The sequence below is a fragment of the Cupressus sempervirens genome, chromosome 7 (genome assembly GCF_028749045.1).
Source record: "Cupressus sempervirens isolate cs-2001-9-10 chromosome 7, ASM2874904v1, whole genome shotgun sequence".
Taxonomy (NCBI): Eukaryota; Viridiplantae; Streptophyta; class Pinopsida; order Cupressales; family Cupressaceae; genus Cupressus; species Cupressus sempervirens.
In genome coordinates, this window is record NC_143124.1 from 84,311,162 (window position 1) to 84,455,340 (window position 144,179).

Here is a 144,179-nt window from a genome sequence, read left to right on the forward strand (position 1 = left end):
GATTTATAGTTAGAGTTAGAGTTAGGGTTAGAGTTATGGGTATGGTTGGGGTAAGGTTTAGGGTTAGTGTTAGGGTTAGAATTAGAGTTAGGGTCAGGGTTAGAGATAGGTGTATAGAAAGGTTTAGAGTTAGGGTTAGGATTTTAGTGAAGATTAAAGTAAGGGTTAAGGTTAGGGTTAGAGTTTTGAGTTGGGGTTAAGGATAGAGTTATTGTTAGGGTTTTAGTGAAGATTAAAGTAAGGGATACAGTTAGGATTAGAGTCTAATTATGGTAGAGTTAGATTTATAGTTAGAGTTAGAGTTTGGGTTAGAGTTATGGGTATGGTTGGGGTAAGGTTTAGGGTTAGTGTTAGGGTTAGAATTAGAGTTAGGGTCAGGGTTAGAGATAGGTGTATAGAAAGGGTTAGAGTTAGGGTTAGCTTTAGGGTTAAAATAATTGTTAGGGTTAGAGTTAAAGTCCATTTATGGTAGAGTTAGATTTAGGCCTACAATTAGAGGTAGGGGTAGGGTTATAGTCATGGTTAGGGTTAGGGTTGGAGTTAAAATAATTGTTAGGGTTAAAGTCCAATTATGGTAGAGTTAGATTCAAGGCTACAATCAAAGGTAGGGGTAAGGTTACAATCAGGGTTAGGGTTAGGATTAGAGATAGAGAAAGGGTTAGGCATAAGGTTGTTGTTAGGGTTATGTTTATATAGAGATAGTGTTATATATAGAGGTAGCATTAGGGTCAAAGTTAGCGTAAGGGTTTGAGTTAGGGTCAAGGTCAGAGTTAGGGTTAGGATTAGGGTTAAAGTGTAGATATGGTAGAGTTAGATTTACAGTTAGAGGTAGGGGTAGGAGTAAGGTTAAGGTTAGTGATAGGCTTAGAGTTACGGTTAAGGTTAGGATTAGAGCTAGGGTTAGGGTTAGGGTAATAGATAGGGGTAGAGAAAGGGTTAGTATTAGGGTTAGGGTTATGGTTGAGGATAGGGTCACGTTACGGGTTAGAGCATGAGTTTGACTTAGGGTTAGAGTTAGGGTTATAGTTTGAGTTAGGGTTATAGTTAGAGATAGAGTTACAATTAGAGTTTGGGTTAGAATTACAATTAGGGTTAGGGTTAGAGTTAGAAATAGATTTAATATTACAAGTAGGGTTTGAATTAGGATTAATGTTAGAGTTAGGGTTAAGGTTAGAGTTTTAAGTCAAGTTTAAGGATAGATTTAGGGTTAGAGGTAGGGTTAATATTAAAGTAAAATTATGGTAGAGTTAGATTCATAGTTAGAGTTAGGGGTGCAATAGGGTTACGATTATGATTATGGGTGGAGTTAGACAAAGGGGTAGAGAAAGGGTTAGATTATGGGTTATGGTTAGGGTAAGGTTTATATATTGAGTTAGCGATATATATATAGTTACATGAGGGTTAAGGTTAAGGTATGGGTTTGAGTTAGGGTTATAATTTCAGTCAGCATAAAGTTAGGGTTAGGGTTAGGGCTATATTATAATTATGATAGAGTTATATTTAGAGTTAGAGTTAGGGGCAGGGATAGGGTTAGGGTTAGTTTTAGTATTAGAGTTAGGGTTAGGGTCACAAAGTTATTTTAATCGAAGTTGGGATCAATGAAAATAAAAATAGGCGCCTCGAGAACGATTAATCTCGGCATAATATATATAGAGGTATATATAGCTAGTGGGAGTCGTGGCGCAATAGGAAAAATATTTACTTTTTATTTTTTATTTTGATAAGGTTACTATAAAATTGTTAATTAATTTTTAATTAGAGTTGTATGAAGTTAGTATAAAATTATGCTTCAAAATATTTTTAAAAATTTAATATAAGGAGTTTAATATAGATTAAAAATATATTTTTTATTTTTGGGATATTGTAATGTAAAATGTTATAGTCATACATAGATATATGGTTAGGGACAAAGTTACCATTATAGTTAATGTTAACCTTAGGGATAGAATTAGGGTTAGGGTTAGCATTAGAGTTAGGGTTGGAGTTAGGGTTAGGGTTTGAGCTATGGTTAAGGTTAGGGATAGAGTTATGGTTATGGTTATTGCTAGAGTTATGGTTATGGTTTAGATTAGAGTTATGTTTATGCTTAAGGTTAGGGTTAATGTTATGGTCATGGTTAAGGTTAGGGTTAGAGTTATGGTTATGATTAGGGTTAGTGTTAGGGTTATAGTAAGGCTAACATTAGGGTTAGGGTTAAGGTTTGAGTCAAGGTTAAGGTTAGAGTTTAAAGGGTTAGGGTTTGAGTTAGGATCAAAATTAAGGTTAGGGTTAAGGTTAGAGTCCAATTATGGTAGAGTCAAATCCAAAGTTAGAGTTATGCTCATGGTTAAGGCTAGGGTTAGACTTATGCTTATAGTTAGGGTTAGGGATAGGGTTAGAATCCAATTATGGTAGAGTTAGAATTAGGGTTAGAGTTAGGGGTAGAGTTATGCTTATGGTTAATGTTAGGTTTAGAGTAATGCTCATGGTTAAGGTTAGGGTTAGAGTCATCATTATGGTTATGGTTAGGGTTATAGTGGGGATAGGGTTAGGGATAGGGTTTGAGTCAAATATATCTTTTAATTTAATATAAGGAATTTAATTTAGATAATTTTTTTTTTTTTTTTTGGGATATTGTAATGTAAAATGTTATAGTCATACGTAGATATATGGTTAGGGACAAAGTTAACATTACAGTTAATGTTAACCTTAGGGATAGAATTAGGGTTAGGGTTAGCATTAGGGTTAGGGTTGGAGTTAGGGTTAGCGTTTTAGCTATGGTTACGGTCAAGGATAGAATTATGGTTATGGTTATCATTAGAGTTATGGTTAAGGTTCAGATTAGAGTTATGTTTATGGTTAAGGTTAGGGTTAGAGTTATGGCCATGGTTAAGGTTAGGGTTAGAGTTATGGTTATGGTTATGATTAGGGTTAGGGTTATAGTAAGGCCAGGGTTAGGGTTAGGGTTAAGGTTTGAATCAAGGTTAAGTTTAGAGTTAGGGTTAGGGTTTGAGTTAGGATCAAAATTAAGGTTAGGGTTAGGGTTAGTGTCCAATTATGGTAGAGTCAGATCTAGAGTTAGAGTTATGCTCATGGTTAAGGCTAGGGTTATGCTCATGGTTAAGGCTAGAGTTAGAGGAAGGGTTATATTTAGAAGTTTTCTTATGGTCACAGTTATATTTAGGAGGGGAGTAAGGGTTGGGATTTTAGATTATATTTATTATTATATAAGGTGCCCTATATAATAATATGTATATTCCCACGCTTATGGATAAGGTTAGGGAAAGAAGTAGGACCATGGTTATTAGTGTTACATTTAGAATTTCATTTAGGAGGGCATTGTGTGCTATTTTTTCCCCCTATTCAACCCATCACTGATGTCTGATCTGAGAGACCTTAAATGGGATAGGTTCTTTGCAGAGGGTTAACATTGCTAAATTTGGCGGCTAACATTTTGTGTTGGCTCAATTTCTTCATTGACCACGCTGGATCATTTTTTCTTGGTTGGGTTGATTCATGCTACAAAATTCGATAACTCTTATTTCTTCGCGAGCTATCTTCCCATCTTCCCAAAAGTGCAAGATGTTGCCATGCATTCCCATTCTAACTTTTCTTTATACGCTAGTGTCTTCGAAACACTCTAAAGCCTAGAATTGCACAAGATGCTGCCATGCATCTCCATTCTGATGCATCGTCATGCTAAATTGTTTCTTTAATTCTCTGAAGCCCAAAATAGCATTATGCTACCACACATTGCCTTTCCAACATTTCCTCACTCCACAATTCTTTCATGAGTCTTTGAGACCCAAAATTGTGCCACATGGAGGGGGTTCACACCTTTTGTGCTATCTTCTTTGTTTGTTGGGAGGAATCTCTTCACTACATCTTAATCATCCATTGGAAATAAAGCCAATCTTGATCGACGAATGTGACTTAATCTTTCATTGGGAGGAGTTTCCTTGTTGCATCTCAGTCATCCTTTTTGAGGGGAGAATCTACATCGACGGTTGCGATTTAATCCTTCATTGGTGAGGATTCACGATGCATCTATGCCGTCTATTTCGAGAGGAAGACCTTCATCGATGACCATCATTCATTTTTGGGGAAACCAAATTCCCCCTTGGGATCAACCTTGCATTTTTTGTGGAAGGTTAAGACATCATGTTATCTCTTTTCATAGTTTTTTGCTAGCAACATGAATGTCTTTCCTCTTCTTTCCATGAGTCTCCATTCTAGCGCCTCCTTACGCTACATTGTTTCTGCAATGCTCTAAAGCCCAAAATTGCATCATGCTACTACAGGTCACCTTTTTGATATTTCCTCACTCTGTAGTGCTTTTGCGAGGCTCCAAGACCCAGAATTGTGCCATGTAGTGGGGGTCCCCACCTTTTGTGCTATGGTTACAATTTAGATTTTAGGGTTATGGTTAGAATCAAGGTCAATTCTAGAGTTTATAGAATATTTAGAGTTAAGATTAGGGATTAAATATACATGAGGGTTAGCATTGGATTGTATGATCATTAAAGTTAGGATTATAGTTAGATATATCATTTAGATTAGGTTTTAGTCAGGGTTTAATTAGACTTAAGATTAGGGTGAGGATCAAGGTGAAGTCCATATTAGGGTTCATATCATGGTAGGATTGAAACTAATGTTAGGGTTAACATTGAAATTATGATTAGGGGTAAGGTGAAGATTTATATTTGGTCATGATTGTGGTTTGTGCTAGGATTAGGGTCTAAGCTATTATTAATTTTATGATTCTACCTTTAGGGTTAGGGTTTTGTTTAAGTTTATGATTATGGTTACAACTATGGTTTATGGTTCAAGTTTAAAGTTGGGAATGTGATTAGGATCAGGGATTAGTAAATTTTTTAAGAGTTCGGTTATAGGTTTACACCATGGTTAGGACCTTGGGACTGGATTTAGAGTTTAATATCATGGTTATCCATATAGGTAGGTTTAGGATTTTGATCAATATTTTGGAGTTTGTTTTTACATTATGGTTAAGGGTTAGATTTTAGGGTTAGGACTATAACCAATATTAGTGTGTAGGTTTTTGGTTTAGATTATGGTTTGGACTAAGATTTTCGTTATGATTAGAGTTTAGAATATCAATAGGGATATGTTTTAGTGCTATAATTATAGTTTAATGTTGGATTATAGTTATATTGTACATCATTGTTGGGGCTAGGGCTAAGGTAGGGGTTGTTGTTAGGGTTAACTAAGGATGACAATTAGGATGGTTTATCTTTTCAAGTAGAAAAAAAAACTCATATTGATTCAAAAACAAAGAAATTATACTTCGAAAATATTTTTCTATGTCATAATAGATTCATTTATTTTAATTATTGTATTAGTTAATTAGTTGTTTGATGTTTCAAAGTAAACATGGCTTATTTTATTTAAATTTAAATAATATTATTGTTTTGAATTGAATTTAGCTTAATTGTTAATGATCATATTTATATTTCTAATATTAACTCCAATTTGATCAAAGACCAAATATATTTTTGGTATTTTTGTAAACAAACTTGCTTAACACTTCCCTATTTCAAAGTTAATAAAATATCATTTCTATTGTCTTAGATTTGAGAGTAAGTATATTAAATAAGTAATAATAAATGAACATTATGATTAATATATTTCTAAAATAAAAATATATTACTTAAAAACTTGTTTACTTTAAATGAATAAAGTACTCATTTACTTGTAAATTTTAAAAATAGAAATTAATCTACATATATATAAAATATTTATTCTTTTTCCTATTTGCATACAAATTAATTAAAACCTAAACTTTAAACTACATAAATATTTTTAAAATATATATCCATCAATAAATAGTTTAGAATAAAGTCAAATCTAAAAATTAGACACATATAGAATCTTTTTAATTTCTATATACATGTTTTTCTAATTTATTTCTACAAACATGCAACTGATATTTCTATTATCCATTTTTTTCCATTTAAAAAAAATCTAGATGTAAATAGAATTTTTTTAGATGCATGCAATCTTTCTAATTTTTTCTACATACATATATTAACATTTCTATTTTATATTTTGTTTTTACATTATGGTTATTTCAATCAAAATATGTAGATGTAAATAGAATTCTTTTCAAAAAGATTTATTTAAATTTAAATAATATTATAGTTTTGAACTGAATTTAGCTTAATTGTTAATGATCATATTTATATTTCTAATATTAACTCCAATTTGATCAAAGACCAAATATATTTTTGGTATTTTTGTAAACAAACTTGCTTAACACTTCCCTATTTCAAAGTTAATAAAATATCATTTCTATTGTCTTAGATTTGAGAGTAAGTATATTAAATAAGTAATAATAAATGAACATTATGATTAATATATTTCTAAAATAAAAATATATTACTTAAAAACTTGTTTACTTTAAATGAATAAAGTACTCATTTACTTGTAAATTTTAAAAATAGAAATTAATCTACATATATATAAAATATTTATTCTTTTTCCTATTTGCATACAAATTAATTAAAATCTAAACTTTAAACTACATAAATATTTTTAAAATATATTTCCATCAATAATTAGTTTAGAATAAAGTAAAATCTAAAAATTAGACACATATAGAATCTTTTAAATTTCTAGATACATGTTTTTCTAATTTATTTCTACAAACATGCAACTGATATTTCTATTATCCATTTTTTTCCATTCTAAAAAAATCTAGATGTAAATAGAATTTTTTTAGATGCATGCAATCTTTCTAATTTTTTCTACGTACATATATTAACATTTCTATTTTATATTTTGTTTTTACATTATGGTTATTTCAATCAAAATATCTAGATGTAAATAGAATTCTTTTCAAAAAATCTAGATGTATATAGAATTCTTTTAATTTTTTACATACATAAAATCTTTCTAATTTTTTTCTACATACATAAAAGAATAATTTCTATTTTCTATTTAAAAAAAAAAGCTATCATAAAGATTGATAAAAAAATTGATTGCATATGCATTCTTTATTTTGTGCACTAAATGCACAAAATAAACTATATAGATTAAAACTTCCCGTGCTGAGCATGAGAATATACAATAGAAATATCAGTTACCAAGAATAGTCGACCATAAGCAATCAAATTTGCCTTGCCACTGGAAATAGCTTCGTTACCATCATCCCGATCATAACCCCCTGTAGCCAAAAATGTTCCCTTGAATGCTGTTCTTATGGGAATCGGGCTCTTTTCACTCGCTATTGTCGTCTGCGAATTATCAATCTTGGGCTCAAAGAAATGAGCGTACAATATCTTATATTTATTCAGAGCCTCCGCCATGTGAAGTCCCAGTGCCTCTGGATTTGAGTCATACGCTTCTGCATGATCCGAAAATGGAGAAAGTCGAATTCCCACATGCTCTGCTCCGATTTCCTCCACCACTGCTTCCACAACTTCAAGTGCAAATCTGTAACGATTCTTCAATGTTTCGCCATAGCCATCTGTTCGATCATTCACGCTATCCTTCATGAACTGGTCCACAAGGTACCCATGCGCCCCATGGATCTCAACACCATCAAACCCTGTTCGTAAAAGGACTAATTATGTCAACAAAAGGAACATTCTCTTCTTCAAACCAAGATAGATCAGAATAAAAAAACATACCTGCATCTATTGCATTCCTGGCAGCATTTCGAAAATCGTCAACTATATTGGGAATTTCCTCTGTTTTCAGAGGCCGGGGAGGAAAGAAATCTGCCACATCCTTTCGGTTCGGAAGAGGGATCTTTCCAGAGATTGGTTTGCTTGTGGAGGAAATTGGAGATTGGCCATTAGGCTGATAATCTGCATTCCAATGCACCCATTAAATACACAATACACTGTTTGTTGTGGAGGAGAGCCAACCAAATTGAAATTAATTAAAATTGAAATCTAAATCAAAGTAGAATATTATAACTAATTTTGAATTTCAATTTACATCTACATCTAAATCTAAATGAAAATGTAAATAAAAAATAGAAATCTCACCTGCAAAAATGTTACTCCAAAACTTCAATTTACTCCTATTCAAAAACTCCAATCTAATCCTCCAATAACCTCCACCTCTTCCTTCCTGCAAAAACATAAAATGAAAATGAAATGAGGAGCCTTGGTTTTGTAACTTCTGAGAGGCTCCTCATATCCCCCAACAGACATCTCTTCACATTCCACAAATTTGTTTCAAATTCCCCCACTCCCCGCAAAAAATAAGCATGAATGTGCATGCAAAATTATATTTAACAAAAAAAAAAATCATATTGAGATTATTTCGCCCCTATTTTTTCGGGCCCTATTTTTTCGGGTCCTACTTTTTCGGGCCCTACTTTTTCGGGCCTATTATTTCAGCCTCCATTTGGCTTCCTATTATTTCGGCCAGCTATTATTTCGGAAATTCTTTTTTAATATTTAATTTGGAAGTTTGTAACTGCTCCGAATTCTTTTTTATTGACAAGGAATCTTGGCATATTCCCGTGCTGGGCATTTGTGCTGTCATTGTTTTGACAAACATAACACATCTTTGGTGTTTTCAAACTATCTATCTGATATCTAAATTGCATTTGGAATCTTCTAAATTCAGATTGAAGCATACCATTTGGATTGGGAATGTTTTCTATATCACCTTCTAATTCATCATTCACATGGATTTGACTTTCATGTTGTGGTGTTTCTGGGACACGTTCTATAGATGGAGACCCTTCATACTGAACATTTAGTTGATTATTTGCATGTATAGGATGTTCATGTATGTCACTTTCTTGCACTTCAACATGTTGGACTCGGCACCTTTGTGTATCTGGAAGGACCCTCTGAGAAGTACGTTGACGATTATTTCTCTGTACATTTCTGTTCTCTCTTTCATCATTTTCTAGTTGTGCAACTGACACTTCAGACCTTCTTCTACCACAACTTTGCCCATTTCCTTGATTAAATGTTATTCTTTGATGTTCTGTTTCATTTTCTATTTGTTGTTGTTGTTGTTGTTGACGTCTACGGTATTCTCTACGATATTCTCTTTGATATTGCCTTTGGTATTCTCTTCTTGCCTCCTCTGATTCAAAATTTAACCTAGGTCTCACCATAGCTAGTACAAAACAAATATTAGTGAATTAAGCTATATTTTTCATGACACTAAATAATTTTCCATACAAACCATATAAAAGATTGCTGAAAAATATATTAATTAAGAATAAATGAAGAAAGTATGAACAATAAATAAGAGAATACATTAAAAAAATTATGAAAATACATTTAGAAACATGAAAATTACATATAATTTTAATTACAATTAACAGTATAATAAATTGCTTACTATTATAATATATAAAAAATGGCGGCATTGCCTTTCACTTTTCAAAGATTGAATGAATTTTGATACTTTTCAAATTGCACATAAATAATAAGCATAAATTAAATGAATATATGGTTACTCTAATTTTCAAATAACAAAATTGAAAGTATAAATTTATTTTTTCTTATTTAAAAACAAATAAATTGATATTTTAATGAAAATATATGGCGACATTATCATCCACTTTTGAAACATTACAAATATTTTTAGATATATGTAACATTATAATAGATTGCTTAGTATTATAATATTTAAAGAATGGCGGCATTGCCTTCCACTTTTCAAAGATTGATGGGTAAAACTTACTATTTATTCTTTTAAAATTGCATATAAAAAATAAGCATAGCTTAAAATAAATATATGGCTACTGTACTTTTCAATCGGCTAAATTAAAAGTGTAAATTTGATTTTTTAATTTAAAAATGAATAAATTGGCACTTTAATAAAATATTTGAAAAATGGCGGCATTGCCATCCAATTTTCAAATATTAATATACAAAGATTAAATTTAATCTAAATGTAAATTACAAAATTATTATAATTGAAATAGTAATCTAATTCAAGTACTCTAAATCTATATACTAATCTTAATGAAAACATTACAAATATTTTTTCAAATATAATTAATATTATAATAAATTGCTTAGTATTATAATATTTTAAAAAATGGCGGCATTCCCTTCCACTTTTAAAAGATTGATGCTTAAAAGTTAATAATTATTATTTTAAAATTGCATATAAAAATAATCATTAATTAAAATAAACATATGGTTACTCTAATTTTCAAATAACAAAATTAAAAGTCTAAATTTGATTTTTTATATTTAAAATTAAATAAATGGGTACTTTTATTAAATATTGGAAATATGGCGGCATTGCCATCCATTTTTCAAATATTAATATGTAACAGTTAATTATAATCAACAATGTAAATATATTAATTATAATATGTAACAATTAACACAATCTACCCAGAAAACACAGCTAAAAATTAATTATAATCTAAATGTTGATTACAAAATTATTTTGATCAAAATAGTAATCTAACTCAGAATATTAATATAAATCAATATATTATTCTTAATTAAAAAAATATTATAAATCAAACTACTTTTGTAAATGAAAATAGTAATCATTAAATTTATAAATCACTATTTTTAAAAAATATTGATATGGCGGCATTGCCATCCATATGAAATATTATAGAAAACAAAATACAACATTAATCTATAAAAAACATTGAAAAATATGAAAAAACAATAATCTACACAAATCATATTTAAATATATAACATGCAACTATATATAAATTATGCATGAAACATGCAAATGTAAATTTGAATACAACGATGTAAAAGCTAAGAAATCTAATTTTAAAAATAACTTACAACTAAATGTAAATAGTGTAACTACAATTCTTAATGCGGATAATAATCAAAATGTGAAATAAAACTTAATATAAACAAAAAATAAATAAAAAACTTACTTAGCTTTTTGATCTACTTGGTGATCTTCAAATGTAGAATGCTTTTCCAAATGATTTATCTCCCTCTTTTCTTCTCTCAACAAAAACAATGAAGCTTTACTGAAAACTTGTCTTCTGCAAATGTATTCTTTTACAAATGATGAGAAAAATGAGAGGAGATGAGTGTTTTATAATGAGACAGAGAACTCTTCATCTCCCACGGAAAAAACTCTTCATCTCCCATTAAGAAACTCTTCAATTTCCACTAAAAAAACCTTTCAATTTCCACTACTCCACTCAAATTTGAAATTCAAATTAACATTAAAAAATTAAATTTTTTAAAAATACACATATGAAATGTGTACACGTCGCTACACATCGTCGTTGATAATAAATTTTTAAATTAAAAAATATTTTAATAATTAGATTCGCATGCGTTTCATTTCAAAAAATAAATTTTTAAAATTTAAATGAGGTGATGGGCCACCACCCCCGCCACCCCATACTTACACAGCGTGCGACAGTAACTGCCGCTGCTGCCACCGCTGTCAGCGGCAGTTACTGTCAGCACTGACATGTGTGTCAGTGCCGACAGTAACTGTCGCTGACAGCAGCGGCTGTTACTGCCGCACGTTGCGACCACGTTTACATAACGTTTTTTTTTTTTTTTTTTCATTTTTTAAAATTTCTTTTTTAATTTTTATTTTTATTTTAATTTTTTAATTTTTTTTTCATTTTTTTAATTTTTTTAAAAAATTTTTTAAAAATTTTTTTAAATTTTTTTTTAAAAATTTTTTTAAAATTTTTTTTAAAACTTTTTTTTAAAACTTTTTTTTAAATTTTTAATTTTTTTAGAAAAAAAATTTCACTTTAAAAAAAATTAATTTTGTATTTTTATTTCATATTTTAAAAAAGAATATATGTAATTTATTAAAATTTATAGGAGCCTATTATTTCGGAGCCTATTATTTCGGGTTTCATTTGGCATCTTCTTTGCCAGTTATTATTTCGGAAATATTTTTTATTGTCTTTTATGTTGGCCATCTATTATTTCGGCCTCCATTTGGCTCCCTATTATTTCGGCCGGCTATTATTTGGGGAATTCTTTTTTAATATTTAATTTGAAAGTTTGTAACTGCTCCTAATTCTTTTTTATTGACAGGAATCTTGGCATATTCCCGTGCTGGGCATTTGTGCTGCCATTGTATAGAACGCCTCTCAGCGTAAAAATACAAATTGAATGGTGCTCTCTAGCAAATTAGATTGTACATAAACAAAAATTAATATACATTTTTAAAAAATTCTTTGATACAATTATTGTACCTCTTCTAATTTGTAAGTATTAGTTTAATATTTTTTATAAGTAGAAGTATATCTATTGATCATTAATATATTTAGTAACATTTATTTTTGAAAAGATGTTTCATATTATAAAAGACAAGTTTTGAGACATTCCTTGTCTTATATCTAAGAAAAAAAATACTAACTTGCAAGTAATGTTTTCATTTGAAGTCTTGCAAAAATATAGTTATAAAACTAGGCAAGAGCCTACAACACAAGGGTAAATTGTTAGTCTCTTATCTAGGAGGTCTTGAGTTTGAGTCTACTTGAACTTAATAAATAATAATAATTAGTCAATGACATTTAGTTTGTCTCAATTTTAATATTTCAATATATTTTTCCTACAAACTCTGGTCATATGGCATATTTAGTATGATCATAATTTGTTTAAAATCTTTAGTTGGGCATATAAACTAAATTTCATGAAGCCTTTTTCAAAAATTTGAATATCTCATAATTGATTTTTTTGTGTTCTATTTCATTCAAATATAAAATTATATTATTATCTAAAAAATAAATAAATAGTTGTATAATTTAACCTTTAGTAATTTTGAAATATGATATTAATGTAATTTCTAATATTATATCCATATTTGTTTCTTTGTATAGAGATCTTTTGAACTTCAATATATATTTTAAATTTATTTGATGAATTTAATCATTTTTTAGTTTTATTTTTCTTATTTATAAATAATTTTAATCTCAATTATACCTACAAAATTATTAAACTAGTACTAAATGAATACTAACTGTGAGTAAGAATTCCCTATGTCAAACTCATGTATGTATAGGTAGGTCGCAACTAAGAAAATAACTCACAAAATACAATATAACAAGGGCTGCGTGCAGCACTAGTCCCTACCTTTGACAGACAATTGTTGAGGACACAGCTAGGTGAGGGTAGGCAACAAGTTTAAGCTAACAATAGCTCTTGTCAGTGTGTAATTTATCACTTACTTTCATGTGATCCAAGTCTAGTTTGTACACATGTTAGGACTAATGTTTGAGAAGGTGACAAATATGTGGACAAAATTAGAATTAGGAATAATAATATAGAAAATATGACAAAGCTCTTGGAAAATCTGACGTAGGAAGAATGTCTTCAAATTACATGTAAGTTTAAACCTATGTCCTTGGTGTGAGAGGGGGAAAAGGGTAGGAAAATACCTAGAACTTGTTCAAACCCTAGTCTGTATAGTCAAAAAAGCAGGGGAGGAAAATGCCTAGAAATTATTGAATTCTCAGTGGGAAAATGCCTCAAGCAACTTTTAAAGGCCTTAGTCTGTACAGGGCAGAAAAATGGACGAAAAATGGATAGAAATTATTCCATTTCTGATGTATAAGGAATTAAAAAAGGTCCGCAAATGCCTAAAACTTGTTCAGTTCATGATCTGTATTGTTAATAATGAGGGAGGAAATATGGCTATAACTCATTCAATACCCAAAACAAGGGACGAAACATCGGAGGGAAGGGAAAGAAAAGTACTTTGAAAAATGATGAATTGTTACATCTCCGAAAGAAGGTAGATTGCTATGTCTGTCGGCCACTACAGAAAAGAGTTGAGCCACCTCAAGAAAGTCAAGGCGGTTCATTTTTCACGAAACATTCGATGGAATAAAGGAAAATTCTAGGGAAGGGGAACCAAGGTAGGCACCCTGACTTTAGGGGACCAGTAAAATTGTCATGTGGAATCTCAAATTTTTACTTTTGTAATTTATAATTAATTAGTCTAGCATATGGAAATCTATTTGGTAGAGGGTAATCTCTCACAAAAAAAAGTACCAAAGACAAAATAAAGTCAAATTTATTTTTTTCAGATTCTACAAACTATGAGATCATGAAGATCAAATGTTGAAATTTTAAAAAATATCTATGATGTTTTTGATCTTTTGAAAATTGGTCAATTGTACATATTTTTGGGAGAATGACGGTGTCCTATTTGCCACGAGTATTTGATCATGTTTAATTGTGTGTTGAGGTGGCATCACATGAGAGATGGTGTTTTAAAAAAATTTCCCCTATTTTTCAAAATATGCATTGATGGAATATTTTTATTGTACTACTATAATATTTTGGGCGGGTGGGGGGCGGGGGGTGTTAAAGCTTAATTTGAAATCTTTTCCTATTAACTAGGAGCCCTTACTTTTTAGTTGAGCAGATGCAAAAGGTGGGGGACTGGAAATAGCCCCTACTTTTTAGGGAAGAATTATGCCACTTGGCAAGAACCTACCTTTCATTTTCCCTCCAAATTGAAATCATCCCACCAAAAATTCTAAAAGCAACAATTTATATTTTTAATGTTTTGTTCAATTTAGGAAATAATTTTTTTAAGCAGATTTATATGTAATGCCCATGGGACCACTCCCTTTAAATGTTCCTAAAAAAGCTCAATAGCGCCAGCTCTATTTTTAAGCAAGTGGGTGCCCATGGGACCCCATCCTAAGTTTCTTTAGTTCATGGGCTCACATATTGACTCATCTCCCCTGCCAAGACAATAAATAGGTTTGGTCCATATTGGAGTTCTTACATGTGGTTATTAAGCCTACAAAACAAATATATTGTAAACACAAAACTATTAAAATCTAATGTTTTATGTTTCAAATATTACTAAAAAAATACTAATTGAATGGTGCTCTCTAGCATATTAGATTACACAAACAAAAATTAATATACATTTTAAAAAAATTCTTCAATACAATTTGTGTACCTCTCCTAATTTGTAAGTATTAGTTTAATATTTTTTATAATTAGAAGTATATCTATTGATCATTAATATATTTAATAATGTTTATTTGAAAATATGTTTCATATTATAAAAGAAAACTTTTGAGACATTCTTTGCCTCATATCTAAGTAAAAACACTAACTTGCAAGTAATGTTTTCATTTGAAGTCTTGCAAAAATATAGTTATAAAACTAGGCAAGAGCCTACAACACAAGGGTAAATTGCTAACCTCTTATGTAAGAGGTCTTTAGTTTGAGTCTATTTGAACTTAATAAATAATAATAATTAATCAAATGGCATTTTGTTTGTCAAAATTTTAATATTTCAATATATTTTTCCTACAAACTATGTTTGTATGACATATTTAGTATGATCGTAATTTGTTTGAAACCTTGAGCTAGGCCAATAGACTAAATTTCGTGAAGCCTTTTTCAAAAATTTGAATATCTCATAATCTATTTTTTGTGTTTTATTTCATTCAAATGTAAAATCATATTATTATCTAAAAATAAATTAAAAGTTTTATAATTTAACCTTTAGTAATTGTTAAATATGATATTAATGTAATTTCTAATATTGAATATCCATATTTTTTCATTTTATAGAGATCTTTTGAACTTCAATATAAACTTTTAATGTATTTGATGAATTTAACCATTTTTTAATTTTTATTTTTCTTATTTATAAATAATTTCAATGTCAACTTTACCTACAAAATTATTAACCTAGTACTAAATGGATACTACCTATGAGTAACAATGTATACTTCCCTATGTCAAATGTCAAACTCATGTATGTATATGTAGGTCGTAACTAAGAAAATATCTCACAAAATACAATCTAACAATTATTATTCTCATGTATTTAATTAATGATGGATATCTCTTCATGTGTGGTAGAACTTTTGAATCAAGAAGTAAGTAGTGTCAAACTTGAATTTGAATCTAGGTGATTTGGATGGTGATGGACTAGTGTAGATTATGGGGGTGGCAAAGGCCTTGTCATCAATGGACAAGCTGGTATTACTTATGTTGACATCTTCTCAAGGGGGACTATTCACACGTGCCCAAATGATGCATGTGATGAGACCAAGTTGTCACCCCAAAGGCTTTTCATGGGCTGTCTTCATTTGGGGGATACTGGAAAATAAATTCTTACCCAGAAAATTTTCTTCTAATACTTGGGTCACTTTTGGTCAAGACTTCTTTTGGATGTGTTGGTAACACTCCCAAGTGGCATGCCTTTTTTGATGTTGAACCTAGGAGTATGAGATATTTCCCTCTAGACTAAAACCTTTCTATCCTAGTGGTTGGTGAGTTGTCTGTCTTTATCTTTGAAAATTTAATTGATAACATTATTTCTTAAATTGAGATGTCTATTATGGGAATTTTATGGGCTCCCACCCAAATATCAGGCTACCTCTTTCTTTATAAGTAGTGTTCTTATATAATGACTATAGGTGTGAAGAATTTCACTCGCCTTATGAGTTTTGTTCCTTTATTCATACATTGTAGGTGTTTCCCATTTTTGGGATATGAATATTTTTCCTTACACCTCCCTAGCTTTAGCATCTTGTTCTCCCATCCAATAATGAAATGTTTGTGGTACCATCATTTCCTTGTTGATGGAGACATAGATGTATGACTAGGAATGGTTGATCTCTTGTAGATTTTATCTTTCACATTCTTACCTATTTCAAAGCTTAGTTTGGCATTTCACCCCCCTTATCTTATTTTGTTTGCAAAAGAGTTTCCTTACCCTTTTCATCCAAAACTCAGTAGGATGAGCTAGAGCTTCCTTTGTCGAGCGCACCCCACCCCACTCCTACAAAGTTTCTTGAATTCCCTTATTTAGATGTGTGCCTTTTAGGAATTCTTGATTAAAAAATCGGTCTTCTAATAAAATAGACTCAAAACCACAAAAACAAAAGCCTTTATGTTTATCAAAAGTTGAGCAAACCACTAATTAGTTTGATCTTTGAATTGGAAGTTCCAAATCCCTTAGATATATATAAAATGAATATATTTTTTATTTTCTAAATAAATGGGGGTATGCTCTTAACTAGAGAGAAGAAGAGGCCTCTAATGAATAGTCATCACCAAGAGATATTTAGGAATCAAACATAGATTAAATTCTTAAAAATAAAACTTATTTCTATATACTCATTCCCATGACCGAGAAAATCAAATTGAGGTATAACCACAAAAAAACAAGAATCTACCAATAACATAAACAAACATAGTTTAGTATCTACAACTAATTCATTGCATTCATCTTTCATTCATCCATATAACAAAATAAATTTTTAAGATAAACCTAATGAACAATAGTAATAATCTTAGAATTTGATTCTCACTCGATTGACACAGTGAATGGGGGAATTCTATGCTAAAATTGCCAATCCTTTTTTATTAGATTCAAAAGTATATAATAATCGTTTCACCTGCCCCATGGGATGGTTACAAGATAGCTATACATTGAATAAATTTTAAATATAACTAAAAGAAGTAACTAACAATTTTTTAAACACAAATTTCACAGGACCTCCTAATTCTACTTCTTCATTTGTTGAGTTTATGGGTGAATTCTATGATCAAGTCTACACATAGTATAGAAACAAGAAAATTGACTTCTTGTAATAAACCACTCTCTACTAGACTTGTAGTAATGGGATTCTTGTTTAGACTCTTATTCTTCTCCAAAGCTTGTCTACATCTACCCAAACCAATTTTATATCACCAGTTTCACATTAAGTACTCTCTAACCCATTCAAATGGTTACGCTCTAGGTGCTTGTACTTGATTGTATCTTTCAATTGCAAACTATACATAATATCAAAGAAATGTAGGCACAATAGTGATATAACTGTGAATGAATCATCAATTTTTTGTCATTTGTGTTTGCAGATTGAGATTAATGATACCATAGATTTTAAACCTTATTTACACTTTAAATCATGCACAAAATAATCTTTAGAGGATTATCTAATTGTGTAAAGATTACTCTTTTAATGATTGACAAGTTGTGTCATTAATATTAGTCGTGTCAACATTTAATGGTATGCCACTACTTGAAAATTAAATACATCATATATTGGATTAATAACTATTTTTTAAAATTTGAGTTCTTATTATGGTGTTGGAATCTAATAGCCCTTTTAGAAGTCACAATTAATTCCACTTCTACTCCTTTGTGTCAAGATCTTTCCCTTTGTTTAAGATTTCCAATTTGAGCTTTGGAATCTAAAGTCTCTTCAAGAGTTTCTAACTTTCTCCACCTTTTAACTTTATGAGAAAAAGACACTTCACTATTTTAAGATTAGTTCCAAGTTGAGTGATGGGTTCTAACACTAGTTCATCCATACTCAACCTTTTTTTGCTTCCTTTTAGTTCCAAACTTTCAACTTTTAATTAAGTGTTTTATTTACTCCTTCGAATTTCAAACACCATTTCAAGACTTGACCTTTACCCCAATTTCTTGACTCCTTCCTTAAGTTCCTTTTGGTTATTTTCTATCCTTTGGATCCTAACAACACTTCTAAAATTTTGAATTTTTACAAGTATAAGTCAGTGATAAATCACTCCATTTTCCTTATATTTTCTTTAGTTCCATCCACACTTTTGGATTCTAACAGTAGTTTTGGAAGTACCTGCCTGGCTTGAATTTTAATTCTTGAATTATGATGAAGGAGTTAGCTTAAATTTTGCAATCAAGAGGTTGAATCGACAAATACAAATAAAGGAAAGATAGTTTTGATTGTACACTTGATTTTTGATAACCATTCCCAACTAATGCCTAAATCCTAAAATCCCGAATATGATGAAAATGAATAAGGTAAGGAATTTCCAATAATGAAAAAATTTAATTTAGATCATTTTAACTATAGGTATTAAAAAATAGGGTTAGATTCCTCTACCTAGGGATGAAAACTACAAGGAACTCTGCATCTATATTTTTGTAATGTGACCAAACAAAGGACTTAACACAAAAATGGGATGCATACAAAGACCAAACTGAATAAACACATTAAAAGAATACTAAGGAACACAACCAAAACTTACTATGCTACAATTATAAGGGTTTTATGCTTTCAAAGATCTTTGATTTGACATCATTTCAATTCTCGCCTATTGTGTGAGAACGATAAGACTGGTTTATTTAGGTTCACTAGATTGAATGAGTTAGTCCCACAAACTTGATAAAAAATGAATGACCCTTTCCATAATTAATCAAACTTGTTGTATCTGCCCTTAGATTCTCTCCTCTTATCCCACAATAACATTAAATCACCTTCCATGGACTTTATAGGTTTGAACCTCTTATCAAATATGTTTTTAACTCTAACCTTATAAGAGAATAAGATCCATCATGTCTTCCCTCTCTTCCTCAATCTTGGTCAAGTACATAATCATTTTCTCAAGAGAATATTGGAAAACAAAATCTTCCATTGATATTTGTAGCTTAAAGGCAAGTAACTTCAAAAGAAATAGTAAACTAGATCTAATGTCACATACCAATTTGAAAGGAGACATGCCAACTACTTTCATTGATATTGTCTTATCTACCCATAATTCTCTATGCAACATTTCGTTGGAAACAATTCTTCAATTGTATATTATCATTAATGTTACACAAATATCAATATTAATCAAAAAATGTAGGGCTTGTAGTATTAACCTTGTGCATCTTAGTATTAACTGAGTAGTCGTGTAAAGAATACTTTTCTAGTATTAATCGAATAGTTGGTTGATGAAGGGAATCTTGCTTGCAGTATTGACTGAGTGGTTGGGCATCAAAGGAGTCATAGTGTTGACTAGGTGTTTAATCCTAGTATTGATCGAGTGACAACAAAATGCATTTGGATGTTTATTGATTTTTTGGAAGGGTATTCAAGCCAACTTGTCCTAGCTTATGATATATAAGAAAGGTCAGGTTGTGAAAATAAATAGGAGAAGTGAAATATGAAATAAGATGGATATGTGAGCCAAGGAAAAGGCCAAGCATGAAAGTGTGGAAAACAAGTTGTAAAGCACATCTGATCAGTAAGGATCCAGAAATCAAGACAGAACAGAGATATGAACCTACAAAGATAGTTTCTTCTTAAATTAGGTTAAATTATTGTTATATTCTAACCATTGTAGTGGTAAAGAAATATCATAACATAGTTTACTTAATGCTCATATTGTATGTCTATTGTTCTAGCCTTTTGGTTGGCTGTTGTTATATGGATGGACTTTTGTTGCTTATTTTTAGCCATTTGAATTGTATTAACTTTTGGGTTTTAGGATCCATGTAAAAAAAAATTATCTTATCAAAAACAACCATATTATAAATCTTGTAACAAGGTGACATTTCAAGATTGAAGTGTTTAAAGACCTCTAACTAGGCCACTCCTAATAGGGTGATCTAAATCCTCTAACAGGGTCATACTTAACAATATGTTTTGTAGCCTTAATAGGGTTGGCTCCAAACAATGCTCACTTCAAAAGAGTGAAAAATATTGTAACTAGTTGCATGGTGGTATTTCCAAATTAGATTTCCATGTTAAATCTTGGTGTCATCTGTGTTCATGTTATTTTCTTTATGGTTTAAGTTTCTACAACTAAGTTTTTTTTTTTTTTTTGATCCATAAGAGGCCGAAGCCAAGGTTTATTATTATTATTTGTTGTGGTTTTTTTATTATTAATAGTTAAGATTGAGTAGATTCAAACCGCAAGACCTCCCAATTAAGAAGCTCACAATTGATCAATGTTGTAGGCTCTTGCCGAGTTTTTGCAGCTAAGTTACTTACAAAGGTTATAATAGATTAATAATCATAATGGTTCTTTGTTAACCAAGTGCTAGAAATAATCTAGTGTTAATAGAGTCTGACAATATTGCATGATCAGTGTAAAGTTTAAATTGACATCTAGGGTTATGGAATTATTTTGGTGTAACTGATTCACCCCTCCTCTCTCAGTTACTCTCTTACATTTCCAAAAATTGGTATCAGAGTTGTTGGTGCTTGTAGGAAAGGTTTCAAGGACCTAAGCTAAAGATCAAAATGTCTTGTAGAAGGGAGATTCCTAAGATTAACAAAGATAACCTTTTAGCATAGAAAGAGTTGATGAAGCTACATCTATCAAGCATCAATGATATTGTTTTGTTCTACTTAGAAAATAGATATGTACCACCACAAAAACCTATGACTATGGAGTAGATGAAAGATGCAAAGGATCATAATATAATGATGATCGATATAGCTTCCTCTCTAAACTATTTTGAATTTCATGAGGTCAAAGATTGTCCTACTGCATTTGATATGTGGGAAGAGTTGCAAAGTTTTTATGGAGGTGATAAAAATGTGCAAAGAGCCAAGGTAGAAAGCTTGAGAGGCAAATTTGATCAAATGAAAATGAAAGAAGGTGGGAACATTGTCTAATGCAGTTAAAGAATCAAAGAAAGTTTGAGTGCAATCAGAGCTATAGGAGGGAAAATTGATGAAGAAACAATAGTCAGAAAGGTACTAAAAACACTACTTCCTACTTGGGCAATTAGAGTTTAAGAAATTCAAGAGATGAGCACTTGTGGGAAGATTAATTGCTTTTGAGTTGGATAACTTTGATAACTATGCTCTATAGGATTTGAGCAAAAATGTCAATCAAATCCATGAAGCCAAAGAAAACCAGCATATACAAAACCTGTCACGGAGGAGAAAAAGACAAGAAGAGGCAAGGGTTTGATCTAAAAATAGAAAACTTGTATTCAAATGAAGAAAATAGTATTCAACCAATTCAATCAAATACAAAGAGATCAATCCTTATAAAAGGAGATCAAAACCCAAAAAGGGTAACCTAAAGCCTAAAAAAGCTAGGGTTGCACATTATAATCAATAAAATCTTAATAATATGCACTAAGAGATAGCTTAAGAAAACTAGAGTAATAGGAAACTTATTTAATTAAATCAAAGTGATTTAATTAATAAGTGAAAACAAATAATTACTCTAACACCCCCCTTTTAAGTGAAGCTCGGGATGTAAGCTAACCTAGCAAAACTATGAAAGTAGAAAAATGGGTCCTAACAATAAGGCCTAATTAGGTACCCAATCACAAAAAAATCTCTATGAAATGGAGAAATAGAGAAAACCACATGGGAAAAACCCTACTCCAAAAAGAGATAGCAAAGAATGTTCCAGAAGATAGGAAAAAAGAGAGATCATGAAGAGAACCACTGAGGCACGAAGAAGCTGCAAAACTCTGTCAAAAAGAAACTGTTGATCTATTGAACCTCCATGGAAATAGAAGGCATGAACTGAGTGTGTCTATATGGTATATGATCCATCTCACTGAAATGCATAGGTAGCCAACTACTGCAAATGCCTAGTATGTAGGATCAAGTATTAAATACATAGCTCACACTCTTGAACCATTAAACCAAGGAAGCATAGAACCAACAATATAAGCAGATGGGGTGAGGTGATAGGCAACTGAAAAGGTGGACCAAAAGATCTCCTACAACATAGGAACCAGACACATCGAGAGTGAGGTACAGACACCTATAAAGACACATGTCATCAACATTGCATGAGGCAAAAGAGGAAGAGGGCACAAGAGTGGCAAACAACTATCCCCCCCATGGCACTTTATAAAATATTGTGAGTACGATAAATCACAATTATGAAAAGGATCCTGAAACACAAAAGTGACACTTTATCTTAGTGCATTTGGATAAAGATCCTTACAAATGATATAAAAAATGATTAGAAAATGCATAAGAGTGGTACTAAAAAATTACAATCCAAAATAAAGCATCTAAAGCAACAAAATCAATCCCTAGACCTAAAACAACCAGGATATCCACCAAAATGCAAAAATATAGAAGACTGAATAGAATGTGCCTAGAGTAGAATCTAGAACAACAACTAACATCATTTTAAAGATCATGGAAACATCTTTCCAACAATATAAACAAGTCCAAAATCGAGGATCGGATGCTCAAGATATGCCTCCCGGAGTGCAAAATAGAACATCTAGCTTTGACTACCAAAAAAGGCAACCAAACTACACCAAAACCCAAAAAAACCTACACAAATATCTCCATTTCAAAACTAGCTTTCTGGCACATTTTTCGGATCAAAAAAATATGTCTATATGCTCAAGTTACGGAGAAAAAACCAAAAAGGCCTCTGAAATGCATGAAAAAATATTTTTTCTAATAAAAAATATTTAAAAAATAAAAACCAAAAAAAACCCAACCATTGGTGGAGCGTCGACTAGGCAGTGGGTGAGTGGAGGGTTGCTGCAGGCCGGAGCTCTAGCGGAGTGACTGGCAGACTACTAATGATAACGGCTAGCGGTGGCTGCCAACGATGACTGCAACAGTAATTGCTAGCAGTTCCATCACGGTTTGCTAACCACTGTGATGGAAAATCAAATTTTTTATTCTTTTCAATTTTCAATCATTTTTCACCTCGGAGTGTGTGCTAGGGGCCGTACGGCCTGCCAGGCAAAATTGTTTTCCTCCTAGATCAACTTTGTCCAAATTGGACAAATTTTATATGGAAATGGGGGTTCTGATGCCTTCTAAATCCATCCATGAGGTCTATTTGGACTCAAACTACCCTAAAAATTAGTGACCCCCTCATTTTCTTAGGAAATATGCAAAAACACTAGATGTGATCTGCCAAACCCTTGCTCTCCCATTTTCTTCAAATACCAAACAAGCTACAATAGATCTGGCTCTTATACTAGGTAGGATTTGAGAAAAAACACCAATCAAATCCATGAAGCCCAAGAAAACCTAGATGTACAAAACTTGTTACGGAGGAGAAGAGGACAAGAAGAGGCAAGGGTTTCATCTGAAAACAGAAAAATTGTATTCACACAAAGAAAATATTATTCAAAAGATTCAATGAAATACAAAGAGATCAATCCTTATAAAAGGAGATTGAAACGTGAAAAGGGTAACCTAAAGCCTAAAAAAGCTAGGGTTGCACATTATAATTAATAAAATATTAATTATATGCACCTAAGAGATAGCTTAAGCAAACTAGAGTAATAGGAAACTTATTTAATTAAATAAAAGTGATTTAATTAATAAGTGCAAACAAATAATTACTGTAACATGCTCCTACTTCTAGCAATCTTGAATTTGCATTTCAAAGCCAAACTAACCCTTGTAGAAAAGGAAGAAACTAAAAAGGTTGATAGTGATGAAGAAGATGATTGAAATGAAGACCTTGAAGTCATCGAAGCCCTACTTGCAAGAAGAGTATCAAAAGGAAAAGGAAAATTCAAAGGCAAAATCCCATTGATTTTTTTCTCATGTGAAGAGGTTAGTCATATTGCTGCAAGATGTCCAAACAAAGAAGACAAAGATGAGGAAAGAAATAAAAAGTTCAAAGGAAAGAAAGACTTCAAAAGCTACAAGGACTATAAAGACAAGGGTAAGAAATCTTGTTATATTGCTAAAGATTATGATAGTGATGATAATGAAGAAGAAGTAGTTTGCATTGTTGTTAAAGATGAATCCAATAATGAGGAAAATGAAAATATGGCACTTATCTCTCATGTTAGCAAAAATGATACATGGATCATAGATAGTGGTTTTCCCCATCACATGACTGGTGTTAAAACTAAGTTTAAACATTTCAAAAACTATCATGGTGGAAATGTTAGATTTGGAAATAATGAACCATGTTATTTTAAAGAAAAAGAAATCATAGCATTAATAGAAGGAATCAAATGTGAAAATGTCTACTAGGTTGAAGGATTAAGACATAATCTACTCAGTGTAGCTCAGTTGAAAAATATAGGTACAAGGTAGAATTCATGAATGGAAAAGCTAAACTATTGGATGGAAAAGGAAACATAGTTGGAACTTGTAATCAGACAAATGGAAACCTAGATCTCACTAAAAGTACATGTTTTTTAACTTAGATAGAAGAAATTTGGCTATGGCACAAAAGGATATGTCTTGTTAACTTTGATAGCCTTGTTACCATAAGTAAGAACAAAAGAGTAAGGTATCTAAAGAAACCTAAGATGGGCACGTGTTGTTGGATACAATCATTCAATTGTATGTTGTCTTTGATGTTACACAAATGTCAAGTATATACTAAGAAATCAATGTATTCCAAGCTCACTTGGGAGTCAAAGAAGTTCTAGTGTATGATGAGCATTTCAACGTTAACCAAGTTCAAAGTCAGTGTCTACCAAGCTCACTTGGTCACCTAAGGATAGACTACATGGAACCAGTGTTAATCAAGCTCATTCAATTAGCAAAGAAAAGTTGACATGGAACAAGTATTAGCCAAGATCACTTGGTCACTAAGGGAAGTCTAAAGAAAATTCATTTTGAGTTAGTATTGACCTAATTGGGTCAGCTAACAAAGGATTTTCTTGTATCCATATATTTGATCTAACAATTTTGTTTGTTAGTTCTAGCCAACTCATGGGATGAATTTGATTTGCTTCGAATTTTATGCAAGCTGACTTGATAGGGTAAAAAATATAAGGTCAAGTTGATGATTGAATGGGACAATAAGCATGGGATGAAAAAGATAAATCAAGGAAGTGAATTGGAAGGATAGCAGAGTATCCAAGTTAATTGAGCTACAAAGAAAATTCTAATCAAGGAGGATAAAGTATTCAAGCTGGAAAAAGGATCTAAAATTTGTATATATAGTTGCATCAGCAATCAATTCATATCATTGTTTCTCTCTAATAATTGTAGTAGTGAATCATATTTCCTAACAGAGTTAGCTTAACAACTATTTGCCAAATCCTCTTACAAGGTGGCATTTCTAGATTAAAATGTTTAAAGACCTCTGACAAATCCACTCCTAACAAGGTGATCTAAATATTTTAATAGGGTCATGCCTAACAGTGTGTTTTGTAACCATTAATAGGGTTGGCTCCTAATAGGGCTCACTTCAGAAGAGTGAGAAATCATAACTGGTTACAATTGGAGGTTTTTCCCAAATGAGGTTTCCACATTAACTCTCGTGTTCATGATATTTTCTTTATGATTCTACAATAAGTTAATCAGGGTTAATCACACTAAACATCTTAAGAATCAATTATTTCAGTATTTTTCGAGTGACAATAATTCTTAGCATTAAGTGAGTGTTTTGTGTTAACTGAGTTACAACAATATTTCAATTTCCATAGAATTTAGTTTTGAATTGTATTGACATCTTAAAGGATCTTGGATTTGTTTTTGTGGTAACTGATTCATCCCTCCCCTCTCAATTACTCCTCTTCTATTTCCAAGAATTGGTATCAAAGCTTTTGGTGCTTGCAGAGAAGGTTTCAAGGATCTAAGCTAAAGATCAAGATGTCTTAGAGAAGGGAGATTCCTAAGATGAACAAAGATAACTTCCAAGTATGGTAGGAACTTATGAACCTCCATTTGGCAACCATTGGTGACAAGCTTGAAATATTTGGAGAACAAATTTATGGCACCAACTGGAACTTTGACTGTGGATCAAATTACAAAAAAGAAGAATCGTAACATTATGATGATTGACATTGCTTCCATTCTCAATTATGAAAAATTAGATGAAGTCAGAGATTGTGGCACTGCTCATAAAATTTGGATCAAATTGAAGGATATCTATGGAGGTGATGATAATGTTAAGAGAGCCAAGGCAGAAAATCTCATTGGTTAGTTTGATCAGATGAAGATGAAAGAAGATGAGAACATTGCACAATAGAGTAAAAGAATCAAAGCTACCATGAGTGTAATTAGAGCCTTGGGTGGGACAATTGATTATGTAGCAATGGTGTTAGTGAATAGATTTTCTTTTCCTATAAATACAATAATTTAGTCTATACCCAAGGAAAAAAAATCAATGGTGCTCACAACCATTGGGTAAACATTATGTTAATCATTTCCCTTTGAACTTTAATAGGTATAGCTCCCTTTACAAAATATTATCAATGAAATTGAAATAATTAAAGAATAATAAATCATACACTTTTTCCAAAAAGTTCTTAAGGATCTCTCACGTACTCTTAGGTACAAAGGTGCAGTTTAACAAATTCATAAATTAAACAAGCCATTGGAAAGCACATACTCTTTCCAGAATAGAATAAGATTTGATGACAACTTAAATCCTACATTAATGTAAACTAATTTCTATGAATAAAGGAAAGGTACAACAATTAGAAGAAATAACAATAGATATCTTCCATAATTAACCATCACAACTCTCATGTAATTGCTTACAATTTAGCTTGAACTCCAAGTTTCAAACTATGACAATATATATATATATATATATATATATATATATATATATATATCTGAATAAATTTCCCAACCATAAAGTCTTTAAAGAAATAACATCTACATATATTGCTACCTTCTGTCTATTACTATCTCCACAAAATAAAAACATCTAAGAATACTAATCTATCAAATTTCTTCTATGAAATTAAAAGCTAACCCTTTCCTAGGTTAACGCTTCAACATTTATAGTTTTTTAACAAGACCAAAAAGGCCTCCATCAAAACCTATCCTTTCGGTTAAAAAAATTAAGCAAAATAGTTTTAAATAGTTTTTCTAAAACCTAAAATACATAAGATAACCATCCATAACTAATTTTCCTTGTTGGAATTTTCTCCATCCTCCATAGTCTACTTGACTAGCTTCCGACTCCTGAAGGTGCTCGCAAATTCCTGCATTGCATGAGAATGGGGATTTTTCAAACTGAGTAGCTTCAATCTACAGGCATCCTTCTGCCACCTCCCTAGTCCTTTGAATTTGTCTCAGCATAAGCTCCTTATTCAGGTATAACATTGACTCAATGTTGGCTAGGGTGGTAATGTCTCGATAAGAAAGAGTGTCACTGTCCTTTATTCTAGATATGTTGTCACCAAAAGTTTTAGTCAAGGTATCGAAGTCCATGTTTCCATCATCAAATTGCAAGATTCCTATGGGGTTTATGATTTGCATATCCTTTAGTATTTCTTTGTGCATCCCAATGACTTCAAGCTCCACTTCTTGCATGTCTTCTAAAGTTTCCTTATAGATTGAATCTTTCCAACCCATGTTGCTTTTAATGAGGAATAAAATGCATGAGTCCATGACTTCCATAGGTTTCTCAATCAAGAACTTTAGCATTCCATACCTTTCATCTTTGTGTACTTGAAACATGATCACCTGGCATCAACTTTGATCTACCTCCCATACTGGAATGAGGGTCTAGATTTCACCCAATAATACTTCTCCCTCCACATATATGGTAGTAAAATCCAATATAAATTTACTCCCTTCTTTCACAATGGATTCCACCCATTCATTCATCACCTCTGAGATTAACCTCCCTTTCTGCATTTATCTAACCAATTGTTGACTATCTGATGAATTGGGATCAAAAGATTATTGTGTTTGAATCAATAGGAGAGTGCCAACATCCATCAAAGAGTCTACATACTCGACCATGGTAATTATTAGCTTTTTCACCTCTTTCTTTTCCTTATTGTTCTTTTTGGACTGAGTTAGCATATAGTCTTCTAAGAACTTGATGAAATAATTTTCAGTGTCCCTAGAGATAGCCCCCAAATGTATGATAGTGACCTTGAAACCTTTAGCATGAATTTCTCCATAGTCTTCCTTCTGCTTTTAGGTGGCCACCTCCACTATAAATATGCTAGTTACTGGGTCTTTGATTAACTATGCGTCACTTTTTACCTTCTTTTTTTTTAAGACACAACCCACATATTTCATGAATATATCTTCAATAGGTATGGACATGGGTTGGAGACTATGATTCTTGCTCATTAAGTTAGATAGCCAGGGTGGAATGGAGGAAATGCTTTCCATTCCTTGATTTCCTTTGGGAGGAGTCATGAAATCAGACTGCATTGCACTTGAGACCTCTATTAATTCCACATCACCATCTTGATTGTCCAACAGAGTGAGTTCTCTTGTATTTTGTTCCTGAGCAATGATATTCTCTCTTTGACTTGAGTGAGCACCATAGACTTGGTTTTAGACCTAGTCCTAGGAATCGTGATTCACTTAAGAGATATTGCTTCTTTTTTCTTTTTAGGAATTGAGGTGTCACCTGCACCATGAGAGGAAAATGGGATGTCAGAAGTTAATGGTTGAGAGAAAGAAACTACCTTTTGGGACTTTGCAATTTTTTTCTCACTGTTTGATTTCATATTTTTTCTTCTTAATCAGTTATCTATACAGGCTAAAATGGATCTAGTTCTGAGATTTATATCATCCTCTTTAGCTCTGTTCCAATCCACTTCAAGCTGGTTTAAGAACCTCTAAATCATGTTCAGTCATTCCCTCCAATTTGAACTTTAGTTTAATGAGGTAATTTGGGGAAATGTCAACCTTGAATTATCTCTCTTAACCACCTCTCTCTTGTCACTACAATTTTCCCACAAATCTTCTAAATGAGGAACTAGTTGAGACTAACCCTTCAAACTGAGTACCTCTATTGCAAAACTTTTACTATCAAAATCCCTGCTCCCTTGATAGAATTCAAGGTTAAAGCTAAGTATATTGCTTTTGATTATGGAAGCATTGATCATAGTAATACAAGTCAAAGATCTAATTTTGATAGGAAAAATAGACTCCCACTTTTCTTGAGGTAGGTTATCCTTGATCACAAAAAATAATTGCCTATATATTTTGTCTATAACAAAGAAATTGAAAGCGTATCAAGATAACTGCACTTTTTCTTCTTCAAATCCACCTACTCACAAGTATGTGAACCTTGGGAATTGGATATAAAATCTTCTATAGATTTTGACAAATTTTTGGGCCTCTAGGGATATCCTTGGCATTCTAGATTTCCTGATATTTAGAAGCACACTCTCTATCAAAACATAATGCACTTTTCTGAACTCTTCTAACTCTTTGTCTTTCTATAACAAGGAGTAATACTAATAAATGGTTATGTCTTCACTCCAATGTTCATGGGTATTGGAAGTAATATTACTGACATATGCAACAAAATAGGTCAAGTGCAAGGACATATGGAATTCTTCCCTTGAAATATTTGAATGTTTAAGTTGATTCCTTAGCGAACTAGCTATCAATTTTGCCCAATCTAGAAATTGCTTCCCTATCAAGATAATATCTATATTGTAGCAATTCATATAGTCTTTAAATAGTAAGATGTCAATAGACCCCTTAGCTCAATGTAGCCGAACCATCAAGTCATGGACATGAGGTTTCATGTGGTCTTTGGTGACTATTTTGGGTAACCTCAAACGCCCTTTATAATTTGTTCTATCCATTTTTGGGCCATGAGGTTGTGATACTTGTTTAGATTCTCTTGGCATTGAACTAGAGACTAGGTAGGGCCAAAAGTAGCAAATGTGCACTCAAGTAGACATAAAACTGATGGGATGGTTTCCCTAGTAATGGACAATACTAGATCCCCATTTCTATTCAAAATACTCTTAGTTCTTGTATCATAATGGTCAATACACAATTGCAACAATTTTGGACTTAAAAGAGTAGGAGGAAAAGTAGCAGCTTCAAGCAAACCACTCATTAGAACCCCTAAACAACCCTGAATCTCATCAACCTGATCAAGAAAATGCTCTTGGAGCTTCTCAACCCTAACTCCCATTAGATTGGTGTCAAATTGTAGCCCTTTTACATTCAAGACTAGAAACATTCCCAAAAAAATGTAGAATAGACCTCATTTTAATCAAAAGGAAAGAAACACCTCAACACTACTCTTGTTTCTCAAAGTAACAACATAGAAGAAAGGATAAGAGATTTCTTATATTCTCACCTATAAATAGCTAAAAGAAAACCATAAAACTTCCCTTCTTTCACTGTTTCTCCACTTTTGATTCACCTCGATGTGGGATAAAACAACTAAGTGGAAAACTCAGTATTTGTAAAGGCAAGGGAACATACTGGCAAAAGTACTGACTCATAATGAGGTATTTATGGCGAGATCATTGTGGCTTAACCCACAAGCTTAAAACCATGACAAGACCTATTTATTAAATGATCACCTTAAGGGGATGTCCTTGCAATAATTACCAAATTTTGACATCTGATCTAGCCCCAAAGTGAAAAAATCTACCTTCTCATCACTCATGATGACAACTCACCATGCACATCAAGTAATGATGAATTAGAAGTACACTCTAATCATTACTCTAACATTAGATTTAACATCGTGGGAACCATCACATATTCAAGAATAACTAAAACTCATGTGCAATGCCTTAGTAGTAGAATGACTTCGAACTTCTTTGAACCAAGGTTCAAAGTGGTTCAAGTAAACTTCTCTATTACACTTAGTATGTACCTTTTGAAAAATAAAATTTAGTCTAAAATAATTTGGTTGAACCACTTTGAACTACTTTGAACCAAGGTTTAAAGGGGTTCCAAGTACAGACTCACAAAGAGGCATTACAAGACTCAACTTTCAAACACAAGTCATGGTGAATTTTGAATAGAAGGAAGCATGAGGAGCTTGCTGACGCAAATTTTTTTGGAACTAACTAAAAAAATGAAAAAATATATAATGGTGACTCAAAACTAGGGCTAATAGGGGCTTTGACTGGGGACTATGTATGTGAAGTACACAGAGAACTCAAAATGTTGGGAACAAAAACTAATTGAAAGGGCACAAAAATAGGAAAATGAAAAAAAAAGGTAGATAGGAAAACTAAGGAATATGTACATGGGGGAAGGACTCTTAGAGGGACTAAAATTTTAGCAATTTTAGGTCCTATCCATTATAAGTAAAGGGAAGACTTGTACCATCTGGGTAACTCAGGTGAAAGGCATTTGAACCAATGACTTCTCTGATAACAAATGGACCTTTCTATAATGAATCAAATTTGCCATGTACTCCTTTAGGCTCTATTCTTTTGTCCCACAGCAAAACTCCATCTCCCTTTGTGAAATTGCCAGGTATAGCTCTCATATCAAAGATTTTCTTTAATTTCATCTAGAATTTGGTAATATGATCTAGAAGCTTATCCATCTCTTCTTCCAACTTATTCAAATGCATCACTCTCTTTTCTAAGGAATCTCAAAAAAATAGATACTTAATTACTGATTGCAACTTCATGACGGATAAATACAATAGCAGAGATACATGAGCTCCTACTCCATAAAAAAATTCAAAAGGATCCATGTAAACAGCTCTCTTAGGCATGATCCTGTCAGCCCACAATGCCTCATATAATTTATTATGCTGATTCTGGGCATTGTCACTTACCAATTTCTTCATTATTGTGACAAGGTTCTTGTTGCTAGACTCTTCTTACTCGTTGCCCTAAGGGAAATAGTCTAATGAATGTGCCAAGGATATCTTGTGTTCATAGAAAAGGTTAGAAATTTCTTGGGATGAGAAACAGGTTGCATTATTTGCCACTATCTTCTATGGAAACCCAAATCTGAAAAATATAGACTCCATTAAAAATTCACATACCACTTCTATGTTAGCCTTCATGGTTGGGATTGCTTCCACCCACTTGCTGAAATAATCTATGGTTGTTAGTATGGCTAGTGCTAGATAGAGCGTTTAAAGGCCCTATGAAATCTATATGCCATTGATAAAAAGTTCCATCGATCACTATCAATCTCAGTGGCAATGCTGCAAGTTGAGGATGACTTGCAAAATGTTTACACTTCTCACAGTCTTTTACTTATAGGTACGTATCCTTAAACATGTCTGGCCAATAAAAATAGTTTATGAAATTTTTAAAAGAAGTTACCATAGAAGAAAAATGTCCACCACAAACATCTCAATGGTATAATTTCAATAAAAAAATTGTTGTTCATTGCCTCCACATCTCAAAAATGTCCCATCCACACCTCATTTATACAACATGCCTTGAGAAATCACGTACTTAGCTACTTTGAACCTGAGGTTGCATTTCTCTTTGTAGCTCAAATTCTTTGGGCATTCACCATAGATCAAGTAGTATACTATGTTAGAAAACCAAGGATCGGTTGAACTAACTAACAAAATAGTAGGTTTGGTAGCTATGTCTCATTGCAAGGACTCTTTATTTTCTTCTATCAATTTACACAAACCTTTCCCATGACCAAGTTAGTGGATTTGATTGTAAGATCATATTCCTAGATTTTGGCCACTCACAATGCTCTTTTGTATGCTTCAATTGTCTAAAGATAGGACACATCATCAAGTTTTGTCCAACCGAGTCCAAAGCACCCAGTTTTGAGTTCAACAAAGGAAAAGAAAAGGTTGATGTTGAACATATCAGAGGAGAAATGAATAGAACATGGAAGAAAAGAGATGGAGGCAGCACATCCAGTGAAGGGATCACTTCACCCAAGAGGTCAAGTGATCACACTTCATCCAACTAAGCAAAAGAAGGTGTATGGGACTGATATACAAAGTTATATCATGCATCAGTCCCAAAATAAGCAAGTACTACAAAAGAGAAATCAGCATAACTAAAGATGCAAAGTTAAAACTTCAAGTTTTTACAAGTGTTGACGAGTTTCCCTTAATAAGTGATTAAAATCCCAGTGAACTTCAAGTAGTTAGTTGCGACCAAGTTGGTAATGGATGCTGAGCTATTGAAAATCAAAGGATGTTGAGTACTCTTGAAAAGCTTAAGGAACTAAGTGAATAGTTGTAATCACATTAAGCATTAAATGCAGCTAAAATAGGGTATATGATCGTATTTTCATTCATTTTTCTTCATTGCTATCAAAGAGCGAAGATGAAGAAGAGAGCAAAGTGATTTATGAGCAAACAAACCAGTGTTTGAGAAGACTTTAACCATGATTTGGCATAGTTTATTTGATCTAAAGGTATTTATTCAAGTGCCAAGTTACACAGTCTCTACTTTTCTTCGAATTTGAACCCTAGAAAAGAAAAATGGCATCTAGTTCATGGAAAACATAGGACAAAGAGTTGTTTGAGATTTAGAAAGTATCAAACCAGGTTAAGCAACCAGATTTTGGCCCCATCCCAAAAGTTGCATATAAAAATGACCCAATCAGTGCCCTATCTATTATTCCACCCAAAGTTATTATGCTTCAAGATGTCAAAAGGTGCTACAATTGTAAGATAGGAGCCATAGGAGACATGGAAATTAGGGATACATTTGACAAGCTATGTGTAGATGGAAACCTAAAAGATGAGTTCAAAATTGTTGAAACCAAGGGTTTAACTCATTATCTCAAATTCCCTAAAGTTTTCAAGACTAAATGGATTAGGCTAGTGCTTAGCAGAATTCACGATGGGAGCATATGGTTAAAAGATGGCCCAGTGAAAATTACCAAAAGAATTGTACACAAAGTTATAGGGTACGCAACCCTAGACCAGCCAAAGACCCTTAGGAGTGATTCCAAAGAGGTAATTGAGAAGAATATTGGAGGAAAATGGAATAAATGTGGGATGAACATTGATACCATCAAGGATCCCCTCATCAAATTTTTTGTTAGACTCATCTCACATAAATTTTATCAGTCCAGTAGACTAAATAGTGTTTCATACATTGCAGATGATGTTGGATACAAACTAGTTAAGAAAGATCATACCTATGATCTTGCAGAGCTGCAATTACAATAAATTAATGAGAATTTAGGAGCAATAAGGAGAAGCAAGGGTGTACAGTGTAAACTTGGTGTAATTTTGGTTTGTATTTTCTTCTATGTATAGAATGAGTTTCCATCTTTTGGAAAGGTTAGCCAAAAAACCAACAGGTCAATGGTATCTCAAATGAATGAATACATTGAGCAGATAGGAGCCAATTTTGAAACTCTTATGACTAGCTATTTTGAAGATTTCAAGAAGATCATGAAGCAGAGGTTAAGGATTCATGTCTTATTAGTTGAGCAACATGTGAATGATGTTCATTTCCTTGTTGAAATAGACTACACATATATATACATGCAACAATTCCAAGGATCATATGGTTAAGACCTCTAGGCTATGAAATCAACATAGATGAGGCATCAACAGCTATAATTGCACTACTAGCAAAAGAGATAGATAAAAGTGCTCCTCATTTTGGAACATATGATGTGGTAAGGTCCAAAATTGATATGGAATTGAATACAACCTCTATGATAAAAAGAAAAGATAAATTGGTAAAGAAGTTGAAGGAAAAATTTGGAGAAGGGATTGTAGAAGTCAAGGAAGAAGAAGGTGATGAAGATGAAGATGAAAAGAGGCAAGGCCCATTAAAATTAACACAAGGCTTGGAGGGGATGCAAAAGAAGAAGAATAAGAAGGTGTCCAATAGAAAGCACCCAAGGCTGAGCCAAAGAAGAGAAAAGAACAAAAACAACCAGCTGAACAACCCATGGGAAAGAAGAAAGCAACAAAGTTGAGCCCAACCAAGCCAACTACAAGGGCAAACACTAGGGAAACTACACAGGTAGAAAAAGTATAGATGAAACAAAAGGCAACAAAACAAGGAGGGCCTACAGATCCAAAGAAAAGAAGAAAGTGCGTTGTACCTCTTGAATCAGACAAAGAAGAGATAGAGTCTGATGAAGATCAATATAGATTGGTAAGACGTTCTACCAAATCTAAATTAGAAAATCTATGCAATAAAATTAGAGATAATGTAGATTTATTTGGTTTCAAGACCATTGATTTCAATAAATTGTCAAGGGAAGAACAAAACATAGTGGAAGATTCTATCTACACTATGATGGCCAAGTTCAAGACCACCCCACTTGAACTAGATAATTCAATCCCTAAGGAATTAAGCTCCATTGTAGATAATAAATGGCATTACTATCTTAAGCTAGAGAAGGATATAAGGGAGTCAACACTAGATCATGTGATGCTAGAAATAACTAAAGGTCAAATAACAAATGCAAATAAGAAGCATGGGAGTGAATTTGCACCCAAATATAGAGCATTTCAAATTCTACAGAATCATATTGAAGATGTTGTGTAGAAATCCACTCTTATGTGGAAGGTTATTTATGGAATAAAAACTATGAAGGAAGGAGAAGAAGATCCTTTTGAAGGAAATAATGATGAAGAGGAAGAAAAGGAAGATGAGGAAAAAGAAGAAAAAGAGAAAGAGGAGGAGAAGAATACAAAGGAGGTTGAAGAGGCAATAGCTGAAGAGCAGCAGGAAGAAAAAAGTGTCCAAGACACCCAAATGCCACCACTGAGTCCTCCACATACAACACATGGAGAAACAGTAACTGTTAAGGATGTTCCCGACACTACTAGTTAGAATGTAAATCCACTAACTGCAGAAGATCTCAAGCAGATCCTACACCAAACAAAAATGCAATCACAACTTTGTACAAACCCTATTTTGGTGAGTGTGGAAAAAATAAAAAAGGTTGTAACTAAAATCACAAAGGAAAAGGTGAATACACAAGAAAAACCTTCACAACAACCCTCAGTTACAACAGATCAACCAAAAGAGCAAGAAGCACAAGTTGATTCATTAGTGATAGTCTCCACTATTGTCAAGGAAAAGGACAAGGAGAATATAGGACAAAAAGATATCTCTGATCCAACAGCACAAAGTCAAGGTGCACCTCCTCAAATCACCATCGTTGATCAAGGCGATAAGGAAGAGGATAAGGAAGATGAGAAATCCCCAATGAAAAAGAAACAAGAGGCAATTCAGGCATTAGTCAAACTGCCTACCTCAAGAACTCCTACCAAGCAGCCGAGCACAGATGCAGTACACTGTAGATTTTTGCATAGGCTCAAGCTCCACTAAGGTAGGTAGGGTACTTCACTATGGAGACCTTGAACTAGATCAAGAGATATTCATACCAAGCTATGACTCTAGAGCAATAAATTTGGAACAAATCTACAAAATGCAAGAGGCACTGGAGAGGAGAAAGAAGCAAGAGATACTCATAAATGAGTATAGGAAAAGACAAGCATTGGTTGAAATCAAAGATATATTTCTTGATGCCTTTAGCCTACAAGTACTTGATGAAACCAAGCCCATTATGGAGCAATTGTCCAACATAGTAGACCAGGTACAAAATGAAGACCTGGATACAAATGATAAATTATTAGAATGTTCTAAAAAGAAATTCCAGATAAAGGTCAATGAGAAGATATCTAGTGAAATAACACTTACCCAAGTCGAAATGGCCAAGGAAATAGAAAAGGTCAAGATGGTACTTAAGAACATTTTCTAATTGTACTTCAAATTCTATTTCATCATATTTCACACAGGAAACAAGCCAGAAGATATTGAGTTTGGAAGGGAATCTAAAGGTTTCAAGCTCACAGCTACCAATCAATCCAGCTTAGAGTGAGAAGCATTTTGCAACATTGCTTCACACACAGAAGGAACTAGCTGTATTAACAGTTGAAGAGGCAAACATAAAGGCCAAACTTGTACAAATACGAGTAGCCATCACTCCCCACATAGAATTACTTCACAAGGAATAGGCCTATGCAAAGAATTTTTTGTAGAAAGATCCAAATCTTTCAACTTTAGATGGCCTTGTTCACCTTGCAGCAAAGACAACCATCTAGCTCAAAGCCCTATAAATTGTGATAGACAATTGGGATGCTGCTTTGAAAATTATTTTGGAGGTAAATAAAACCTTTTTGGAAAATTATTCAATTAATCCCTAGGACCCTTTGACATAACTGTCAAAAAGGGAGAGAATAAATATAGGGAGATTAATAACTTAAAGGACGAAATTAACTTAAGGGGGAGAATAACCAGAAAAAAGGAATGATTGTACATACCCCATGATAGCCAAAAGGGGGAGACATGATGAAAAGGGGAGACTGAATAAAACTAGGAGATTGAATAAAACTACAAGTGAAACTTCTGTATATGAGCAATGTTAGTATGCTAATAGAAACCAAATTTAAATAAAGCTTCTACAAACTAAACAAAATTCATAAACTTCAAGATAGACTAAGATGAACTCTCAATTGAGAATATGAGCCATTAATGGACTCTCTCAATAAGAAGCTCTCTTGTTGAGTAGCTTTATCTAAATGGATAGGATGTATGCTCAATATGCTTCCAAAGGCTTCAATGGATGATTGTGGATAGATGGCTTTAGTATGGATTTGGCTCTCAAAATAGCATTATAACTTTACTTCATGGATTGTGTTATTTTGCAAAGGGGAAGGATCCAATTTATAGGCAAGAGGCTTGAGGGATTGAGGGCTAAGATGCAAGGATGGGAAAAAGCTCATGGAGGGCTTAGATTGCATGAGAGGAGAGCACATGGATTGTGCTTCCTTACAACCAATCAAGGAGTGACACATGTCACATGGTGAGAAGATGGAGGAAAGGGGAAGGATGAGTAAACAAAGGAGGCTCAAGGGATAAAATCTTCATAAAGACCCTTCATAAGTGCTTTGTAAGAACATTTATGACTTTGTGGGCTTTATAAAGTTTTGCGGTTGAAGATATTTGTGAGAGATACCATGAAATTCGAATTTGAGGGTTTAGGGAGGTTTTAAGCTTGCTTAGTGTTGTAAAAATGATTAGAGGAAGGGTTAGAGATGGCTTAGGACTAGGCAAGTGGATGGCAAGTGGATTGCAATTAATGAGGGTGGGTGAAGGAGGAGATATTTGTTAACTTTGGCTTGAGTTAGCAAGTCTTAACCCATGTTTAGGAAATGTGACAAGGTTAGGAGGGGATTAGGATTAGGGTTAAAGACATCTTCTAGAAGAGTCTAGGCTTTGGATGAGGATGAAGACTTTCTAGAAGAGTCTAGAACTTTCTAGGATAAGATTTTATGAAATAAATAAAGTTTTATTTATTTCAAGGGTTTGGGTTGAGGAGATATTTATCAAAATATTTTTAATAAACATGAGGATTAATATTTAATCTTGATTAAATATTTTGAGTTGGGATTAAGGGTAGGAAATGATGAGATTAGCCTTTAATCGAAATTAAAGAAAGATTAGAAGATTTTGGAAGAGGTTATTGGTCTTAAGGAAATTGGCCAAGTTTTGGGCAAAAAAAAAATTTTTTATTTATTTTGGGTTTTTTGGTCAATTTATTAATTAAATAATTAATAAATAAGGAAATAATGTTCAAATAAGATTTAAACATTTTTGGGAGGGATTCCTTAATTAAATATTTTTAATTAAGATAAAGGGATTTAATGGCATAAAAATTAATTAATTAATAAATGATGATGTCATCAGGACTTTTTCAAAAAATAAAAATACTTTATTTTCTAAAGGTTTTTTGGTTAATTTATTAATTAAATAATTAGTAAATAAGGAAGTAATGTTTAAATAAGAGTTAAACATTTTTGGGAGGGATTCCTTAATTAAATATTTTTAATTAAGATAAAGGGATTTAATGGCATAAAAATTAATTAATTAATTAATTAATAAATGATGATGTCATCAGGGATTTTTCAGAAAATAAAAATACTTTATTTTCTAAAGGTTTTTAGGTGTCTACAACTTCAAGTAGACAGAACAGGTCAATTAAGGCACAACAAGAGGCAGTGATATATCAGCATGAGACAGATCGAGCATAAAGTGCATCAGATTTTTGAATAAAGAAGTGGCACATCAGCTTAGGGGCAGTTACAAGATTTTGAGGTATATTTTCTTATACAAAATTTTGAACAAATTTTTGAAGTTTTGTGCATATACCAAAAAAAATATACATTGTACTCATAAGATCATATACATAATGCTTAGTTAAGTATTTTTGACACTCATGTCAAAGGGGGAGATTGTTGGTCTTAGATTGGTTTTGACAATTGAGTGTCAACACACTTAACCAATTTTCAAGTTGAAGCCAAGTATACTATACATGTCGAGCCACAATATGTGTCGAGTCAGAAATTCAACAGGTGTCGATTGATCTATATGTGTCGAGTCACAAATGGATGTCGAGCAAGACATAATTACTATGTGTGTCGAGCATCAACAAATAGTATGTGTCAAGTAATACAGAATCATCATATGAGTTTGTGCCTTCACAAACTCAAATGTAAATCATTTTAAGATGAATCATGAAGGATTTTAAAGATAAGATCAAATCTTTTACATTACCTATGCAATCAGCATGCAACCAATAAGAAAAAAAATGGAGAATGCATGCAACCAATAGGAAAAGTATAAGGATTTGAGTGAGAAAGTAAGTTCATGGATTCAAACTTAACCCTAAGTCTTCGAAGCCTTTATAAGAAGGAAAAGACCCCATGATTAAAAGTTGTTGAGTTGCTGAGCAGAGTTGTGTTGTGAGTTGAGAAGTTGAAGAAAGCTAATAGCAAGGGTGTCAAGACTTAAAGATTTGATCAGCATTACAGAATACAGTTGATTAGAACAGAGCAGAAGGGTTACACACATACATCATATCATAGTGGATCAGAACAAAGAAGAGCACATCAAGAGCCTGAAATCAACAATAAAAGATTGTAAGCTATCAGGTCTATTCAATCTAATACTCTCTAGCAATTGTATTAGAATTCTATAGTGATAGGTTAGCTTAACAGCTATGTTGTAGAATCTTTAACAAGGTGATAAATCCTTTGATAGGGTAACACTTCAAGTAAGTGTTTGTAAATCCTTTGAACTGGTCACTTTTGACAGAGTGTAAAGCCTTTACCATGGTAGGCCTCTAACAGGGTAGACCATTAGAAGTGGTCAAAAAATATTGTTGTAGTGATAATTTGTGGGTATCATCCCCACCCCAGTTTTACCTTCTCATTTTGGAGGGTTTTTGGGTGACCAAAATTTGGTGTTATGTGTCTTGATGCATGTCTTCACTTTATGTTTATCTAATATGTTTACATGCATGCAATTTATTTTCAGTTAGAAGTTTTTATGGTTAAAGTGTATTACTTCTAATTCACCCCTCCCACCCCCTGTTAGAAGTAATCTTCCCATTTGTACATTCCAAAAACATTGAAACACATTCACCAATGTACATAGACAAGTTTTAAAGAGAAGCGATATATAATATCCTAGTGAGCTGGTTGCACATGAATTCAATAAAATGCGACCATTGATGGAAATTTTTGGTAAATGGCATAAAAATCTCAAATAAATATTGCCAAAGGAATGATTTAAACATTAACCTAGTGAATTGGATGCTAAGAAAAAGTTGTGCAAAGTTGGGCTATAGTGTGCTCAATATTCCCTAAATCATGACTCAAAGCATCAAATAGATTGACTCCATTACATATCTACATGACAACATGGAATGCAACATTAGTTGTGGGGGCTTTCAAAGAGTATGAGGTTCATACTGCAATGAGTTCTAGATAATGTCGTGCTCAAATCCCAAGCTCAACCCTGATTCAATAATTGACAGATAGAGTTAGAATTTAAAAGGCAGTTGTCATCATTCATCAGCCTCAAAAAGGCCTCACTCCAAATTCCCATTAAGATCCAAAAATCTCTTACGAAAACTCGCTTTTCTCTTGCCAAAGGGAATGACAGTGAAAAAAAATCAAAATTTAATCCTGATGATTGTACATCAAAATAGGGGATGTATGTGAAATGTTGTACAAAGTGTTTGCATATATAGAAGATTTGATCACTTGACATCAAAGATCAGTCTAACAAGAAACATGCAATTTGGGTGATTGCAAAGTACGATACATGTACAAAGCATTGACTTAGGGAATTCTTATAGAGTTCAAAATTTAGATAAAGATAATATGTTGAATGGGATATTGTTCATTCCCCAAATCAAATTAACACTAGAGAAAAATGATATATACTTTTGACTTGAATCTCATCATTCAAGAGGACTTCAAATTGAATGGAAAGCCAATTGCCATCATTTAAGGATCCCAAGGAGATGTTATGCAAAAATATGAGAAATGCGTTGTAAATTGTTTGACAGAATGCTCAGCACAAGGATGAAAATACAAGAGAGTTATGATATGGTAAAAGGAAAAGGATGAAAATAATCACAAGATTTATTTAAAACTGAAACATTATCCCGCGTATCTATTTAATAGAGAGAAATTGATGGAACAGGGGTTTGACTTCATTGGCAGGAGTCTCTGCACTTGCAAAGGGGAGATATTTTTAGAATTTGATGATAAGAAGATGAGAGGATTTTTGCTTGCAGAGAAGATAGCAATATTAATGTTTTGTTTTTTTTTCAGGTGTAATTTTGATATAGAGAAATATGGGCTTTGGTATCTTCTTTCAAATTAGGATTGGTCTTTGAGATATCCTAATTGCCATTTGATACCAGATCTACACTAGCTAATTACACATATATATACTTGTGCAAAATCTTTCAGTTTATCCAATTGTATTTCTGAAGAGAAGATTTGAATTTTTTCCTTCTTTGCAATAGAAAGTTGAGTGAATGATCTTTGTGTCATTCATTCTCATCTCTCTCATCCTTTCATTTTATAGGTTTTTGTTTGCATCTGCATCATGGTGTAAGGCATAATAAATCATTTATGTAATTAAAGATAGTTAGTATTTGGGTTGGGTTAGTTAGGAAGCAAGTGGGTGCATCCATTGGTCTCCCTAACCAACTGAACACTATTTAAAAACATTGGAACATGAATGATGTACTATTAGATCTTGGCAATCAATAAAGAATACTATTTCCCTTGCGAATACTAGGTATGGTTGCTATTGGTAATAATTACTTAGATTGGTATTGATAATATCCAATTCATGTTAGATCTATCATGTACTGTAACCATTCTACATTTTGGTGTCATTGCTTGAGTTCAAACCTAGAGGTCCTACTATAGGCGGATGGAATAATTGATAGGCTATTACTATTACAAATACGGGTTGTAAACAACCATGAGGAAGGAAAAAGTACTAGGTGACAAGGGTGGGTGGAAACAAGGGAAGTTTTGATAGCCATTACATGCAAGAGGAAGCCAGTAGGGAGTAGTTCCTCAAGACATAGTACAAAATGAGCTTTCGAGTACCGCCGACCTCATAGAATTGTGCAGATAAATGACCCAGGGGCTAGAGTCTTGGAGACTTGGTCTGAGAAGCACTAAAATATCAAAGTACAAGTGCAAGACATTTGTCTTGTACAAGAATCTATCATGTACGAGAAAATGTGTCTTTTACTAGAATTTGTCCTAAATGAGAAGTCAATTATGTACGAGAATTCATTTCATACGAGAATTTTGAGGTATGAGAATTTTGACATAGGAGAATTTTTTGTAAGCCAAACTTGTCATATGGGAAAACTAAAGAACAAGTATGTCAGCACACTAGGAGGATCTTGATGAACACTAGTAACCAAAAACAAAACAAATAGCAAAAGAGATAGAATGGCTAAAAGAAAACAAAAACTACCTAAATTTATGGGGGAAGGAACCAAGGATCCTTGTATAACTATATGGAAGGTAAATGGGGAGAATGACATCGATAAATGGTTATAGGCATTTCCTTCCACCCTAAGGGGTATGTCTATTGATTGGTACATAGACTTGGAAGCTAGGAAGAAGGCCACATGGAAGGATCTTTACACAACCTTCAAGGAAGAACTCAAACTCCTAAGGGATGATGATGAGATTGTAACAAAGATATACAACACAAGACAAGGGAAAAATAAATCGGTGAGAGCTTATGGTAGGAGGCTAAAGAGTTGATAGGGAAACTAGATTACAAACTTGTAGATGAACTAAAGAAAAGGTGGATTATTGAAGGGCTAACTCCCTCTCTAAGGAGGAAAATGAAAAATTGTTCCACAATCATCATTTGCCAAGGCATGTACTCATGCAATGGATATAGAGAGTGAAAAAAAAACTGCTAAAGGAAGAAGACATGGAAATGGAAGTGGGGAATAGTCTAAAACTATCCAAGCTTTGTAGAAGGACATGATGAGGATGATGCAGGAACTAACTGCAAGAAAGGTGGAGAAAAGTGAAGGAAAAGAACTATGGTGCCTAGAATGTGAGAAGGACACACAAAGAATAATTGTTCCTGGAAGGCATTTTGTGACATATGCCAAGTATTGGGACACTCTATTAACATATGTCCCTACAATTTGAAGGCTCACAATGGTCAAGTATCTTTTACTCAAGAAGAACCATCCACACCTCCTTCCACTACTCTATGTAACTCAAGCACAAAAGCATCACCTGGAGGATGCCAAAACAATAAGAGAGGCAACAACAACAACAACAGTAATAATAACACTCCAAAGAGCATAATATAGTACGACTTTAGGGGATAACGTATGATACAATGTAGGAGGTGTCATGAATGGGGACATTTTGCACACGATTGTCAGAATAGTGGATAGACTGGAGGGATGCTTTGTAGTTTGTGCAGACTAGGCAATGACTAGGATGCAAAGTGCCCCAAATAGAAAAATGTGAGCATGCTTGAGGTGGTAGAGCTAGAAGAGGAAGTATTGGATGTCATGTGGATGCATCAGAGAAAAATTTCATATCCTAACATGAGCATGGAAAAGAAGAGGTTGGACAAGGCTAGGAAGGTGATCCAAGACATCATGGATGAGGAAAAAGTAAGTACTTCTGAATCTCCTTTCACTTAATCAATTTAGGAAAATAATATCATGAAGCAAGTCCTTGACGCCACTATACTAGTAAAGATTGGAGATTGATTAGAAACCCTACCACATTAAAAGGTGGCAATAGCACACAAAACCAGTATTAGGAGGAACCATTGAAGGAGGAAGGATAATAACACTATGCTACAATTAGAAGAGTGTCTAGAGGATCAAGTTCTCTCAATAGATTGTTTGATTGGAAAATGGAGGTTTACAAGGTGTTTGAACCAAACTATAATATGCTAGAAATTGTCGAGGTGGAGGGAGAGGAAGCCATGTACCCTCAGGAATACAATGTTTGTAGACAATGATGACACCTTTGCTAGGATAGATGGGAGAATAGAGTAGAGTAGCGCTAGGAGGCAAAGTGGAGACTATGGTGCAGCAGAGGAGGAAATGCCAGCAAATGATAGGAGGGGAGGAATGATACAGATAGATGATACAACAACCCACCAATTCAAGGAAGACAAGAAGATAAAGTACAAAGAACAAAGGGTGGAAGAACTTAACTTGGAAAATCAAAAGGAAACACTAGCAGAGACAACAAGCCATAACAAGGTATGTGAGTCACATAAGGGTAGGAAATTTTTGTTCAAGGACGTGACTGTGGAAAAAATTAATAAAATGAATAAGAGTCAGACTAAAAGAAGTCCAAGACTTATAAAAGGTAACAACACTTGAACGAGAAACCATCACTTGCATAAGCCAAGGCACTAAGAACCAAAGCCTTACAAACATGTATGGCTAAGAGGAGGAAATGAAAAGTCCTTACGTGTGTGTGAAGTATGGATTGTCCGTACGAGTGCTAAGGAAACAAGGAGGCTACACAAATTGCTTGTATGAATCATACAAGAAGGAGACATAAAGGTCATATCAGGCATACATAAGGGAGCAACATAGGTCATAGAATTCGTATAGAAATGAGGTGTAGAGTTCATACAAACTATATAGAAGGGAAGCACAAAGGCCATGCATACATCTATACACATATGACAAAGCGTGGTGGAAGAAGTGGTACAATATACACTTCAAGAGGAGAACACATTAGGAGAAATTGAAAAAATCTCATAGGGACACAAAAAAAAACAATCAGATCAAAAATAGAATCAAAACTGTAGAGATAGTTGCACAATATTGCAAAATGGTAAGGACAAGTATTGGCAACCCAAGCAGAGGGAAGGGGGTTCCATACACACGTGTGAAGAACAAACTCAAACAACAGAATAAGGCTAGAGGAGGACTAGAATTTTAGTACGAAATAGGAGAACATAGTGGAAGGAAGAAAATTGATCATGTAACAAGAAGAAAATGATGTACCAGAGGATAGAGTGACTCCATCATATGGCATACAAAATGCAGAGGACCATGCATCGTATCCTAGAGGAAGTTGGATTGGTTGAGCCAAGCGTAGCTATAAAGGTTATGATGTTTGAGTTGTTTAGAAGAAAACTTCTTTTGGGGGCAATATGTAGGGCATAATAAGGCATTTATGTAATTAAAGATAATATTTGGGTTAGGTTAGTTAGGAAGCGAGGTGGTGCATCAGTTGGTCTCCCTAACCAACCAAGAATTATTTAAGAACATTGGAACATGAATGATGTACTATTGGATCTTGGCAATAAATAAATAATACTATTTCCCTCACAAATATCAATTACAATTGTCATTTGTAATAAATTGCTTAGATTGGTATTAGTAATATCCAATTCATGTTTGATCTATCATGTATTGTAACCATTCTACACATGGCTATGGGCAAATATTAATTTCTTTTATTGCTTTTAGGTTAAAAGCGTTCCCAAAATTCAAAATTTTCCAAAGAAGGGAGAAGTACCTTCATATCAAAATTTAGAGGGCACTCATATATTTCAATTGCAAAGTGACCCAACTGTTAGTTGCAGAACCTTGTGTTACATCCCAAAATTTGACCTAATTTTAAATTTATCCATAGTCATTAGATCGAATGCATTTTTCTTTCATAATCATGTGAAGTAGATAGTTATTTATATCCATTGTATTAATTGAATAATGAAGATGGTCATTATCCATTATTTTTCGTGTGATGTTTAGTAGTTGTTTGATTTTGGAATTATGGTTAATAATTAAATTTTTTTAAATGTTAATATGAAAATTATTATGGAACTTGTTATTATCATGGAAATATTGTATGGGGGATTGCAAGAGAAGATGAAAGGGGGGGGGGGGGGCGGGGGAGCATTGCTAAACAAGATCAACAAAATGGGATACTAGCTTAGTCCAATCATCAGGCTGACAGGTACGACCTTAAATTGCCTTGGCAAGGACCTAGCGACTTGAACTTCAGGATACAATTGAAGGACCCACATGAGCTATTACGTAAACATTTTAACACATAAAATAATTTAATTAAAACATAATATGTACCTCATAGGATTTTGATTGATCTTTTCACCACATAATTATAATAAATACCTATGTACGTACACATAGATATAAGAATAAAGTGACACCATAATATTATTATTTCTTTTATAATAGTATGATGTCACCTCATAATTATATCTACGTGCATGCAGATAGATATAAACTATAATTTATTTTTATTTATTACCTTTAAATCTTTTCCCATCTTTATTCATTCTTTTTGCTAGAAAACTAAATGACACTTGGCATATTTAATTGGCATCCAAGAGCTAAGACTCTTCTTCTTATGTTACAGCTTATTGGAAGCCAAAGAGTCATTTGATCTCTTCATATTTTGAAGTCGAGAGAGATGGAGGACATCATTCTTTCAATCAATCAACTTCCTTGTTAACACATCTAACTTCCTTGTTATCACTTATCTTCCTTGTTATCACTTGTCGTATCTATGGCAAATAAAAGCCAAGTAACCATGTTATGAAATCATGATTTATTTATGCAACTAGAAATCAGAATCAAATGATGATTTTTGCAAGTCTTAAAGAACACATTCAAAGATTATGATAAGCTAAAAACATATAAAATTTATTAATTAGTTGAAAATCAATGGACAGAGTCAATTGCTCTAAGATTCGAGCACCTAGGACTCACAAGCTATATAGCCATGGAAAAGGTGAAGAAGTGAGATGGAATATGCAATGATATAGAAATAAAAGTCAGATATGATGTAATAAAAACTAAAATAATTTTATTTAATAGCTCATGTTCATCCCTATTATTGTTCCCATGTTGTCAAGTCAATCGATGGTGATTAGGGCAATAAACCCATCAGAAAATCTTGGTCAAGGTCGTTTAAAGGCATGTTTTCCATCTATGATCACTTGATGTTAATAGAGTCAGTTATTCAGACATTATCATCCATAACTGTGCGGACACCACCAGAATGCTTGGGTGGTTGGACTAAAAGTATCCCAAGCCCGATCCCAGGGTAGAGAGGGTATTTCTAATTAAATAGATTGAGTGGGGATAAGTATGGTCCGAGGTTGGGAGTTTAAGCCTAAGTCAATTCTTCTCTTCTTACCAAAAGTCGAGGCTTGCACAACCAACTAAAGACTCACCGAATATTACTTGTATGTTCTTGTTTTGTTCATGTTAAGCATTTACCTTACTTGTATGTAGGGAAAGGTAGTTAATCATTATTATAGTTATTTCAATTGATCACTGTTAAAGTTATTTTTGGTAAATCATTATTATTGTTATTAAAGTTGATTATTGATATAGTTATCTCAGTTGAACTTCCTTATTTCAGTTAATTGTTGGTAGTTAAAAGTAGTTAATGTCCCATTGAAAGGAATTCAGTTATTTATTCAATATTTTTTTGGGAAAAACTCTTAATTGGTCATTTTCATTTTGTTATGAAAAACCATTTGTTACACCTTGTCTTCTTGATTAGATGTTCAGAAGTCATTTTAAGGGTAATTTTGTAAAGAGACAAATATGTTAACTAACTCAATCCAATAAAAGTAGGCTCTTAAGTTCTACTCTTTAGATATTTTAACATCATTATTTTCAATCCTTGAATTACAATTTGAAATGATGCATACTACACATTGCATCTCGAAGCAATTTATACATGTTTTAGCCTAGTTGTCATCTTAAAGTGTGGTGAGATTATTCTATCATTAGCATCAAGTATTTTGTCACTTGTTTTTAACAATTCAATACCATGTACTTTATATGGAAACACTCAATTAGATATCAAGATGCTACAACCAAATGGTCCAAGTACTTAAAATTTATGTCACCTCAAAATTACAAGTTTCTTTCTTTGTATAACATGTTTTGAGCGTTAGGAACATGTAGAAGCAACAAGATTGCTATTATGAGGTGTTCATCATGTAGTTACATACATCACCCCAAACATTTTTTTGGTATGCACCTTATGCTCATTACTATCAATAAGGAGATATTTTACATAGCAAGTCAAATTGCATTATTGGTATCAAGATTCAATTGTGTGGTTTTTTAGTCAAACTCAATTATCCATGTTTTATGAGTAGTGATTCGAAGAAGTCATCTCTCATGAGAATGAATGGAAAACTTTGCAATCTTATATCTAGGTGATACTCACATAGGTGAAGCATTGAGACTTCCCACAAAGTCACCCATCCCAATACTACTTCAGCTTAAACACACTTAACCACAGCTTCCTCCAAGGTTAGGCTCACTTTTCTTGCAACCCCATTTGCAATAGCTTTGAGTACACAATAAATCAATTTTATATACATAAAATTTACATGGATCATTTTGCTGACAAGAATAGCTTGAGCATACATAAGGAATCATGGTAGAAATGTTAATCACAGTTTTGTATCTTAAGGCTTCTTGACAACATGGGTAGAAAGCAAAGAGGAACAATTGCTTCTTATGAACCCCACACGCAGCTATTACTTCTTGAAATAATTAAGCATACCTAACCATCAATTTTTTTGCAAGATTCACCTTCCAAATGGAGTTCGGCTGAATATCATTGGAACCTATTAACATGGCATCTACAAAAGAACAGCCTCACAATTGTCAAACATTGTAAATTGCATACTTTTTTGGGGTTTTTATCACATTTTCAAAAGCATTGCTCCTTGATTTTTTGCAATTGTCAAGCAACTTACAGCTATACTATATATCTATTTGACAGTGATGTTATTAGAGGAAAAGGACCATATTCAAGATGGTGGACAGAAATGGACATAAATATTTTGGTTGTAAAGCTAGGATCATTTTTCTTCTATGGAAAGCTGCTCATAAGTTCTTGTTGGATATGACAAACAAGAACAACTTGAAGTTATCCATTTGAAAACATTCTAAGCAGCCCTTGACATAAATAACCAAAAATAGAAGCATTAGTTTGTCAACTAGGCAAACCTCAAAAAATAACAATTAGTAGTTTACATTAAAGGAAATAGTGAAGTGGAAAATAGTATCCTTGTTGATTATAATCTGCATGGAGGCATATTTTTTCATAAGCCATATGAAAGTGCTAATCAATAACTTCTCACAAATCAACCTGTGGTCATCAGACAATTTGTCCGAACAATCACATTGCTTGGACCTGTAATTTTATTATCCAGGAAAGGTCTGAAGATATTAGTTCATAAAAAGTGAACCAATCTTGTATTGCCGCTAATTTATTATAAATCTTGAAGGAAGGCTAACCTAAACCAGCATTTCATACTCTCGATAATACACAAACTAATTCTTTATAAGCCAAATCGCCAATAATATTATTACATTTTCGATTGACCAATATTTTTTGTATGCTTCTCTTTCTATGGAGCCCATCAATTGGTTGAAAGTTTCCACTCTACTTTAACGAATGGTTTCATCTAGCCGATGGTGATCAACAAAATGATCTACCAACTGACTGTGAGAAATATTAAAACAAACAAAACTCACAACCTAACCCTAAAATTAATTGCCCGGGAGAAACTATTACTGAGTGATAAGTTTTACTCGGTAACCAAAGAAAAGTAGATGACAGGAAAGGTTACCGAGTGAGCTCGATAAACACACAACTCGGTAACCAAAGGATACTGAGTGAGCTCAATAAATGAAGAGCTCACAACTCGATAACCAAAGAGGGTGTGATTACTGAGTGAACTCGGTAGACGAAGCGATTACCGAGTGAACTCAGTAGATGAAGCGATTACCGAGTGAACTCAGTAGACACTGCAGAGAGGAGCCCGGTAGATGAAGGCACCGACTGAACTCAGTAAAGACTATAAAAATTAAAACTCAAACTAAAGAGCAAACCGAGTGACAGACTTCCAGCATGAACATTTCCACCATTAAAACTAGAGACCCAAAGCTTCAAATTTTCAAATAAACTTCACAAATACAATGAACAAGAAGCAATGGAATCACGTATACCTGCTTGCTTACTATTCAACTCTGATTTAAAATACTACAAATTTGGGAGCATTTGGCTTCAACCAAAAAACCCTAATATAACCCTAAAACTTCAAACTTCATAAACTTTAAACTTGCAGCTCTAATGGCTGCATACAATAACGCCTGGAGCAATCACTGCTTCAACAGGACAAATGAAAATAATAAACTATGAACTATGAACTTACAGAATGACAGGTAGAACCATGTGCAACTGCAGGCACGACAATGATTCCTTCTGTCTCTGCAATGATTGATCTGCTGATCACTTTTCTCTCTACCTTCTCTGCAACTTCTTCTCTTTCTACTCTTTCTACTCTCTGTCTCAACTTACTTATCGAATGAATGATAAAACATTCCTTTTGTCTTCAGCAAAATTATTTTCCCTCTCATTTTTCAATTTCAAAATCTCACCTACCCGTAATAATTTTTTTGAACATTCAGGGTGGTAGGTGGGCATTTGGCTCCAGGGACAAACGGACATCTGCATTAAATATTCCAACACTCCCCCTTTGTCATGAGCCAAACAAACAAGGATCACTACTGATCCAAATCAACTACACCAAGACTCTCTCTTAGGTGTACAAAACTTCCAATGCCTAATGGCTTGGTAAAAATGTCTACTATTTGCTGCTCAGACTTACAAAATTCTATTTTGATATCCCCATTCTCCACCAACTCTTTGATGAAGTGATATATGATCTCTATGTGCTTTCTTCTCCCATGGAAGACTGGATTCTTGGACAATGCAATAGATGAGATGTCACAATAAATTGTGGTTCCATCCTCTTGCCTTTCATTCAAATCTGTCAAGATCCTCCTCAGCCAAATAGCCTGACATGCTGCTGCATTTGCTGCTATATATTCAGCCGCTGCTGTAGATTGAGCAACAATGGGTTGCTTCTTGGATGCCCATAAAATTGCACCCGATCCCATATGAAACATATATCCGAAAGTGCTCTTCCTATCATCTAAACTTCCAGCCCAATCACTATCTGTGTAACCCACCAACTTAAAATCATCATTTGCAGTATACAAGATTCCAAATCCCTTGGTACCTTTCACATACCTTAGGATCCTTTTTCCCACTTGCCAATGGGAATCCTTTGCTGTTTCCATAAATTTAGAAATTAGACTTACTACATGCATTAGGTATGGCCGAGTTGTAGTCAAATACATAAGACTTCCAACCATACTCTTGTATAGTGTTGGATCCACTCTCTTGCTAGAGTCTTCTTTGCTCAACTTTAGACCTACTACTAGTTGTGTGGAGGCTGCCTTGCTGTTCTGTGTTTTAAATCTCTCCAAGATCTACCTTGCATATTTTTCTTGAGAGATGAAGATGCCATCATGCATTTGTTTTACTTCTATGCCTAGAAAGTACTTCAAGAGACCTAGGTTTGTCATTTCAAATTCACTTTTCATGACCTCTTTGAACTCACCAATTAGAGCCTTGTCACTTCCAGTAAAAATCAAATCATCTACATACAAAACAACAATCAAAACATTTCCATTTGCTGCCTTGATGTAGAGAGTGGGCTCACCATTGCTTTTGATAAAGCCATTGCTCATCAAATATGAGTCAATCCTACTGTACCATGCTCTTGGAGCTTGTTTGAGCCCATAAAGAGCTCTCTTCAATCTATATACCTTGTTCTCTTCACCTGAAACTTCATAACCAGGTGGCTGCTCCACATACACTTCTTCTTTCAATACACCATTAAGGAAGGCAAATTTTACATCCATTTGATATACCTTCCATTTGTGCTGAGCTACAATTGCTATGACAGCACACACTGTTTCCATTCTTGCAACAGGGGCATAAGTCTCATCATAATCTTTACCATACTGTTGTTTGTAGCCCTTGACTACCAGCCTTGCCTTATGCCTATCAATCTTGCCTTCAGAATTACATTTGGTCTTATAGACCCATTTCACTCCAATCACTTGCTTCTTGGGAGGCAATTTAGTTAGCTCTCATGTCTCATTCCTTTCTATGGCATCTATTTCCTCATCCATGGCATTACACCATTTCCTCTCCTTAATAGCTTCCTCAAAATATATTGGATCACTATGAGAAAATAATGCAAAATTAACACTCTCATCATAATATTCATACCTTTCATCTTGGTATATCTCCCTAAGACTCTTGGTCTTTCTTGGTAACAGGGAGGAGAGTGTGGGATTAGAATCTCCACTGCTGCTGCTTGGCCCTGACACTCGGTCATGCCTAGAGGAGCTCGGTAATGACTGAGGTTGCTTGCCTTTTCTTCTATCTGCTCCTTCTTCTTGTTGTTCATTAGCATCCTCTTCAGTCATAATTGGCACTTTACTTGAAGTGCTTGGTGATTCATCAATTTGACCATACCAAGATTGATTTTCAAAAAATTTCACATCTCTTGAAAGCATCATCTTGTTGTTCAATGGGTCATACAATTTGTATGCCTTTGATTCTGGGCTGTACCCTATGAAAATGCATTTCACACCTTTGTCATCAAATTTCTGCCTTTGTCTTTAGGCACATGTGCATATGCTACACATCCAAACACCCTTAGTTGTTCAACTATCCATCTTCTTCGTGACCATGCTTCCATTGGAATTCTATCACGAACTGCCTTTGTAGGACACCTATTAGTTAGGTAAATTGTTGTTGCCACAGCCTCTCCCCAAAATTTAGTTGGGAGACCTTTCTCTTTCATCATGCTCCTTGCCATTTCAACAATGGTCTTGTTCTTTCTTTCAGCCACTCCATTCTGCTGTGGTGTATAGCCGACTATGAGCTCTTTCTTTATGTCATATTTCCTGCAAACATTTACAAAAGAATTGAAGGTATACTCCCCTCCTCTATCTGATCTGAGGACCTTGATATAATGTCCACATTCTCTTTCAGCTTGGGCTTTAAATTCTACAAATTTATCAAATGCTTCAGATTTGTTCTTTAAGAAATACACCCATGTCCTACGATTGAAATCATCAATCAATGTCATGAAATAAGTACTCCCCCCAATGGAAGTAACTTGCATAGGACCGACTAGGTCGGTATGCACTAACTCTAATGGATATCTAGCCCTCCTAGAATTTCCAGAATGAAAGGGAAGCCTATGTTGCTTTCCCAAAATACAAGCCTCACACTTGTCACAAGAATTTTCTACACGTGGCAAACCTTCTACCATTCTTTTATTTGACAATAAATTTAAACCAGCATAGCCAAGATGACCATACCTGAGGTGCCATAGCCATGAGGGGTCTTCAATCACACTCCTTAGAGATGATTGTGTGGGAGGTGCAGCACAAACTTGAGATGAGAAACATGTCTCTATCCTCAAGGGAAACATTCTGTTCTTTGTCATTTGAACTGCTGTAAGTAGGTTCTTGCTCCCATCCTTTTCTTGAATGACACACATGTCATTCTCCATCAGCACTTTGTATCCATTTTGAATGAGCTGACCAATGCTCATCAAATTGTGCTTCATACCAGGGGCAAAATACACATTTTGTATTTCCTTCTTTTCACCTTTCTTGGTGCGGACCATAGTAGATCCTTTGCCCACAACTAGTAGGGTTCCATTGTTACCCATCTTAATTTCTGATTTGAAACTCTTGTCAATGAATGAAAATAAGGTTTCATTACCACTCATGTGGTTGCTACATCCACTGTCAAGGTGCCAAACCTCAGGGCTTCCTTCTTCACCAACATTACACATGATGAAGGCAGTGTTTTCACCTACCATATTCACATCAGCCACATTTTCTTGTCCTGACTGATCTTTCTGCTTCTTCCAAAATTCATTTGCATAATGCCCATATTTATGATAGTAGTAGCATTCTACATTACTCTTATTTGAGTTGTAGTTTTTCTTACCTCCTCTTGAAGTAGTGTGTGAGGTACTTGCTCCATCTGCTCTTCCTGAGCTTTCTACTACAATATTTTTTTGTCCTCCATTACCTTGGCCTCTGCCTCTGGAGTTTCTGCCTAAGCAATTTCTTCCTCTCCCCCTTCCTCCTGGATTTGATTGAGCCTTGAATTCTTGCTCTTGGGTAGAAGAAGATGTGGATCTATTGATCCTATACTCATGGGTTTGAAGAGAACCCATCAACTCATCCATTGTCAAAGTAGTGAGGTCTTTTGCCTCTTCTATGGTCATGACCAAATGGTCATATTTATGAGGTAAACTCCTCAATATCTTCTCCACTATCCTCTGCTCTTGATAGTCTTCTCCATTTGACTTCAGCTGGTTAATCACATTGGAGGTCCTTGAACTGAAGTCTGCAAGTGATTCATTCTCTTTCATCTGAAGGTTCTCAAACTCCCTCCTTATATTCTGTAGCTTTACAGTACAGAATTTATCAGTCCCCTTGAAGTTTGTCTCAAGGATATCCCATGCTTCTTTTGCATAATTTGTTGCTGCAATCTTTGGGAATACTGTCTCTGTCATCGCTACTTCAATCAAACTTAATGCCTTAGAATCCTTCCTCCTTGACTCTTTCAAATGAGTCTTCTGTGCATTTGTAAGGGCAGCATACTGAGTTGGATCAGTCACATCATTGAATCCATTGACCACAAACTCCCACAAATCATTTTCTACCATAATGGTTTTCATCTTCTTTGCCCATGTATCATAGTTTTGCCCATTAAAGGATGCTAGCTGCTGCCATATCTTTCCTGCATCTCCTGCCATGATAAATATCCCAAGAAAACAAATGCCCTAACTCACTGTGGATGTGGGGCATCAAAGCTCCGATACCATGTGAGAAATATTAAAACAAACAAAACTCACAACCTAACCCTAAAATTAATTTCTCGAGAGCAACTATTACCGAGTGATAAGTTTTACTTGGTAACCAAAGAAAAGTAGATGACAGGAGAGGTTACCGAGTGAGCTCGGTAAACACACAACTCGATAACCAAAGGATACCGAGTGAGCTCGGTAAATGAAGAGCTCACAATTCGATAACCAAAGAGGGTGTGATTACCGAGTGAACTCGATAGACAAAGCAATTATTGAGTGAACTCGATAGACGAAGCGATTATCAAGTGAACTCGGTAGACACTGCAGAGAGGAGCCCAGTAGATAAAGGCACCGATTGAACTCGATAAAGACTATAAAAATTAAAACTCAAACTAAAGAGCAAACTGAGTGATAGACTTCCAGCGTGAACATTTCCACCATTAAAACCAGAGACCCAAAGCTTCAAACTTTCAAATAAACTTCACAAATACAATGAACAAGAAGCAATGGAATCACGTATGCCTGCTTGCTTACTATTCAACTCTGATTTAAAATATTACAAATCTGGGAGCATTTGGCTTCAACTAGAAAACCCTAATATAACCCTAAAACTTCAAACTTCATAAACTTTAAACTTGCAGCTCTAATGGCTGCATACAATAATGCCTGGAGCAATCACTGCTTCAACAGGACGAATGAAAACAATAAACTATGAACTATGAACTTACAGAATGACAAGTAGAACCATGTGCAACTGCAGGCACGACAATGATTCCTTCTGTCTCTGCAACGACTGATCTGTTGATCACTTTTCTCTCTGCCTTCTATGCTCTGCAACTTCTTCTCTGTCTACTCTTTCTACTCTCTGTCTCAACTTACTTATTGAATGAATGATAAAACATTCCTTTTGTCTTCAGCAAAATTATTTTCCCTCTCATTTTTCAATTTCAAAATCTCACCTGCCCGTAATAAATTTTCTTAACTTTCAGGGTGGTAGGTGGGCATTTGGCTCCAGGGACAAACGGACATCTGCATTAAATATTCCAACACTAACGTCATTAATTCTTTGTTACAACAGATTAAAAAATGGTTATTTTGTCTACTCCTGAAACATAGAATCTGGAGGTTCAAGGCCTTTGGCTTCCGATGCTGCCTCAGATCGCTTCCTACTTGAAGTTTCCCTCTGTATTAGATGAACAAGGGCTTGTACAACGTCTGACATTGGTGGTCTAAGTTCAGGCTCCGGCTGGCAATCAATAAAAGAAATCAGATACTTGCAACCTATAAGGCAAACACAGAGTATGATAAAAGCAATTGTTACCTGGACACATAAAGAAATGATGTTAGCAAACCGTGAAAGAGATTTAGCAGAATACATTCCTTTCAAAGAAGGGTCAACCTTCTTGGATAATGCATCGATATCATGTAGCTGGGGAGCTGCCCATGTCACCAGTGACTGCTCTGTCCTAGGCCTTGAGTTGTTTCCATATAACATTAGATTAGATGTACAATATACAAAAGAAACAATATATTGCCAAGTTAATTTCTTTCAAAATATCTTTGTCCAGATGATAGCAAGAACTGTCTTCATCTGTAAATATTTTTTACCCAGGAATTTAACAAAGACTCTCACCCAAATCCAATAATGACATACCTATCCAAGGGCTTGCGACCTATTAGAAGTTCCAACATTACAACACCAAAACTGTATACATCACTTTTCATGGTATAGGTTCTTGACATTGCGAATTTTGGGGGCACTGTAGCATGGCATGTGAGCTGGAACCTGAATGTAGCATAACATGCCCACACTTCAAATTTTGTTCATCAATAGTAAGCCCCTATAATATACAAGTCGCAACCCTCATCGTAAATAGAAAACCCATGTAATCTAGAACTAGTAACCCTGAGCATCTAATGTAAACAAATTTCAGTATTTATCTGTCTGTCAGAAACAGGTGATGTAAGAGTAGCCAAACCACAGTCAGAGAGATGTGGATTGAGTTCATCATCCAGTAGAATATTCGTAGATGTGAAATTTCGATGAACAACAGCAGGTTGGAAAACTTCATGCAGGTACCTGCAGTAAGAAACTGATTATTAGGTGCTCCCATGAGTACTACTTCCGTATCAAAAAAGAAATCTAACCAACCCCTTAGCAGCATAGAAACTTTCAGATTTGCAGAACATACTCAAGAGCCTTTGCTACACCTAGAGAAGTCTTGACACAAGCATTCCAAGAGAGCTTCTTGTTAAGTTCATCTCTATAGTGGAGCATCTCATGAAGTGTGCCGTTACTCATGTATTCATATACAAGTAAACGCTGACCATGTTCAAAACAATAGCCAACAAGCTCTGTAATGTTGCCATGCTAGAGGTTTGAAATATTTGCAACAAAATCTAAAAAGTCTTCATCCTTTTCCAACATGGAAGCTGAGCAGTCAAGCTTCTTTATGGCCAGCAGCTACAATCAAAAAGCACAGCTTTAGTATAACTATTGCATAAAAAGGCCTATATAATATTGTTAATGAGTTCTAATCTATCAGATTACATACATTAGTCTCGTCCTCACCCTTCCTACTAGAAATAGGTGTCAGAATCCTTCATTGTTCAGCATAAATATTTGGCCATTTGAGCTGAAAAAACAAAAAAAGGCTTTTCCATTTCAACAGAAATTTTTTATACAGTTTTGATATTTTGAATTATTCGTCTTAGCTGGTTCTACTGAAATACATATTCCCATCAACCATTAGTACATTACCATTCCAAGAGTATTGATAGTACCACTATCTCTCCATCTTTATGTTCACTTTTGTTTCATGGTATAAAAGCATTTAATTAGTGTATACCATTGGAAATCAAAACGTTCAGAGAAGTTGTTTAGTAACGATATTCAAATAATTAAAAATCTTGGCATTATTTGAAGTAAACCCTCAATGTCTAGTGTTTGATAAATTTTATCCAAATGATGTGATGCAACAGAAAATGGTGTAGACAAGTATACATGACACTTGAGTTCAAATCCCTCTTTTGTATTAAAGAGACCTATAAATTAGAGGATACTTAAGCATGAGAAAAAATAAACATCCCCCTGTTGCCCTTCCCAAAAAACATCTTGCTTAATGTTGCCCAAGTTTCCATTCATATCTTTTGCTCTAAATTTTTTGAGTCAAGATTAATGTCAATGTCTTGAGTCTGAGTCTAGATTGCCTATAGGATGATCTTTCTTCTCATCATTTCTTTGAGTCAACCTAATGCGAGAATCATATGAGCAATGCATCAGTCCAAAGCTAGGTGATTAGGGTTTGGAGAGTTTGTTATGCATTATCCCGATGAGAAGGTCTAGATATTATGCTAATTCATATTTCCTTGTTCTTAATCATGTTGAAGGCCAAGATTCATTTGAGAAGTAGTTCTTCATGAAGACATTTCTAAATCTCTGAGAATTTTTAACCTCATGGTCAAAGGTCTATATCTAAAGGAAGTATACATTTAAAAGAGATCATAGACATATATAGAGCAAATGCAATAGAGAACATCAAAGATTGACGCTAAAAGATTGATATACATATCGTGAGAATAAGTCAGAAGCAAGATTAGTTAAATTCAATACCAATTGAGCACTCAAAAATGCAGAAATAGAGAAAGAACCAAGTCAAAAGTGGTAAGACTCTTTTTGAAATGAAATTGATGGTTAATATTTAATCTGCATGTATACGTTGCAAAGTTGAAAAGTCAATTGAATGAAAGAATGTGTGATATTGGCTAGTTGAAAAGTCTACATGCTTACCTGTCAGATTGGGTCCCATTCAAATATTAAACAAAAGTTGAATGCCTTCAGTCATTAGAGCTTACAAGATCCATGATCATCGTTATGTCGCTATTAGAAGTTGTTCGATCGATATTCATAGAAACATTACGACGATTCAACATGTGTCCTAAGGGACTCATTATATTTCATGGGGTACAAAAAGGTCGATGTTAAACTTTTCAGGCAATGAAAAAGTACCAATTGTTCACCATGGTGTTTATAGCCAGAAAATGGACCCACAATGCAAAGCAAAACAAAGGGTTAAGACCGTTATCGCCACCATCAATTCAAAGAAGATTCACAAAGGTTATTATGTCATTATAAAAAGATGCCGATTTGAAAGTATATGTGACAAAGCAATGTGAAGACATGTTTCTTGATGGGCCTATTACATTCTATATTTGTCAGAACTCTTCACACATTGAATTACTACCATCTGTCTCCCATGATGTACCAAGTTGGAAAGTGGACCCACGCCATGAAACAAAGAGACTTAACATTTTTTTATTACCACCATTTTTTTTATAGCGGAGTCAGTAGATGTGGGTTCATGCTCCAGTGTTATTGATTCATAGCCTAGCATAGAGTCATGTGCAGAGTTAGGTGATGACAGTTGAGGCTCTCTTAGGTGATTGGGATGTAGACAGTATGGACACCTCTAGTGATTTGTTGGATGATGCTATGAGTTGCACCGGGTTTGTCAGATATTGGGTGATGATTGTGAGGAGGTTGTGGATGAGTCCTAGGATTGATATTTACAAGATCTTACTATTGAGGTGGAAGTTGAGGCATATGGGGAGATTGATATTGCAAGGGTTTCTATTTTTTCAAAGGAGTTGTTTGAGGTACATAGTAGCTGTATCTCAGATGCAGAGTTGTGCAAGGACAATAGAATATGTATGAGTGATCATGTAGTGGATAGTTTTGATTCAGTTTCCTATCATAACACAGTTAGTGAGACACAGAGCTTGCATAAGAATCGGGGGTTACAAAGGCATCATGTGACCTATCAGATGAAGGGGAGTGATAGTGACATTTCTTCATCTCTTGATCATTATGATGTTATTCTTCATATGCTAGCTACATCTGGTTGGGGTGCTCCTGTGTTAGATGAGCATAGTGATAGTAGTCTTTCCCTAGTAGAGGTTCATGCACTTCAAGAGGCTATTAGGATCTTGAAGCATACTTACTCTTAGTTAGTTAATGACAAATATTACCTTCTGGAGTGGGGCAGCACCTGCTATGAGATGTTGTTAGGGAAATAGGAGGAGGTGGTTGAGCTCACTTGGGAGCTAGAGGTAACAGTAGACTCTCTTCAGTATACTCAGTTGGCTCTTTAGGAGTCACAATCACAATTGGATGAGATTGCCATGGAGTTAGAATGGGTACAATCAACACCAACCCCAAACCATATTAAATTACATATTTTTTTTGGTGGTGAGTTTGCTTCTATAGTTGAGGATGAGGGATGTAATGATGTGGTGAACACATTTTTTTAAGATATGAGTGTAGTATGTATAGAGGAGGCAAGAGCATCAGTGGAGATAGGATCTCATGGTGATTTTCTTCCTTCTACTAGAAGTGAATCTATTTCTTTTTTTCTTATAGTTGGTAGCATTGGATAGTTGGCATTGTCACATTTTCAGAGAGATTAGCTATGGATTGCAAGGGAGTAGATTGATTCTTTCACATATAATTTCTATTGTACTAAGTCATTCATGGAGTATTTTCTTGAGAGATTAGATTTGCAAGAGGTTTCATAGAGTATAACTAAGTGTGCTCTCATTCGGGGCTCTCGTGATTTGATGATTAGTGAGGAAGACTGTAAAGACCTTGGCTACAATGCTTCCCAATAGGGATTTTGTGGTTGGGCTTGCTAAGAGGGTTACCCAAGATCCTGCCCAACCAATAGTTCAGAGTCAGAGATTGGAACCATCTTCTAATTTCTAGTTTGATGATGATGGTCCCTTGATAAAGATTGGGGGTTTTTATTGGCATTAAACTATGAGGAGTGCTCATCACTTTCCTTTCAACCAACAGGTGGAGGACTTGGTTTTCAATGTTATGGATGATGACAGTAGGTTTGGTATTCATTACTCCTGTAGAGGGTGTACATCTCGGCTAATGGAGGGAGATTCTGAGATATAGAGCATTGTGAAACACTTGGATTTGCTAATGAATGCGATGAATCAAAATCACAAATAGATGACCCAACTTATTTCAAAGCCGAGATTTGAGGAAAGAATGATATCACTTTTTCTAGGAGCGAAAGGTGATGATATAGTTGTGACTTCAAATTTGTGGGACATTTCTTATGAGACACTACATGAGTTGGGTACAATTGATGTGGAATGTGATGAGGATTTATGTCAGGTTAAGTCAGATGATGATGTTGTTGGCATGAGTTCCCTAGATCATGTATTTGATGGCAATGAGACGATAGTGGGAGTAGGAGCATACAAGGATACTGTCATATCGATAGCTACTTCTATGTTGGTTGAACCATCCAATGAGGAGTTTAGTAGTATGTAAGTGATTATATATGTGTGTTCTAATGGTAGTACACTTGTTATTTTTGATGAGGTGAGTAGTGTAGTATTAGAGTCATGCTATACTATTGATCAACAAAGTGTTGATGTTCACATCATTAATAATCCTATGTTTGACATGGATGCAACATTGTCTTATGACAATCCGTTGTTTGAGGTTGATGTTTATCACTCACTTGAATGGAGTTGGGCTCAATTTTCACCATCTGTAAAGATTCAATTTTGTGCTGTGATAGTTAGTAACATTCTTGTGTCCATAGATTTTGACATGGCTACACCTATGGTTGACATAGTTGGCATGAGTGCATATGGTTCTCCTGTAGCTACATCTTTTCAAGGTATTGTTGATCTGAATTCCAATCCATTGTATATTATATGGGTGAGAACCAGGATGAAGATATTTCTTGTGGGGGATTCTTCTGGTGATATTCTAACTCCTACATCATTAGCACAAGTTTTGAGTGCTATACTACAAGTTATGGTGTTGGTCTTGATGATGTTAGTGGTACATAGTTGGTTCAATGTTAACAGCGGTGTCACATACAACTTCATTTGGGATCCAAGTGGAGGTTGGAGTTCACTATTATTGTTGGATTCTTTAAGGACAAGAAATCTCAAGAAGGGAGGACTGTAATGACCTCATCAGTTGCCATCATCAGAATTTAAGGGATTAGCCTAATATTGGACCCTCGTAGGCTAATGAGGATGGTTAGAGGGTCTTCTGAGGATTGATTCATCTTCAACTATCATCGATTTATGGATTTAGCCTTTGTTCAATGTCATTTGGACTCAATTTGTCATACTTACTATGTATAGTAAATCAGGGGTAATAGAGATGGACCTTTTCTATTTTTAGAAAGTGTATTTGGTCACATGGTGAATTATGAGGAGATATTCCTAGACAACGTGGCAATTAGATAAGAATTTCAAGAGATATTAAAGTTCAAGTGACTTAAGTGATTTATTTAAATATTTTAATGTTATCAAGTTATAAAGTTACTTAAGTGACTAAAAGACAAAATTGGCTTTTAATTCCACATTGCCTAATTGTTTGTGTCTTCACTCATATCGAGGTTATTAAAGCATGGAACTACATTGGGATGGACAACATGCATATATGTTATTATTCAAAGCCTTATTAGTTTCTTAAATGTGATTGTGCTCTTCTTAAGGACGAAACCCCTTAGGAAGTGGGAAGCTGGACGTAACCATAGTCTTCTTTGTGAGTTTTGCACCAAACTTGAAGTTTACTGGATAGTAGGTTCATTCATTACTAAACAACATATTTTATGTTCGCTCAGTAGTTCCTTGGGTAAATGGTTACTTCAGAAGCTAAGTAAAGACAAAGTCAAGAGTAGAAGAAAATAAAAGGTGCTCAACGTAACTCTCCAAGCCTTATTAATACTTGCAGACTGTAGCATAATCAAAGGTGGAGGCTCAATTAAGAGAGGAAGTTCTGCAAATATTTCTAGCAGCTACATAGTAGGAGACATGGGTTGTAGTATTGAGATACAGGTCTATTCAACTAACTGGTAAAACAAAACTAGAATTCCCTTGTCATGTCTCCTTCTCCACACTAGTGTTATGGTGCCATGTTAATCTATCTCCACATCTAGATAGATTAATGACATTACCTATTAGGATGCCTACCAATCACATCGGATATTTTATCTTAAGTACTTTAGTTATTATCCTAAAGTGTGTGGATAAAGTTACTTTGTGTTATAAAGTTATTTACTTTATAAAGTGACTAAGTGACTACAGGACAAAATTGTTGTTTTATCCCACATCCCTTATTTCAATTTTTTTCCCCCACTTCGAGGTTATAAATAAGGGACCTTGCATTCGGATTTACTTACAAGGAAATTATGAACTCAATATGTTGATGTTTTTGGTTTCTTGAATGTGACTAGTTAGAAACTTTGAGGATGAAACCCCTTGAGTTTAGCTTTTTAGAGGAAGTTGGACGTTTCCCCACTCCTCATATCAGGATTGTCATGCATTGCAGATAAGGGTTCAGACAATGATAGGAGTCTGCATATGAAGTTGGAGCCAAGCTATTGATTTTAGGAGCTTAGCATTGGGAAGACTTGTAGTATACACATAGGAGCTCAATGAAATCGCATTAGGTACCCCATGACTGTATTTTTTAGATAAGCCACCATTTGTATGTTGTGTTGTCTACTAGTGTGAAATCATAGGTTCAAGAAAGCACCAAGCTGGACGTCATTAAGGAAGCCACGATTTTGGAAGGGCCTGCAGAATAAGGGGGTTACTGAATGGAGAGAGGTCACAGTAATGTTGGTTGTCAAGGCACGAAACAGGTTATAAGCATCCCACAGCTTGGACGGTAACACATAAGTGGTTGGATTTCTTTAAGGGGTTCAAACTACCATTCATTTAGCTAGGCAACAGTTAAAGATTTCAAGGGTTAGTTGCAAGGAATGAAGGTGATTTGATGGATTTAACACTCTTGAACTCGCATGGGTTGCTCACTCTAATATGGGTATGTGTCTACCTCTTCTCACATTATTGAAAAATAATATTGTATCATTATCGAGTGTACTCTAAGATGCTATCTCCTTATAGTAATATTCATTTTTGCTTTGATTGTTGAGCTTAGACGTTGATTGGTTATATTTGGTGGAAATCAAGGTCACTGATTATGTTTTACTTGCTTCATAATGATTACTCATTTAGTATTGATGTAGCATTTTCAGAGTTTGCATAATTATTGAAGTGTCTGAGTTTTTTCATGGAAAATGTTTGATGGAATGCCTTAAACCAGTTCATAAAAATATTAGACAGAACTTGTGATGTTTATTACAATGGTATCAGAGCCACAAGAGCTACCATCTTTTGGGAAATAATAGAATTTTTGTAGACCAATTTTTACCCAAAATGACAGTCGAGAATGAGTAAAAGACAACATAAATTTAGTCACCTATAGCCCAAACAAGTAGGTTCTTTAGATCATATCGAGATTGAAGATAATTTTATAGTGGATGAGGAAATAATATTTTGAACAAGTGAACAAACTGATATTACTCAACAGGTTGATCGCTTGGGATAGGCTAAACTGGAAAACAACTTTCAAATGGCACATAATGAGATAGAAAAGGAATGTGAAGTAAGGGAAACATTGAGAGCTATCAAACATGGACAAAACAACATTACCAATGCTCTTCAACAACTAGTAGGTACTATGTAGTAGTTGGCCCGATACATAGAAGACCTTTGAGCCATCATAGTGGAGGTGGTAGTATAGTTGGGTCTCCCCGAGCTACTAGAGCTCCCACACATAACATTGACAGGGCCTTAATGCTAGTTTTTATTGTAGAAGAAGAAGCAGTACCACCAGCAACCCCAAATTTATTACCAGACAATGTTATGTCAATGTTTGATAAATGAGATTTATTTTTGGACCTAATTGAACAAAATCTGACCTTTTTCTAGTATTTAAATAAAAAAAGAGAGGCTGATAGACAACAACAAGATTGGAGACTGAGGGCACCTAATAGGGACCTAAAACATGCTATGACCAAATTAATTCTCCTCACCTTTGATGGTAGTGGTCAGACATCCGCTAGAGCTTAGATTTACAAGCTTGATACCTGTTTGACACATAAACCTATGGTTGAAGTGGAAGCCATTAGATTTGCAACTATGCACCTTGAGGGAGCTACATATGATTGGTGGCATCATGGATTACTCACCCGGGATCATGGCCTCATAATTTCATATGAGATATTCAGCTCCAAGCTGATTACTCACTTTGATAGGAAAGATATTGAAGTCTATTACAGGGATTTGGCTCAGTTATGTCAGAGTGGGTCTTTGGATAAGTTCATTGATGAGTTTTAGCGTATATCACTTATGGTGCTAGATATGTCAGAGCAACATAAGGTGATGTTATTCATAGAGGGGTTATAGGACATATTTAAGGGTTTGGTGAAGGTACTTAGACCAAACACCCCGGATGACACGATTAAGATCGCGCATGATTTGGATTCACCTTCATCACTATTGCAGTCTCGAAATAAACCCTATAGAGGGTCGACATCGAGCCAAGGAAACAAAAGCCAACAAAAAAAAAACCCTCCCAGATTGGATTTTGAGACTCATAATGAACTTGGGGGGAAGAAATTGTGCTTCACTTGTAGGGAACCTTGGATCCCTGATCAAAAATGCCTTGGTAAAGACAAGATTCATTATGTTGAGGTTCATTCTAAGGATGAGGGCGAGCAATGTAGGAAGGTGATGATGTTGAGAACAACAAGGAGGAACAAGTTGAAGAGAAACCCTTAAAGACAAAAAGAAGAAGGTCACTATGGAACAACCTCCTGTTATAGCCACTCTTTCTAGTGATCCAACATGTGATCCTTTCAAAGTGAAGGGTGTGGTTAGGAGACAACGCATTGTTTGTCTTTTGGATATAGAAGCATCCCATAATTTCATTAGCACATGGATGGTATCTAAGAGAGGATTGTAGGCAGTTGACATACTCGAGTTCAAAGTGAAGGTAGTTGGTGGTGAGGTTTTGAATTGCACAAAGAAGGTACCCAGTCTTTAGATATAGTTTGATGATTATCTTTTAGAGACTTACTTCTATGTTGTTGATTTGGATGGGTTGGATGCCATTCTGGGTAGACACTGATTAAGGACTCTCCATAGGTACACATTTGATCACGAGACCAAGCAGTTGGAATTCTCACAGGGTGATTGGTTAGTAGTCCTAAAAGCCATACCGGATAGTGGACCTAGGTTGATAATAGCTCATAGGATGGAAGCCATTTTGAGGCATGATTATATAGAATGGGCAACACAATGCTTCATCTCTTCCAAGGAGACACAAGATACAGGAAAATAGTACCATTGTGACATTCAAACGCTCCTAGACAAGAACATGAGGGTATTTGAGGATTTGCCCCTAGGTATTCCACCTGATAAAAGGTTTGAGCATATCATTGAGCTGGAGGAGGGTGCCAAACCTATCATTACAACTCCATATTGTCACCCTAGGCACTACAAGGAAGAGATAGAGAAGATGATCAAGGAACTCCTAGATATGGGACATATCAGACCCAGTTCTAGCCCCTTTTCCTTTTCAGAGTTGGTTAATAAGGATGGCACCCTTTGGATGTGTATAGATTACCACACCCTAAACAAAATAATCATTAAAAATAGGTATATGATTCTCCGCATTGATGAGTTACTAGATGAGGTTCATGGGGCTATTTGTTTCTCAAAGATAGATCTTTGATTAGGATACCACCAGATATAGGTCCAAGAGGAGGACATGCATAAGACAACTTTCAGATGCTACTAGGAACACTATGAGTTTTTGGTGATGCCATTTGGACTCACTAATGCACCAGCCACTTTCTAGTCATGCATGAACCATATCTTCAAAAAAAAAATTAGAAAGAGTGTGTTGGTTTTCTTTGATGACATATTAATTTTTGGCAGGACTTGGGAAGAACATTTACAACACTTAGGTGAGATACTTAGCCTCATGGAAGAATACTTTTTATTTACAAAAGAGTCTAAGTGCAAATTTGCTTTAACTGAGATTCTTTATTTGGGACATGTGATTGGTGCCAAGGGGGTTCACGTGCATCAAGAAAAGATACAAGAAATTCTGGATTGGCCACCACCAAGAGATGTATCTGAGTTGCGAGGTTTCCTTGGTCTTTGTTCCTATTACTGGTGATTTGCCAAAGGTTTTTCCTAGGTAGAGCACCCCTTACTAATTTGACACGAAAAGGGGCATTTATCTGGATAGAGGACTTAGAGGCAACCTTTGATAAACTAAAATAGGTGATGAGTACATGTCTAGTGCTAGCACTTCCCAATTTTTCTAGACACTTTGTTTTAGAGTGTGATGCTTCGGGAAGCAGAATAGGGATAGTGTTGATGCAAGATTGTCATTTCATAGCTTTTGAAAGGAGGAAATTTAGGGGCAGTGAATTACTATATTCTACTTATGATGAGGAGATGCTAGCCATAATGAATGCCTTAGCCAAGTTTAGGTAGTACTTGGTGGGAAGTAAATTTATAGTGAAGACTAATCATAATAGTTCACATTACTTCTTGGAATAGAAGGAATTGAATGAAAGACAATAGAAATGGGTCAGCAAGATCCAAGCATACAATTTTGACATTGAGTATGTCAAGGGAAAAAATAATATAGTTGCTGACGCTCTTTTTCGAAGACCCCTAGTGCTAGAGTGCTACACCATTTTTGAGATTTTAGTAGATTGGAGGTCCTAGTTGTTAGTAGAGTATTCTAAAAATGCTCACACATGTCAGATTATGGATGGTATACTTTAGGATGAGCGGCACAAGGTAATGAATGATGTTATATATCACAAAAATAGAATCTGCCTAGTACCTAAATCTAAACTAAAGGGGGATATTATGCACACCATACATGATGCACCATCAGCAGGGCATTGAGGTTTTTTCAAAACCTACAGGAAGATTAGGGAGAGATTCTCTTGGAAGGGGCTATAGGATGATGTATTGCAGCATGTTAGGGAGTGCTAGACTTGTCAGCAGAACAAGTCTAAATAGGGCTTTCCTACAGGTTTACTTTAGCCTCTCACTATTCCAACTCAGAGGTGGGACATCATCTCCATAGATTTTATCATAGGGCTGCCTAGGGTCTAAGACAGAGATTGCATTTTTGTGGTGGTAGACAGATTGACTAAGTTTGCGCACTTCTTTGCGATTGCCATGGATTGGTAACCTCTTAGGTGGCTGAGTTGTTCTTTTGAGAGGTTTCTCATTTCCATGGATTATGCAGGACTATTGTGAATGATAGGGATAGTAGGTTTCTCAGCACCTTTTGGCAAAAGATTTTTAGATTGATAGGTACAGAGTTGACTCCCTACACTAGCTATCACTTGCAGACGGATGGTCAGATTGAAATAGTGAATAAATGGGTGGAGCGGTACTTGAGAAATTACATTACAGGTCAACAGAGAGCATGTGTTAAGTGGTTGTATTTGGGGGAGTATTGCTATAACTCCAAGTATCATATGTTTATTCGAATGACTCCTTTTTGTGCCCTTAATGGTTGCAAGCCTCTCTCTTTTATCGATTTAGCCTTACAGGACAGCAAGGTCCCATTGGCCAAAGATTTGATTTTGGATCAGTAGGATATCCTTAGAGCTCTTAGGGATAATATTTGGCAAGCACAGAACTAGCTAAAGTTATATGTTGATCGGAATCATACTAAGTGGAGTTTTGCATTGGGTGACAGGGTTTTTCTTCGTCTATAGCCATATAGACAAAGCTCCTTCAAGAAAAGTAGATCAGAGAAACTTAAGCCTAGATTTTATGGACCTTACTGCATCACTGGGAGGGTGGGAGAGGTTGCTTATGAGTTGGATTTGCTAGGTGACAAACAAATCTAGAACATATTTCATGTCTCATGACTCAAGAAGGTCGTTAGCCAATAGATTGTTCCTTCAGAGAGTTTTCCCCTGCTTAATGAGGTGGGTATACTTATTTTGGTGCTCAATGAGATGATTGAAACTAGGGAAAGGAAGCTACATAATAGGATTGTTAGAGAATATCTAGTTCATTAGAAAGACTTACCATATGAGGATGCCACCTAGGAAGGTGAGTCTATTCTGCAACACCCAACATTGAGATTGCTTGAGGGCAAGCAATCCGGGGAAGGGAGAACTGTCATGTCCCCTTCTCCACAATAGTGTTATGGTGCTAGGTTAATCTATTTCCACATCTAGATAGATCAATGACATTAACTATTAGGATGCCTACCAGTCACATCAGAGATTTGAAGTACTTCAATTATTATCCTAAAGTGTGTGGATAAAGTTATTTTATGTTATAAAGTCATTTACTTTATAAAGTGACTGAGTGACTACAAGAAGAAATTGTTGTTTTATCCCACATCCCTTATTTCAATATTTTTCCCTGACTTCAAGGTTATAAATAAAGGACCTTGCATTGGGATTTACACACAAGGAAATTATGAACTCAATATATTGACGTTTCTGGTTGCTTGAATGTGACTGGTTAGAAACTCTGAGGATGAAACTCCTCGAGTTTAGTTTTTTGGAGAAAGTTGGACGCCACCCCATTCCTTATATTGGGACTATTGTGCATTGCAAATAGGGGTTTAGATGATGATAGGAGTCTACGTATGAAGCTGGATCCAAGCTATTGATTTCAGGAGCTTAGCATTAGGAAGACTTGTAGTATGCACATAGGAGCTCAAAGAAATTGCATTAGGTATCCCACGACTATGTTTTTTAGATAAGCCACTGTTTGTATGTTGTATTGTCTGCTGGTGTGAAATTACGAGTTCAGGAAAGCACCAAGTTGGGCATCATTAAGGAACCCACAATTTTGGAGGGGCCTACAGAATAAGGGGGTTACCGGATGGAGAGAAGTCACAGTAACGATGGTTGTCAAGGTAGGAAATAGGTTATAAGCATCCCAATGCTTGGACAATAACACAATAGTGGTTGGGTTTCTTCATGGGGTTCAAACTACCATTCATTCAGTCGGCAATAGTTAAATACGTTAGTGGTTGGTTGCAAGGAATGAAGTTGATTTGATGGATTAAACACTCTTGAACTTTCATGGGTTGCTCACTCTAATACAGGTCTTTGCCTACCTCTTCCCACATTATTGAAAAATAAAACTCTACTGTATCATTATCGGGTGTACTCTGAGATGCTATCTCCTTACAGTAATAGGCATTTTAGCTTTGATTACTGAGCTTAGACGTTGACTAGTTGTATTTGGTGGAAATCAAGGTGGTCACTGATTGTTTTTTATTTGCTTCATAACAATTACTCATTTAGTATTGATGTAGTATTTTTAGTTTGCATAAATATTGAAGTGTTTGAGTTTTTTCATGAAAAATGTTTGACATAATGCCTTAAACCAGTTCATAAAAATATTAGACAGAACTTGTGAAGTTTATTACATTCCTCAGAAGTCTGATATAACAACAGGTTGATACTTGTATGATACAACAACGGTTAGATCATCTGAACGCTGCCCCAATACTTGTCTTATTGGGAAGTGGAGTACGAGTAACTCCAACAGTCTGATACAACAAAAAAGCTCTGAATGCTACCCCAAAGGATTGATAGAGGATCTGTGCATGGCTCATTCATTCGTTTGCAGGGATTGGTACTTAGCCAACATAAGTGAGGTGGCATAGAAGAGCAGGGAGACCACGCGTCAAGGCCTTCAGGCCAAGACAAGTTCTAGTAACCAATTCAGGTAGCAGAGTGACTGGGCATTGGCAGCTCCAAAATAGTGACCTTGAAGAGTATGTCGTATATGAGCAGTCTAGTTTATTAGCATTTGTAGTATACAGGTTTGATTATTTCCTTGTCTATGTTTGTAATACCATGTGTTGGTGCTTTAACATAAATAGATATGTGTGAACTCATTCAGTAATTATTTCTCTATAATCCGAGTTAGACAAAACATTGTATGGAATCTGTTGTACTTGAAGAGTAATATACATACAATAATGTTATTTCTTGAGGTTGTCACACTATATGCAAATTTCATAGTCATATTGTTATATATATTCTGGAGTTGGACTATACACAATAGTATCAGAGTTTAGGGGGCAACCCCTAGTGCGCATGGTAGACAGATAAGGCTTGAATTCGTGGGTTACCCCCATGGTCTCGAGTTCAAGTCTGCCTCCAGGTTTTACCAGTGAGTGTGGCTTGCATGTTGTTGCTTTCACCCATGTGGGACTAGTCTTGCCCTAAGGTCACATCGAGCACTAGTCATCACTGGGCTTAGGTCAAGGGGATACCTCCATGTAATCCAAAAAAAAAAACAGTATCAAAGTTAAATGCCAAGGTTACATGCCAACTATTTGACAAAATACCCCAAGTGGAGATTTAACTATTTTTTTATCATTTTAAGCCCAGATCATTGCACGAAAGTTGCATTGAAAGGAAGCCTTATTCAGTAAAGTTGTAAGTGGTACTATTATCAAGCTATAATTCTTTACAAATCTTTTATAGTATCCAATCAATCCCAAGAAACTCCTCAAGTTCTTAATGCTTTTGGGAACAAGTTATTCCATGATAGCCTTGATTTTGCTAGGATCCACCTTTACTCATTGTAAAACAATTTTCCCAAAATACTCCACCTTTTTGAGACTAAAATAACACTTGGATGGGGCTTACTTTAAAGCAAGTGATCTTTGAGAACTTGCAATACTTGATCTACATTTTGCAAACTTACTCTCATCTCTTGTAATAAACCAATATACCATCAAAGAACACTACTACAAATTTAAAAGTTTCTTAAAGGTAAAGTTCTTCAAAGTTTCAAATGTAGATGGTGCATAAGTAAGACAAAATGATATCACTAAAAACACATAATGACCCTTATGAGTCCTAAACATTGTCTTAGGAATATCTCCTTTTTCTAAAATTTAAATTCAGTGATAACCACATTTGTTAGATCTTCACAAAGTTGCTCCACTTCCTAGAACCAAATCTCACTGACAACCCATGGTTATCATAATGCAAGTGAAATCAGTTCATCAACTAACTGTGGTGGTTAATGGCCAATTACATAGGAGTGAAGGATTGAATCTACACTTTGAGCTCAGCTTAGACATGGAAGGCTATTCCCAGGGGTACACCTTAACAGGTACTCAAATAACGAAATATACAATCAAAAAGCAATTTGCAATCAGAATCAACCTGATATCTCAACCCCAAAGTCTGCCACCAAATTAGAACAATTGGTTGCCATCACCCCTATATAGCTGATATGACTGTGCACACACAAACCACATGAAATATAGTCACTAATCATTCTCTAAAGACAAATTCTTGGTTGTGATAAGAGGTTACGAAAACAAAAAACCTTGAACTACTGGTTTGTGTTTTTCATTTGAATGTTATGAAATTGGTAAGGGTTCTAGACCGATGGCTATATATTGAGAAACAAAGGCATAACACATTGAGAGGTAAAATTTGAAACAAAAGAATATGAAGCTATGTATTTGCATAAAATAGTGACTACATGTATTCATGTATAAAAAGGGGAGATTGATACAATACTTGAAATGATTCTAGAATGATGCCACATTAATCTGACCCAACATTACACTCATCCCAGTAAATGTGCAAAGGAAAATGCATGGCTGTGACCAAGCAATCTTCTTAAACATACACCTAATGCCCTGGAGGAATTCTACAACAAACTCACTTGCAATATGAATATTCTTTTATCCCATTTGTACCACAATCAAGGCAAGAGATTCCATTCCAAGCATTCAAGAAGGGCAGTTATTAAGATTAGATATGAAGGAAAATAAGATATAGGAGCAGATCAACCTAATCAAAAGAGAAGATTGACCCAATCAGACGACGTATAATCAAATATGAGTAGCAACAAAAGCAATGGTGACAAATTAATGAATAGGGTAAGGATTAAAACTTAAAACACTGGTGATATAGTAATGAGCAGAGGTAAATAAAGGAAAGCAACGATGAATGTAATTAAGCAAAGACAATAATTTAGGGCAGAACTTTATCTCCATGATGGGTAACAAGCTTTTCTCGATAAAATAACCATGTGGCCAGACAATCCTTCTTTCTCTTATCATCACGTAACCAATTATACCAAATAAATTGGTAAAGTTCCAAGTTTAATGATGCCGTAGCCACCTTCCACCGACTTGGTGAAGATTAAAAAACTACTCCATTTCGCAAAGTCAATTAGTTGGACCCTTGCCATCAAACTTTCTCATATCCAGCTTGGGTATAAATTGCCTAAGCATGGGGTATTAAAGAGTTGATCCTACTTGAAATTATAATCAAGACCAACACTTCATGTCCAACAAAAGAAAGCATTATACTTTACTAGGTGAATCTTATCCCTTATGCTCCATCACTGAGCAAGCATATTGAACATCCTAGAAACTTCACTCATCTCTTTTCTGGAAATCTTGTAGGTCTGGAAGCATTATTTTTGCCTCTTATTGCAAGTTTCATCATGATGGAAAATAAATTTACAATAAATCACACCAATAAAGTAAAAATACTTGAGAAAAATATTGTTACATACCTAACCTAGGTCACACTTTCCCGATCTTCATTGTTGGGAATTCATATTTGACCATGTTGATTTCCTCATCAAGGGTAGTATTCACAATTTCTACATCATCCTTATTTGGAGGTTTCCTAGGTATGGTGGCATTCTTTTTGCCTCTTATTGCAAGCCACATCATGATGGAAAAAAAAACAATAAATGAGACAAATAAAGTCCAAATATTGTGAAATTTTTATTGCAACTTATCAAGGCCCTAGATCACATTTTCCTAGAAAATTTCCTAAACATTAGTTGATTTGCAGCATTCTGAGCATATTTATTGGAGACCCTAATTCCATAATAAATTGCTTAATTCTGCTCTAAAACCTTTGAAATCAGGCCAAGCGAGGGGAGATGCAATATTTTGTCATTGATGTCAAACGTGAAGACAATAAAGCTATTAGAGAATAGATATGAAGCTAGATCATGATCATACTTGCTGCTATTGGACATGGTGATTTATTGCTGCTAACATGGCAATTTATTGAAGTCAATATGGTGTTATTCTTCGTGTATGGCAGTTACAGGTGTCTTAATATTTTGACAGCTTAAGAATTTGAATCTTGGCAACTACAGGTGCTTATCACCATCACAATATGGTTTTTGGTAGTTTTATTTGTGTTAGAAAATTAATCTTTCCTTGGATGTATTATATAAAGGGATATTCCAAGGATCCCTACAATTTGTTTGTCCTCCTATGTAATTGTGAGGAAATGTCATATTTTGTAATTCCTTTAATAAGAAAATTAATTTATCCTCCTTAAGAGGATGTTGACACTTTGCACACACCTATTATGAATGGTGGCATTCATAGACTTGGGAGTTTCACATGCAATTCCTCTCTCATCTCTATATAAGAGATGTTTCTCTCTAATTCTTCAAAACAACAAAAATCACAATAGATGCTCTCTCTCTCTCTCTCTCTCTCTCTCTCTCTCTCTCTCTCTCTCTCTCTCTCTCTGGCTTTGCCTCATTCATAATGTCACACAAGCGCTTTTCTTTATTTTTCTCCATACAAATTTTTGTGTCTCTATTGATGGTTCTTTTGGTGCAAGCTTCTAGTTTATGGTTTTCTCATGGTAACATTTTCTTCATCAACTAGCTCTTTTGGATTTTGGTATTTCCTTGTTTTATTTATTTTCCCTTTCATGGTATCAGAGTGGGTGACTAGTCCTTATTTTGAGTAGAAGTTGATGAAGGTTACCATTTTGTGGAGCTCGCCTTGTTTTGGAGGCACATTTTGAGATCAGGGGCTGAACTCATTTGGGTTGTGGGTTCTTCAGTTTACTTTGTTTTATTTATTTTTCCTTTCAATTTGAGACTGATTTATTAATTTATTCATAATTTTTTCAGAAATGATTGTGTAATATTTTGTATTTAAAAAGAGAAATTTGTTTGAATTTTATAGTAATTGATAAATACTTCAGCAGTCTTTTTGTTTAGAGATAATTGAATGCATGCTAAGTGCTGAATTTTTTTTCTATTATTTGCTCTCTTATATTTGGCATAGAATAGTGTTTGATCCTTCTTCAGCATGTTGGAGATACGTTGTCGAGGATTGCTCCAAGGGATGGGGTACAAATTTTTTCATGGTGATTGAAGTGATTAGAGTATTATAAAAAAATCTTAATAAGTTTCAGTGCATTTGAGTTTGTGTGAAAAGTGAAGTTGATATTTCAGTTGAACAAAGTTGGCACTCTATATGAATTGTTGCTCACTTATGTAATCTAGGTTGGTGCCCATTTATTTAAGAAAGCTATTGATCTACCATGGTCTTGCTCACTTATGTACTCTAGGTTGGTGCCCATTGCCGAATATTTTGTCATTGATGTCAAAGGTGAAGACAATAAAGGTATTGGAGAATATATATGAAGCTAGATGCCATTCTATAAGGAAATCATGGTTATACTCACTGCTATTGGACATGGCAATTTATTTTTGCTAACGTGACAATTTATTGAAGTCAATATGGTGTTAATCTTGGTGTATGACTATTGTGGGTGCCTTAATATTTTGACAGCTTAAGAATTTGAATCTTGGCAACTATAGGTGTCTTGTCACCATCACAATATGATTCTTGGTAGTTTTATTTGTGTTAGAAAATTAATCTTTCCTTATAATGCACCGCCAAGGGATCCAAAAGAATTAGCCTAAAGTTTTACTAAGTTTGCTAAACTTTTTTTTTTTTGAAGTAAGAAAGTATAACATAGATATCAATCACATAGTAGGGGAAGCAATAACATGTAATCATCAACAACATAAATAACAGGTTACATTCCTTAAGGATCCTAAGACGTTGAGTCGCATTTAAATTTAATCTAATCCTAAGCCTAACAACTACCACATCCACATGAAAGAATAATCAGAAGGTCCAATGTCCATATAATATACATTTGTTTCGAATGTCTCTTGGAAAATTAATTCAGAATGCTCATTCATCCACTGTACATGTCACAGGGTATGAAAGGCTTAAATGAATATACATATGTAGAAATAAAGATACATCATCCTCAAATCTATGATACAAAGTACAATAAAATAAATGAAACTATCCACCATACATGATACATCAAAAGAATGAAAGTAAATGCCAACCAAGAAAGCTCCAGCCATGGTGACCATGGACGAATCTCAATGGTAAGAGTAAAAAGCACTACCACCTGACTGCATGGAACCTAAATGCTCCACTCCCACCGCGCTGAGGAGATAGTCTCAAGTCCCAAACAAGATATCAAAACACAAAACACAAAACACAAGTACTCTCTAAGTTTGGAAAATCTTAAAAGTACACTAACTCAAAGGTTCCAACATAGATTGACATCTAGACCCAGACGCACCAAAAAGACACATAGGAATCTACTATATAAGTGGGCAAGTGTCATCGTAGGAATCATGTTCGGAGTTACCCGAGCAATCCCTTAGGAATCTCAGGTCCTTAGTGATCCCTGCAGCCACTAGTATCCTCTCGTACTGATGAGGCATACTAAGAAATGCAAGGTCGTAACCAAGCGTTCTCTCTACCCCATCCTAGTTTGTACTAGCACTCAAGGCATGGGAGAGAACATACAATTAATCTTGTTAGGTTCATTTTACTCTCATTTAGTGTAAATGTTATCACTTATTAAAAACAACTTACAATGAGTTACCCTGGCAGCCACTTAGGGCCCCGGCCCCCATTGCAAGCCACTTCCCAACACTACATATAGATAACCTACCCTAAGCTCATAAAATCAAAAATCAAAGAATCACAATAAAATCACCTTAGTCTTGTACAAGTGACTGGAAAGCATCATAAGTATAATCCACAGTAATCACATCAATTCTCCACGAGCAACTAGAAAGCATCAAATAATAATCATAATGATCACAATAGTTCTCTTTTAGCAACTAAAGGCATTAATGATAAATCACAATATCCAATGGTTCTCCAATGAGCAACTAGAAAGTATCCCAATAATAAATCACAATACTAATTGAAGACTCCAAAATGGTCAAGTCAAAACATTTCACAACATGACATCATCAAGAGCAAACCACTCAAAACATCTCAGTCCTCTCAAAGTGACTGGAAGGCAAATCAAATATAACTGATTGATGACCCAAAAATGGTTAAGTCAGGTATCTCAAATACATACACCTCAGCTTCACACAAGAAAACTGGAAAGCAATAACAACTAGTAAAAAAATCCATTATAGAGCATATCACACATCACCATGGTTGGGTTTATAAAGATTGAGAACAATTAATCATGATGTTATCATTGCATAACCCCCCCGAGCCCCTGGTAACAACCTAGGACTGGTCAATGCTAATCAATCCCCAAAAACCCCAAAACACAGATAACATAAACAAATAGTATAGAGAAACAGAGTAGTCTTACAGTTCACAGTAAAGTTCCAATTTTCATTTCAGTGTGAGTTTTCGAATTTAAAAAGTTACATCTCAATCCATATAGTTTAACCGATGTCCCATATCTGAATAAAAGTCCAATTACCCAACTTGATTTAAATCAATTTTCTAAGATGATCTAAAGGCAAATTATTTATTCAATTTATTGAAATAAATGAGTAATTTCGATCTAAACAATATTATTAACATAATATTAGGATAAATTTACAATTTTCATTTAACTATATTCATCAATGATTAATTTTAATTAAACTGATGTTTAATTAAATTAATTAATGATAATCAAACTAAGTTCTTATATTACCCACTCTAGAATTATCAATTATGAATGATTAATATAATTACTAATAATTTTATTAATCAAAATAAACTTATTTTAAATACATTATTATTTAAATTAATAAACAATAATAAAACTTTTTTAATACTTATTATTTAAATAATAATTAAGAATTATTAATAATCTTATTAATAATATTATTTAATAATAACTTATAATATCATTAAAATCTTTTATAAATAATATTAATTTAAATACTAATCAAAATCATATAAAAAAAACGTGTTTTTAATAAGCCCGCCAGCTTAACAAATGGCCACAGTACCTGCGATGCAGGAACTATGCAGAGCTGCGGCAGGGGTGGTGCACGGGGTAATTCCCTCCCCCCCCCCCCTAAATTATATATTATTATTATTATTAAATTTTATTTTGAGAAAACAAAACCATCCCACATGAAAAATGTAATATAAGGATAATTTAATTCAATTTAATTAAATTTCATTTTTATGAAATTTTATCAATTATAAAATTTAAGTAAATCAAATTCTCAATAATTATAATAATTTATATATATAGATTATGTTACAAACAAACCCTCTCCAACATTGTTAAGTTTTTAATAATATATATATATATATATATATATATATATATATATATATATATATATATATATATATAATTTAAATTTAGTTTGGTAGGAAAAATAAGTAGAATCAATCGAATTTTCAATCTAGGATTTTCATTTTCAAATCTAAATTTCTCAATTCCATTTTAATTTAGACCCAAAATCCGATTTAATCCAAATTCACTTTTTACCTACGAACGAGGTTTTCTAAATACTTTTCCAATCTGAATTTACAGATGAAATCGAATAGCAAATGATCCAAAATGAAGAATTCACACATTTGAGAAGACAAGCTTTTACAATCACGAAGTAAACAGAACATATTAAATTTCTTAAATCATTTAGGGGTCAAAATACTAGACCCTACCTGAACCTATTGCTAATACGCAATCCCCAAAAATTGTAAGAGAACTCGCTCCTCTTCAATAACTTTCTTCTGAAAATCTTTCTTAGAATTCTCCTTCTCAAATTTGCTTACAAAAGTTCTCCCCAAAATTCCTGTCTCCAAAATTCTTCCTTTTTTTTTCAAAAATGAACCCCAAAGTTGTGATAAGGAGTTTTCTCCTCAAACCGGAGCACTAATTGTGCATTCGCCCGAGAGGACTCCTTGGTCACAAGACTCAAACTAAAAATTAACTGTTATTAATCTTTGCTTTATCTTTTAATGCATGCTAAATGAATTATTAAATAACTTTATTAAATTTTTCACTTGACTTCTATTTTTAATTTTTATTAGTTTTAATCCCATGTGCACTTTATGAAATTAAAAAGTCTTTATTAAATTTACTTGTTTAATCTCTTTAATTAATTTTATTTATTTAATCTAATGCACATATCATGCGATCTTACAACTTTTTAATAATTAATATCTTTTCACTTTTTAATTTATTTTAAAAACTTAATTGACAAAATATTTAGTTAACTTAAATAACAATAATATTTAGCATTTATTTAAAATTGAACTCTAAATATATTATTATTAAATTAAATAAATATTATCACGTTTTAAATTTATTTTATAACTTTATCTTCAAATTTAATTCTTTTTATTTAATTAATTTCTCAATTAATTAAATATAATTAAACATTAAATTTCATATTAATTTTTCATTAAATTAAACCATTAATTTAATCTTTTAATTAGACTTAATTAATAGAAAATTCACCAAAGACTCATAAAACAACATACGAAAACCCATCATAGGAAAACACATACAAAATCAAACTAAAGGGTTATAATCATGAATTGACATCATTCGATGCATTCAGAGGGTATTGAATTAGATACTTGTCCTAATTTTTAATTAGGACAATGGCTTAAAGGTTTAATTATTTGGACTTGAGAATTTATCTCCCCTCTCTTACTATTGAGATAATGCGATAGGGTATGCTCATCCTGGCAATTCAGGGAAGTTGATACCCAGTACCTACAACCTGCATGAAATCCATGCATATACAAACACAATATTCTAAGCTAAACAAGCAATGGCAGGAAGTGGTGCATCGTGTAGATTCCGACTAGCAGGTGACTATGACTCCCTTCCTTGACCACATCAAAAATGCCATGCATAAAGAAAAAAATTGCGCACACCATACACATGCAGTATGGGGTAAGTATCCATAAGAAGCACATATTATAATCCATCTAACTTAAACATCATCAATAACTGAAATTACTAAATAATCATCAAACATAAAATTGGCCTAAAAGGGTTAGGCAATGATAACAAAATGCGAACTAGGGGTAGGCACTACATTCCTTGGATGTATTATACAAAGGGATATTCCAAGGATCCCTACAACTTGTTTTTCCTCATGTAATTGTGAGGACACATCATATTTTGTAATTCCTTTAATAAGGAAATTAAATTATCCTCCTTAAGAGGATGTTGACACTTTGTACACACCTATCATGAATGGTGGCATTCATAGACTTGAGAGTTACTAATGCAATTCCTCTCCTCATCTCTCTATAAGAGAATGGATATTGTAACTGAGCTTCTCTCTCTCTCTCTCTCTCTCTCTCTCTCTCTCTCTCTCTCTCTCTCTCTCTCTCTGTGCATCATTAATTATGTTACATTGTGCTTTTATTTGTTTTTCTCCTTTCAATTTTTTTGTGTCTGTTGATGGTTTTTTTGGTGCAATCTTCTAGTTTATGGTTTTCTCATGGTAACATTTTCTTCATCAACTAGCTCTTTTGGATTTTGTTATTTCCTTGTTTTGTTTATTTTTCCCTTCATGGTATCAGAGTGGGTGACTAGTCCTTATTTCAAGTGAAAGTTGGTGAAGGTTACCATTTTTTGGAGATCACCTTGTTTAGGAGGCACATTTTGAGACACAAGGGTTGAACTTATTTGGGTTGTGGGCTCTTTGATTTACTTTGTTTCATTTATTTTCATAGTTACACCACCCTGGGGGATGGGGGGATGAAGGAACAAGTTTTCGAGATAAGGGGGCAGAGGGGCCTTAATTTGGGGATGGCAAAGGGATGGCTGGGGGACAAAAGGGGTTGTATATATTATACATATGGTGCTTACAATCCTAGTTATGAAAAAATTTATTCCAATAAAAGATATAAAGATGTAAACGAGAATATACTTGAACATTGCATTGAATTGGAACATCAAACATTGAACATAAATTATTAACACTAGAACATCTCCCCATCTTTAGCGGAGGTGATGGAATCTAGTGGCACTGCTAGGGACAAGGGAATAGGGACTTTTGGGACATCCTCCCATGCTCAGTGGAGGTAGTGGAATCTAGTGGTACCACTGGGGACAAGGGAATAGAGTCCCCAAGTTCCCGGTACGTCCAAGTCCCCAATGCGTAGGGCGAAAAGGGGAGGGTGGGGGGGGGGGGGCGCAACATCCCCGTGTTACTATGTTTATTTTTCCTCTCAATTTGAAACTGATTTATTCACAATTTCTTTAAGATAATTGAATCAAACGTGCATACCAAGTGTTGAAAATGTTTTATGTTGTTTGCTCTCTTATATTTGGCACATAATAGTGTTTGAACCTTCTTCACCATGATGAAGATACGTTGCCAAGAACTGTTCTAGGGGATGGGATACAAATTTTTGTACGGTGATTGAAGTGATTACAGTATTATAAAAAAAATGTTAATAAATTCTGGTGCATTTGGGTTTGTGTGAAAAGTGAAGTTGGTATTTCAGTTGAACAAAGTTGGCACTCTATATGAATTGTTGCTCGCTTATGTTATCTAGGTTGGTGCCCATTTGTTTAATGAAAGCTATTTATCCACCATGGCCTGTTACCCGAAAGGGTTTCCCACGAGAAGTTTAGTATTTTTTGTCTTGATGTTTTCTCTCTTTTCCATCTCTATTTTATGTGGTTACATGTGTTTAAAAGTTTAAGAATGTTAATTGACAACCCCCCAGATATCAATGAGGAGCTCCTTCTAGAGAAAGAGCTTACACGATTGGAAGTGAATCCAAATTGCACCCATAATATCATATTCATGGAGGAGAAGTGGAATTTGGCAAGGAGCTGATAAGTGCCCTAAACAAAACCAAGAGATTAAGAAAGAAAAATAACATAAAGTTGATGCTAAAAGAAGGGAATGAGACGAAAAAAGACATCTCAAGCTCTTGAAGAAGCACAAAAACTAATAGTTGATTTGAAGGAAAAGAAACACAAGAAGAAATTATAAATCACCTTAAACTCAAGGAAGAAAATTGTGGAAGACTTGAGGCATTGTTTTGCTTAGAAAGATAGATAAATCTTTAATAAAATCGAACCATGGGAAAATAAATAAATAAAAATTTGTATCCTTGGACAAGGTCATTGGCGCACAAAGATCATCTACTCCTGAAGAAGATCAAAGCTCTAAATCTACAAAAGAAGAACAACAAAAGACCAACAGTGATAGCACAAAAAAATCACCAGCCAAAATCAGAAATGATGCCTTCAAAAGGGCCAGCCTTAAACATCACACACTAAGGAAGAAATTAACCTGAAAAAGTAAGTCAAAATTTGACTATTTAACACTTTTGCACTAAGAATCAAGCCTTAGTGTGTGGTGTTTAAGCCGTTCGCTTCAAAAGGTATCCTATCTCAAGATAGGCACCTTATGAAGAGGTCTAATAATTATTTCTTTTATGGCTATTGTTTCTCTTGCAATTATTTTGGACACAAAATAATCAACTGTAGAGTGTGAATGAGAAAATGATTTCTTTCCTATGAGTAGGAAATTCTTGGAGGAACTACAAAGTTATATGTTATAAATGTAATAGCTTTGGTGACTGCGAGTTTTGTTAAAAAAAAATTCTAAGCAGAACATGAAGGTTGAAAAAGAGAACAGAACAAAGTAGGTTGCTAAGGTTTGGAGGAAAAAGAAAGAAGATTCAGTGGAATTCTTGATTGTGCAAACAGCCCTTCATGCACAAATATGAAAAAGAAAAATGGTACTAGAGACTATAACTACTTTTACACTCTCAAAAAGGACTAATGGAGATACAGTAAAATTTGGTGATAATGCATCTGCAAAAGTCAAAGGTACACTTATTTTGGATGCTGGTGAGACTAAAGTTGAGAATGTTTTATATGTAGAGATCTATAACGTAATGTCTTAAGTGAGTCAAATGTGTGATCAAGGACACAATTTTGTTTTCAATCCAAATTGTTGTCAAATCAGTACAGATGGTAAACATAATGCTGATGCAAGGAGGGCTACTAACAATTTGTAAATTCTTGATGATATGGAGGGAGGAGTTGGGAGTAATTTCACTCCATTTTTTTATTGCTATTTTGACTCGGGGGGAGCTTTTAGCCCCATTTAAGACATGCAAATGGGTATCAGTAATTGATGTCATAGGAAAAAGTAGAAAATCAAGGGTAGCAACATTATATCAGAACAGTTTTGGTTTCAGATGATTTGCCATCAATGATAATAGAGGAGATTGTTGAATATTTGCCATCAATGTCAAAGGTGAAGACAATAAAGGTATTGGTGAATAGATAAGAAGTTGGGTACCAATCTACAAGGAAATCATGATCATACTTGTTGCTGCTGGACGCTGTGACTTATTGAAGCTGTGTGGTAATTTATTGAAAGTCAGTGTTCTTGGTGTATGGTAGTTGCAGGTGTCTTTAGACTCTGATAGCTTCAGAATTTGATTCTTGGCAGCTGCAGGTGTTCCGACAGCATTAGTATATAATTCTTGGTGGTTATATTTGAAACCGATTCATTAATTTGTTTGTCCTTTTTTTGAGACATTTTGCATTAAAAAAGGGAAATGTTTTGAATTCTGTAGTAATTGATAAATACTTCAGCAGTCCCTTAGAGATTATTAATCAAGCATGCATGTTACGTGCTGAAAATGGTTTCTGTTATTCGCTATCTTCTTTTTGGCATGGAATAATGTTTGGTAGTCCTTTTTAGAAAGCTAGAAATAACTTGTCAAGAACTGTTTCAGGGATGGAGAGTATATTTTTTGTTTGGTGATTGAAGTGATTAGAGTATTATGAAAAATGTTAGTAAACCTCAATGCATTTGAGCTTGTGTTAAAACTGAAGGTGTTTCGAGGAAGGTTGGTGCACTAGAACCATCAACTTGCAGCACAAAATCAACAACCACCTCGGGCACCATGCTTTTCACAAAATTGCTTCAAGAATATCCACAACCAAAATGGCAAAGTATTCAATTTATTTCATGGATATAGAAGTTTTAATACACATAGAAATTCCAATATTTATGCCTGTTCCAAAATAATGCTCCTCACACATCACTCTCTTAGGAGTGCTTCCAAATCTTCTTCCTAGTGCTCTGATTCCATATTGTACTGAAATTTATTGAACCGTGGTCACCTAGAGTTTCCAAATAAATATAACATCAATAATGTTAATAAGGGTTTAGTAACTAGTTTTACAATGACTTGTGCAAATGCTTATAAAGCAGTGCATCCCAATAACTTACTTTCCCAAACTACCTAAACTTCCCATGGAAAACTAATCCCCAACAAATAAATATTTTAATGTTAAAACTTACAACTAAGTTACTAAGGTGAATTTATTACAGTATGTAAATCTTTAAGAATGTATTCATAGCATCAATATTCACAGGCTGCTTGGACACCACAAGTAGCAGCATTGCAAGATCAATTCCTAAGTACAAATTTAGGAATCTTTTGTCAACAATCTGTTTTATTAAAGCTATTTACGGCAAGGGATTAATTCCTTAAAGAGCAGCAAACAGAATATAGTCAATTTTGGTGTTTTTAGCAAAACTACCGTGGAATTCTGGTTTTCTGAAGACCTTCTAGAGGGCATTTGAAAGTTATCTCTTCTAGGCACCCGATTCCAAGGAACTAATTGGGAGGCTACAGACTGAAAATCATTTGACTCATCTCAAACACTGAATAAATTTGAGAAACAGGGTAGGTCCTGGGGTAAAATAGAATCAAATGATACCTTATTCTCAACAATGAGGATGTTGACCATTGCCTTGTGCATATAGCTGTCGGGGCGGGGTTGAAGGTGGTTTTCCATTAGCAGCCAACTCTATATTAGCTTCTTCTTCTTTGACATGAATTGACTGGGATGCATTTTAATATTCCCTTGCTCCACCTTCATGCTTGCATTTTTTTCTAAAATCCAATCCTCTAAATCTGAAGGTACTCAATTCTGCATTCCATTCTTTTGTATTTTAAACTCACCCACTATCTTACTCAAGCATTCAAGCTTGCCTTTGTTTCAAAGACTTGACAGCAGAAAAAATCAATGTGCATTCAGCTAACCTATCTGGATTTGATTGATAGATCTTATGGACTTCAATAAATCACAGAGATCAGTTGGTGGGAATAGAAGTCTGGTGCCAAAATCAATTTATGTAAAAGATGATTAGCATGCTTAACAGATTTATGACAGGATGTGTGTATCAGAGATCGTCTGAGTTCTCATCCACCCTATTTAATAAGAAATGTTTGAACGTTGAGCTTCTTTGTGCTGTTTACACTCCCTGTAGTTTCATTTTCATCAATCGAAGATGTAAAGAAAACATCCTCAGAAGCATCTGGAGAGGCATCTTTTCTCAGAAGAATTTTGGATTTTCTATACATTTAGCTGAAAGAAGCTATCAGATTATGGTACACTTACTAGAGCTCAATAAAACTGTCTGAAGATTTATTTTCATTGCTTGAAGGGAGCATATAAAAGTACATTGTTACTAACTATGGACCAGGTGCACAATGTAGGGAGAGAATTGGTTTATTGCAGAAAGGGGGATCTAGTGGCAAAAGTTTTTAATAACCCCCTACACTATTATAGAATTGAAATAATTATAAACATGTTGGGTATTCTTCAATTTTCAGAATACATACTAACAATGACTGTTGGATATAACTGTCATTCTTATGGAAAGATCAAGCAAGAGGATCATATACGAAACTTGGATTAGTAATGAGACTTTAGACAGTTTTATTATAAGCCGTAATATTTAAGAGAAAGTTATCAAGCTACAACTCTATTACCAACTTTGATAATTATTTTTTTATCATATCGAAATCTTTGACATCAACAATGAAGCTAAGGAAAAAATATTATTTAGTTTTCTTGATAGTGCATTGTAATGTCCACTTCTCCACGCTAGGCCTTTTTGGCTACCTGTCGGTCTATCTTTCCATCTGGATAGGCTAACGGCATAAATCTAGATGATGTCAGCTAGTCACAGGAATTTATTTGGTTTCAATCAGGGAAATACTAAAGTTGAGCTTTTCTATAGTTAAGTCACTTTATTTTAGCGTATTTATAAAGTTACTTTATGACTTAAAGTCATCTTATAACAAAAGTAACTTAAGTGACTAAGACAAAAATAATTTTCCTTATCCCACATTGCCTAGTTATGTGTGCTCTACCTCATATCGAGGTCATAAAGGCAATGGGCTTTCTTTGGATTGTCACTATGAACTAAAATATTGTTGAAATTGATAAAGGTTGCTTAAATGCGACTAGTTGCTCTTGAGGAGGAAACCCCTCGAGACAGTAAGAGGAGTTGGTCATAGCCCCAGCTGCTCATTGGAGACTTCATTCTTTCTAGCGTGGAGTTTACTCGGTAATACATTGTTATTGTTGGATCTACACCCCAGAGTAAGTTTCTCTAAACTATCATACACAAGGACGAGTTTTTCAGATACTAACTAGGGGCCATAGAATCCATCTGCAAGGTGTAGATAGAAGTCATTTCAGATAACAGTATAGCAGGAAGTTTACTGGCGGTTTGGGTATTGGGCATGGTTGTACCAGCTAATAACATGGGCTCAGTGGTATTTGGTGTCCATTTCCCTTCACCGTAGGTAGCTACAAGAGTGTTTGGTTATGATCATGGAAGATCTGATATGATTCAGGTGACAAACTGGGAGTTGCGAATATGAATGACACCAGTAATAACCTTGAGGAACATTGGTGAACTCAACCGCAGGTAGTTAAGGGTCATGTTTGCTGAAGTATTGGGTCCAAGACTTTATTTCAGCTATCTAATCGCCACCGGCAAACACCGTAAAAGCCAACTGACTCGAACAATGGATGAGTAAACAATCTAACCACTCACGGCCATATCAAGTTCCATTATCTATTTCAGTTTGCATTTTGTTTATTTTAAATGCCAGGACTACTGTTCAGATATTGGGTATGAGTGTGTGTTATTTATAAAGATTTGTAATCACAAGTTTTGATGGAATGAGAAACACGAGGGAAAAATCAAATATATGGTTGAATGTATTTTAGAGTATTTTGTAAATTCTGAACTTTATTTCTGAAAGCCCACATTATTACATTGTTGCCACTGTCATATTGCAAAGAATTTATTTGTTGGTTAGAGCCATAATCACCACTTACCATATTGTTTTGAGTTGGACTAATTCATGTCATTATTTGCTGACTTGGACTCTTACAGTGGTATTAGAGCTACAAGACTTGCCAACTTGTGGGTAAACATTTGGAATTGCAGGCTAGATAAAACATTCATAAATGTTAGATAGGCATGAATAGGGAGCCATATCATTTTAGACACGTCTTACCTAAATAGGTAGGATCTTCAGACCAAGTTGGTATTGAGGACAATTATACAGTTGATGAGGAGCTAATCTTTGAGATGAGCACACACGGTAAACATGTTGAATAGGCTAAATAGGTACAGGTTACTCAAATGGCTCTTGATGCTAATGATTACAAATGGGAAGTGAGGGAAACCTTTTGCGCTATTAGAGATGGACAGAATAATATCCCTGCTACATTTTTTTGATGTTAGTTTTGTACCACTGCATAACATTTAGCGATTGAATACTTGAAATGGAATATTAGACACTCTTTTGAAAAGTAAATACTCATTGAGACATGAGAATAACTCCAATGTTCTTTACACCTGTGGATACTAACTCAATTATATCAATGTGATTTGTTGGTTAATCACATAGGCAGCCTTATGTTGTTCATTCAAGGATAACTTGGACTTTTGATGTGATGGTGATGATGTCTAGCTTGGTAAAGTATATGAGCACCAGATGATGTTGATGATGATGGAGGGTGTGTCTGCCAATGAAACTTTCTTCTTCAAAACTCTAACTACTAAACCATTTTCTTTTCTACTCCTACTCCTATGAATGGAAAGATTAGCAAATGGACAGGGATCAAATCTGATGAAAAATTACTAGTGACTCTACCTCCATAGATGCAATGATTCGAGAGAAAAGAACTAGATTACCACACAAGGCTTCCTAACAAGCCACTAGGATGCTAGTGGCCTAGTTTATAGATCCCTATCAAACATCCAGTAATATCACCATGCAACTATCCATTTCCTCTTACTGTTAACAACTCTCTTGAAATAAAATCTACTTTAACAACTTCAATGGACATTAACTCTAACTATTGGAAGTAGAAACCATGCAATAACACCAAATGTTCTTAATCACCATGTAAGTCACAACAATGATAAAGAGAAGCAATTTTGGTATTATCTTACCAAAAAAATTCTTCAACCCCTATAAATGAGAGCAAATAGCCTTATATAGAGGCCAAAATTACAACCAATAGTAGAGATTAAGAGGCAAAATCAACGATCCATATCAAATTCCAAAAACTCTAATTAAGGTTGTCACCCCATCAGCCAATGAGAAGATGACACCTCATCAATGGACCAATGAAAAAAAAGTAAAAGTTACAACAAAAAATGGTAGCCAATCAGAATCAGATGCATATCCTTCTCATACTCTCTCACATATCCAACAAAGGCATTGAGGGAGGCAAGGGTGCCCAAATGCTTCTTCTTGATGGCAACTTTCCCCAACTCATCCAATCTTGATTCAAATTCTATCTCATTGGCGTTCCCCTTTTTGATATCCTCAAAATCAAATGCAGCCCCGACATCACTCATCATAGTTGAAATGGAAGTGTCAATGCTTGGGCTGAGTTGTGCAATCTCATTTTGTATTCCTTCAAATATCCTCAATCTAATGGTCAAGGCAACAAACCAAGACTCCACCGTACTCATTCCTCCTTCATCTACCAACTTGGTTTTCTCCAAATATCTCTCTGGTACTTCGATAAATGCTTGTAGCTTGGGAATGGCTAAGTCCTTGACTAGAAAAAAAATCCTTCCACTCACCTCAAATATTTTGAATTTATCTCTAATAGCCACAAATGACCTGAATCTCGAGACAAAGTAAGGCAAGAAATTTTGCCCATCTTGAATTGTATCATGGATCCAATCCTTGACTTCGTGCAACTGAGTTGATATCTCTTTTGTGTTGCTCCTACTATCTTGTGAAAGGGTTGCCTAATACAACTTTTCGATAGGCTAGCAATCTCTCCAATACTTGTTTTTTGGCCCCCAACTTCACAATCCTCTCATTTTTTTGTCTCAACCTTTCTCTAATTGAATCCATGCCTTCCTAGATCTCCTTACATTCCATGTCATTTGTGATTCTTCCTAAGTTATGCTCAACTATCTCATACTCCTGAGCTACAATCTCATCCAATGCCTTACTATCCATTGGTATAGCAATCTAAACTTTTTAGTAACCCTCATCATCACCCCCGATTACCTCTGCCACCCTTTTTGCAATTTGTTTTTGTTTCTCGCTATCACCCTTTTCCACTAACCCTTGGATATCTTCAACTGTTCGAGAATTCACCACCTCACCTCTTGTCATAAGAATTTTCCTTAACCATAGTGGTGTAGTGCATCTCCCCAAATATGGATTTAGTTCGACTAGCAAAACATCACCAACAGCCTTGAGTGCCTGGCTTATTTCTTCAATATCAATTGGCTTGTCCTCTTCTTTACTAGTGACTATCACAAGAGAGGAGATTATTCTGTACTGTTGCTATAACCACTTGATTCCGAATAAAAGTTCAACTCTACCATGACCCCTTGTCCACTTGTATTATCCTCTTGGCCTCTAGCCTCAGTTATGCTCTCCCTTAATGATGTTGCATTCCATCTCTTTGCTAGAGGTTCCTAATGTTCTTTCCTTTTCTCAACCTCAAAGCTTTTTCCCTACTCCTAACTACTCTTTGTTGTTGGCTACTGCCCACACCTTTTTGTCTGACTAACTTTGTTGGACCTTCCTCTGGTTTCATCTTCTCATAAGTAAGGCATACCTTCTAACTTTGTAATTTCTTTAACATTCCGTTGTACCACAACCCAGTGTGTAGATCAACTGTCCTTGTAACTGCCCTAAGGAAGGATCTTGATGATTGTCCCAATCCACTAGACTCAACTATTCCATCCACTGTATCATAATCTCCTCTTAGTACATTTTCATCATCTTCCAGTTGATCCGAAATATCAAGGCCTCTCCATCTAACTGCCCTCATCATGCCCACTAACAACCTTGAGAAAGCTAGCTTCATGAAAGTCATCCTATGCATTGGCCCAAAAATCTTCTATAGTAGGAATATGCTGGAGGTACAATTTTCATCTTTTTCTTTAGTGTCGGTTGTAGCCCTTTGACAAACCATTGTTTCTTTAATCCGTCCACTAGTGGAGTCTCCATCTTTCCCACCAACTCTTTCAGCCTTCTTGCATACACACAGATCATTTCATTCTTTTCCTGCTTCATACTATATATTTTTGCCACAATTTAATTATTCATCCTATAGTAGTCAGAGCTCTGCTATCAATTGCTACACCTCGTAGGGTTGTCGAGAACTGTTGAACCCAGTCATCCTAGTCCATTGCACCATTTGCCTTCCATATTGTTCATGTCTTGTAGTGTATGATCAGATCTGTCATCCCATCACTATTGAACTTTGACAATTTTTCCTTTGGTCTTGCCATTGCTATTTTCTTCTGATTCTATGGTACTTGTGTTATGTACCCATACTATTTTGAGTACCTGTGTTGTTTTGCACAACCATGCTGCTTCAGACAACCGCCCTACTTCAAACAACTGCATTACCTAGTGAGAAAAGATCTTCCTCATGTGAAGTTGTTTGATTATCTGCCTGTATCTATTGATTGGGTGTATTGGGAACAAAGAGTTCACTCCACACTCGTGCTCCTTCGACACTTCAAGCCATGCAAGTTAGTTCCCTTCCATTTGAATTTTCTACCTTCTGTGTATATAAGTCAAGAAACTCCTCCTTTGTCTCTTCTACCAAATTCTATTGTTATTGAGTCTCTTCTAGCAATTCTTCGACACTCCTCAGTTTTCTAGGTGAATACACTTCCTTTGTTTGTGCTCCTTCACCCCATCAGTGCCCACTGGTAATCTATTGAAGCCTCTATCTATGCTCTTCCTATTGTGCTAAAATTAATACTTCTTGTGTTGTGCATATTTCATCCTTATCTTTTATCTTATTCCTATCATTATCAAGTAGATAAGGCATTAATCTTCATAGCACTTCCTTTATTCAAGGTCCAACTGACAAAAGTGTCCAATGTTTACTGTACAAGGTAAAAAGATACTTATCGCATGTAGTATAGTAAGATATAACATAGAAAAAATACTTTATACATATACACAATGTGTACTCCAAGGCTTACAATATGATTATGATCATGTTCCAAAGTCCCCTCTAGACGGTGTACATATACTTTTCTGAAGGGGTGACACAACTGTCACACACCATTTCAGATACAATTCTACCTATTGGCTACAATATAGAATTTACCGACAACAATACACAAGGAAAGTACTAGGGCTTTAGATTCAATTTGATGACTATCTTCTTGAGGCAGGTTTTTATGTTGTTGAATTGGATAGGTTAGATGCCATGTTGGGTAGGCAATGGTTACAAACTATTGACAAGTATATAGTTGATCATGGTAAGATGTAGCTACAATTCTTACAGGATGGTCAAAATGTGATTCTCAAGGCCATACCAAGGGGTGAACCCAAAGTGATTTCAGCTCATAGGATGGAGGTTATTATGAGGCATGATAGCATTGAGTGGGTGACATATTGTTTCATCTCCTCTAAGGCTACATTAGGTTCAGGAAAATAGTTTTACTGTGATATTCAGCGAAGGCTTGATAAGCACAAGCGAGTTTTTGAAGACATACCCTTGGGTATTCCCCCAGATAGAGGGTTTGAGTATATCATCAAGTTAGGGGAGGGCACCAAGCTTGTCATTACCACTCCTTATCATCACCCTAGGCACTATAAAGAGGAAATAGAAAGGACAATTAAGTAACTCTTTGATATGGGACACATTAGACTCAGCTCCAACTCCTTTGCTTCTTTGGTAGTTTTTGTGAAGGATGGTAATCTTTGCATGTGTATTGATCACTGTGCTCTCAACAAGAGGACCATTAAGAATAGGTACTCTATTCCTCACATTAATAAGTTATTAGATGAACTACATGCGAAAATCTATTTCTCAAAGATAGATCTTCGATTTGGATACCATCAAATTCGTGTTCATGAGGACATGCATAAGACAATCTCCAAATGCCACTATAGACACTATCAATTTTTGGTTATACCATTTGGGCTCACTAATTCATCGGACACATTTCAGTCATGTATGAACCATCTTTTTTTAAAGTAGTTGCATAAGAGGTGTTGGTGTTCTTTGATGATATCCTAGTTTTTAGCATGACTTGGGAGGAGCATTTGCAACACCTCAATGAGGTACTTAGCATTATGGAGGAGCATTCATTGTTTACAAAAGAATCGAAGTGTGAGTTCAGATTGATTGAGATTTTGTACCTTTGACATGTGATTGGTGTAGATGGGGTTAACGTACACCAAGAAAAGATACAAGAAATCCTAGATTGGTTGCCTCGAAGAAATGTATTAGATAGAGACTTCCTCGATCTTTGCTCTTATTATAGGAGGTTCTCTAGAGGCTTCTCTTAGACAACAACTCCCCTCACCATTCTCACATGGAAAAGGGTATTCAGGGGGATGAATGATGTAGTGGTAATCTTTCAAAAGCTTAAGAAGGTGATGAGCACATGCCCAACTTTGGCACTTCCTGACTACTCCAGCCACTTTGTTTTAGAGTGTGATGCTTTAGGAAACAAGATTGGTGCAATTCTGATGCAGGATAGGCATCTGATAGCTTATGAGAGTCAGGCACTCAAGGACAATGGGAGATTGTACTCCACCTATGACAAGGAGATACTAGCCATTATGCCACCTTGACCAAGTTTACACAATACTTGGTGGGTGAAAAATTCAATGTTAAGATGGAACACAACAGCCTACAATATTTCTTAGAATAGAAGGATTTGAATGAAAGACAATAGAAGTGGGTTAGCAAGGTTTAGGCCTATGATTTTGATATTGACTATGTCAAGGGTAAGAACAATATAGTCGCTAATGCTGTTTCTAGGAGACCCCCATTAGTAGAGAGTTGTGCCATTTCAAAGATATCAACAGATTGGAAGTCCTAGTTATTGGTTGAGTATTCTAAGAATACTCAAGCTTGTCAGATCATGCAGGTACAAGGTAATTGATGATATGATTTTTGAAATAATCCTGACTAGAATAAACTAATAAATAAGATAAAAATGATTAGAATTTATAAATCAAATATTCTTTCAAATTGTCATTAACTTTTGAATTTAAAATTGTTGTATTTCCACAAATTATTAATTACTATACCCTTGTCAATTATTTTAACTCTCTCGAACATTAAAAAAATAATAATAAATCAAATAAAAATTACCATGTATATTCTATAAACTAACTAAAGTGTGAAGATTAATTATAAATCATAAAAGTTGGGAAGACACATCCATCAAAAATCATGACCCTCTAAACTATAGACTTGGCGCGTATATGTAAGACTCTTACTGGAGGAAGAAGGGCATTGAAGTACACGAATAAGAGCATACACCATAGTGTTGGAAGAAAATGCAAATTATTATAAACAAGGAGCAATACGGGGGAGTTCATTTTGTGCGATATCGAAAAAGGCCAGCCTCTAGCATATCGACAGACATAGCACAATAGGAACACATGGAAATCATATCTAGAAGAGACTACATGCATGATCACCCTCAACAAAGAGATGGCTTCCCAGTTTGACAATCGAATCAAAGCAAAATGTCATACCAATCGAGCACCGATAGAAGGATTACACAGGAGCAGATCGAGAGGAACCTTCAAATACTTGAATAAGAGTAAGGACATAACAAGAAGTCACCCCCGTCTGTGACAATCTTCACCACAATAGTCACGTGTAAGGTGTAGTCACAAAGGTATCTACAATCAAGAGAGAAGGAACAAAGTTACTCTTAAACTATCAATTATCCATTCTGTTGGAATTGGTAATCTTTCCTTGGTTTTATTTATTAAATGGGATAAACCAAGGTATCCCTTATGTTGTTTTCCCTCTAGTCCACATGTGAGGACAAGTCTTTTTTGCAATTCCTTTATTAAGGAAAATAGTTTATTCCTCCTTAAACCTTACTATCATGGTTTCTTGGTTTCTTTCCTGATTAATTTGTTTGCTGCTCCTTGTGTGAGAGCCTTTGCGCATTTTTTTAATTAGTTGCTGCTCATTATTATTTATCTTGTTTCTCAATTGTTGTGATAAGTTTCTCACCTTCTCCTCTTTGATAGAGTGCTTTTTTATACCTGTTCGGTAGCTCTCTCTTAGATGGGTTGGCTCCCCTTAAATGTTTCTTTTCGTTTCTCACAGTTTGAGTGACTGCCTTGAAGCATGTTGCTCTTCTGTCGTGCCTCTTCTCTTCTACATAAGCACTTTATTTTAACTCTTGTAGTGTCTCCTTGCTGCTCACATGCTCAACCCTTGCTGTTGTATTTAAAAACAATATTGATAAGCTCCCTACTCATTAGTGAGCCTCCTCTTTCACCCAACTCAAGTCGGCTTCCTTGCTATGGCTGCCTTCCTCGCATTATTCTTCCATGATTCTTTATCAACGCATATCTCTATCAGTCTTTATTTGATAGTAATTATTGGTAGAGGACATTTATAAAAGAGCAAGAAATTTTTCATATAATATGCTAGTTCATAGTCTCTGTGCTAAAAGAAATTTTTTTTGCTATAATATAACTACTGCAGTGGAAAATTTGAATAAACTATATAGTGCAATTTGATTAGCCTAAACTTAATCTATCTTTTCCTTCAATAAAAAAAAAATTCATCACTAATTGGGAGAAATAAGTGCTATTAATATCGTCATTCAACTATGTATTGGACTATGTAGCATCTCTCTGTAGCATTTACTATTTTATTTATGCACTTCTTATCATTTCATTTCCTATTCTACCATTTTCTAATTATTTCCATCTAACACAATTTTTTTAATGATTCCACTTACTCTCTGCAATTAACGCTTCTACCATTTTTTATCAGTCTAATTTTAGATTATTCCATATGGGTAATATCTTTGCAAAACATTCTTTGCTGAAATAAATTTTTTTTCTTTCGATGTAATTTATTTTAATGCATATTACAATATTGACTTAAAATATATTTTTTTAGAACCATTTTTTTAATCTAATTTTATACTTCTTTCTTTTACTTATATTCTCACTTTACTCTTTATTTCCTCATGATAATTTCAAAGACCATGTATTTACTCTTGTAGTTATAGATTTAATTAATTTACATTACTCCATAATGCTTCTTTATTTTATTTTTTTAATTTTATTTTTCATAACATAGTATTCATTTATTTTATCCTCTATAATTTCTGATGCTATAATTGTTACTATTAATTATTAGTTATTATTTTTTATATTCTATATATTTGAAATCTCTATTTATATCTTCTTGTCTATTGACGTTTCATTTATATTCCTATCTTTTAAAATAAATAAATAAAACGTTTCAAATATTGAGATTTTTGTGTCTTGTCACATTAAAGTTTCATTCTTTAATGATTGTTATATATATATATATATATATATATATATATATATATATATATATATATATATATATATATATATATATATATATTGTTTCACCTTTATCTTGTACATTATTTTCTCATAACCTTTTTTAACATCTTGAATACTGACTATTAAGTTTTTTAATTAATTTTTTTAATCTATGACCTTTAGGTCATACTTTTTATATATAAGTTATTCTTAATTTTTTTTAAGTATTATTAATTTCTATTAAAGGAAATACTTGCATTCTTTTACATTTCTTAGAGAGGACTTTATTTAAGTAATTATAGTTTTAGTTTTACAAGGGAGATATTTATTTATTTATTTATTTACAAAGTAAGGCAAGAAATTTTGCCCATCTTGAATTGTATCATGGATGCAATCCTCGACTTCATGCAATTGAGTTGATATCTCTTCTATGTTGCTCCTACTATCTTGTGACAGGGTTTCCTAATACAACTTTTGGATAGGCTACCAATCTCTCCAATACTTGTTTTTTGGCCTCCAACTTCACAATCCTCTCATTTTCCTTTCTCAACCTTTCTCCAATTGAATCCATGCCTTCGTAGATCTCCTTACATTCCATGTCATCTGTGATTCTTCCTAAGTTATGCTCAACTATCTCATACTCTTGAGCTACAATCTCATCCAATGCCTTGCTATCCATTGGTATAGCAATCTGAACTTTTCAGTAACCCTCATCATCACCCCCTATTACCTATGCCACCTTGTTTACAATTTGTTTTTGTTTCTCGCTATCACCCTTTTCCACTAACCCTTGGATATCTTCAACTGTTCGAGAATTCACCACCTCACCTCTTGTCATAAGAATTCTCCTTAACCATAGTGGTGTAGTGCATCTCCCCAAATATGGATTTAGTTTGACTAGCAAAACATCACCAACAGCCTTGAGCGCCTGGCTTATTTCTTCAATATCAATTGGCTCTCTTCTTCACTAGTGACTATCACATCATCTCCATGTTGGTTCTCTGAGAGAGGAGATTATTCTGTACTGTTGCTATAACCACTTGATTCTGAATACAAGTTCAACTCTACCATGACCCCTTGTCCACTTGTATTATCCCCTTGGCAACTAGCCTCAGTTATGCTCTCCCTTAATGATGTTGCATTCCATCTCTTTGCTGGAGGTTCCTGATGTTCTTTTCTTTTCTCAACCTCAAAGCTTTTTCCTTGCTCCTAACCACTCTTTGTTGTTGGCTACTACCCACACCTTTTTGTCTAACTAACTTTGTTGGACCTTCCTCTAGTTTCATCTTCTCATAAGTAAGGCATACCTTCTAACTTTGTAATTTTGTTAACTTTCCATTGTACCACAACCCAATGTGTAGATCAACTGTCCTTGTAACTGCCCTAATGAAGGATCCTGATGATTGTCCCAATCCACTAGACTCAACTATTCCATCCACTGTATCATAATCTCCTCTTAGTACATTTTCATCATCTTCCAGTTGATCTAAAATATCAAGGCCTCTCCATCTAACTACCCTCATCATGCCCAGTAACAACCTTATGAAAGCTAGCTTCATCAAAGTCATCCTATGCATTGGTCCAAAAATCTTCTATAGTAGGAATATGTTGGAGGTACAATTTTCATCTTTTTCTTTAGTGTCGGTTGTAGCCCTTTGACAAACCATTGTTTCTTTAATCCATCCACTAGTGGAGTCTCCATCTTTCCCATCAACTCTTTCAGCCTTCTTGCATACACATAGATCATTTCATTCTTTTCCTGCTTCATACTATATATTTTTGCAACAATTTAATTATTCATCCTATAGTAGTCAGAGCTCTGCTATCAATTGCTACACCTCATAGGGTTGTCAAGAACTGTCGAACCCAGTCATCCTGGTCCATTGCACCATTTCCCTTCCATATTGTTCACGTCTTGTAGTGTATGATCGGATCTGTCATCCCATCACTATTGAACTTCGATAATTTTTGCTTTGGTCCTGCCATTGCTATTTTTTTCTGATTCTATGGTACTTGTGTTATGTACCCATGCTATTTTGAGTACCTGTGTTGTTTTGCACAACCATGCTGCTTTGAAAAACCACCCTACTTCGAACAACTACATTACCTAGTGAGAAAAGATCTTCCTCATGCGAAGTTGTTTGATTATCTACTTGTATCTATTGATTGGGTTTATTGGGAACAAAGAGTACACTCCACACTCGTGTTCCTTCGACACTTCAAGCAATGCAAGTTAGTTCCCTTCCATTTGAATTGTCTACCTTCGGTGTATACAAGTTAAGAAACTCCTCCCTTGTCTCTTCCACCAAATTCAGTTGTTATTGAGTCTCTTCTAGAAATTCTTCGACACTCCTCGGTTTGCTAGGTGAATACAGTTCCTTTGTTTGTGCTCCTTCAACCCGTCGGTGCCCGTTCGTAATCTGTTGAAGCCTCTATCTATGCTCTACCTATTGTGCTAAAATTAATACTTCCTGTGTTGTGCATATCTCATCCTTATCTTTTATCTTATTCCTATCATTATCAAGTAGATTAGGCATTAATCTTCATAGCACTTCCTTTATTCAAGGTCTAACTAACAAAAGTGCCCAATGTTTACTGTAAAAGGTAAAAGGATACTTATCGCATGTAGTATAGTAAGATATAACATAGAAAAAATACTTTATACATATACACAATATGTACTCCAAGGCTTACAATATGATTATGATCACGTTCCAAAGTCCCTTCCAGATGGTGTACATATACTTTTCTGAAGGGGTGACACAACTGTCACACACCATTTTAGATACAATTCTACCTATTGGCAACAATATAAAATTTATCGACAATAGTACATAGGGAAAGTACTAGGGCTTTCGATTCACTTTGATGACTATCTTCTTGAGGCAGGTTTTTATGTTGTTGAATTGGACAGGTTAGACGCCATGTTGGGTAGGCAATGGTTACAAACTATTGACAAGTATATAGTTGATCATGGTAAGATGTAGCTACAATTCTTACAGGATGGTCAAAATGTGATTCTCAAGGCCATACCAAGGGGTGAACCCAAAGTGATTTAAGCTCATAGGATGGAGGTTATTATGAGGCATGATAACATTGAGTGGGTGACATATTGTTTCATCTCCTCTATGGCTACATTAGGTTCAGGATAATAGTTTCACTGTGATATTCAGTGAGTGCTTGATAAGCACAAGCTAGTTTTTGAAGACATACCCTTGGGTATTCCCCCAGATAGAGGGTTTGAGTATATCGTCGAGTTAGGGGAGGGCACCAAGCCTGTCGTTACCACTCCTTATCATCACCCTAGGCACTATAAAGAGAAAATAGAAAGGACAATTAAGTAACTCCTTGATATGGGACACATTAGACTCAGCTCTAGCTCCTTTGCTTCTTTGGTAGTTTTGGTGAAGGATGGTACTCTTTGCATGTGTATTGATCACTATGCTCTCAACAAGAGGACCATTAAGAATAGGTACTCTATTCCTCACATTAATGAGTTATTAGATGAACTACATGTGGCAATCTATTTCTTAAAGATAGATCTTCGATTTGGATACCATCAAATACGTGTTCATGAGGACATGCATAAGACAACCTCCAGATGCCACTATAGACACTATCAATTTTTGATTATACCATTTGGGCTCACTAATTCATCGGCCACATTTCAGTCATGTATGAACGATATTTTTTTAAAGTAGTTGCATAAGAGGTGTTGGTTTTCTTTGATGATATCCTAGTTTTTAGCAGGACCTGGGAGGAGCATTTGCAACACCTCAATGAGGTACTTAGAATTATGGAGGAGCATTCATTGTTTACAAAAGAATTGAAGTGTGAGTTTAGATTGATTGAGATTTTGTACCTTCGACATGTGATTGGTGTAGATGGGGTTAACGTACACCAAGAAAAGATACAAGAAATCCTAGATTGGCTGCCTCGAAGAAATGTATTAGATAGAGACTTCCTCGATCTTTGCTGTTATTACAGGAGGTTCTCTAGAGGCTTCTCTTAGCCAACAACTCCCCTCACCATTCTCACATGGAAAAGGGTATTCAGGGGGATGAATGATGCAGGGGTAATCTTTCAAAAGCTTAAGAAGACGATGAGCACATGCCCAACTTTGGCACTTCCTGACTACTCCAGCCACCTTTTTTTAGAGTGTGATGCTTTAGGAAATAAGATTGGTGCAATCCTGATGCAGGACAGGCATCTAATAGCTTATGAGAGTTAGACGCTCAAGGACAATGGGAGATTGTACTCCACCTATGACAAGGAGATGTTAGCCATTATGCCACCTTGACCAAGTTTACACAATACTTGGTGGGTGGAAAATTCAATGTTAAGATGGAACACAACAACCTACAATATTTCTTAGAACAAAAGGATTCGAATGAAAGACAATAGAAGTGGGTTAGCAAGGTTTAGGCCTATGATTTTGATATTGACTATGTCAAGGGTAAGAACAATATTGTCGCTAATGCTTTTTCTAGGAGAACCCCATTAGTAGAGAGTTGTGCCATTTCAAAGATATCAACAGATTGGAAGTCCCAGTTATTGGTTGAGTATTCTAAGAATACTCAAGCTTGTTAGATCATGCAGGCACAAGGTAATTGATGATATGATTTTTGAAATAAACTTGACTAGAATAAACTAATAAATAAGATAAAAATGATTAGAATTTATAAATCAAACATTCCTTCAATTGTCATTAACTTTTGAATTTAAAATTGTTGTATTTCCAAAAATTATTAATTACTATACCCTTGTCAATTATTTTAACTCTCTCAAACATTAAAACAAATAATAATAAATCAAATAAAAATTATCATGTATATTCTATAAACTAACTAAAGTGTGAAGATTAATTATAAATCATAAAAGTTGGGAAGACACATCCAGCAAAAATCATGACCCTCTAAACTATAGACTTGGCACATATATGTAAGACTCTTATTGGAGGAAGAAGGGCATTGAAGTACATGAATCAGAGCATACACCATAGTGTTGGAAGAAAATGAAAATTATTACAAACAAGGAGCAATACGGGGGAGTTCATTTTGTGCGATATCGACAAAGGCCAGCCTCCAGCATATCGATAGACATAGCACAACAAGAACACATGGAAATCATATCTAGAAGAGACTACATGCATGATCACCCTCAACCAAGAGATGGCTTCCCAGTTTGACAATCAAATCAAAGCAAAACGTCATACCAATCGAGCACCAATAGAAGGATTACACAGGAGCAGATCAAGAGGAGCCTTCAAATACTTGAATAAGAGTAAGGACATAACAAGAAGTCGCCCTCGTCTGTGACAATCTTCACCACAATAGTCACATGTAAGGTGTAGTCGCAAAGGTATCTGCAATCAAGAGAGAAGGAACAAAGTTACTCTTGAAACTATCAATTATCCATTCTGTTAGAATTGGTAATCTTTTTTTGGTTGTATTTATTAAATGGGATAAACCAAGGTATTTCTTATGTTGTTTGTCCTCTAGTCCACATGTGAAGACAAGTCTTTTTTGCAATTCTTTTATTGAGGAAAATAATTTATTCCTCCTTAAATCGTACTATCATGGTTTCTTTGCTGATTAATTTGTTTGCTACTCCTTGCGTGAGAGCCTTTGTGCATTTTTTTTATTAGTTGCTGCTCATTATTATTTATCTTGTTTATCAATTGTTGTGATAAGTTTCTCACCTTCTCCTCTTTGGAAGAGTGCTTTTTTATACCTTTTTGGTAGCTCTCTCTTAGATGGGTTGGCTCCCCTTACACATTTCTTTTCCTTTCTCACGGTTTGAGTGACTTCCTTGAAGCATGTTTCTCTTCTGTCGTGCCTCTTCTCTTCTATGTGAGCACTTTATTTTAACTCTTGTACTGTCTCCTTGCTGCTCACATGCTCACCCCTTGCTACTGTATTTAAAAACAATATTGATAAGCTCCCTGCTCATTAGTGAGCCTCCTCTTTCCTCCAACTCAAGTCGGCTTCCTTGCTATGGCTGCCTTCCTCGCATTATTCTTCCATGATTCTTTATCAACGCATATCTCTATCAGTCTTTATTTGATAGTAATTATTCGTAGAGGACATTTATAAAAGAGCAAGAAACTTTTCATATAGTATGCTAGTTCATAGTCTCTGTGCTAAAAGAACATTTTTGTTTGCTATAATATAACTACTACAGTGGAAAATTTGAATAAACTATATAGTGCAATTTGATTAGCCTAAACTTAATTTGTCTTTTCCTTCAATAAAAAATAATTCATCACTAGTTGGGAGAAATAAGTGCTATTAATATCGTCATTCAACTATGTATTGGACTATGTAGCATCTCTCTGTAGCATTTACTATTTTATTTATGCACTTCTTATCATTTCATTTCCTACTCTACCATTTTCTAATTATTTCCATTTGACACAAATTTTTTAATCATTCCACTTACTCTCTGCAATTAATGCTTCTACTAGTTTTTATTGGTCTAATTTTAGATTATTCCATATGGGTAATATCTTTGCGAAACATTATTTGCTGAAATAATTTTTTGTCTTTGGATGTAATTTATTTTAATGCATATTACAATATTGACTTAAAATATATATTTTTAAACCATTTTTTTAATCTGATTTTATACTTCTTTCTTTTACTTGTATTCTCACTTTACTCTTTATTTCCTCATGATAATTTCAAAGACCATGTATTCACTCTTGTAGTTATAGATTTAATTAATTTACATTACTCCATAATGCTTCTTTATTTTTTTATTTTAATTTTTTTTTTCATAACATAGTATTCATTTATTTTATCCTTTATAATTTTTGATACTATAATTGTTACTATTAATTATTAGTTATTATTTTTTATATTCTATATATTTGGAATCTCTATTTATATCTTCCTGTCTATTGACGTTTCATTTATATTCCTAGCTTTTAAAATAAATAAATAAAACATTTCAAATATTGAGATTTTTGTGTCTTGTCATATTAAAGTTTCATTCTTTAATGATTGTTTTATATATATATATATATATATATATATAATGTGTTTCACCTTTATCTTGTACATTATTTTCTCATAACCTTTTTTAACATCTTGAATACTAACTATTAAGTTTTTTTATTAATTTTTTTAATCTATGACCTTTAGGTCATACTTTTTATATATAAATTATACTTAATTTTTTTTAAGTATTATTAATTTCTATTAAAGAAAATACTTGCATTCTTTTACATTTCTTAGAGAGGACTTTATTTAAGTAATTATAGTTTTACTTTTACAAGGGAGATATTTATTTATTTTTTCTTTGTTTCAACTCATGTTTACATTATCTGAAACATTTAAATCCTATGTTCAAATTTGTACTAATATTTATCATTTGGCTTTAGTATTCTAATTTAACATCATTAATTTTACCAAAAATTTCTATTATGTCTAAAAATTTCATATAGAACATTTAAATTCATGATACTTTTTTTGAATAGGAAGTAATAAAATCTTTTATATTCATATTATCTAAGTGTGGTATTTTCCTTCCCTCCATACAAAATTCTCATATTTGATTCTAGTTCAAAATTAACTTTATTACCTAATTTTTAATAAATTGTTCAAGTTCTTCCTATTAGGTAAATACATTGATTTCCCATATTGCTTACTTTACTATCTTGACTATGTTAATGTTTTTTATTTGGATTGTGTTTTCAAATATCCATTAATATTTATGTGAAATATTTTATATCATTATGCCTTTCAATTAAATTGCATATTGATGATTTCGGGTACATTTACTATTATTTAATCAACCTTTTTGAGGGTACACTATCACTTATTCTCCTTGGATTATTGTAGTCCTTTACTCTTTACACCATTTGTCTTTCGTATGATCTTATCTTCTATGTTGTTAGTTGTATGATTTCATTCCATGATATTTAGGTTTATTTGTGTATATATGGGTCCACACATATATACCTAGATAGATATACAAGCTATTGTGACTATGATGATTTGTAAAGTCTTTGGGTATATTCTTATGTCACATAAATGTGTTTTATAATCCAATGCATAAAATCACTTAAGTACCCATGTTCACCCTCAATGGAGTTTTCCTACTGATATCTATTTATTGTTTTCATTGCTCTTCAAAGTTATCTCATCTTATTCATCAAATTATTTGGGATTATGAGTTATCTTACACTATTGCCTTCAATTTTACTATGATCTATTGATTTGCACATAGTTGCACTTTTATTCTTTTATAGCATCATTCTTTGCCCATGTTGGCACTTTATGGTTTTATTCCATTGATCTACATGAATTATATGATTTTTTTTTTGAGTTGCATAGGGAGCTAATTTTTTTTTTCAAGGTTAACTATGTAGGTCCCCTCAGTATAACTGATACATAGTTTCCTTATCTAGCCCATGGAGTATCCCTCCATCCTATATTGGTGTGCACTCATATTTATATGGAGTTTCCCTCCATTTGGTCCTATTTGTTCTACTTTGAAAGGATTGATATTTATATGGAGTTTCCCTCCAGTTGGTTCTATTGGTTCCACTTTGAAAGATTGATATTTATATGGAGTTTCCCTCCATTTGATTCTATATGCTCTACTTTGAAAGGTTGATATTTATGGAGTTTCCCTCCATGTTGTTCCATTTTGTTCCTCAATGAAGAGGATAATATTATTGGAGTTTTCCCTCCAAATTCAGATGATTTGATCCAATTTGAAGGCAATATGTTGTTAAACCCTCATAATCCATTCATTTGAGTATCCTAACAAAAATCATGATAATTATAATTTGATCAGCATATGTCTCTTCATTTACTTTAGTTTCATATATTAATGTGATGATGATTTGCATACTTTATTGCTTAGATCATGAGTCATGCATGTTGTGGAGGGAGGCCCCCATTAACTTGTAGTGGGATGATTCATTAAGTGGACTATCTATATCCACATGATTGATACAATGTTGATGCAAGTATCATTAGTTGGCCTTGTTTGTGGTCATTAGTACATTAGTATAATATACCTTTTCATGAGAACACTGATCAAACCTTTTTTGTGCTTATTAATAATATTTTGAGCATATACTTTATCTTGATATCAGGTTGACTCCATTGCCTTGTGGTAACATGTTGTATCTTCCTCTCTATTTATCTTATTAAAAAGGATTTCTAATTTTAATATCATATGAAATACTCCTTGTGGATAGTTGTCTTGTTTCTTGTGTCTCTGTTTTTTAGGTAATCTATCCAGGCACATACAAGACAATATTATTTGGTGTACTTTAATGACCTATCCACTTCTCTCTTGACTCTATGAAGATCTACATACACTCACAAGAGACCTTTTGCATAATTGTCAAAGATCAAGTTGCTACTATTTAGAATTTCTTTGTAAAACTTTGGGTTTAATACCCTTTGATGTAATTTCCCCAAGTAAAGATTATAGGGGGGTGTTAGAATTGGTAATCTTTCCTTGGTTGTATTTATTAAATAGGATAAACCAAGGTATCTCTTATGTTGTTTGTCCTCTAGTCCACATGTGAGGACAAGTCTTTTCTGCAATTCCTTTATTAAGGAAAATAGTTTATTCCTCCTTAAGAGGATTATGACACTTGTTATTCACACACTTATGAATGTGGAAATCATTCACATGGGAGTTACAAATAACTCCTCTTCTCATCTCTTTATAAGAGATGCTTCTCTCTCATTCTATCAACACACAATCATGATGTAGTTCATGTAATGAGCCCTATGGCTCCACATTATCTCCTTCTCTTTATTTCTTCATTCTTAGGCATTTGCCTCATTCATATAATTCACAAAGGGTTTTCTTTGCTTTCCTCTTTCAAAATCCTTGTCTCCTCTTTTTTGTTGATCTTGGAAAGCTCTTATAAAGTATGGTAATTATGTTCATCACAAACTCTCTTGGATTAAATTATAATTCTTTATTTTTTAGTTTATTTTGATTTTATTATTTCTATCACATTCTTCCACTACAACACTCCCACAACCACGAGGCAGATTAAGAAAGTGTACAAAAATCATTAGATTGCTACTTCTCAGAAATCCATAGATCCTCCCTTTTGAACAAGATAAGTTTGCAAATAAGCCGGGTTTGAGATATACTAAGCTAGGAACCATATTGACAAACAAAGACATAGGAAGATCAGAATACTCCAAATCCAAAAATAAGAATTAAGGTAGAGGTCATCCATCTCTGAAGGTTAGTATACTGGACAATACATGCATATGCATGTGAAAGGAGGGATATACCCAATGAGGTTATCCATAAGGCCTAAACTGAGAAATCTTCTAGGAAGGATGGTTAAATAAAAAATGATTATCCATAGGTTTTAACAAGAGGAAGTATAGTGAGAAGATGATACATAGTGGAGATTTGTCCTAATGATGAAAGCTATAGGGAACTCTCCTACATGAACTAAGTATCTTATCATAGTCTCTCAATTAGAAGGGAAATAATTGAGATTAGGAAAATATGTTATTCTTTAATTAATAAATAATGCTATATTTTGATTCATAATTCCACTAGAGTACTAACATCCTTGCAAGTGTAGAAGGTAGAAGAAGGAAATATAGCCAAATAACAAAGGGATGTTACAATTTTTTATGAGGATAGGATCTACCTTGTGCCCAAGTCTAAGCTTAAGGTAAAAATTATGAATGCCCTTCATGATGCACCATTAACCAAACACCCAGGTTTCTTTAAAACCTATAGGTAGGTTAGAGAAAGGTTTTCATGGAAGGGCCTCAAGGACGATGTCCTTTAGCATGTCAAAGAATGCCAGACTTGTCCGCAGAACAAGTCAAAGCACAAGTTCCCAGCCAGATTATTACAACCTCTTCCTATTCCGGTATAGAAATGGAAGAGAATATCCATGGACTTTATTACAAGATTTCCAAGAGTACATATACTTCTCGAAGGAGTGACTCAATCGTCACATGACCTTTCAGATACTAACTCAACCCATCGGCTATAATATGGTTTTTACCGACAACATCATCCCCCCCAAAAAAGTAAAGTCATCTCTAAACAAAAAAATAGGGAGAACTTATACATCAAAACTCAAAATATGACTCAAACTATCAAGACTTGACCAAACTAAGAAGAAGAGGGATGTTTGCCTGGTGTGGTAAGATTGTTCAGTTGTGTGCACAACTCGTGCACCTAGAATGTCCAAGCGTCCAAATTTAGTTTGGCTTGCATCTGTAGTTCTAGTGCCCTCTTTATCATGCTGGCTATCTTCTAGAGCTATACTACCTTTGTATCCAATTCTTTCTTTACATCCCCCAATTGAGATACCACTACTCCCTTCTCCACAATGAGTGCTCCTCGCTCCTTCTCCCAACCTACCTATTAGGTGGCCAAACTCTCTACCACTATGGCTAGTTTGGTAGTTGTCTCCTCATGAGCCCCAACTACTACTGCCTGATCTACCTCACTCTTGTGCATAATATTGTATTCCTCCCAATATAATTGTACTATCCCTCGCATGAGCTAATCAACCCTTCTCTCCACCATAGGTTCCTCATAAGTATTCCACTCTTGCTGCATCTCTAGGGTCTCTATATTCGACCATCCTCTCACCTCAAAACATACTAAAAAGGTTGGTGGACAACCAACCCACATAAATGCTAAGACTTGCTCTAACTCTTGTACCACCACCTCCAAAGCACGCATCTATGTTGATACTACTACTTGATGACCAAGAAAAGCACATTAGCTAATTATGTCTCAATATCCTCCTCCTTTATGTTTTCCAAAGGGCTCGATGGTGTAGTGTTTTCTATGGCCATCGTTGCCTCTACTACTTCTAGTATCCTCTCCTCAATACTCTTTGTTAGGGGTAGAGGTGGTGGTGGCTCTACTGTGATGGTAAGATAGCTCTTTGCTGGGGTTGGGGCATCTATCATCTTTGATTATTCTCTATTGGGTGAGATAGTGACAAGTGTCAGCACTACCAGTCTCCCTAATACCAACATAGGTCCTACTCACTTAAGTCCCCTACTGCAGCATCCTCACTGGGGGGCCAATAATGCATTGTCTATCATCACCACTATATCAGATCCCACTACCTCTAGCTAGATCTTTAGTGTTCCCAAGCTCTTGGGAATGTCCTATGTCAGTAACTCCATCGCCTCCTCTGGTATGGTTGTCGTTGAGATGGATGTGACTTTGACCCAACTATGGTCACGGTCTCCAGAATGATTGGGGTCTCTGCCTCTATCTCTGGTAGAACTATAGCTATAGTTGGCAAAGCCTCTTAGTCAAATGAAGGCTCAAAAACCCTAGGCAGTGTTGGTTAGATTTATGGTCTAGGTGCTAACCATGATGCTAGTTTGGGTGCTACATTGACTAGAGTCATAACCATAAGCTACCTAAACTATCCAAATTCAAGAACGTGCACACCTACTAGGACTAAGTGAGAGTAATGTAGCTGTGAGGGACTTCAAAAATAATTGTGGTGACACTATGATGACCTTGACATCCTCATCATCCTCATCCTCCACCTCCTCTTCTAAGTCATCAATGTCTTTGAAGGATGTGTCTTGTCTCCCACTACCAGTGTTCCCATGCTCTAAGATTTCTACCTCTTGTTGCAACCTCTTCTGTCTAATGGCATTTTGCCCTCCTAGAGTATCAAGGTGCTTCCACTACATGATTGGAGGCTCCCCTAGATCTATTGGTCCCGACTTGATCTCTAGTGTATTAGTAGGTGCCATCTACGATGTGACAGCAAGAATTAGGCTGATGGCATAGTGTGGCATAAAAAATGTTTCATGTTGCAATTTCATGAACTCATGCATGCACTCAACCAATAAAGATACCCAGTCATATACTCTACCAATCATGATGAGGTTCATCATGCTCACCTGTGGAAATGAGATACCTAATGCCCTACTCAATCCAGTGAGTCTACTTTTTACCAGGTCCATCTGGCAATGCCTGTGTCTTTCCTATATATCATATTTCTCCAATCCTTGTCCCTTCAAAGTATCCATTGGGGCTTTGTTTTCTACCTAAGGCTGTTTACCACACCATTTCTACTAGTTGTGCCTTCACTTCTCAACTAAATTTCTTTGGCTTGTTGTTAATTTTTCTCCTTCCGTGTGAATGACCTGGTATGCTGAACACCCTTGTAAAATTTGTTGCTCTAAAAGATATTACAATGTTCTGTCCTAGATACAAAATCAACTTGTTTGTGAAAATTGATTGTAGGTTTCTAGCATGGTGCAGAGAAAACCTTGAAAGTCACAAATGCAGAACACTGACATCCACATCACCCATTCTACTTGCACCTTTTGTATGCTTTCCTTTGCAAAATGGTCATTCAAGGTCTCCTGCCACCACTTCGTAGACTTCAATCCTTCAAGCCCTTGAACATCACATGCTAGGGTGTGAGATGCGTAGTTGTAGTCAACAGTACTTGTGCCCTTGCTTTCTTTTTGCCTGTACTTCCTGCAATATGCACTCTCGATAGTGAAGCTTGTAGGTTCATGTTTATTGAGTTGCTTGATGAATCTTCTTCTATTTTTTCCTCCAAGCCCTCTTCCTTGCACTCTCGATGACTATCCTACCTTTTATTTTTCCAAAAATGGTTTTTTAAAACAATTTGACAACTACCATACCTAAACCCACCAATATTATGTGTAGGTACAACCGTACAATGAGGTTGCAGAATGGTACTATGGCATTTTGCCTAAGCATGTGCATCTCCAGGTCCATATAGTAGTGATCTATATTCCTTCTTTGTACAATGTTTTCTCTATTCTACTCTCTCAATATGTCATGTAATGCCTTGTGATGTGTATGGGTAGTATAGCCTAGTGTTCCTTATAACACCCCTCCGCAGTGGTCATATGGTATTTGCAATGGTGGTGTTTTCTAGCTTCTTTTTGTGGTCGTACAGTGCTCTACAAAGGTCGTATGATATCCTGAATCAATTTTGTGTAATCCATACAACTTCAAATTTAATTAATGGACTCTAGACCACAATTTCTAACCGTACGGTATATTTTTGTGTTGTTGATGTCATATGATATGTCTTCTACTATACAATATGTCTTTTGTCATATGGTATGTCTTATGTTCATGTGGTATGTCTTATGTTGTATGATATGTCTAAACTTTATTGCTATTGTCCCTTTGGGCTATATAGTATGATAAGTGTACTTTATTTATTGCTCCTTTCATTGGTCGCACAATAGAAAAATATTATTTTCTCTTTGGGGTCGTACGGTGTATGGTGAGTTGGTCCTTCAGGCATTTACAGTAATCTTCTCCTTGTTATCCTTATGATCTAGTACTTGTATGGTGTCCTTTCGAATAGGGTGCTATAATATACTTTTTCGTCTTGTTCTTTTCTGCACATACTTACTATAATTAACAATTTTTTATTTACTTATTATTCTTATATATATTACTACTATTTGTTATATTTTTATACTACCTTTGAGTTATTCATTCATGGGAGTCTCCTTTTCTCTCAAAACCTTTTTCTTTCATGGTAGAGTTTTAATTTTGACCCATTTACTACATCTGCCACCTCCTTTCCATCCAACATCCATAGCTTTATTGCTTTGTTATCGCCCATTTCATGAATTTTATATGGCCTAACCCATTTCATCTTGTATTTTCTCGATTCGATTTCATTGTGCCCATTACATTTTAAAACTAATTGACTTGGTTGGAACTTGTTTAGTTTCAAGTGCTTGTCATTCCATACCTTACATTTGCACTGTGAAACTTCAGTAGCCCATTGTTATCAAGATGAATGCAGTAGTACAAAGTATAGGAACTCCCAATCCTGTGAGCATCCAAGATTGCATCGTCAAGTACAAGGCCCTTCAGAATTGTTTCCTTCTCTTCCATCTTCTATCTTCTTCTTTCATGTTTGTAGTTGGAAAAGATGCATTACATGAAAAAGTTTAATTGCATGTAATGTGAATTGCATGTATGCAAAAGATGTAATGCAGGTTGCATGTGTAGTTGCATGTAACCCTTTAGTTTTTGTAGTTAGACTTGGTCAAAGTTGGTTGAGTTGCTCCCACTTTTTCCTCTCCCTTTTTCTCAACTTCTTTGCCTATATAAAGGAGAGCCCCCTCATTGTAAAATCATCATTATATTTGTGCAAGAGAACTCTAGAGAAATTGTGCCACCAGAACTTCGTTTGTGTTAGCATTATTTTGAGAAAAAGTGAATACAAAGAAGCATTTGAGACTTAACTTTGATTAGGTGAAATTGTTGCTTGTATGAATTGTAAGCTTTGTCTATAATTCATTCAAGTTATCTTTGATTCATACTATCTTTTTTTATTGATATTGTATCTTGTAAATTGATAGAAAAGAATCAAGAAACAATTGAAGCCTAAGCTTTGACTAGGAGCAGTTGTGAAAATTCATAGCTATAAGCTTTGTTTGTAGCTTGTATGTTCTTCTTAATTTGCAAAATAGTTAGATTTTTCTTACCTTTAGGAGTCTTTGTGCCTTAATCGTAAAGATTTTACCATATAGAAGTACAACATGACTTAGAGGGAAACTGGTACATTTTGGCTAGCTTTTGAGTTAGTTCAAATTTATCAATATCACTGTTTCCAGCTCGTGATAGAAGTGTAATTAGAGATTCACCTTTCCTATGATTTTCCTTATGAATAAGTGGATCCTTTCTTGAAAGTTAAGAATAAAGGATAATAGGAACACCTTGTTTATAAATCTCTCAATTTTTCGCTTACCTTGAGTTGATCCAAGGAACAGTGAGAAGGGGGAGCCTTCCCTTTAAGGTAGGAGAGACTCTGTCTCACATGCTATGGTTGGTCATCCTATTTTGTGACTAAATTTTTACCCAAAACTATTGGTTGCAAAATATCCACCCAATAATTTTTTTGGCAACTCTACTGGGGATACGATGAACATTTGACAGCCTCATGCTTTCTTTTGAAGCATAATCGTGTCCTTTTTCATTGTAATTGTTTCATGCATTCACCAAGGACATGTAAATGGCCCAAGGTCCTTGGGGAAATGTTTTTGGACCATTGAATCTAACTCAACCTCTACATGATCTTCTTGATAGATGACGAAAGAACTTTCCCAAGTTCTTTGGTAATGATGAACATCTTGATGAGCATATTGCTACTTTCTATGTTTCATGCAATGTTCATGCTGTTGAATACAAGGATGTGTCTGTTAGGTTGTTCATGGAAACTCTAAAAGGTGTGGTTGCTATTTGGTTTTATCATTTACCATCATGTACTATTACACATTGGGCTACCCTCATAGCCAAGTTTGAGGAAAAGTTCAAGCCTCTTGAAGATGCTCATGCATTATTGGCCCAACTTGCTGAGCTGAAAAAGTTGTTTCATGTGCCTATGTGTATATTTTTTGCTCATTTGAACAAATTGACATGAAGAATTTTAGATGCTACCCAACCTACAACTACCAATTTGAAGTGTTTCTTTGTCAATGCTCAAATTCCTAAAGTTAGGTTTCTATTAAGGAGAGAAACCCCAACTACTCTTGTAGTTGCATAGGCATTGGCAATTAAAATTGAAGATGATCTTATTCTTCCTAGGAAGATAAAAGTTGTAGCAAGTGGGTTTGAAGAAAGATATTATTCTTCTAATTCAAATTCTTCTAGTATAAGGATAGATCTTGCGGTGTAGAGATTAGCAAATGAGATACTTGCCCTTAAAAAGAAAATAGCTCAAGGTATGTTCTTTGTTCCTCATGAAGATGTACCAAGGAGGCATCTTCCAACTATTCCTAATAGTTCTCTTTTCGAGAATCAACAAAAGTTAGTTTCACCATCTAAGAAGTTTTCAATTGAAGCATCCTTAGCAATGGTGGCAATGATAGACCCTGTATCTGAAGCTAGTGATCTTGCTATTCTCTTCCAAGTAAAAGATGAAGACATAGCTGGCAACTCTCATATCTGGTGTATGCAGTTTTAGATAGCTCGTGATGAAAAGATAAGGAAGGGAAAAATTTCTTCCAAGGTTCAAGATGGTTGTGTCATAAAAGTTGAGATGCAAGCAAGTTCAAATCAAGCTGAAAATGATGTATTTGTGTTTCAAGGTCATGAACTTGGGAACACTTTGCATAAATGCTCTACCTCGAAGCTTGAGAAAGAATTTCTCATAAAAAATGAAGACTTTCACAAGTCAAAAGTTTGTGAGCAGTATGCTGAGGTAGATAGTGCAATCATGTCATCATTGAAATCACATGAGAAAGGTTTTCTTGACTATCTTAAGGTGTCGGTGATTAATGAACCAGTCAAGAAAATTGTTGTTGGAAAGAACTTAGAATTTTTTTGACCAAGGGGATGTCCAATTTGACATTTTTCTTGGTTGGAAGTTAATGGAAAGTTAGAGATTCTACATGTACACATGATTTGAGAATATAAAAAAGCTTTTCAAAGTGTTAGAGATTCTAGTTGTGCCGATCTACAAAGGAAAATTCATGATAACTTGAATGAGAAAAGTTTGATCACATCAAGTTTTCAAATGACAGTGGACAATTCATCAAAAAGAGTCAGAGGTTATCAAAAGACATAGCACCATGGTTATCACGATGAATGTAGTAGTAAAAAGTACAAGAACTCCCAATCCTCAGATCATCTGGGATTGCATCATCAAGTACAAGGCCCTTTACAATTGTTCCTTTCTCTTCCATCTTCTTTCTTCTTCTTCTTTCATGTTTGTAGTTGGAAAAGATGCATTACATAAAAAAGTGTAATTGCATGTAATGTGAATTGCATGTATGAAAAAGATGTAATGCGAGTTGCATGTAACCTTTTAGTTTTTGTAGTTAGACTTGGTCAAAGTTGGTTGAGTTGCTCCCACTTTTTCCTCTCCCTTTTTCTTAACTTCTTTTCCTATATAAAGGAGTGCCCCCTGATTGTAAAATCATCATTATCTTTATGCAAGAGAGCTCTAGAAAAATTGTGCTAGTAGAAATTTGTTTGTGTTAACATTATTTTGAGAGAAAGTGAATACAAAGGAGCATTTGAGACTTAACTTTGATTAGGTAAAATTGTTGCTTGTATGAATTTTAAGCTTTGTCTATAACTCATTCAAGTTATCTTTGATTCATACTATCTTTTTTTATTGATATTGTATCTTGTGAATTGATAGAAAAGAGTTAAGAAATAATTGAACTCGAGCTTTGACCAGGAGCAATTGTGAAAATTCATAGCTATAAGGTTTGTTTGTAGCTTATATGTTCTTCTTAATTTGCAAAATAGGTAGATTGTTCTTACTTTTAGGAGTCTTTGTGCCCTAACCATAAAGATTTTACCGTATAGAAGTATAACAAGATTTAGAGCCGCTAGCCTTTGAGTTAGTTCAAATTTATTGGTATTATTGTTTCTAGCTCATGATAGAAGTGTAGTTAGAGATTCACCTTGCCCATTATTCACCTTACGAATAAGTGGATCCTTTCTTGAAAGTTAAGAAGAAAGGATAATAGTAACACCTTGTTTATAAATCTCTCAATTTCTTGCTTACCTTGAGTTGATCCAAGGAATAGTGAGAAGGAGGAGCCTTCCCTTTAAAGTAGGAGAGACTGTCTTACACACTATGGTTGGTCATCCTATTTTGTGACTGGATTTTTACCCAAAACTATCGGTTGCAAAATATCTACCCAACAATACTACAACTTCCTAATCATACATGAGATAATGTGTTATGATATGGGTGATGCACAACTGCCTCCTGGATTCACATTCCATCCCACTGATGAAGAGCTCATAACATATTATCTCATTAAAAAGGTTTTAGACAACAATTTCATAGGAAGGGCCATTTTTGAAGTGGACCTCAACAAGTGTGAGCCTTAGGGAGGGTTCAATTCCCTCATTTATTATTCACTATGCATATAATCCCACAAACCTATTTGATCTCAAATGATGATATGTACTAAATGCTAAGTGTATGTGTGGAGTGCTCCAAAACCATCCATTTCATGCCTTCATCTATACACAATGTCTTTCTAGTTTCTTTTTACTCGCATGCCCATTTCATTTCATATGATCATCTAAAAATTGTGTCACTCTAAGCTCTCAACTATTTCCTCTTGATAAATCATCTCGTAACTGTTGAATGAGAGATGTGGGATAAGCTATAGGCATCCATCAAAGCATAAAGGATTTTTTCAGATGGTGTAGATGAAGTAGTAGCATTTTCCTTGGGAGACATGCTTGCAAAATGGAACCATAGATAAGTCATGTGAACTGTTTGACAGGATGCATGAACATAATGTGGTCATCAAAAGCCATGGTTGTTGGATATGCACAAAATAGATATATTGAGAGAATATTTTTTTTTAAGTTGCAGCTGCCCTAGTAAAGATGCATACAAAATGTGGAATCATAGGTAAGGCATTTCAACTATTTTATTGGCTGCCTCAATGAAATGTCATCTAATGGCAAGCAAATATTGCAGGATATGCATATTGTCCCAGTAAGAAGCAACAACAATATCACATTCAAAAATCCAAGAAAATCCATAATGCATACTACTTCTATTTTACTTTCAGGTGTACAAAACTGAAAATTCTTATATAAAAGGAAAACTATTTTAGATATGATTATATACTCTATTGAAGCATTGGGAATTTTGCATATTGTATAACCCAAGGCGAGGACAGACAACAATCTAATTTTCATCTTCCATCAAAGCCCCACCTAAAAACTATGATATTAGAAAATTGATCATACACAACATAAGCAGGTAAGTTAAAACCTAGGTTATAGGTTAGAATAGTTCTTAAAGGAAGCAAAAGAATTTTCCAAAAAAGCTTTGGTATACATCCTTTACCTCTTGTTGGTAATGTCTACACCAATTAGCATGATTGATGACATTTGTAAAAGGCTTATGCTGCATTAAACAAATGAGCATCTAGGGGTAATGCTCGTTGAAGCAAGAGCACCTTGTGAGTGATAGGCCCTAGGTAAAAATTTCAATAGGTTTACTTAACCTTATTATATATCTAATCTAAATAATAATATTAGAATAATATCAATAGGACTTGGATATTTACTACATACGTAATCCAAAATATTTATGATTTGATTAATGCAAGTTATAAGAGAGCTGTATTTTTTTTTCAATAAATGCTCCAATTAAAAATATCTTGCTTATCTAATTTGACATATCTCTTGTACAAATTGACATTGAGGATATCATCTGTATTTCTAAAGTAGCAAGAGGGAATATTTTTCTTAATTTATTTTATAGATTCACCTTATGAATAAGTGGATCCTTTCTTGAAAGTTAAGAAGAAAGGATAATAGTAACACCTTGTTTATAAATCTCTCAATTTCTTGCTTACCTTGAGTTTATCCAAGGAATAGTGAGAAGGAGGAGCCTTCCCTTTAAGGAAGGAGAGACTATCTCACACACTATGGCTGGTCATAATATTTTGCAATTGGATTTTTACCCAAAACTATTTGTTGCAAAATATCCACCCAACAGTACTACAACTTCTTGATCATACATGAGCTGGAATGAAGTGTGTCATATAGTGACTTTATACGAGGTATAGTATGCCCATAATGTTGATGGTAGATTTTCCTCCCAATCCTCACCTTTAATTGTGCAAGACTTGTAGATTACTGCAACCAACATTTTGTTTGTGGCTTTCACTTGTTTATTTTCTCTAAGATAGTAAGGGCTTGATAGAGAATGGTATATTTGAGTTCCATGGTTAGTAGCTAGATGACGTTATTAACAAAATGTCCTCCATAATTGTTTGTCAACTATATTGAGATCCTGTACCTTGTGATGATCTACTAGTAGATGAATCTTGTTGTGCTAACTACAGAGTTTTCTAGTAGGGCCTGTGCCTCTACCCACTTGGTAAGGTACTCCATTGCTACAACAATGTACCTACATCTTCGAGCTTTTCTCACCTTGAGGGGTCCAAAAAAGTCCAACCACCAACGTTCAAATAATTCCTATGCATTTGAAGGATTCTGAGGCATGAAATACCTCTTAAGTGGCTTCTTGGCCCTCCGACATATATTGCATGCACTGACCCACTCCTTGATGTTTTTGTGCATGGTTGGCCACCCTAACACTATTAGAAGTATCTTTTGTGTAGTTGTATATGTCCCGATATGTCCTCTTGCAGGTCCCTCATGTGCTTCCACCAATACCCTTGGGATTTCTTCCTCTAGAACACATCGTTGTAAAATTTGGTTGAGTCCCATCTTATACAATAACCCATTAATAAATTGGAATGTTTGACTTCTCAGCACTAGTATCCTCCTCTCACTTGGTGGCATTTTCATAGGAAATTGCCCCATTGAAAGATACTCCTTGATACTTGCATGTCAGGATGGGGGCAATCTAGAATAATAGTGCATTGGGGAAGTCATCATGGACTCTCTTCAATAGTTCTCCTAGTTTAATCCTTGATAAGTGATCCTCATTTGCATAGCTTTTTCCAGGCCATACAACAATTTTAAATGTTAACTTCTACAACAATCGTAGTAATCTATTTATCCATCCTTGGATGATCAATTTGTTCACAAGATATAGTAGGGAATGATGATCTACATAAAATATGAATGGAGTCACGAGTAGATAGTGTCTAAAATTTTGCACAACATACACCATTCTGAAAGCCTCCTGCTCTATTGCAATATAGTTCTTTTCTACTTTAGATAATAGTCTACTTGTAAAGTACACTAGATGGTCCAATCTGTGATTGCCCATCTGTGCCAACATTTCTCCAATTGCATAGTTCGATGTGCCAATATGTAGATGGAACTCCTTGTCCCAGTTTGGATAAGCCAAGATAGTTGTTGTGGCTAATTGTGTTTTCAATCCCTCAAGGGTTTCATTCTTCTCTATTTCCCACTTGTAGGGTTCTCCCTTGCAGGTTAGTTTATTAAGTGGGTAAGATATTTTTGCAAAGTTCTTAATGAACCTTTGGTAGTATCTTATGTGTCTCAGGAATGATTTTACCTCCATTACATCTCTCTAAGGTGGCATTTCCAAGATTACCTAGACTTTATCAAGATCTTTCTTTAGTCTTGCTTTGCATACTATATGTCCCAATAGTTTCTCCTGCGATATCATAAATCTGCACTTCTTCGAGTTTAGTGCTAGTTTTTCTCATCTACATCTTTCCATGCATTCTATAAGTATGATCAAGTGCTAGTCATCTACACTAAAAATTGACCAATCATCCAAAAATGCCTTGAAGTTTTTGACTCAAATGTTGTCGGAGTGTTGAATAGACCAAATGGCATTTAGTTGTAGGTGTATAGCCCATCTTCTACTATGAAGGTTGTTTTGACCCTATCTTCTTCTGCAATGGATATTTGGTTGTACCCAAAAAATCTATCCATGAATGATTAGATTTCATGCCCCACAAAATCTTCCAAAATACTACTAGTGAACAATATCAAAAACAAGTTCTTAGTTGCTACTACATTCAAGCATTAGAAGTCTATAGATATCCTTATTTAAGTAGAGTCCTTTTTTAGAGATATCAAAATTGGGATTACCCACTCACTTGTTTCCCTAAAAATAATGCTTGCTTCAAGCATCTAATTAATCTCATCTGTAACCTATGTAGAGTAATTTTTGTTCATCCATTATGCTCACTTTTGTATGGGCATTGCTCCTATTAGTGGGATATGATGGATGCATAATTCTTGTGGTATCATTTTCAAGTCTTTATACCTCTATGCAAAAACATCCTTATATTTCATAAACATTTTAAATGCTGCCACTTTTAGAACTAGATTCCAATCATCTCCCACAAATGTATTTTTTGAGTTAGCATCATCCCCTAAGTACATTGCTTTCATTGTGGGTATTTAATAGGCTTTTCCTCACTAAATGTATGTGCCAATGTTTCATCTATTTGTGCCTCTCCTTCCTTCACTTCTTTATATTCCTTCAAAAATTCATTTTCCTTCCTCGACTACTAACATGTGATAGCTCAGGAAGAGCTTATAGTCCTCCATTTGCTAATGGAGTAGGTCATTCACCAAATCTAGGTCATCATCATTGAACCCTCCTTCTAGTCTTAATAATCCTTCTTCATTGAGTTCTATTTGTTTCTTCCATTCGTCATCTCCTCCATCTTTGGAATTTGATGATGTTGCTTTCTCTCTTTGCCATCTGTGTATATAGGTCAATTATAAATCTACGACCTCCTCCTATGGACAAGGTGTGTTGGTCTGATTTTTGACACTTGCAATTTTTTTTTGAAAACTATGGTGAGAAATCATTGGAGTTTTTAGGATTGCCCTAGTCTTTCCCTATTTCATGTGTTATCAGAGTCTATTAATTTCTCCAGATTGATCTTTTAAAATAGCCATGAAATTGTCCCAGGTCTGAAATTGATGGCATCCCTTTTGAATTTCTCAGAAGGAGTTGTAAAATGTTTTAAGTTAGTCCCTTACATTCTTACGGTGTGAGGTTTCACGTAACAATGGAATGCCTTTTGCTTTTGGCTTTTGTGGCCACACTTTCTGATACATCAAAGAGGCATAAAGGATTTATCGTGCCTTGAAAAGCTCTTGTTACGAGCTTAAGAGTAAATACCTTGAGTGAAGGAGCAGGGAAGCCTACAATGTGACCTATGTGTATACGCCTCAATGGGTAGCATAAAGGCATAAAGCATGATCTGAAGGGCACGTGAGGGTATTACGGTGTTACGAGTAAAGGTTTTTTCGTAAGCACAGAGGCAAGGTTTCATGGTGTTTACGTGTCTACGATTCTTGGGTTTGTAGACAATTGTAAAGCTTTGTTCTTAGCGGTAAAGGAATCATGTGGGACCTGTTGAAGTGTCAGAAGGGCCCAATTGTAGAAAATCAGATGGAGACACGACATTTATGTCAGATGTGCCCATCCCTCATGGCATATGACTTAAGCTTTTGATATTACGCCCTTATGCTTGTAGGTTAAGCATATGAACGAAGAACTATTTTTCTTTTTTTCGTGGTTACAGATACAGTCTCAGCGTGTAAGCATAAAGAGGTAAGAAGGAAGATCAGTAAAAGGAGTTTACGCTCATACGATAAAAGGAAGACGTGAGACCATAATAGTAGTTGAGTGGGCTCTTTGGTGATACGAATAAAGCTAAGTCGTAAGAGTGGGAGATAAGTTTTGAAGCCTTACGCTGCCCTGGGAAATGACGTAAGCAGAACAACATAGAGGGAATTTCCAAGGTCTCCATAGATACGTGCACATAGGAGCGTAAAGGCTACCAGGACAGCTTGAATGAGGGTTTTACGCTCACATGAGGAATGTTGAATTGTAAGAACAAAGATGTTAGTAAAAAGGTTTTCAATGTTTCAGTGTAAAGGGGTACGTATAAGCATAAAAGGTAATAAGATAGAGTTAAGGATCTTTACGCTTATACAGAAGAAGCTTAAATCGTAAAGGCGGAAACACACAGTAAAAGGGCTTGAGATCCTATGGGGTAAAAGGTTTCGTAGGAACATAAAAGGGATTTGCAAAATAGTGTAAGAGCATCATTATGTTCCTACAATTAGGGCATTTTGAAGCTTCTTCGAGTGAGCATAGAGATCCATCGAGAGCATTTTCGGCATCACAAAGATTGAAGGTTTGACTTAGCGTAAGAATGAAAGATAGTCATATAAGAAAGAACTTTTGGTGTGTCACAACAGATAAGCGAAAAAGGACAAAATTACTGTAGCCAAGCAAAGTAAGGTTTTGAAAAGTACAATCAGAATCCAATTTTGTGGCTGATATACCTTGATGGTGACCTACAATCATAAGTTTTAAAGCTCATGCATGCTAAATTTATTAAAAAGGTTGGCAGATATATAATTAAAACATCAAGGATTTAATTGAATTACCAGCCTCAAGAAGCTTGTTCCTGTGTTGTTATGATGTTTTGAAAGCTACAGAGCTCTGTGTATCCTGTGAAATTGCAAAAGAATTCAAAGTAAAAAAAAAACATGGCCAACCAAGAAGTTGAAGAGGTGCACACAGAAGAATTTGAAGTCGAAGATGAGGGTGATGATGTGGTAGAAGTCACACTAGAAGGAAAAAGGAAGAAATCTGCTGTCAAAACAGAAAAGAAGACAAGGGTCAGAAAACCGAACAAGCATGTAGAAGACTGGTTAAAACTCCTTCCAGGGTCATCAAATGCAATTTCTGTAAACGATCATATATTCAGAGACCCTTATGCTTTTTTTCGAGATGCTGAATGCCCTAGAATTACTGGTTTTGATCTTTTCATGTACTTTTATCAGAACAAAATAGAGAATGTGCCAGTGTGCAACCCTTGGAATAGAAATATGGAAAAATTAATTTTTCCAAAAGTGTTCATTGATGTTGACCTGTTGAAGGCCCTAATAAATTCATACAATCTAGTAACCAGGACTTTTCATAGGCATAATGGGAGTGTATTATGTACATTGGACAGAACTTCTTTTATTGAGCCTTTTGGATTGATGGGACAAATGGATGTACCTATTGACATTGCAGACTTACAAGGAAAATTTGCTAGGAATAAAACCTACTTTGTAAACAATGTCATGCTACCGGACATTCCTTATAAAGTTAAGAAGGTAGGGTTAATCCCAAAAAAGGTGGGAGACTTTTTACCTTTGAGTAGGTTCAAAAATTATTTCAAAAACATAGTGTATGGGTTGCAGAAAGTATTGGGAAGTGATGGTGCAGAAGATTGTGTATATGGTTCTCTTTTTTTGATGGCATGCGACGTACAGGATCCTTTTCATCATAAGGAATATGATTATGTGGCCTTTATCATTGATAGTATGCACATGTAGATTTGTGATGCTAAGAAAGGAGAACTGAAAGACTTCAAGTTCCACCATTATTCATTATTGATGCACCTTATCCTGTATAACAACATTGGGTACATCAGTGGAGACTTCATTGATCAAACTTTCGATGAATTTGGTGAGTTACCTGTGCAACTCTAGACTCGTATTTGGCACAAAGATTTCTTCTATTCAAATGCTCTAGTTTTTTTCAATTTGTTCAGTTCTGTTATTATGAGGCAGCTAGATCATACTTTCTTTAGGGCACCCAATGTTTTGAAGACTCTGCTTAGGCCCTCTTTCTTAGATGAAAAAATAAAATTAGATCATAACTGGGGAAGCATATTTTTGTTTAAAGAATGTACTTTAATCAGAGTTTTTGCATGCCCACAGCCTCCTCATCTATTGCTTAAATATCTACCCCCTAGATTGGCCATTATTGAATTCTTTTGGCAATTCTTATTAATGAATAAAGAAATGATCCCTCCCTCTCTGCATAAGCCTACTTTTGTATGTAGAACCTTTAAGGTAGGAGACTTTGAAATAGGTAAGAATGCTTTTGAGGAATTGAGTGACTATTTAGGTCAGTATAAATTCGCTACTGGGCCCTATAGGATGTATGATCCTGACAGTTATATTGCAAATGAGGTTAAGACCATTAGGGGTTTTGTTATGCCTCCAAGTATGCCTATCCCTGTAGAGGACCTAATTGCCAACATAGTAGCAATAGGGGAGGCAGATGAGTTATTGAGGAAGTATGAAGAAATAAGGAAAGTGGAAAATGCTTTGAAGAGGACCAACCCTGATTTTAAGGGTTTTTATACAGAAGTTCCATATCCTAATAACTTGAGGAAAATGATTGAGAATTTTGATCATATTATGTTACAAATGCCTCATGAGCCAGAGGGAGAAGAAGCCATTGTAAATAGAGAATCCCCTGAACCAATACACAATTAGAAATTGATTTGGAAGAAGAGCAGCCATCAACTTCAGCTTGGGTGCCACAAGGAAATAAAAGACAAAAGATAATGCACATCCCTGAAAAGGTAGTAAGAAGAGCTATACAAGTCATGTCTGGAAGTAGTGAGTATTTTGCTGATTTTAGGAATAATTATTTTCATCAAAGGGTTACTGAAGCAGGAAAAGCTTCTACTGACATGCAAATTGCAGCATCAAGGTTGGATGACAGGCTCATTCAATCTGAGAAATTCATGGAAGATGATGATTTTATTAAATCATCAAAATTTAAAAGTTCTCTCTATAAAATAAAAAAAAATGAACTCACATTGAGTCTCATGCCAGGAGAAGATCCAGAGAAAAATAAAGAGTTAGTTGAAAAACTATTGGCTTATGACCCTGAAAGTGAAACAATGACTGCCGTAGAAGCTAGGGAATTAGTACATAGGAGTGGTATGATTCTAATACCACATTGGGATATTGAGAAAGCTTTTGTGTTGGACCAAATGAGAAGACAAGATAAGGCCATCAGTTATGAAGCCACTAGCAGTGAAGCTTTTAAAAGAGGGCCAGGTTTTAATGTGGACACTAAAACTCTAGTAGTATGGAGTGTGGCCCCTAACACCAAGAAGCCTAAGATGATGGATATAGAAGAAACTGCTCAAGGCAATATAATTGTGTGGACATTAGAGAGCACTACTGGGAAGGAAATCTCCAGTTTGGTAAAACATTTTGCTCTTATGAATGAGGAAAAGGTTGATGAAATTGAGGATAAGGTAGCTGCAATGTTTAATGAATGCCTTGATATCAGGAGAACATATGAAGAAGAGCTCAAAATGAGCCATGTACAGAACCAAAGAATAGAGGAGTTGGAGGAAAAAATTAAGATTCTGGAAACATAAATAAAATCCCACAAAGAACAACTCAAGATAGCAGTAGAGGAAGAGCATGCACCAAGGCAAGAGGAAGAAAGAAGGCACAAAGTAGAAGTAGAGGCCCAAACAGAAGAAATGCTTATGGGAACAACAGTGTCAATGCCTGTGATTAGTGTGAAAACAGAAGTTTCCTAGGTTGACAATAATACCAAGAAAAATATTTTGATGAATGTATTAAATCATAGAATCAACATTCTGAAAAGAATATCTCAGGATACTTATAATACATTCATCAATCTACAATCTGCAGAATAGGTATGCATGGGTCCAGTTAGATGGCTTGAGCCTATTTTTCAACAGTGGGAACCCTATATGCAATTTTTTGACAGGTTGATACCCTTGTTAACCAAGAAGCCAGATCTCCTAGTTAAAGTTATTACTATGAAGGAAGGTATGGAAAAAGTGAAAGAATTATTGCAAATCTTCACAGGGAAGCTGACAGTAATCCAAAGTAAATTAAAAATGCTAACAAATGGTTTCTATTCTTTGATTCCTTTTGTTATCGATTTTAATGATAAGTTAAAAGATTTTGATGAGTGGTCTAATTCTTTTGATCACATTATAGACTTGCCACAAGTGGTGTCCATCCTCCAAGATAGTATTGATGAATGCCTTTTCAATGAACTAATTGATACCCTTTTCAAGATTGAAACTAAAGTGAATAGGTTTATCATAGAAGGACGGGTGATTACTGATGCCAGGTGGTAGAAAATAGTGGATAAATTAACAATAGTTAAAGAATGTGATTGGCCCACCAAAAGAGAAATATTTGTCTGGGAAGCAATCACAGAAATCAAAGCACTACCAACTGGGAGCAGTTAGAGAAAAGGACAAAATTGAGGATTTTATGCTTCAGCTGTCATTTGCCTTCTGTTTTATTTGTTTTGTTTTGTTTGTTCGATTTTCTTTTGAAAAGGGGTAATTTACCCAATTTTTGTAAAAGGACACCTATCACCTTCTTTAGCCTGAAGCTTGTTGCATCTCACACTATTTAAGTGAGATCCCAAGGCTGAAGAATGGTCTAAATTCTATTTCTTCTAAGTATTGCGCTTAGTTTGGTTTTTGGTCCAAATTTTGAAAGCAAGTTTGTAATGTATTTTGCTGTCAAATTCTCTGAGAATACATGAATATAGAATGACTTATGTTTCTTTCTGAAGGCCATTCTGAGTCTACTGTAAAGGATATACCATTTTCAAAGGAAATGAATACAAATTATGAACTGTCCCCATATCAGTTCTTTCTGAATTTTGTCTCCTTTTAAATACTTAGCTACCTTGATGTTGTATGAGTAAAAGCTTGTACAATTGAATGCAATCTAATTAGGTTGTATATCCATTTATCATTGTTGTTAATTCAATGGATTAAATAAAGGCTTTGATGAATGTGATAAGATTCCTTAAGTATTGAAAAGGATTTTTGAATGATAAGTTCTGATAAGAATTGCTGATAGAATTTGTTGTAAGGCAACAAATTAGATCTAAGAATTTGCTATAGACTCTGAACCCCAATGGATTAGGCACTGATCAAGTTATTTCAGCTAAAGGAGAAATATCTTACAAATGGTTTTTCAAATGCATCATCAAATCAAATTTTACTTTTATTTCTTGTAGATCTTTAAAGTTGGCTAGCACTTGTCTGCATGGAATGTTTTAGCTTCAGTTAGCCATTGTTGTTGAAAACATCTGCAGATCTATAGAAGAATTCTTGGCCATATCTATTTATGGGATGTGTTTATCAAGTTAATAAGAATTATGTATATGTTTAAGGATCTTGAAATGAGAATCAGAATGAAACTAAGAACAATCCTCATACATTTGTTTCAGTTTTGAACCATCCCTGGGTACACCCACCCTGGTTTTGCAAATCCAAAAGAGTAGAAAACCATCTATGGTTTTGTTGAAGTTGGGTCCAAATACCTTACATATGCAATTGTTAATAAGAATAGGCTAGTCTTTAGATTTTTTTATGTACTGTCATTTTGGTATTAAGCATTTTGTAGCTTAGTAGTTTTAGCACTTTTTAAAACATCAGCAGTGTGTTCTTTTTCCATTCGTGTTTTACTTTTATATTTATGAGCCAACCCCTTTCGAGGATGGTGTTGTACCCTTTTCTTTTCAACAATATAACCATGAAGTCCAATAAGAATGGTTGTGTCCCAATGGTTACAGGTTGCACCATCAGAGTCCCTACAAGTTTGATCTTGTGTTGATCCATGGTGAGCAGTTGAAATGTAGGTGGCCATAACCAATGAAGTCCATTAAGAATGGTCATGTCTCAATGGTTACAGGTTACACCATTGGAGTCCCTAGAGGTTTGATCCTATGTTGATCGGGGGTGAGTAGTTGAAATGTAGGTGGCCATAACGTAGGTTGCCCCAACTTCTTCCATGTTTCTTTTGGTAGTACATTCACTCTTGACCATCCATATATGATGATTTCTATGAGGATGGTTCCTAAAATACCCATCTCTACTATTGCAAGGTGTTTTCCTGTGGTGAGTGCAAGTAGCATTAGGCCTATTGTGGTCATTCTACTTCCACCTTGTGCATCTTTTCCTAGTTCTTCATCACCTTTGGGGATGTTTAAGACTGTCGTTCATAACTAAGCCATTGCAAGAAGGTTGTTTAGCTTCATGAGAACCTCAGCTTGCATTACCTGTCATATGATATTTTGTTTTTCCTGGTTCCTCATTGAGGTGTCAGCAATGTCCTTTGTTTGCGATTTTTCAGCCTCCATTTCCTTTTCTAATTTTGCTCACACTTGCTGCAGCCTTTTTCTTTTCCTCTTCTAAATCTGGATACATTTTTGTTTATGCATAAGTGATGGCTAATGTCTCCTCATCACATGTTTCTATACTTAATAGGTTCACCCCAGGCTTCAGGCATTTTGAATTCTCATGGTCTCTAGGACCACACCATCTGCACAATAGCTACAGTGTTCCTTTCATAGTATAGTTACTGGAAAAGTGACCCGAGAGGTTACACACATGGCATTGTATCATCGTTCATCCACTGGGATTGCACTGAATCTAGCTTCGGCCCCCATTATTGTTGTTGTTATTGTTGTTGCCTCATCCATGTTGGTTGTTACAATACCCTCTTGATGTTGCCGCATGATTGTTCACATTCATTCTTGCTCCTGAGGTGGACACTTCTTGCGTTAGTAATACTTGTTGGTGTCCCTTCATTTTCATATTGAATGGGCATTCCTTGGTGGAATGTCTCACAATTTGGAAGATATTGCAAAATTGGTTCTTAGGTCAAGAAAAATTTGGGTGACCCTCCTCTTTACAATCTGTACACCATAGTTCCCCTTCTCTCACTTGGCCAAGATTATTTTTCATGTTTTTGAACTCCATCATACGTAACATGTCCTTCTATAGTGCCCAAACCTTTTTACTTGATTCCTCATCACTGTTGCTTCCAAAGGATGAATCTTTTGAGTTTGACAATCTATTTTTCTCATGGTTACCGGGAGACCCGTCTTCCCCCTAAAAGTCGTGTCTCAGTCTTGGAGACTTTTCGCATCTTCGGAGACCTCAAAAAAGGTTGGAGACTTCATGACAAAGTCTCCTGAAGTCTCCCCAAAGTCTCCTAATAAATTATAAATATAAAATATAATTATATATATTTTAGCTCTCATTTTAATGTTTTTAATGCAAAAATTAAGATTGCTGACAATTTAAATGATTAAATAATTTGAAATATTTTATTTAATAAATTAATAACTTTAAAAACATTAGAAACACTTTTAAAAAATTATTTTTATTCGAAAATTTAAATGATTAAATCATTTAAAATATTTTTGGAGAGTGATGATTTTTTGGGAAGCATGATAGCTGAAGACCTTGAGATGGATGATCACAACCTTGTGGAGTAGATGATAGTACCATCAACATACTAATACTAGATATATTTCTGTTTTTTGTTTATTGTACAAAGCATTCATTTTTGTTTGCATATCGGCAATTCAACATCAAACTATACTTTTTTGAATTTAAAATTTGAATATGTAATGATAATCTCAGCGATTATCAATCTAATATGATGGTGATCATATGCAATATTCAAAAAAAAAATATGTCTATGAGATACAATATTGTGATCATGTGAGTTTTGAAATCTCTAACTCCATGAGTCTATTTTAATTTTTAATGTGACATTACTATTATTATTTACTTTAGTCTTACAGTATTACTATTTTCAAATCTTGTATTTATTTTTAGTAATAGACTCTTTAAACTATTAAAAAAAATTTAAATTTTTTTTCCATCTCCAAGTACCCCCGTCTCCTATTTGAAAAATTGCCATACCGGTACCAGTACCAGTACTAGTACTAGAGACCTCGAAGTCTCCCCGTCTCCCAGTGACCTTGATTTTTCTTCTTTTGCTTATTTTTTGTTCACTCTCCAAGTCTATTGCATAGTTATATGCATCGATGTATGGTGATGGAGGCACAATTTTCATCTTTTTCCTTAGTGTTGGTCATAGCCCTTTGATGAAGCACCTTTTCTTCAACCTGTCCACTAGTTGGCTTTCCATTTCTACTACCAGCACATTCAGACTCCTTGCGTATATATGAATTGTTTCATTCTTTCCCTGCTTAGTACTATAGATTTTTGCTACTATCTCATTATCATCCCCAAGTAGTCAAAACTGTATTGTAAATTCTTTCTTGACATCCAGCCAAGAAATTAACTTTTACATATTGGTGTCCAAAAACCAATCAATTGCTACCCCACGTAGAGTAGTTGGAAATAGTTGGACCTAGTCATCTTGGTCTATTACACCATTTGCAATCTAGATTGTTTCACACATTTTACAATGCTGAACTGGATGATTGTTCCATCACCATTAAATTTTGGTAGTTTTTTTCCTTTGGTCCTGTCATTGTTAATTTCTTCTAAATTTGTGGTATTTGATGCCCACCCATGTTGTTTTGAGTACACATGTTGTTCTAACTACCTATGTTGTTCTACACAACTACACTAGTTCAAACAATAGTGTTACCTTGTAGTGTGAAGAGATCTACTTCAAGTGAGTTTGTTTGATTCTCTACTTGTATTCATTTGTCATGTGTTTTGGGAATGAAGAGTATAACCCACGCTTGTGCTCCTTCAGCAACTTGAGCCATGCAGGTTCTTTCTCTTCTATTTGGATTCTCTACCCCTGGCATATACAAGTTTTAGGAACTCCTCCCTTGTCTCTTCTACCAAATTTAATCTTTGTCATGTTTCCTCAAGAAAGTCCTCAACACTCCTCGATGTACTTGGTGAATGCATTCTATCAATCAATGCTCCTTCACCCCCTCAACAACTGTTAGTGAACTTTTGAATCTTTTGCCTATGCTCTTCCTATTGTGTTAGAATATATGCTTCCTGCACTATGCATATATCATCCTTGTCTTTTATTTAATTTCTATCTTTATTGAGCAAATTTGGTATTAATCTTTATAACACCTCTTGTATACCAAGTTCGATAGGAAATGGGGCCAAATTTTTACCATGCAAGGTAAATGAATACTTATCACATTCACAGATTAGAATATAACACTGAACAAATACTTTATTCATATAAGAAGATATGCAATTCCAATTACAATGATAATGATCTTTAAATCCATTTGGATGATGTACATATACTTCCTGAAGGGGTGACTCAACCATCACAAGACCTTTTGGATACTAAATCGAATGGCTATAATATGGCTTTTATCAACAATAGTTGCTACAAGTAAAATAGATTAACACATACAAATAATAGAAACATGAATAGCAGAACTCTGTATATTATTCGCATATGCCAAAACATTACATTATGCTTCTCATACTAATTACAATGATCCTAAAGGGAGGTATATATACATCTCAAGGAACCTTCTCGAAGGTGTCCGTTATCCATGTTGGTTATTAAAATCATTGGTTAGAAACCTACAAGCCTTGCCTGCTTGATGTTGGGCATCTAACAGATTTTGGCTAACATAATAGGATTAAATCCTTTATGCTTTAGGTTCTGCTAGACCAAGGCCTATTTACCTAAATCCAAAACTCAAATACAAGATGTATTATAGTGGATTGAACACAAAAAACAAATTCCTCAACCAGAAAGCATTAAGGAAAACTCCTATTTGTGATTAATAACTTCAAATTTGAACTACTTATTACAGTTGTATTTGGCTGAAATAAAAATTAAAATGAATGACGAAGTGAAATTAAATTCTCAAAGAAAAAAGATGAGGAAATGCCAATGTTGGATTCAAAATTTAAGAGTAGGGTCATGACTAGTGCCAGATTCTAGTTGGGTAATAGAGTCAACATACGTTTCTTACATACAACTTTACAGTATTGATGGTATAATATTTGCTAAAAATTCAATTAATTTGATGCCACAAATTGTTATGTTTCAATGTATTCAAATTAGTCTATTATGTTTTAACTATTATATGAACACAAGAGATACAAATAATAGAAAAGAAATGTTATCCTGTATTATTTGTATTAATCAAATTTGAACAGCCTCAAAAAATTTAATGTTCCTATCAAATTAATAAATTATAGACAAATAAATAAACAAACCATAAAGGATGAGAATATATGCAATTCAACTCTACAACAAATAAAATCTCTTACTAGTTTGGTTGTAGGATAGACTATACTAAAGACACTTAGCCTTTTGATGTTCAATTCAATACATATTGATCCTCACAATATCCAGATTTAAAGCTCAAAAATCTCTGTCTCCTTGGCTTTGTTCAAATCCTCAATTTCTCCTTTTGAGAGATACAAGAAATTCAATGGTGCCAACAAAATATTTTTTTACAATAAAAGCCTCTTTATGTAGTTTAAACTGTATGCCTGATCATAGATATTAGCCATCTCCTTTAAAAGAAAATGATTAATGATGTCTTATTTGATTTTCAACACACATATAAATAAGCAGCCAAAGGGTGTCAGTTAGATTTTCCCAAACATCACACCCTTTGGCTGATCACAACTGCTGCCCCTTTACAAGGATTAATTAACAACCCAATTGATTTTGGAATAATAAAACAAATATGAATTTTCATGACCATCGCTAAACACCGAACAATAACATTTTCTTTTCCCATTGATTACTTGCCTAGGTATGGGCTACCTTTGCTGTGATGCTAAAACATTCCATCCTTGGATTGTCTAATCATTCAAAAAGCTTGCTCAGGCTTCTGTAGGAGGTTAACTATGCTTTGATTTGAATCATGCCATGAACATTAATCCAAGCACATAGAATCATCCACTTGCCTAAACTTATCAAACTATCCTGTACATGATTTGTGACTTGTAAATGCCTCACATCCAGTAATCCATGCAATACCCTTCCAGTCTACAACAAAAACAAAAGAAAACATTATAAGTAAGTCACTGGGAAAGATTAACAAAGATTAACATCCTGATTGCTCCCCCATGGTGAATCACGTTCACACAGCGATGCCAGACACAGGATATAAAACACCCTCTGAATGATCATCATTGTTGTAGGAAGGATCTAACACCCTTTCATGTACTTAGCCTATCAGGTTGATTGCCTTGCAATATATAGGTGAGGTTTAATAAGTTCTTCACTATTCATGCATGATACTTTCAAGTAGTTCTATATGCTTCACAAGTAATCACATAAATCCCTGTGTTTGCTCAAATCTGTCTACCAATATTTTGACCTCCAGTAATATGTGCAAAGTATTTGTTGTAGAAATGGCATATAAATCATTGTTGATCCTTCCCTGTGAGTTCGTCTAAGTACTCTAAGTATCATCTTCCTGAAGATCTTGGTTGTGGAATCCCAAAACCTAACTACACAAACCATTCCAAATCTTTTGAAAGATTTTCTGATCTTTCCAGACCTGTATGTAATCCTTCAACCTGTAATAAATATAAAATGTCATTAGATATATAAAATATCAATCTACGCTACTTAACACTTGGTAACAATTGATAAAAAACTCCATGCTCCACTGGCTCTGTTCCTTCCATTGCCATGGAGAAATATGATGTCGTGTACTCGATTAGGTGGTCTTCACCCATGAAGGTCATTACATTAAAGAATAGAACAATGTTACTGTCAGATTTCCTTTCAAACTACCTCAGGCTAATACCATTAATGTGAGCCTTCAAACATCCACTGTCTTGTTGATTGAGATAACTTTGTGTATGTTCGCTTGTCAAACATTGTCTCCCATGCTGACTTGGCTTGGACTGATATTTCCTCTTTGCTCGATGTATCACTATTGTATTCATGCTAATGGAAAACCTTTTCCATCTATGATTTGTTAGTGATTTTTTGTGTCCATCTTTGAATGAAGTCTCTAACATTTAATCAATTATAAATAGAGCTAATAATGACTTGTGGTACATTTGTAGCCTCTTTCCAATGAAAATGTAAATTTTTTGAACTCCATTAGTGGCTCTTTCTAGGAATGTATGCTCTCTATGAGCATAGCGAGATCTCAACTTTCTCTAGGAGAGTAGACCTACCAAAAAATTAGGATCAATCAATTTGTGAAATAATGAAAATAGAACTCTAAACAACAAAATAAAAGAAAGAAATGAAAATAAAGAAAATAGAGAAAAGTGAAATAACTTCCCTTTCATGTTTAGTGAAATTTTTTTTTGAGGTATTGTGCATGAACTAGGAAATCTTGTATATGACCCTCTATATCCTTTGTCTTGATCCTTAGTGTTCCATTTCAAGACCCAATCACCTGCCTTAGAAGATCGTTTAGAAGATTTTTTGTCATGAAGGAACTTGAACTATTGCTGCCTATTTATATTTTGTGTTAGGATAAAAACACAGACAGAAATAAAAACTATATACAAATATAACCAATAACAGAAAATAATAGATTACACAGAAATGAACACAAGGCACCAAGATTTAAAGTGGTTCACCCAATCCCTGGGCTATATCCACCAACTGCAAGTCCAATATTATTACAATCCAGTGATTACAATCCGTAATCCCTTATAGCTCAATACCGCTACAAGAAGCAATTTCACATCACAACATAATAATAAAATACCTAACCCTAAACCCTTTTATACAAGTATTTTATATTTTTTTAGGGTTATAATTAATAATTACATGTCAGCCCAAAATCTTGATAAAATAGGGCCCAATTTTTTTTTCGGGCCATCCCCCGAACCCCAAAAAATTATAGAGTATGTATAATACTTTTCTAATTAGTCACCACAATCTAACAATCTCCCACTTGGGGACTAATCAGGCTCCACACTAAACATCAATCTCCCACTTGGAGATTGATCTTGTAGCAATACCACTACCACATGAGGCTCCCACTGGATCAAACCACCCTGGACTCTACTGTGCTTTTATTCATGTCCAGTCTAGAAGACCAACCAAAGCTGAAGAGGAGTTTGGCTTCTCCCTTGTTACAACCTTTGTTATCATATCTGTTGGATTGTCATTTCTATGTATCTTCTCCAACTTTAATTGTCCATCCTCCAAAACTAACCAAATGAAATGATACCGCAACTGTATGTGTTTGGTCTTAGAATGTAGAGCTGAATTCTTGGCAAGATGAATGGCACTCTAACTATCTGTGAAGAAATAATTACCCTTCTAATGATGTCCCAATTCTTCCAAGAAGAACTAAAGCCATATCAACTCCTTGGTTGCCTTTGTAGCAACAACATACTCTGTCTCTGTTAATCTTCTGTAACCGAGAAACCCAGCTCATTGCTGCCCCACCAATAGTAAAGACATAACCTATAGTACTCCACTTGGTATTAATATCCGCTGCCAAATTTGAGTCAATATAGCCCTATAAATTAGTAGTAGAGCCCCCAAAGTGTAAACACTTATTGGATGTTCCTCTCAAATATCTGAGAATCCACTTAATAGCATTCCAATGCTCAAATCCTGGATGACTCATATACTTGCTAACGACTCCCACTGCATGGGCAATATCTGGCCTAGTGCATACCATAGCATACATCAAGCTTCCTATAGCTGAAGCATAGGGTACCTTGGACATCTTATCCTCCTTTTCTTGTGTCTTAAGACACATCTCCTTAGTCAATTTCAAATGACCAAGTAAAGGTGTGCTGACATCTTTAGCATTCTATATAGAGAAATGTTACAACACCTTCTCAACATAATTAGCTTGAGATATCATCAATGTTCTATTCTTCCTATCTTGACAAATCTTCATACGAAGGATTTTTTTTGCTACACCCAAATCTTTCATAGCAAATGCTTGTGCTAACTGATATTTCAGCCCCTTAATATGATCTGTGATAGACCCAGCTGGAAGCATATCATCAACATATAAACATAAAATAATGTATCTATCATCATCCAACCTCTTAAAATAAACACAATAATTTGAATGACACCTATTATAGCCATGCTCATGCATAAACCTATCAAATTTAAGATACCATTGCTGAGGTGCTTGCTTCAAGCCATATAAACTTTTTTTCAATTTGCACACTAAGTTCTCCTTACCTTTGACCTCAAATCTCCATGGCTGAGCCATATATATTTTTTCATCCAAATCATCATGAAGGAAGGATATTTTAACATCTAGTTGCTCTAAATGCAAATCTTCAATAGCCACAAGACTTAAAATAATACAGATAGAAGTCATTGTAACAACAGGAAAAAATATCTCATCAAAATCAATTCTCTTTTTTTGTGCAAATCCTTTTACAACTAACCTAGCTTTAAATCTTTTCTTACCTCATTCCTCTTCTTTCAACCTATAAACCCACTTATTCTATAAAGCCTTTTTACCTAGAGGCAACTTGCACAAATCCCATGTCTTATTCTTTATCAAAGAGTCCATTTCATCTTTCATTGTAGACTCCCACTGAATCTTAGTATCCACCTGCACAGCTTCATCATAACTTTTAAGTTCACCAGCATCAGTAAGTAAAATAGAACACAAAGAGGGAGAAAATCTTTGTGGAGGTCTAATTTTCCTCGTTGACCGTCTAACATTCACTAGTATGTCTGGTATTTGTTGTTGCGGTTGTTGCACATCATGAGGAATGGCTTGGAACATCAACTTTTGGAGTATCATCTAGCACTACATAATCATCTTCTTTCTTCTCATGTTGCTACGATAGATCTTTGTATAACACTTTCTCATTGAATATGACATCTCGGCTTCTTACAATTTTATGGTTTTCAAAATACCAAAGCCTATGACCAAATTCATTAATGCCATATCCAAAAAAGACACATTTCTTTGATTTAGCTTCTAGCTTGGTTCTATTTTCAGAGTCTATATGAGTAAAAGCTTCACAATCGAAGGTCTTGGGAAAACAATAACTCACCTTCTTACCAGTCCATGCCTCCTCTAGAATACCACAGCCCAAAGGAGTAGAGGGACCTCTATTAATCAAATTTATTGTAGTATTGACAGCCTTTGCCCACATGTGTAAGGAAGACCCAACATGCAACCTCATGCTCCTTACACACTCCATTATAGTCATGTTCATGCGTTTAGCCACTCCATTTTTCTTTGGAGTCCTTGGAACAATTTTCTATCTACAAATACCATTAGTGGAGCAATAATCTTCAAATTCACGACTACAATACTCACCACCATTATCAGATCTAAGACATTTTAATTTCTTACCAATCTCATTTTCAACCAAGCATTTCCATTTCTTAAAAGTTTGAAATACATCAAATTTTTGTTTAAGGAAATAAACCCATACTTTTCTAGTTGTGTCATCAATAAATGTAATATAATAATGAGAGCCACCAAGGGAAGATACCCGAGCTGGTCCCCATACATCTGTATGCACAAGCTCTAATTTCTCCTTTTTGTTTTCCTTTCTAGTCTTTACAAAACTCACTCTCTTTTGTTTTCCATACACACAAATTTCACAAAAATTCATATTAACACATTTCAGACCTGGTAAAACTTTCTTTGAATGAAATACTTTCATACCTTTCTCACTCACGTGCCCAAGTCTGTTGTGCCACAACGCTATATCAGAATCTATAGTAGCTATTTGTTCTCCCTGCTTAACTATAGCAATTGTTCCTAAACATTCATTTTCTCTGAAACAATCAAAGTAGAAGGAACAATATGACCTATACAAAGATATAAGGTGCCTACTTACACACCTTTTGCTACTATAAGGGAACCTTTTGAAACCTTCCAATTTTTATCATTAAAAGTAACTACACAACCCTCATCACCAAGTTGCCCTACTGAAATTAAATTCCTACTCAGCCTTGGAACATGTCTTACCTCATGTAGTAGCCAATGATTCTCATTCTACAACTTAATCTTAATTTTTTCCTTTCCAACAATCTAACAAGGTTCATTATCCCTAAATAAACAAGCCCAAAATCCCCTTGGACATAATCAATGAAATAACCTCTATGAGGTGTACCATGAAATGAAGCACTAGAATCTAAAATCCATGAATCATCAACACTTTCTAAAGACAAAAGTGAAGCATCCTCTTCAGATTTGTTACTTACCACATTTGCCTCTTTGTCTCCATCTAATTTATCTCCTTCATTTTTCTTTCGATTCTAGCAATCTTTATGTTTATGACCTAGTTTCTCATAGTACCAACAATCGTTTGATCCTCTTGATTAAGACCTCTTCCCCTTTAACTTTCTTCTTGATTTGATTTCCAAAGTTACTTCCTCTCTTAGTTGTTCTGCCCCTACTTTATGCATTCAAAGCACTTCCTAATGTAGATCCACCTAAAGATTTCCTATGATTTTCCTCACTCAAAACAACATTGATCACATTATCATATTTTAGAGTACTAGATCCAAGAATAGAGTTACTCACCGCCATTACTAAGCCATTCTAGCTTTCAAGCAAAGAACAAAAAATCAAGAGAGCCCTAATTTCTTCATCAAAATTGATACCCATAGAAGATAACTAACTATTAATAGTATTAAACTCATTTAAATGATTTGCAATAGATCCACCTTTTTCCATTTTCATATTAAATAAATGCTTCATGAGAAATACCTTGTTTGAAGTAGAGGGTTTTTCATACAATGTCGCTAGGATTTTCATCAACTCTTCTATCATCTTTGCTTTTGTAATATTAAATGCAACTGATGGTGCTAGGCATAATTGAATGCTTCCAAGTGCCTTTCTGTCCGAAAGATCTCATTCATCATTTGACATAGATCCTTGATTCTTGGCTTTGCCTTCCGATAGCTTCCATAAATCCTTCTGATAAAGATAGTCTTCCATTTGCATCTTCCATAACTGGAAGTTCTACCCATTAAACTTATCAACCCTTAGCTTACCCTCATCTACCATCACTCTAACTCAACCATGAGACTCCCACTTAATCGTGAGACTTTCTTACAGAGGATAACTAAAAGACAACCTCGCTATGATACCACTTGTTAGGATAAAACTACAAACATAAATAAAAACTACATGCAAATATAACCGAAAATAGAAAATAATAGATCACACAAAAATGAACACAAGGCACCAAGATTTAACATGGTTTACCCAATCCCTAGGCTACGTCCACCAAACTGCAAGTCCAATATTATTACAATCTGTAATCCCTTACATCTCAATACTGCCACAAGAAGCAATTTCACATCACAACATAGTAATAAAATACCTAACCCTAAACCCTTTTATACAAGTATTTTATATCATTTTAAGGTTATAATTAATAATTACATGTCGACCCAAAATCTTGATAAAATATGGCCCAATTATTTTTAAAATTATGGAGTATGTATAGTGCTTTCCTGATCAGTCACCACAATCTAATAATTTTCTCCTGCGCTAGCCTTCTTACCTCATCTAGCACAATTAATACATTCAGTCTATTTTCCATAAAATTGATATCTTCTAATTGTTCTTCAATAAAAAATTTGTAAATAGGTAACAAGTTATTTAAAAGAAGCTTGGCCTCTTTGCTATAAACTAAGTTAAAAGGAGAGAAACCTGTTGACTTCTTTACTGTGACTTTGTTTGCCCATAACACTAGATTCAACTTTGAGTCCCAAGCACATTTGTTATTATCCAACATTCTTTTGATGATCTTCAAGATGTTCTTGTTGCTAGATTTTGCTTGTCCATTACCTTGGGGGTGGTATGGAGATGAATATGAAACTGCAATGCCATATTTCTTGAAAAACTCAGCAAATTCATTAGACCTAAAACACATACCATTATCTGCTATGATTTTTTGAGGGCCTCCAAATCCAATCAAGATGTTCTCAGTAAGAAACTTAATAACCACTTTACTTATCAATTACCGAGTGGGAATAGCCTGTACCCATGTGGTAAAGTAATCGATGGCTACTAAAATCCAACTATGTCCAGCACCTGACTTTTAGCTAATCTCTCCTATAAAATCAATTCCCCACATTTGGAAAGGTTCTTCTACTTGTAATGTCCTTAATGAGGGAGCGCCATCATACTTTAATTTACTAGAGAACTTCTAACAAGCTTTGTACTTTTGAACATAGGAATGGAAATCTTTGAAAAGTTGAGGCCAATAATAACCTACTCGTAATATCTTATGTGCTATAGTCCTTGCTCAAAAAAGACCACCGCAAAAACGTTCATGCATTTCCTTGAGAATAACCTCTAATTGCACAATATCTAAACAAAACAATAGAATCCCATCCTGATTTTTCCAATACAAATCACCCTGAATTAAAACATATTTTGCAGCTTGTAACTTAATAGTCATGTTCTAATTTCGATTGAAATTATCTCTACATTTAGTATGCTACAAATAATACACTATATTTGAATACCAAGGGCACATCTCGATGCTAACATTTTGATCGCCATCAACTTGGTTAACTTGTATGGCTTCTAAATTTGACTCTGCCATAAGCTTAGCCAATCTCTGCCCTCCTACTAATTTTGTAATCCAAATATCTATAAAGAATTCTTGGATTTGATTTATCCGATGACATCATCTCCTAGTAGTTTTAGATTGCCTAAATATGTGCTTAATGGAAACATTAGGCACATAAGCAATAACCTCAACTCGTACTAAATAAGGTCAAAAAGATTTCATCGCCTTAACAAGAGCATAAGCTTGTCTTTCATTTATATCATAATTTAATTCAGTGGCTTGTAAACTCTTGCTAAAGAATGCAATTGGTTGTTCATATCCTTCATCGTTCTTTTGTAGCATAACTGTAGCTATGGTATGGTAAGAGGCAAACGAAAAATAATTGGAATGACTTTTTAAAGTCAAGAGATTTCAGAACCGGGGCTTCTTTTATAGCTTGCTTTATCTTAGCGAATGCCCTTATAGCCTCACCATCCCAAGAAATTTTCACACCCTTCTTAAGAATCTTAGAGATGGGTTTAACAATTTCAACAAAGTTAGAAACAAATCTTCTCACGAAGTTGATTTGCCCCAAAAAAAAATTGGACTCCTTTAGTTGTTTTGGGTATCTAAATGTTGTCAATAGCTACTACCCTTTCGGGATCAATTCTTACTCTCTTCTTGGAAATGATATGGCCTAACAACTTTCCTTCAGTTATCCCAAACTAACATTTTTTAGAATTCAAAGAAATTCCAAATTTGAGGGCTCTTATGAAGATCTTCTCTAAATACTTACAATGGTCTTCTACTTTCTTTGAATAAGCGGTAAGGTCATCCTAGTAAACAACCATGATGAAGTTGATTAATCCATCAAAAGAAACATCCATCGCCCTTTGAAAAGTAGCTCCCACATTTGTTAGCCCAAAAGGAATCCTAGCATAAACATAGGTACCCCAAGGTGTTGTAAAAGCAATCTTATAATGCTTGAATTCTTTAACCTTGACTTTATTATAACCTGAGAATCCATCTATCATAGATAGTAATTCATTACCGGTTACCTTTTGTAATAAAATTTTGATGTTAGGTAATGCATAATTGTCCTTAAGGGAAGACATATTCAAATTTCTGAAATCTATACATAACTATATGTCTCCATTCTTCTTCCTTACTGGAACTAAATTTGAAACCCACATAGAGTGCCTTATAGGTTTCATAATTCTAGCATCTCTTAATTTGATGAGTTCATCTTTCATTTTTGGAGCTAAGGTTGGATTTATAGGATGTTGTCTTTGTCTAAATTGTTTGGCATCAGGTTTCAGAGGTATTTCATGTTAAACCAAATCCTCCCTATATGCTGTAAGCTCATCATAACTCCAAGCAAAGACGTGCCTATATTTTCTTAATAAACCAATAAAGTCAGCCCTTATTTTTTATGAAAATTTCTTTCCTATGTAGAACTTTTTGGGAGAACTTTCACTTACCAAATTTATTTTCTCAATTTCATTTTGGATATTAGTAGATTTGCTATTTTTTGGACTTTCCTTTTCATCAAAAATTTGTTCTAAAGCAACTAGATCCTTTGTTATTTTATTTGTTTTTAATTACATTATTTCCTTTCCAAACATTGTTTCCTTACTGTCCTTTTCTTCTACGCACCCATTCAAATCAATGAATTGATTTTCATAATCTTCTTGACAAGTCAAAAATTTAATGATATCCTTATCATCTTAAAAAACTTGCTACTTTTGAACATTGTCTAGTATCAAAGGTCTATTTTTCATTTCAACCTAAATAACTTCATCAAATGGGATATCTATTTTCCTAATAGCTAGGCTAGTCATTATATCAACTAGGTAATTAGTTGACCTATCGATCCATTTGATTGAAAAGGCATCAAAAAATTCTAGCAAATTCCACACATAATTTTGGTATTGCTTTAACCTTGGGTTCCTAGTTGAAAATTTATGCCTAATTTGTGAAATAATTAAATTTTAATCCCCTAACAAAACAAACATTTTAATCCCATATGTTTTGAAATACCAAGATTGATAATTAATGCCTCATATTCAGTAATATTATTAGTACATTCAAAATTTAGTCAGAAAGAAAATTTAAAAGTCTTACCTGATGGCGAAACAAAAATAATGCTAGCCCTATTACCTTCCTTAGTACATGCACCATCAAAAAATATTTTCCAAATATCATTACAATTTTCTTTTACATAAATTGAAATTAGATCAACAATCTTAGAAGTAGGTTTGGTTATGCTTACCTGGAAGTTGTCCATGTTCAAATGACAAAAGTTAACCTCAAGATCTGGAATATAGTCCTCAACCAAATAGTATGACTAGGGTTCTCTTTCAATTCAAATTTCCTTGCCTCCCACAGGTATGGTAGTGTAAGACAAATCTAACAGCACATGACCTCCAACCAAATTTGACCATTGCCTAGATAACAACATACCATAAGTTGCTAGTATTTCAACTACTGTAATGTTAGTTCTGTATGATATATGTGGAAATGATAGAAAATGAAATTCAACATTTTTAATGATTCCAACTACAGCTATAGATCTATTATCCATGGCATAACATTTTCCAAAAGGAGTGTCAAATTTAAGGCCTATTTCTTTCATTACATCAGGAAACATGATAGTGATTGCTGCACCAGAATAAATCATACAATTTTTAACCAGTTTATTGTTTATCAATTGTGTTAAATAGAACGGGTCTACTTGATTTGACCTTTTATTTAATGTTGTTCCTAAATATACAATAGAAGTTTCTTCATTATTTTTAACATCATCTCCATTAGAGGCACAACAATTTTTAACTAAGATAAAGCATGACTCATAAAACTATGACAATTAGATATTTTCTTACCATTAGTTTGCACGACTGGTTGCTTGGTCACCTTATAAGATTGATTACTTTCCTTTTGTTTGGTTTGGGATTGATTTCTAGGCTTCTTAGATGCTTTAATCTATTTCTGATTTCTTGCAAATATAGAACCAAGACTTCCTTGATCAACATTATTATCTTTATTCTTTCTTTGGTATTTAGCATGCTCAACTGGTGCAATAGTATAGGCTCTTCTTTCTTTTGGTGTTAATCTATGAAAGGTAGGATTATTTTTCTCGTTTGAAAACACTTGTTGAGTACATCGCTACTGGTTGGCACTTTTGTACTAACAATAAGTGTTTAGGTGTTCATCCACGGAATCATCTTCATCTCTTTTCCATAATGGTTCATATGTTATTGTGTTGACTATGGGTTTTTCTTCACTTTCCTAATTTTCTTCTTCAAAAATAGTTTGTGCAACAATACAATAATTAGGATCATGGGTAAGCCTGTAAGCATCACACCATGGGCCATCATCAATGATATTCACTTTTTTAAAAGGATCAGGTGTATCTTTAGCATGAGTCGATCTTTTTGGTTTTCCATCTTTCTAGTTTGTGTTGTAAGGAATATCAAACAATCTTATTTTGTCATTTCTATTAAAGGGTAGCCTCTCATTTCTACTTTGTTTGAATTTTATCTCCTTCAACATGTCCATTATTTCTTTAAGTTCATCCTTCTTAGGGTTTTTTGGGTTATACAGTTTTCGATCATCTCTCTTATTAACTCTTCCTGCTGCCTTCCTATCATTTTCAATAGTCATGGGAACTTTGAAAGCTTGGGGCAATGAAGAAGGTCTATGAGATCTTATTTCATAGTGAGTTTTACTATTGAAGGCACTTAAGTAAAAATCAATCAGGAATGAATCCATTGACCTAGTTTCACTTGGAATTCTATTCAGAACTTGATTAAACCTTTTGTTGAATTCTGACATTGATTCATTTGAGTTATTTTTAATGCTTGTTAATTCATGTGACATGAAGAATGTATCAGTGTGATCCCCAAATTGCTCAATAAACTAATCCAAAAAATTACACCATCTAGAAATAGATCCATTTGGAAAACTTCTATACCACTCCGCAGCGTCCTGAATTAATGATTGAACAAACAATTTCATGAACACATCTTCATGATCCTTTTCAAAAATCTTCAATCACATTTTTTAGCTTAACAACATGTTTTTTAGCTGATTTAGTTCCATTTCTTGCAAACTTTGGGATGACATTCCTTAAGTCATTTGGTGTAGGATTCAAATATCCTTGAATCCCATTGAAATCAAGTTGTCTATAGCGTTCAATTGCCATAGGTTGCCTCACCATTTAATTTCTATTGCCTTGATCTGCATCACATGTCTTTGGATGTTTTGTTTATTGTTATTCTGATTTAGCCCATAAGGTTGCCTAGTATTCCCACCATTTTTCTGAATTTCTCTATTATGTTGTCCATTGTTCCATGCTTGTTTATTATTATGTCTATTAAAATTATTATCTTGATTTCTATCTCTTATGTTCTCATAGAGTAGATTATCATGACTAGTAGCATATTGTGCTTCCAAATTCTTTTTGTGAGGTGGGTTATACTTAGGCAGGGTATTTTGATTTGATTTTTCTTTCCTCCATCCATCTGATCTTTGTTCATTAGAATCTTTAGGTAGGGAAGTAATAAAGTCTTTTGATATTCCTATTTTTGCTAGGATATCATCTGGCTACATTTTTAATGTTTTTTCCAATATTGTGCTATTACCATTCATAGTTTCAACCATTTTCTTTATTATTGTGTCCCACTGCATTATTTGTTCGTATTCATCATCATCCTCTATATTAGTTATTTCATATTGAGGCTCTTCATCAATTCTAGGGATGTGAAAAAATGGATTTTCTTCTTCCTTTTTCGGGCTATTATGACTTTAATCACATACTTTAGGTTGTTTGTTGGCTCTTTCCTGAAAATTTCTATTCCCTGTGTAAAACATGTTTTCCTTTTGATTTTTTCCTTTCTTATTTCTCTGTTTTTTATTAAAAGTTAATTGTTCAAGTCTTTAAGGTTGGGGATTTACTGATCTTCTACCCCACATACACTTCCAAATTTAAACAAATGCTGATCGAAATATATTATAGAGTCACCATTTTCTTTTAAACAGAAAGAAATAAAGACTTAGGTTCTTTATTCAATAGAGTTTATGCCAATAACTTGAAAACAAGAAAAGAAATCTCTCTTTACTTGTTGTTTAATGTTTATGTCAAATATATACAATTAAGATTGAAGCCAACACTTAAGATTTTTTGAACACAACATGAAATTTTTAGAAAATATTTGTAAGTTTTATCCAACTACTATTTAGAAATCTAAATATTGAAATCTGAAAATTTATAAATAACAAATGGAAATAAAAGAAAACTTTCTAGTGTATTTACATTTGTATTGAAAGAGAACAAAATTAGAAAACTCACCTTTAGGCTTGTGCCTAAATGAAACTCTAAACTGGTCCTAGAGTAAGTAAACCTTAGTTGCAACTTTCCCAGTACAGTCGCCAATCTATTGGTTATCAAAACTGCTAGTTAGAAACCTACAAGCCTTGCCCACTCGATGCTAGGTATCTAACTGATTTTGGCTAATGTAATAGGATTAAATCCTTTGTGCTTTAGGTTTCGTTGGACCAAAGCATGTTTACCTGAATCCAAAACTCGTATACAAGATGTATTATAGCAGATTGCAATACAAAAAAAAATTCCTCAACCAGCAAGTGTTAAGAAAAACTCCTAGATTTGCAATTAATAACTTCAAATTG

General features: G+C 34.5%; 1 protein-coding gene and 1 pseudogene across 1 annotated transcript; both read right to left on the bottom strand.

The window, feature by feature from the left end:
* Positions 1-7,031: 7,031 nt before the first annotated feature.
* LOC149545613 (putative 12-oxophytodienoate reductase 11 pseudogene) lies at positions 7,032-11,491 on the bottom strand (annotated as a pseudogene).
* Positions 11,492-23,134: 11,643 nt separating this feature from the next.
* Positions 23,135-91,092, bottom strand: LOC149545614 (protein STRUBBELIG-RECEPTOR FAMILY 8-like). Its single transcript, XM_089793811.1, has 8 exons — positions 91,033-91,092; positions 57,566-57,744; positions 57,299-57,453; positions 57,028-57,133; positions 56,695-56,845; positions 56,486-56,619; positions 56,333-56,402; positions 23,135-23,278 (listed from the first exon to the last, which is right to left on the bottom strand). Exons 1-8 carry the CDS (start codon positions 91,090-91,092, stop codon positions 23,135-23,137), a joined length of 999 nt encoding a protein of 332 aa, XP_089649937.1.
* Positions 91,093-144,179: the final 53,087 nt, after the last annotated feature.

Excerpts from the sequence above, each read along its gene's own strand:
- LOC149545614 (XM_089793811.1), bottom strand. The coding sequence starts at position 91,092 with ATGCAGTTGTTTGAAGTAGGGCGGTTGTCTGAAGCAGCATGGTTGTGC. Across the intron at positions 57,454-57,565 it reads GGTGTAGCAAAGGCTCTTGA|GTACCTGCATGAAGTTTTCC; the intron begins GTATGTTCTGCA and ends TTCTTACTGCAG. Across the intron at positions 56,620-56,694 it reads TCATTTCTTTATGTGTCCAG|CCGGAGCCTGAACTTAGACC; the intron begins GTAACAATTGCT and ends ATTGATTGCCAG.